The following is a 144,179-nucleotide window of genomic DNA, read 5'->3' as shown; positions in this document are numbered from 1 at the left end:
TACCGTATATATATATATATATATATATATATTTTTAAATGTGTGAAAATGTAAATATATATATATATATATATATATATATGCGGCTATATACGTAGATATCTATGGATGACTTATAATATACTGTATTGCGATATCTTTAATGTATTTCTATATCTTTACTTGTATATGAAATTGTATGTGGCCTTGATGATAAATTTTGGTATAAATTGAATTGAAGGATTGAGAAGAAAAAAAGATAATTATATTAAATTATTGTGACCAAGGATATATTTGGATATTTAATTATTTATTATTTATTATTATTGTTTATGTATTTGATAACAGCACATGAATTGGATTATATTTTATCTAAATTTTAATATTTTATATTTTATAATATTATGAAATTTATAATTCTTTTTAAGATGCACCCATACACGTATCGGTGTTCTGTATTGTATATGTGATTATGATAAGCGTGCCAGTTGTAATGTCTCCTGTGAGTTGCTACTGGACCAAGGGCAGCCAAGTTTGATATAATGCACATAAGCCGCCCCCCTCCATGGCCGGGATGACGGTTTAAGCAGCGGCGCTATCGGGACGCCGAAGCGACCGTATGCAAGTTTCTCTCTTTAACCTCCCGTCAGTCGGTGCTCGGGACGCTGGATATCTTCAGGCACCACTGGTATATAGTATGGTGCATCAAGTATTTTCTTTTATGTTCATACATATATTTGTATGTTATATTCTTTGATATTATATTGCATATACCGCACCATACGGAGGCGGCGAACCAATGTGGTCTATGTAGAGCTAGCCCCATAATCATGTTGCCTACGAGTCCAGAAGATCAAACGGCCAATATAGGCAACCACCCTGGTTTGTATTGGTAGCAGAGTGCCGACGACAGCTGGAATCATGGATCACGTAGCATGTTAGAAGATATCGTATGTATCTCCATTACGAGCGTGCATATTTCATTTTATGCTATGGATTTTAAGATATGATTTTATGTATTTATGTTATGTTATCTATTTGTGATTTAATTTCTTACTAATATTCTTAATCGATGTTATTATATTCTTATTACTATTAATTGTATTTAACTATATATATAATCATCCTTGTCACTGTTATCGAGATTGTTATTATTATTTATAATGATTATTTTTATTGTAATTCCAGTTTCTATTATTATCATTATTATAATTATAGTTGTTATTATTGATTTTTATTTTTATTAACATTATTATGAGATCTTTAATTTTAATTTTGTCATTGTTTGTATTATTATTACTACCATATGGTACCTTCGGATAAGTATCACAGCCTACGGGCAAGAAAGATAGCCATCGGACAAGTATAATAGTCCTCGAACAGGTGGTAGCCTCTGAATATGTGAGATAGCCCTCAGGCAAGTTACATTAATACATGTGTGGGAATATAATAGCCCTCAGGCAAGTTACATCAATACCATCATCATTAAAACGTTTGTTATATATATATATATATATATATATATATATTTTGTTAATGTGATGTTGTTTACCTTTCTTTACGCATTAGCATATTTGTGAAATGATATTTATAGTGTATTTGACATGTGTAGTACTAAGTGGGTAGTGTGGGCGGACGAGAATCTATGATGGTATATTTTAATTGGGTATTTACTAAATTAATTCTATTATATGTCTTTATTTAATTTGTTTTCAAAGTGCTGCCATTTGTGGAATTAAATTGAAGTAATGTGAGAGGAATAAGGGGATGTATATAGAAGTGTGTTTTCAGTGCAGAAAATTTGTGGTAAGTCTAACCCTTAAGGGAGGTTCTGCCGGATTTTCCATTGGAAGGTCTGATAAGGTTTCCCTGGGCTCAGGGCTTGTCTAGGGTTCCGGTGAGGAATTTTAGATGGGTTCTGACACTTCACCTCCTCATAACTAGCGAACCACTTCAAATTTAAATAATTGGAGACCATATTTGAACTCAGAAGACCTAAAATAAGGGGGAAAATGGTGGAAGATCGGACTGGGCTGGCCGGAAACGGCGAGAATCGCCGGAAAAACAATATGAGCTGCCGCCGACTTGAACCGCTGATTTGCGCGCATCGCCGATTGGCCGGCAGCCAAACTTGGCGCCTGAGCTCGTCGATGGCTGGGCTTCACCGGTGGTCGGCGCTTGTGGCCGCCTAATGACCAGAAATGGAGAAACAGCAAGGACCCGAGAGGAGGAAAAGGGAAGGAAAAGAAAGAAGATGAAAGATTCGGGGGGGCTGGGGGGCTGGGGGGTGTTTTTCTCACGTGGGGGAAGGAAAAAAAAAAAAAAAGAAAAGAGAAGAAAAGAAAAAGAAAGAAAAAAAAAATAAAAGAAAATAATTAAATGATATTAAAATAATATTATTGTATAAAATAATAATAAAATAATATGGTATTTAATCATGGTTGACATGTAACATCTCACCGTTGTGACACATGGCACCCTTTATTAAGTCACACGTGATACTGTTCATATATTAAAAATAATATTAAAATAATACTGTATTTGAAAAACTTTACAGGTTCATAACTTTCAAACCACATATCCAAATCGGACATACCGCTAGTTTATAAACCCATATCGACGAGTACTTCACAACCATGCATGAGTCAAAGCTCAACTTTGCATGAACAAAAAGTCAACTTCGACACCCCTTGAACAATTTAGACCTCAACTTGTTTTGCTCATAATTTTTAATTTGTAGCTCCGTTTTCAACGTACTACTAGTCTATGGACTCGTGACAACGTGTATTTCGTAACGGTACCTCGGTCAATGTGAAATTCCATTAGGAGCAAAAAGTCGACATTTAATCCCTTCTCGGTCAACGATAGTCAAACCTGGTCAACCTTAGTCAAATTTGAGAAATTTTCGGTGTACTTCGGAACGGGATGTTACGTAAATTACATCTTGTAATATAAAAGAATAAAAAACAAGAGTCTTGTAACATTTCGCACGTATTATTATAGTACTGTGTGTCTAATTATGCAAGATGACAATGCCAAAAGCACCGTTTTTAGCTAATAACACCGTTTCGCTCATCAACCCTTGTGCTTCTTATGAGGTGGATCTTGCGGTGGGGAGAGAGGTTATGACCATATTAACCCATGGCAACTTTGTTGTTGTTGGAAAATTCAAACAAAACTTTACATGAGAAGAAAAATCAAAGAGAATCTATCATATAATTTAAGTGGAAACCTTTGAGCTTGGACAAATGGGCTTAGGCAGGGGTCTACAACTCTCTTGTCATTCATATGTCATAGGTTTTTTATGGTGCGAATATCCACACAGAAATTTCTATGCATAATGAAACTTATCCATTTATATAGCTAACAGTCATACGATTGCAAGTAGGAGCTACAAGCGACCTTTTGGCGTTAAACGACGGTAGTTCAATGTCTGCGACCTTTTTTCGTCGTCTTCAATCTGCAGAGACATTATCTTTGCACGAGTAGGTCTGCATTGTCGGACTGATTTTACAGCAGAAATTGCCAAATTCTCCCATCTCTTTGCTGGAGAGTTATTGCTGCTACTGGTTTTCAAACCACAGAGATTCCGGCTGAAAAGCCACCAGTAGTTAGAGATGGCATTCATCAAGTCGTTGGCTTTGAGAGCAAAGCCTTCAACTTTTGTATGTGATCTTACATTTTCGTTGGAGATTGGGAAATCTGAAAGCGAGTTATGCGTGAGCGACCACTTTACAAGTTCTTCTCCATATATATCACCTTTCTTGAGACGTTTCGTAGTATTACTGCTACTAGCATTAGTACCGCCATTTGACCTTCTGCCATGGCTACAGCTATTTCCTGTGTACACCCAAACTGTGCCTTGCGTGATGAGGATCATTTGATCAAGTGGGTCTCCTTCTCTTATAATGTAACTATTCTCTGTGTATATTACTGGTTTCATATGGTCGCATATCACCTCCAACACTTCCTCTTTCACATTTCTCAGCATTTCAACCTTGTTTTCGCACCAAAATAATACATAATAAGAAACAATATTAATTTTTGGCTAAATTTTAAGACATCCTTTTTCATCTCTACTCGCAAACGAAAATAGTGCTTTTTTGTCACCGCGGACTTCACAACTAACTAGGCCAATTGAATTTGAATTATGTTATGAGCTACTTTTTTCATACAATTTCAAAAATAGTTAGCCACCGTAATGTGATCACCAACGGTGACAGATAGATCTCTTTTAAAAGTCGGGATATTTCATGAACCATGATATTTGGCAAAGAACTTTTGTTGGATGTTTGACTTATCCATTGTTGGATGTATCGACTTCAAGGGGTAATATTGTATAGTATATTTGTCAAAAATGTATGTCACATATCTTAGTTCATGAAACTTTTCCCTTGTTTAACAATCACAATCACAAATATTTAATATGATCTTTTTTTCTTTTTTCTTTTTTTTTTCATGTTTTGGGTTGCAAAAAGGGTCTAGTTAGGGAAATTATAGTGAAGGGTAAATTATAAAAGGGACTCACTTTCCTAAGCGTAGCAGAGCAGAGAAGGCGCTTTATAGCCCTCCTATCTTCACGTGGGAGTGCAGAGAGAAGATTTTGGACGTCAACATCTTTGTTTTCTTTTAAACTGTCTTTTACGTTCTGCATGATGGTCGACTTCATTTCTTTAGGAAGCCCATTTTTGGATATCCACCAATCAACTTCTAGTTCCTTCAGTTTCATCTTTCTTCTTACCTCCTCTGATCTTGTAGTAGCCATTTGTAAATAAGTCTGTGCCACAACAAATTAACAATCTTGCAAATTGAATTAGATATTTATACCATTTTGACATAATAATTAGAAAAAAAAAAAAAATCATCTTCTACATACTAAGCAAAGAACAATTGAAAGAAGAATATTGAATACAAAACCTGCAAGTTTCCAATGAGATACAAGAAGAGTAGTAAGCCAACAATAGAAATAGAAACTGCAAACAGGGTTTCCCATATATAGGTGCTTGTTTTGAGGTTTTGACCAACAGAACTGCAAAAGCATCATAAAACATATTGAAATTGTTAAAGGGTAAAGAAAAAATTACTCAATTAGTTTTTCTAAAGGTAGCTTTTAGTCGAAGTAAATAACTAATGGAAAAAGAAACCAAATAAAACAGAGGAAAACAGAGGAGAATATTTATCAAACAGACGATGGTGAAAAAAGGTTTACTTCGAACCTCAGATTCCTCAGTCCCCACCAAAAACAATAAGTCAACTTCCGTGGAAAGTCGTATGAACCCAGCAAACCAGACTGAAGGGCATCCAGAAATATCCCAAAATCGAAGGGTGGGTCTATTGTAATTTCAGGATTATACTTAATGAGACATTTATTTTCTAAAAATGTCGTATATTCTGGTGGTGGTGCCTTTTTACCATCACAAACTGTATTCGCATCATAACCCGGTTTTCCCTTACTGGCTTGGAACCAGCATGCTGTTTCTCGTTGAACAGAGAAAAAATACCAAAAGGCTCCAAATACCTACAAAATCAAGACCCGGGACATATATATATATATTTTTTTTTTGGTCAAGAAAAAACATGAAGAAGACACATGGAGCATCAAAATTAAAGTTATGTTTGAGGAAGTTTATGAGAAAGGGACATATTTTGTTGTTTTTTTTTTTTTTAAATTAATATATAAACATTTAGAGAATGACTTACATGACTTGCAAGAATGTAGAGAAAAAAATTGAAAGCACCATTAATCCATACAGTTGCTGTGAGTATGTCCTGAATCTTTGCAACTTCCTTAGATGATAAATAGATTCGAAAAACCCTTGGAACATATTGGGACAGAAGAACTAGGTTCAGAAACTGCCTTTTATTTAAAGATCCCAAGTCCTTCATTTTCGTAAATGAACTTAACATTATTACCTGGACATCCAAAATTTCCACTGATTAAATTAGTTAAAAGCTAAATCAACATATGTCTTGGTCTTAGTAATTGAAATAGCTGGATGTACATAACAAAAAATAACAATAATGATAATGGCATGAAAATATTCTACTGTTTACTACTTTTCAATAATTTGATGTTAATATCACATTTCGCTGTATTTGAATTCAAGATCACTATTGGATAGCCATTTGGCTGTCCTTTACCATAAATCCAAAATTTTGGAAATTAAAATGAACAATCTTTAATTATAAATTCAGATGATTTCACCGCGTATCATAATGCAAATGAAAAATATCTTGAAAAATAACAAAAATTAGATATTATATATATAGAAAGATTAGTGATCTATTCGGAATATATTTCCAAAATAAAAACGTGCTGATATATCAAGTGTTAAAAATGTTATGTCAATTATAATTTAAAATTAAAATTCTAATTGAGCAAGTAGCAATCCTTAATAGCTGCCATGCTTATAGATATCTAGCATAAGATAAAAACTATGTTTTCAACATAATAATACGTATGAAATTTATAGATAAAATAATTAATTACTTGATAAATTATTTCTCTCAAGTACCTGTGGAATTGTTGTAAAGGGATAGCCTAGATGGCAATAACCATAAGTGAAAATACCCGAGTCTTAGATTCAAGACCTAATATTGAAATTCCCCCATCCAATTTATCCACCAAAAAAAAAAAAAAAAAAAAAAAAAAAAAAGAAGGAATGTACCTGTGGAATTGGAAGAATAGCCAAAATGTCAACGAGGATATGAAGCCAGGAAAGCTTCAATATTGCCAAAGCATTCTTAAACTTGTCTATTTTCCATATCCCTAGTCTTTTCAACTCTTGAGAAGATTTAGCAACAATATAGATAATATCTCCAATATAAATTAAATCCGTGAATAATCTTAAAACAACAGCAGTTATCCCCAATTTCTTGTCCGTGGTAATACACTTATTATCCTCATTGATGATAGGAATATAAATGAACAAAGGGTCCAGTGAGACAGCAACCACACATACCAATGCAAATATCTTATTCCACATTGGCAAATATGGCTTCAATGGAAGCATTTTCCTCTTTGAATTTCTTGCTTTGATTTTGGGGTGTTGGGTAAAAGAAGTTTCTATAGTACTCCATTCTGGTCTGCTGCTCATCAAACAAATCAATCAAAAGGTTCATCAGCTATTATTGGTCTCAGTGTTTTTTAATATTCATCAAAATTGTTATTTGTCAAGGAAGGTTATGGAATATCAGGGATATGATTATCATCATGATTCATGTGTGAATTATGATAGTGAAAACACAAATTGAAAAGAAATTGCAGATCGATCATATTTAATTATTTCCATATTATATATATTAAGAGTCTTAAAAAAAAAAAAAAAAAAAACCGAAGAAGGTTAATACCTCAGTGCAATTTCTTCCAGATTAGCCATAATTATATTGAATGGGCTCCTGAAACATGGAAATTAAACTGCATATTAGAAATTGATGTATTTCAAACGTGATTGAAAGCATGCATCATAAAGTGTGAAGTTTAATTTATACACATATAAAGAGTACTTACCAGTAGTATTAATACTCGATTCAGTAGGGAGAAAAAAAAAAAAAAAAAAAGAAAGGCTCTCTTGGAAAATTAATTAACTTCGATTGGCTTATGAATGTGGAACCTAAAACTGAATGAATTCATGGATATATAAAATGCTGCTCCGATCCGAAATTTATTTACAACAACCGAAATCAATGGTGTTTGTTCTTTATTCGTTTACTGAAACTCAAGTCTTCGTCAAAGTCTTTACCGCGTTTTATTCACGTATGCCCTCTCACTCCCAGTCCTTATGGCAATTGAAGTAACCAAAAAAAAAAAAAAAAAAAAAAAAAAAAAAAAAAAAAAAAAAGAAAATTAAAGCAAGCGAACAAATATTTTTAAATCTACAGCTGGAAGTTGAAAATTCAGTCTATTAGGATCCAAAAAGTGTAATTAGTAGTTTGGGTTGCTTCCTTGTCTTATCTATTATTTTTTTTTTAAATATTAAATCTTTATACATAGTTTAATGTTTATATGTAACTAAACAGTGAATATATATATATACCATATATATATATATATATATATATATTGTGTGTGTGTGCGCGTATAATAATATCTATTAAGAGGATCGATACTAAAACTTCGCTTACGAATCATCCATGAAAATGAAGTTTTCTTTGTCTTGCAAATTAAAATATGTTTTTATGTGACTATTTTTTACTTTAATTATTCGCCATTCGATCTAATGAAGGAAATTCCAATTACTTCCGCGTAGGCCATGGGGAAGAAATCAACGAAAAAGAAAATGAATGTGACCAGCCCTTCAAATAGACAAACAGGGATCCAAAATAAATAAATACTACTTTTCTAATTTCTTTGTACCCATCCAAATATTCAAGTCTTGAAGTAACTCATCGTACATGCACACGGTTTTTCCACGGCCCACGATTTGACTTGTTCCATTTTGAGAAACTCCAATTGGAGGAAAAGAAATATTTGGGAAAAAACTGAACTGAAATCTTCGCTCCTAATTATATATATATATATATATATATATAAGAGAGCTAAGAACTAATTAAATTGCCTCTTATCGAATAAAACAATCAAAAACAAAAGTACTAAAAAAATTCCAAGCATACCGTTTATAATTAAGCCGGTTGGCATGGCTAAACGCACCGTTTTCAGCTAATAAAGCTGTTTCCATCATTAATATTAAGGGAGATATATTCAATTTAGAGTTTGATGGATATAAAATGAGTTATAGACTTTAAATGATTTGATGGATTGTTATAAAATTCTATAGATTTCATAAAGATTTTATAAGAATCTAACGAAATCTTTGGGTTTAAAGCTGAATTTTATATTGATAATTTTCTTCACAATTTTACTGTTAAAATTCTTTCAAATCTATTAAAATCTATCATTTTTTAAAATCAATGACTTTTTGAATACCACCAGATTTTAAAAGAATTCTAAAAAATCCTAATTGAATACATCTATATTTTAATGGACTTTTATAAAATTTATCAAAATCTGAATTGAATATCATTAGAGTTATATAAACTGCTTTAAAATATAAATCGATTGCTTATAAACTTTTAAAAACTTTTAAAATCCTTCAAATTCTAAATTGAATACACTATTCTAAGGCTTTGTTTGGTTGGATAGAAGAGTGGAAGGAAAGAAAGAAAGGGATGGAAAATTGGAAAAAGGAGGAGTGAAACTATTGTTTGGTTAGAGTGGAAAAGAGGAAGGATGGAAAGGAAGATTTGGATACCTTCCCATCCAAAACAAGTCCTCCATAAATGAAAGGATTAGTAGAAGAATAAATTGTGTTATCCACTTATTGAAACTATCATTATTTACTAGATAATTTTTTGAAACTATTATTATCTTTTATTTTGATTTTTGTTTTGCTCTTTTTTTTTTTTTTTTAGTTATCTTTTTTTTTTTTTCAATTTGTTCAAACACTATATTATATGTTAACTTTGAGGTTTTTTTTTTTTTTTTTTTTGGGGAAAAGTACAAGGAAGTTCTTTTTTTTTTTCCTTAATAATATTGCCAAAAAGGTTTTGCTAGTGCCTTTTAGCAAGTTAACACATGAAAATTTATGATAATTAATAAAAAAATAATATATGAGTAAAAAAAAAGCTGGAATAAAAAAATTATGAAATTAATGTAAATAGAAAGACATTAATTTTTTTTTTCCCTTAAATTCATCTTCTCGAAAACTCTTCCTATAACATGCTCGTTCCTGTTTCATTTTTTTTTTTTTTTTAACTCATCAAGTAGCAAGTTATGAAAATCAAAAGCTTACAATACCCAACGAAATATATATATATATATATATATATATAAAGGGAAAAAAAGGACATATTTATTTAATTTGGTTATTTTCATATTAATAATACTATTTAAAATAATATAACATTTAATACATTACATTAAACAAAAAAAAAATTAAAAAATAATAAATGAAAAACAAAAAATGATTTGGTTATCAAACGGGCCCCTAATTTTTCATTCCCGATAGAAACAAGATTGATGAAATATACATACATGCATATTCAATTTCCTTTTTTTCTCTACTTTGTTGATTAAATGAATATAACGTAAATAGTATATATATATATATATTACTAATAATTTTTTTTTCTTTTTTGGGTTTGAATCAAGTTTTTCTTTTTTCTTTTTTTAAATTTTGCTGGAACTTTAAATAAACACTTGCGTCGTCTATCAATAAAAAGAAAAAAATGTTAGCTAAAAAAGAAACAAGATACGTGAGTCTAGAAAAAAAATTTGAAAAAAAAAAAAAGCCATTGAGTACCAATAAATATATATATATATATATATATATAGAGAGAGAGAGCAAATCAATCCATATATATAGAGCAAAAAAATAAGGAAATAATTTTTTTTATTGGGTTATTTTTATATTAATAATATTTTTAAATAATATAAGATTCATGCAAAATTATAATGTTACGTAATAAAAGTTAATATAGTCATTTGATATGTAAAATGTTTTCTTTTCTTCCATTTTCCTCTTCTCTACCAAACGAAAGACGGAAATATATTTTCCATTCTTCTTGTTATACGAAACAAAAGGAGGGATATGTTTGAATCTTTCCATTCCTCCATTTCTCCATCCCTCCTACCTCTTCCATCCTTCATGTTTTTCATCCCTCCTACCAAATGGAGGCTTATAATTCATCTTCAAAGTTGAGGGAGCCTTCTTAAGCTTTCATGCTCGTCGAGTTCTACTAGATGCTGTTGTTGGAAACTTCATTGTTAATATGCAACAGAAGGTTCATTTCTTTTTTTTTTTTCCTCTTTACTTTTGGTTAATTTTTTGTGGGAACCAAAACTGAAAGAATTCATGGATATAATGCTTGGTCCGATTCGAATTTATTAATAACATTAGAAATCGAAGGTGTTTGTTGTTTACTCCATCTTTTACTCAAACTCAAGTCTTCGTCAAGTCCTTACAACGTTAGATTCATGTATTACGTTTTGGAAAACGAGGGAAGCTAAGTCCTCGCTACATTGGACCGTATGAGATAGTAGAGAGGATAGGTCCAGTGGCTTATAGGATTGACTTGCCGGAGGAGCTTTCTCGAGTCCATGATGTTTTTCACATCTCCATGCTCCACAAGTATATCTCAGACCCATCACATGTGTTGGAGACACCGGAGTTTGAATTGAGGGATGACTTGTCTTATGAGGAGCAGCCAGTGCAGATTTTAGGAAGGGAAGAAAAAAGGCTTCGCAACAAGACTATAGCTTTGGTGAACGTTCTTTGGAGAAACCACCTTGTCGAGGAGGCGACTTGGGAGCGAGAGGATCAAATGCGGAGCCAGTATCCTTACCTCTTCCAAAACCAAGGTATGAATTTCGTGGACGAAATTTCTTTAAAGGGAGTAGGTTGTAACACCCCGTACCAAAAAATGCACATAATTAAATAAGTTTGACTAAGTTTGACCAAGAATGACCAAGTGAACAATATGTGGGTCCGAGTTGACTTTTTCAATAGTTAATATTTTTGGTTTGACTGAGGTACCATTGTATAGATCTCGTCGTTACGAGTTCATAGACTGGCAGCACACCAAATTTCGAGTTACAGATAAAAAGTTATGGTTCTGAGAAGCTTTAAACATAAGTTTTATATCAGTGTCCAAACCAGTCCCTAATTTTTGTCTGTTAGTGATTTAGGCTGTAGATACACCTCGATAATTGTGCCAAACAGGAAGAAAAAGCGAAAAATACTCTTTTCCTCTCCAAAAGCCCGAGAAAAAGGAAAAAAAAACCCATACCCACGGGCTCCGACCGACCCTTTTTATCTCCAACCGGGTTTATGCCGTTTGACCCATCGGCGGCCACCATCTTGCTACATGCGCCGGCCAGGGAGGAGCGGGGGATGGAGGCAAGCTTGACCCTAAAATTTCCCTGCCACCGGACGCCGGACGCGCCCAGATCGAGCAGGCGAAGCTCGACGGCCGGAGTTTTTCTCTCTCCTCAATTTGTGTGTTTTCCGGCCAACCCAGCTCACCTCATACCTCTATTCCACCATTTTTGACCTCTCTACATCCATTTCCGGGGTTAGATTGCCCAAAATCCCCACCGTTTGATAGATCCCTCAAGTTTAATCTCGACCGAAACTTTACCTCAATTTTCCGGCCACCGGAGGAGTCACCGGACCAAGGTAAGGCCACTGGTAAACTCCTTGTCTCTTGGGCTTTCCATAGACATATAATTTGTGAATTTTGGAGATCATTTGGCAATTTTCCTATTTTTGGATTATTTTATTAATTTTTCGGATAAGATTAGACTGTGTTTGGACAACAATTGGTCAAATCAGTTGAAATTGGAGTTGGATTAGTACAATTAGATATTATTGGAACCTGTTTGGTGGGTCAATTGCGAAAAATTAGGCTTAGGGCAAAAAGCCCCAATTTGGAGTATCGGGTTCGAAAGGGACACAGTATAATTGGACCATCCGGTGTCCAATTTCGAAAATTTTAGAGTTCGATAGATTATTGTAAGGCATTTAGGTTATAATAATGCCTTTAATTTAGTTATTGGAGCCTGAGAAATATTTTTATATTATGACAGGCACTGTTACTGAGACCGGAGCTGAGCCTGCAGGAGAGCAGAGTTGAGCAGCATCTGTACTGTGAGTGGTTATATTATTTTTAAATGATTTGGGTATATAGTATAGTATATATGTGGTTTAAATATTTTACGTTTATATATTATTTGATTGGAATGTTGTTTTATGCATATATAAATATTTGCTTCATATACATGCGTTATCATTTTGTATAATTTTTGAGAATATTTTAAGTGATTTTCAATTTTAATGGGTCCATAAATGGATTTGTGATATTTAAACATTTTGGTAATTAAATTGAGAATTTAAATCATTTTGGAAACTATTTGGTTTGAGAAACCAGATTGAACATCATATAATTTTAAGCACGATCAAATATTTTATAATTTATGTGCTTAAAATTGGTTTATGGTGAACATATTTCACAGTGGTATTTCTGGTTTTCGTATGAAATGGCGATTTGCAAATTTTAAAATATTTAAACAAGCGGTTGAGCTTGATAGTTAAATTATGATTTATAATACAGTATTGTTTGGAAAAGTATATATACAATCTTACAAGATTGTTTCATGAATACTGTATTGGTTATTTTAAATTGATATACCATGTAATGCCAATACCTTGGATCAGTATTATATTATATTATATTACCGCGCGCTAGATTTACCACGGTGCCGTGAGGTTGGTTTCATCCAACGGTTATCTATTATTACCACGGACTGTGAGGTCGGGTTTATCCGACGGTTTGTTATTATTACTACGATGCCGTGAGGTTGGTATCATCCAACGGTTTATTATTGCCACGGGCCGTGAGGTTGGGTATGTCCCGACGGTTATTTATTATTTCCACGACACCGTTAATATATTGAGGGTCATGAGGTGGATGTATCCCACGGTTTGTATATTGGTATATCATATGGTACATTGTATATGTTTATATATATTGTTGATTAATAAATATTGTGGTGATTTCTACTTTTCATATTTATTTGGTGGAACTGTATTCATTATATTTTATGCCCAAATGTTTATATCATGATTTGAGACATTACATAATATTACAATGATCGTTCCTATATACTTTTGAGCATCGATTTTCATAATATTAATTGGGTACAAGTTTGGGTTTTTGTGAAATGATTTTTAAACGAAGAACCTTTCAACGAGTGGAATGAGAGGTCTTGAGAGAAAGATTTTTCAGAAATAAATCATTATTTATCTATTATACTATGCCACTCACTGAGATTCTTTATCTCACATTTTATTGTTTTAAATTCGTTCCCTTAGGCCCAGGCAGCTTGTAACACCCCGTCCCAAATCGCACCGGAATCCGTGCACGTTGACCGTTGACCGTTGACCGAAGGGGTCAAAAGTTGACTTTTTGACTCGGTGGGAATTGCGAGATGACTAGGGTACCGTGGCGAAGTGCACGATGCCACGAGTTCGTAGACTGGTAGCACGTCGAAAACGGAGCTACGGTTTGAAAGTTATGGACGAAACAAGTTGCGGTCCAAACTGTCCAAGGGGTGCCGGAGTTGACTTTTTGTTTATGGGGAATTGAGCTTTGACTCATGCATGGTTGTGAAGTGCTCGTCGATACGAGTTCACAGACTAGCGGCACGCTCAAAACGGACATCCGGTTAAAAAGTTATGGACGTTTGAAGTTTACCGGATACCGTATTATTTTAATGTTTTTTTTTGGTCGGTGAACAGTGAAACGCCACGTGTCAGTTTCTGATTGGTCCACGTGGCATGAACAGTGTCATGCAGGGTTTTAATTTTGAAAAACTCTCGGGGAAGAGAGAGAAAGAGAGAGAGGAGAGAGAAAGAGAGAGAGAGAGAGCCACCGCCGGCCACCGGAGTTTTCCACTGTTCCAGCCGAGTTACTGTACACGCACCGGACAGAAAGCTTGCCCACCTCATTTCCGGCAAAACCTCCAAGTTTCACGGTGAACGGCCGCCGGACGCGCCCGGATCGGACGTCCGAAGTTTGGCGGCGATTTTTCCCCTCCACCGCCGGCCACCGCGAATCGGCACTGTTCCGGTGACGGTTGCCGGTGACGTGGCGGCCCGCCGGAAAATACTGTTCCGGCGAGTACCCGAAAATTCCGGCCAGCTCCAGTCCGCAGTGTTCGACCTCCTGAACCCAAATCCGACTTCCGTTTCCACCAATTCGCGACGGTTTGGGAGAATTGCGGAGTCGAAACTCGAAAAGCTTTCCGGCGAGATTCCGACCCCGTCGGGTTCGATCATCGGAAAGTAAGACCGAATCCGTGATCCTCATCACGCGAGCTTCGATTCGGTATATAACTCGTAACCCTTAGATGTCGCTTGGTGTTCGCTCCCCGGGTATCTATTTGGGAATTATCCGAATAAAATATTAATATTTTTGGTTTGTGCACTGTGGTTGTTTAGGTGCACGCGCGAGTAGTGGAGTGGATCCCGAGGAGGATCTTAGTTGATTTGCGCTCTCCAGGTGAGTGACCCACCTTCAAAAATTATTTTGGGCAATTAATTAAATTTAATTGGTATTTAATTTAGTATTTAATTATGCTCATGTGGTGTGGTTTAATTATGATTTTAATGCGGTTTAATTTAAATTATTTGTTATGCATGAGCAAGGTATGTTTCGGTATTAATTTTACGTGGTTTCAAATGTGATTTCTCGGGCATAATTGGGTTAAATATTTTTCGAAAATATTTGTTTAAATTTTATAAATTATGCCCGCGGTATTTTTATGGTTGCATTTTGTATTTCGAGAAAATTGTGGTTTGTTGTTATCGCTATTTCGTACCGGGTGATTGGATAAAATATGTGGGATGGTGTTTTGTGAAATTTTGGTATACTTCCCACGGTGGTTTTTGGAAAAACGGTACGGTTGGTTGTTTATGTTTATTTTTAGACGCACTCATACAGTATTGGTGTTCTGGTGTATGGTGTATGGACACGTGGTTTAGCACGCGGTTATTATATGGTTTAGCGTGCGGTTATTACTTCACCCGTGAGTTGCCATTGGACCGTGGGCAGGCAAGGTTATTGTTGCGCACAGCCGCCCCCCTCCTTGGCCGGGTGATGGTTTTTAGCAGTCGGTACTGTCGGGACGCCGAAGTGACCACTGCAGGTTTCTCTCTTTAACCTCCCGCCAGTCGGTGCTCGGGACGCTGGGTATCGGAGGGCATCACCGGTATATGGTGTGGTGCGTCAGGTGTAATTGTCGGTGTAATTGCAAATAATGGTTTAATCCCCAAAGGTGTTCAAAATTTATTTATTATAATTTATTATATTTTTATTATATATTTGGGGTATGTATTTATTTAATTGTTGTTGTTAAATTATTTAATCCCTTGGTTTTTGGGAGGTATGCACATTGGGTTTTGCGAAAAGGTTTTAAAAAGGGAACATTTCAAACGGAGCGATTGGTGAGAGTTTTGAGGGAAATCATTATTTTCCAAAGGTTATTATTATTTATTATTAATTGTTGGTATTTGTTCCACTCCTTAATTGTTATTATTTTATTATTATTATTAAAAGGTGTTCAGTAGTTCGGGTTACTCACGGAGATGATTAGCATCTCACACTCTTAAATTCCGTTCCCTTAGGTGCAAGTGGTGGTAGACGTTCTTCCGGAGCGAACCAAGTTTTTCGCTGCTGTTGTGTTTCGAGGAGTTTCTTTGTACTCTTTCATTTCAGTGTATTATTTCTTTTCAGCCTTGTTGTATTTCTGTTGTTTAGCACTTCTTAAAGCTCTGTATACTATTGGAATACTTCTGTTTTATTTATGCACTGGACTGTTGTTGCTTTGAGAAGTGCTGGAATTTGTGGAATCAGTTTGTAGTTTGTGGGAGGAATAAGGGGATGTTTTTAGAAGTGTGTTTTCAGTGCAGGTAATTTGTGGTAAGTAAATCCCTTAGGGGAGGCTCTGTCGGATTTTCCTTTGGAGGGTCCGGTAGGGTTTCCCTGGGATCAGGGCTGTCTAGGGTTCCGGGGAAGGAATTCTGGACGGGTCCTGACACAGCTAGTAGCAGTCTACCTCGCTCACAGCATACCGCTTGTTTCCTTCCACTATAGTGGCCGTATTTATCCTTTCTTTACCTATTGTTATCTTCTGGACTTATTTATTTCTTATTTGTACTCATAGACCTTGTTGACACTCTTAGAATGCTCTGATATTAAATTTGGGACTCTGTAGAGACCACGGTATTTATGTTTTGGTTATGGCCTGTGATACCTTAGGTCGGTTGTGGACTTTTATGCTGTTGTGCATTTAATTATATTATATGTTGAGGTATTACTGATATTACTTGTGTGGGTTGTCCACGTATCAAGTGGAGTTCCATTGGATATTCTTAGGAATTGTCCAGTGGTACTTCACCAGGTGGGACCACCAGAGAGATCCTGGAAGGGTCCCCGGGGCGGGTCCTGTCATTATGGTATCTGTTAGAATATATTTTTGTATACTTATTTATATGTGAAGTTGTGAAATTATATGTGGATTAAATGATATTTATTGTGGATTTATATGAAAGTTAAGGAATTAATTGTGTTAAATTACCGTGATAATAAAAATATATTATGTGATTTAAATTATGTAAGAATCTTTATATTATTTTAGTGAAAATTGATTTTATGGATTTGAAGAAAATATTTATTTAAAATTTAGTATTTCAAAAAATATATATATATATATATATATATTTATGTATTAACTAATTATTTTATTTATTTATTCATAAACTTGATTTCATCTTATTTCACCGAAACTTATTATTTTAATAATACTATAAAAAATTTATAGTTTTTAGATGCACCATACACGTTCCGGTATTCTGTAGTTGTGGATGTGATTAGCGCGTAGGTGGATGTGGATGTGATTAGTGCGCAGTTTGTAATGTCTCCCATGAGTTGCCATCGGACCGAAGGCAGGCAAGTTTGATATTGGTCATAGCCACGGTTTAAGCAGCGGCGTGGGGGGACGCCATACGACCGTATGCCGGTTTCTTTCTTTAACCTCCCCGTCAGACGGTGTTTTGGGACGCTGGGCACTGTAGGACACCACTGTTATATAGTATGTGCATCAAATATCTTTTGTATATATATATATATATATATATATATATGTGTGTGTGTGTGTGTGTGTGTGTGTGTTATATTTGTATGTATCACAACGTATGGGGACAGCGATCCGATGTGGTCCATGAAAAGCTAGCCTCGTCACTATGTTGCCTACGAGTTCGGGGGATTGGACGGCCAATCTAGGCAACCATTCCGGACTGTATTGGTAGCAGGGTGTTGGCGACAGCTGGAAGTATGGATTGCACAGCATGTTGGAGGGCATCGTTTGTACCCCTAATACGAGTACATATTTCATAATATATTTTGAATTTAAAATATTTTTTGACCTCGTACTATTCTATCTATTCATAACCTGATTTTTTAACATTATATTTAATTACTTTTATTGTCATTACTATTATTAATATTATTCTCGTTATTAATAGTACAATTATTATTTATCATAATTATGTTTACAATTATTTTCATTATTACTAATATTATCATCATCATCATCATCATGATTATTATTATTATTATTATTATTATTATTATTATTGTCATTATTTATTTTTATTTTATTATTATTATTGTGATTTTCATACTGTAGCGTTGAACAAGTATCACAACCAATGGGTGAGAAATATGGCCATCGGGCAAGTGTGATAGTCATTGGGCAAGTGACAGCCATTGGACGAGTATGACAGCCCTTGGACAGGTGTGATTATATGATAGCCTTTGGGCATGTAGGATGACTATTGATAGCCTCGGACGAGTTAGATTAATATCATTAATAGCATTAAATGGTTGGTTGAAATATATTTGAGATTTGCAGCACTAAATGGGTGGTGTGGGCGGTCATAAACCTATGATGGTATATTTTGGTTGCTTACTTAGTAAATTATTTCCATTGTATATATATATATTTTTTATATTTAATTTGTTATCGAAGTGCTATCATTTGTGGAATTTATTTGTAGTAAGGTGGAAAGGATAAGATGGTAGTATATAGGAGTGCAATTTCGTGCAGATAAATTTTAGGCATGTTTTACCTTTAAGGGAGATGCTGTTGGATTTTCCATAGAACGGTTTGGTAGGGTCTCCCTCGGATCAGAATTTATCTAGGATTCCGGGAAAAAGATTTTGGATGGGTTCTGACATATATTTATATTTGTATATAATATACCAACTAGTCTTGAAGCTATATGATGTATAAGAGGGTACGTGTTGCGGTGTTAGCCAGAGTAGGAACGTAAGATAGTGTCTATTAATAGGATCAATAGTAAAACTTGGCTAACGAATCAACCATGAAAGAAATGAAGTTCTACTTTGTTTGGCAAATTAAAAATATTTTTATGGGACTAGCTATGTTTTACTTTAATTAGTTGCCATTCTGGTGAACGAAAATTCCAATTACCTACGCGTAGACCATGGGGAAGAAATCAACGAAGAAGAAAGTGAATTTGACCAGCCCTTCAAAGAATCAAACAGAGATATAAAAAGAAGAAAAAACACTACCTTTTCAATATATGTGTACCATCCAAATATTTAAGTACTGGAAGCAACTTAAAATTATTAGCCTGTAAAGTTGTTGAACTTTTTTTAGTACCTTGTACATATATGCTCACTGTTCTGGGCCCACACTGTTTGACTTGTTCCATTTGGGAGACTCCTTGGAGGAAAGGAAATCTTTGGGAATCATTGAAACTGAAACAGGATAAAAACTCAAATCGAAGACGTTGCCACTCCTCTTTGCATACATATATACATATATATATATATATGCACAAGAGAGCTAAGAACAGAATTGCCTCTTATAGTGTAACACAATTAAAAAAAAAAAAGAAAAGTGCTATAAAATTCCCAATTATATTGTGTCTAATTAAGCAGGATGGCATCGCCAAACGCACCGTTTTTATCTAATGGCGCAGTTTCGATTATCAACCCTCAGTATTGTGCTTCTTCTCAGATGGATCTTGCAGTGGCGAGAAAGGTTAAGATATTAAGCTTTGGCAACTTTTTTGTCATAGACATAAACGATAATATCATTTTCAAAGTTGAGGGAGCCTTCTTAAGCTTTCATGCTCGTCGAGTTCTACTAGATCCTGCTGGAAACCCCATTGTTACTCTGCAAAATAAGGTTCATATCTTTTTCTTTTCTTAATTATTTTGGTTAATTTTTTAGGGAAAAAGAAAAGGGTTTTATCTTCTTCTTTTTTTTTCCTTAGTTTTGAAATTAAGCAAGTAAATTAACTTTAGTGTTGTTTTTTTTTTTTTTTTTTCCCTCAAATATTCTTGTAAAAAATTTAAATTCTGAATTTTTAGTAGAGAAAATAATGATCTTATCACTAGATTTTTAATAATACAAAAGAATAATAATATCCTAAAAAAGATTAATATAATAGTTGTATAGCTAGATAACCGATTGTTTTTTACATGTGCTCTCTTGTCTCTGGGAAATAGACAGTAAACGTATTTTAAAGTTGATGGAATAAATAAATAATTATAGTAAATAAGGCATTCATGATTAACAGAAAAAAGAAAAAAATTAGCCATATATGTACATTCATGTTTAATATTATATCAATGATATTTTTGGTTTTATTTTCTATTAAAAATAATAAGGTTTATCCTAATCAAAACAAATTAGTAAGTAACGTTATTCTGAAAAAAAAAAAAATCAGTTTCCTAAATCAGAATATTTATCATTTTTTATTGTTTTATATATGCAGAAGATGTCAGCACATCACAGATGGGAAGCTTATAGAGGGGATGGCACAGACTCTAGTAATCTACTATTTAGTGCTAAACGACCTTCAATGTTTCAATTTAAAAGGGAATTGGATGTTTTCTTAGCAAGAAATACAGAACAAAATGTGTGTGATTTCAAGGTTAAAGGAAGTTGGTTAAAACGATCTTGTGTCATCTATGCTGGGGAGTCTTCACCATTGTAGCCCAGGTATACTTAGAACTCTCATCTCTCTCTCTCTCTCTCTCTCTCTCTCTGAATCACTTTTTAGCTCCAAAAAATATCTACGTATATTAATTAAGCTTATCTTGTTAATGAATTCGAATAATTTTCTACATATAATGGCAGATGCGCAAGAAGCACACAGTCTAGCTGTTTGGGAAAGACAATTTCATGGTGACAGTGTATCGAAATGTGGATTATATTGTTGGATTAATGCTTTTAGAGCAAGCTAATCCATGATTAGGAGCCTCGATTAATAATGAGCCGTAGGATCCCCAAACTAACTCATTAATTGACAGAGCCCATTTAATTGATTATTAAGATACAAGAAGAAGCTCATTAATTGGGCCCAATGTGTTATTAAACCCTAGGAGGATTAGGATTAGCAGTCTATAAATATACTATTTACTACCCTCCAATTAAGAAGTTTAACGTATTATTTTCTAGAGATTTAGAATCTCAATAGAAAATAAAACACCTTAAGAGAAAAACAGAAACTGTGAGTTTCAGAGGTTTTTTTTCAGATTAATCTTCTTGTTTCTTTTGTGATCAGGTGTGCCACACACAGATCTGTCACTTAGAGAATAGTTTGGAAGGTTCTACGCTAAAGGTTAGTAAACTTATGGATAATAACATAATTTATTGCACATTTTATTCAATCTCGATTAGGCTTCCGCTGTGTATATGATACTAGCAGATTATGCATTCATCATTGCGCTTATTGTTATTCTTGACGGGATTAACAACGCTGAGAATAATTAAACACTAATCCTATCACATGTTAACCTCATCATCTGGATTCTGGAGCTATAGTACAACCCTCAATCTGTACTATCCTCATCCATCAGGCCAATTTGTAACTTATTTGATAAATTGTTATTAGCTTTGTATTATATTAGACCTTTTCTTTTCTTTTCTTTTTTTAAATTATAAACCTACTAGTTTGAAATTTTATGCTTAAATGTGTTTCCATTAAAATTTTCTGATCCATGATTAGAATTATATATCATCTGCAAGTGTTTCTTGGTTTACTAATGCATTGTTTGAACCTTATATATTTGGATGCTGAAGTTAATGCCGCAAAATTGGAGTTCATTTTTTCAAAAAATATAATAATAATAATAATGTTGCAGAACATTAGCCATAAAAGCATGACATTCTCTTGAATGTGAGAATCCGAGGTAGCTTGGTGGAAGGAAATTTAAAATTGAAGATTTCAAAAATTTTATATTAACTTATAAAAAGATATCAACTATATTTTCACAGGAAATGTAACAAAGCTGTCCAAAAAGATTAGGATAATTTGTTTTATCAGTGTTCTCTATCTTTTTTTGTGATATTGAAAGTGGAGAATTCAAACATTAGATATTAACTAGAAACAGTAAACCTTGCCCTCTCAAAAAATTGTACCTTTAGATATTAAATAGAAACAGTAGAACTCATGCTAAAAATTTGGCCAAAAAAATATGATTTTGGCTTCATTAATCGAAGCACTTTTCTCTTTGAATTTTTTTCATTGATTTTGGGGTGTTGGGGTAAAAGTAAGCTCTGTAGTACTTCATTCTGATTTGCCGCTAATCAAACAAATTAAGCAAAGGCTCATCAGCTTGGTCTGCATTCATTATACTAACAAAACAAATTAACCCAATCCTTTTCATAGTATTTATATCTATGAAAATTATAAAATACAATTGTAATTTTTATTTGAAAACAAATATAAAAATAATAAATATTAGTTGGACATATAAATAAGTAAAGTTTTTTTTTTTTGGGGTAATATAAATAATTAAGTAAAAGGTTAAAAGTGTTAATTTAAGTTAAATATATGAGTTGACTAGTAGTTTAACTACTAAAGAGGTTGAAATGAAACAAAAATAAAAATTGAGGGGGCTAAAGTGAAATTTAGCTTTATTTATCAAATTAGAGTAATGAAGGCTTTAATTTCCTCCAGATGCGGTATATATATATATATAGAATATACAGTGATATATCAAATTAAATATGTAAAGAAACTAAAACTAAATGAATCTATTTTTAAATTCCAGACGTTTTATTATTATTATTAAGGAAGGAGACAAAAGCAAGGGACTCCTCAGTACCTTATTATATATTGTTGCAATTGAGGCTAGGAATTTATGGAATATTAGAGTTTTTTTTTTTTTTTTTTTTTTGGTTAACAATGTGAAATATAAACATCATTACCAAAAAAATTTTGAAATATAAATTTATGGCATCTCTTTTTGGTCCACACATAAAATTACCCAGTTGGTCCTCCTTTATGGTAAGGGTTTAATACATATATATATATATATATATATATATATATATATATATATATATTTTGTCAGAATTACAGTAACATTATAAAGGAGGGGGACATGGTTCTCAGATGACTCTCGAACCCTATGGTGTACGTGTTTATATCAAAATTTGAATACAATATAAATCATCAAACATAAGTTAAAGACAATGACCTTAGTATGTAATGGCTTACAAGTACTGAATTCTGGCTCACATGAAAATGAAGTTTAGTTTGTTTGGCAATTTTTTCTTTTTTTAAAGAGAAATAACTTTCATTAAAGATCAAATAGTTATATCACTTTATAATAAAGAAAGTAACAACTCAGGTCTTTCCTCCATCTAGGATTCTAAAACAAAAAAATAAAAAATAAAACATAATGAGCAAGTTTATATGCTCTTTGATTAGCTTCTCTAGGATAAAAATATAATAAAAAATAAAAAATAAATTAAAATAAAAAACAGAAATAAAAGAACTAACAGATCCTAGCATCATCTTACTATCTCCAAAAACACATCACCACCCAAAACCAAATTAAACCAATAGTCATTTGGGAGTTGAAAATTTCAAAAATCCCTAAAATTGTGCTCCCTTCTCTTGAAAAGAGATGGGTTTACATGTAAATCCCACATGTGAACTTGAGCATCAAAAATTTGCTCCTGGATCTGCATAACTCTGCACTTTCGAATTTGTTTGGCAAATAAAGCATATGTTATTTATTTATTTATTTATTTACTATATTTTACATGTGTTGCCGTTCTAATAAGAGAAAATTTCCATTAGTACTTCCGCGTAGACCGTGGCGAAGAAATCAAGGAAGAAGCAAAGAAATGCGACCAGCCCTCCAAAAACAAACAGAGATCAAACAACTACGGCTTTTCTAAATTTCTGTGTACTTTCCCAATATTTAAGTCTTGAAAGTAACTTTTATTTATTAGTCGTATTTGCATATGTGCACACGGTTTTGACTTGTTCCATTTGAGAGACTCCTTGTGCCAAAAGAAATCATTGGGAATCAATAATGAACTACTCGATTGTATTTATATGTAAATATGTGACAGGACTAAGAACTAAATTGCATCTTATAATAATAAAAATTAAAAAAAAAAAAAAAAGTCCGTGATATTATATTATTCGTTCGCATACTTTGATATTGTGTCTAATTATATAAGCAGGATGGCAATGCAAAACGGGCCGTTTTCAGCTACCAACGCAGTTTCGATTATCAACCCTCAATATTGTGCTCCTTATCCGGTGGATCTGGCGGTGGTGCGAAAGGTTATGACCATAACCGATGGCAACTTTGTTGTCACAGACATCAATGGCAATATCATGTTCAAAGTGAAGGGAGCCTTCTTAACCTTTCGCGACCGTCGAGTTCTACTAGATGCTGCTGGAAACCCCATTGTTACCCTGCGAGAGAAGGTTCATTTCTTTTTTCTTTTCTTTACTTTTGGGTGATATTTGAGGAAAGAAGAAAAAAGGGTTTTATCTTTCTTTTGCTTAATTTTGAAATTGGCCAAGTAAACTTCGGTGTCATTTTTTTTTTTTAATAATATTTAGGGTAAAAGAATTCAATTCGATAGACTTTCAGTAACTAATTGTGTTCTATATTTGCTCTCTTGTCTCTAGAAAATAGATTTATAGAAACCATATTTTAAAGGTGGAGAAATAAAATATAAATAAATACTTAGATTAAATTAAAAAGTTGTAATTAACAGAAATTTTTTTAAAAAAATTTCTTGCTGTATAATATATGTAAACACCTCTTTAATTTTATTTTTTATATTATTAGTGTCATAAAAATTATTTTTTATATTAAATTTTTTATTAAAATCCTAATTGATATATTGTTGTTTTTATTTCATTAAAAAAATAAGATCAATTCCTAATAAAAACAAATATATATATATATATATATATATATATACATATACAAATCAATAAGTTATATAGTTATTCTTAAAAAAAATACATACAGCATCCAAAACCAGAATACTTATAATTGTTTGTTGTTGTATGCAGATTATGACAGCACATGACAGATGGGAAGTTTATAGAGGGGATAGCACAGACTCTAGTAATCTTCTATTTAGCGCTAAACGATCTTCAATGTTTTCAATTTAAGACGAAATTGGATGTTTTCTTGGCAAACAATACAACAGAAAATGTATGTGATTTCAAGGTTAAAGGAAGTTGGTTAGAACGATCTTGTGTCATCTATGCTGGGGAGTCTTCCACCATTGTAGCCCAGGTATACTTAGAACTCATATCTCTCTCTCTCTCAATCACTTACAAAAATTATCTAATTATATTAATTAAGCTTATCTTTACTAATGAATCGGAATAATTTTCTATATACAAATGGCAGATGCACAAGAAGCACACGGTTAAAAGCGTCCTGTTTGGGAAAGACAATTTCATGGTGACAGTGTATCCAAACATGGATTATGCATTCATCGTTGCACTTATCGTTATTCTTGATGGGATTAACCACGATGATGCATCATAATTAAACACTAATCTCATCACATGTTCACCTCATCATCTGGATTCTGGAGCTATAGTACAACCGTCTGTTGCTTTCCTCATCAATCAGCCAATTTGTAATTTAATTTGATAATTTTCATTAGCTTAGAAATTTTATTAGACCAAATTTTTTTTTTCTTTTTTTCCAGTGTAAAAACCTATTATAGTTCCAAATTTTATAATTTAATTGATGTGTTTCCCTTTCTTTTTTCTGATTTTATGTTTACAATTATATATAATCTTTAAGTGTTTCTTGGTTTGCTAATGCATTTTTAGAACCTTATATATTTGGACACTGAAGTTAATATTGCTTCAGAATTGGAGTTCGATTTTTTTTTTTTTTTTTTTTCAGTTGTTGAAAATTAGCCATAAAAATGTAACATTCTCTTGAGTCAGAAAATCCAAGGTAGCTTGGTGGAAGGAAATTTGATTGAAGATTTCAAGAACTTTATATTAACTTATTCAAAGTTTAAAAAAAAAAAAAAAAAAGTTGCCAGAGACTAAAGAAATTTTAACCGTTGTTATCATGGAAGATTTGAAAGTGTATGATTATATAATATCCCACTTTTCTTTTTCTTTTTTCTTTTTTTCTTTCCTAAAAACTGGGATTCTATTGAAACTCAAAAGCGAGCAAAATACAATTAAAGCTCATGACTCAAGGAGTTTTTTCCGGTACACTCTTCTAAATCGCCCGAATAACAAAAGACGATAGTAAACAGCTAATGTCTATTTAGTATCCCACTTTTGTCTACCGTATACGTACCACCAAATAAAAGACATACGCGTGAACCTCATATACCTTATAGGATCTTTAGAAGAATTTGTTCCGATACATACATATATATATATATATATATATTGTTTTTATCTCCACACACTGATAATAATATTATACTAATTAATAAATAAATAGTTAATGCTCATATACTCTTCAAAAAAAAACAAAAAAACAAAAAAAAACAAAAAACAAAAGAAAACAAAAACGCCTTGCATTTCCCGTTTGCTTAAAAAGAAAGGAACAAATTACAATGATGATGGAGTTTGCCGATTCCATCTTGGAAAGTCAACACGTAAGAGTGTGAACAAAATCAGAAACCATTATTAAAAAAAAGGGAGCAGCAGGACCTCCCATGGTGCGCACTCTTATTATAAAGTCGTTGTCCTCTCCTCTCAATCCAAATCCATTAATTTGTTCCCAAAAATATCTTCCTTGTCCCAAAACCCCCCAAAATCGATCTCTTATAGTGCGGTTTAGCTCTTTCTCATTTCCCACTACTAGCTTAAATCAAAACAATAAATAAATAAAAAATCAATCTCTCTCTCTATCTCTCTGCGTTTTTTTTTATTTTTCGAATAGATCGGCGACAATGGCGTACGCCGGTGCATCTAGTAATCCTCCTCCACAATACTATCCACTTCAGGCGAACCCAATCGCGGTCGTTAACCCTCAGTTATGTGCACCATACCCTGTGGATCTGATTATCTGCAAGAAGCTCATGACCCTTAAAGAAGGTTCATTCGCCGTCACCGACGTCAACGGCAACGTCATGTTCAAGATCAAGGGCTCCGTTTTCAGCATCCACGATCGCCGTGTACTTCTCGACGCCTCCGATCACCCTATCATCTCTTTCCAGCAGAAGGTAACCCTTCTTTTTAATTTCCCCATTTTGCCCTTCGATTTTTTTTTTATGACGTCATCCAAATTCATTGCCTCTCTTTGTTCTGTTCTGCCGTTGTTCTGCGGTTGTTTCGTGGTTATTTCCTGTGCTCTTCTCGAATTTTATTGAATTGGTCAACGTTTCTAGAACGTTGACTTTATCTTTTTGCTCTAATCTGCTTGAGAAAGCCACAATACTTTTTTGAATCTGCCCTTTTTGTTTTTTTAAAATATACAGTCTATTAAATTGCTACGAATAGCATTTTACGTTATCCATATTTCATCAAATTAATTTTTGAACTAATAATACGTCACATGAATTGGGAAAACAACTTTTCCAGCCAAAAAAAAAAAAAAAAATTTGAAAATTGACTTGACAAACAAACTTAAAATTTTTTATTAAACTAAGTCAACTTAAATGGTAAGCTATTTACATTTAGTATTGAAAAGGCTGTGATTCGAAAAGAATAAAAGGGAAATAATTGTAAAATAAAAATACATATAAAAATAAAAACTAAAATTTGATCTTTTTAATTTAATAAAAGATAAACTGCTGTTGATTATTATCTATATTTTCAATACATATTTTTATAAGGGTGCATAATCTTTTTGTGGTGAATATTTAATTTTCAGCTATTAACAGCACATAGAAGATGGCAAGTATTTAGAGGGGATAGCTCAGATTCAAAAGACCTACTATTCAGCGTGAAGAAATCGTCAATGCTTCAATTGAAGACCCAACTGGATGTATTCTTGGCTGCTAATACAAAAGAAGATGTTTTCGATTTCAAGATCAAAGGGAGTTGGTTTGAAAGATCATGCATTATTTATGGTCCAGATGGGAAAACTATCATTGCCCAGGTAATTAAGATGTTCATTGAGTCTTTTGTCTTTTTCTGTTTAGTTTTGAAAATGCTTAAATTATTCTTTTTGATGGGATTGCAGATGCATAAGCATCACACCGCTCAAAGCCTTTTGCTAGGGAAAGACACCTTTGGAGTCACTGTCTACCCTCATGTCGATTACGCCTTTATTGTTGCTCTTGTGGTGATTCTTTATGAGATTAATGAAGACCGATCTGGGGATGACTGAAACTTCTGCTAGCTAATAATATAAACATAATATCATTTATTATATATCATATAATATCGTATTATATGCTTTCGAATAATCATTAATTTGTACTCCACATTGTGTGCTTTCTCGAATGTATAATTCAGCTTATTACTTATTATATTCTTTCGAATAATCATTAATTTGTACTCCACATTGTGTGCTTTCTCGAATGTATAATGCAGCTTATTACTTATTCTATGTGTGACTTGTACCCCACATTGTATGCTTTCTCGAATGTATAATGTAGCTTATGACTTATTCTATGTGTGACATAAACTCCTCGTATCCTTAATTATTGGCTATGTGTGTAGTTTTATAAAGCGCTGGGATCTGGCCCAGAGTGCCTAAAGCTAGCCAAGTAAATAAAATGCTACTTTTACAAGTTTAGCTAATTACATTCAGTATGTTGTACAATTACGTACTATTTAATTACTTTATTACATCTGTTATAGTACGGGTATGTTGTACAAGTTTAGTATGTTGTAGTGTAATATTGTATTACCTATTGTATTGAATTAATTCTATTATACTGTATTACTATTACTATTGTACAAGGAGTAGCATAGGAACGTACTATATTATAATTTTTTCATAAAAAAATTACTTTTAGCTAAGCAAAAACAAATTTGGTTTTTTTATTATGTATATGATTTTATCAAATAATTACATTACTCTAAATAGTCAAAATTGATTGTTTTACTCTCATTTATATTTTTTTAGAAGTAATTTTAAACCACAACAAAATTAGATATTAATAATAATTTTAAATATGTAATTTTTATACAAATGTATTTTAAACTCAGTTATGTATTACAAAAAAGAAAAAAGAGAAAATATGTTTCTCTTTATAATAATAAGCAAACATATTAATAAAATAATTTAAAATTAGAAAGAAAAAAAGGTTAGCAATTAATAAATATTATTTTTGATAGAAAATTAACAAATATTTTTAAAAAGTATAATTCTTAATGCAATTTTATTTAAAATCCAATTGTATATTAAATATTAAGGAGAAAACACAGTACAACAATGAATAAAAAGTTTCTACATTACTTTTTTGAAATGATTATATTTTGCTATAATATTTACAATTTAAATTTGTTTCACTATCTATATAATTTTTTTTTTTTTTTGGGTGCAACAATGATTATTTTATTCAATGTAAAGGTATAAAAAAGAAAAAGAAAAACAATCACACAAAACAAACCTGCACGTGATTGTTGTTATAAAAGTAGGAAGAATTGGTTTCACAGTGAAATTTATGTTTGTGCGGGAAAAACCCACCCTTCAGCTTTATACGATGCCGCGCAGCGGGCCCGATATAAACATTGTGCGGCTTTCTGGCAGCTCCAAATGTTGGACTGTGCAGATTAATACCATTGGAAAGTCTCATTAGACCCAATTCGGCACGCCTAACAAATCTGTAAATGCAATGTGGTTTTGTTCATTTTCCAGACGATAGTAGACTTGGCAAGATGGGTTTTTTGTTTTGTTTTGTTTTGGATAGAAAACAAAATAAAATTCTCTTAGTCCATTACTAAAATTGTTCGCAAATGAAGCCAAGGACGAAAGCACTGTTTTCTATAACAAAGATTCCGAATTCAAATCTCCACCTCTCCCATATTGGAGAAAAAAATCTAATACTGAAATTAGCTACATAATATATTACATTCTTTAAAGACGTCCAATACCCTGCAATTTTCCTCCAAATCATTATCCGAAGGTTGATATTATTTTAGCCCATACATACATTTTAGCTGTTCCATATAACTTCAGTAGAAATTCAAAACAGGATGTTTTATTTATAGGTACCATTTGATAACATGGTTGATTTTTAGTTTTTATTTTTTATTCATTTTTCTCTTCTTTTTTTTTTTTACTTCAATTTATTTTTCCTTATTTAATTATACATAATTTGCTTATATCAAATATTAATTAATGAGAATTACAGTTTATAGAAACTCCAAGTTAGTTATTATAAAATTATGGCCAAAAAATAAATAAAAAATAAAACATCCATTAATAAATTTTAACTATCACTAACTAACACTTAACATAAATAAATTATGCACAATTAGATAAAAATAAAAATAAAAAAAAATAAAAAATTAACTATGTTATCAAATAACAACTTATTTTTTTATTTATATATTTTTGTGAAGTAGGATGATTCGTTTTCAACACAGCCTTCTCGTATGACATGGTTGCGACCCTTACCCTTAGCAAGAAGGATTGCGTATGAAAGTCCAGATGGTAAGACAAATTGAAACTCCCTAAAAAATAAACTCAATCTCTCGAGGCAAAACAAAAATAAATAAATAAATAAATAAAAAGGCCGAAATCCAAGTTAAAACCAACAATAGAATGGATATTACCCTTTGCAAAATCGTTTCTGCTCTTCAAAATGGTGGACCGTGGGCCTAGATTCTGCACTAATGGGCTTACAGAATGCTTCCAATGCGACGTGTTTCCGAAACATGGAAAAATCCAAAACGCCATTAAGGATGCAGAAGTCAATCCCTCTTATACTGGCATTTTGGGTGCGTATTGGGAACACAATCACTCTCCATTTACTATCAAAAAAAGCAAAAATTTTTTGGTAAATATCAAAAAAGGCAAATTGAAAAGCCCTTTCAGAAGAATCTCAATGAAAAAACAACTTTCGGTAACCGTCCACGACATTATTTGCATGCCTTACTTTTTTTTTTTTTGGTGATATTATTTGCGTGCCTGACTACTCGTCAGAAAGCATTACAAATGCTGTTTTTTTCTCTTCCTTTTAATTTTTATTTTTATTTTTTTGCTTTGCTGCCAATCTCTCCTGCCATCCTTGTGGGCTTCGTTCATAACTTTTCTTTATAACTCAACATTTTTTTCATTAATTATTAATCTTCGTTATCCACACTCAATTTCGTCATGTATAAATTATTTATAAAATTTATATATATATATATATGTATGTATATATATATGGAGTATGGACCAATATCTATAATATTTCCGTATTAAAATCTATGGCACTAAGAAAGAGACAAATATTAATTTGGGATTTTTGACAGGGAAAGTATGTATACTACAATCTACAGAGCAGTACCAGATTTAAGCATTTTTTTTTTTTTTTGATTTTGTAACTAATTCATATATCTTATTTAACCCATGAATTTAAAAACACTGATGATGAAGAAAAAAAAAACTAAAAACACTAATTATAAATTATTAAAATGTAATATCAAAGCATCTAAAAACCAATCACAAAATTTGAATTAATTAGATGTCTATTGAAGCAAAAAATGGGCTAACAATAATAGTTTAACACGAAACTGGATTAAAAGTTTAAAGAATTGTACAAAAAGTGAAGCATATTGATGGAGTTATCTTTTTTGTTTACTCGTTCAGGGTTTGAAATTTGAATAATAATAATAAAGAACAAAAAAACCTTGCTCTTTGAAAGAGAAAAAAAAAAAAAAATCCATATATCATTAGCCTGTCCCTACGAGAGGACAGAGACTCGATAAATAAATTAGAAAAATGAAAGTACAAAAGTTTTTTTTTTTTTTTTTTTTGGAAATAAAAAATTTAATAAGTTTTGGTTTATTGCTTTATGCACCGCAGTTTAAAAATGGAAAAGTGACTCTACTTCCATTTGGCAAAACACACACACATATATAAATATATATATATATATATATATATATATATGCCTTTCGTATTCATATGGTGGTGGTTGCAATTGAATGAGAACCTAAAGGGATAAGCATTGACTGGTAATAATTTGCTTTGATGGCTTTTGGATATTTTCAATTATCAATGGAAACCAAAAAGTGCCGAAAATATGCTCTTGATAGCACAGTGATAAAGATTTCTTTTTATGCACATTGAGTGTGCATTTTTTGACCATAGAAGAAAAGAAAAATAATGAGTAATTAAAGCCTTACGTAGCCATCAAAATGTATAGAAGAAAATAAAAAATGAACATTAATTATGTGATAAAGACCTTTACAAAAGTAGGCATATTAGAAAAATCCAAGTGTTGATAATGATTTCTAACTTTGAACGATGAAAATACGAATCTAAGAATTTTATTTTTTTAATTTGGTCAATATTATCTAAGAATTTTTTGATCTAATGTTTTAGAGGTATATGATGAAGTGCACGTGTTTCGTAACTTAATCTAAAAAATTAAAAGAAATTAAATTATCCAGAAGATAAATTAAATAATGAAGTATTTCTCTATTCTACATTTATTTTGACAAAGGGTGTTTCATAGAATCGTAATAAAACTATCATATAACTGTAAGATAAATCAACTCATTTTTTTTCTTTTATTTTTATTTTTATTTTTTTGATAAATCTACTAATTGTATAGGGATCATAGAAACTTATTTAAAAACTATACTATATCTAAATTATAATAAGATAAAAATAAATAAATAAATAATTTCCCTAAAATTTTTCTTTTTGCACTATCACGCATTTCCTTCCTTTATTTTCTCATATATCCCATAATTATAAAATATTTATATATTTCCAAACGAAAGGAAAGAGAAACTCCAATTCCCCCTATTATAAGTTCCAAAAAAACACACGAGTCACACTGGTATCCAAATCAAACTAGAATAAATTCTATCCATTCCAAATAAAAATAAAAAAATAAAAGCTTTGAAGACAAGAATAGCTTAAGCAATGGCATGTAAGCTCTCTCAATCTCGTGGTTCTCCCCACGCCAAGAACCCATGCCCCTCGGAGTACTCTACTGCTATTGTTGACGTCTGTGAAAGCATCCAATCACCATCAAACACCTCAGCAAATTATTATACACCGCATCCTCGTATTATTAATCATTATTATTTATTTTAATGAGAATTACAATAGTTTAATTTAATTGTATGTTGGGATAGTGATAAAATTAGTGGAAATCTATTTTTTTTTTTTAAATAAATATATTTTTTTTTATATTTATTATGAAATAAAAAAATATAAACTTTTAGATAATTAAATTTCTACTATGTAGAAAAATATGTGAAAAATATATTATTTTGAGAATCATAGAAAAAATAATTATTATTTTTTTAAATACATATTTATGTTTAATTTATTATATCCTATTAAATTTAATTATTTACAAATTCCAATTTTTTAATTACTTATCAAATATACTAATAGAAAAATTGATTATCATAAAATTAAATTTCAAAAAACTAAATATCGAAAATCAATTTTTCCCTCCACTTTCATATTTACTAAACAAAACCTAAAGGAGAGAGGATGATTCCAATCTACCACCGAGAGCACAAGTGTGAGATGCATACGACCGTGACAACATCATTTGTTTATTATTTTTTTTTTAAATATTAAATTATAATATAAATATATATATATATATAAATATTTAACTGATTTATATTTAATTATAATTATTATTCATTTAGAGATAATAAAATTATATTTATCCTACAAAGTTATTTTATAGGTTAATCAATAAAATATTAATATATGATAGTTAATATACATCTTAGTAGATTTATTTTATATTTTGAATATTATTCTTTTTCTCAAAAAATAATAATAATCATAAAATAATGTCATGTGGTGGGGGTATTAGATAATTAAGCATGGCCCTTATCAAAATCGAGCTAATTAAGTCAAAGATCTACAGTTCCAACCACTCATGCGGCTTCCAACGTTGTCCATTTTCTGGCTTTGCAAATTTATAAAATCCAATGTTTTACTATTTTATTATTATAAGAATTAGATAAGCTTGTTGATAACAATAATAAATCATGATTTGCGTTGGCTTATCTTTCCAGTGGATAGTGGGACAAATAATTAATAAAAAACAATTCACAAGAAAAAGTAAGGTTATATTCGTAAATTAGATATGTAGCTTGGGTTGAGATGAGAAAAAGAAAGGATTAATTAAACATTAAAAGAGACAAAGCCGGCCCCTGATTTTGACACGTATAATAATCTTTTTTTCGAGTCCCCCACTCACATTATTGATTATTCCACTCTAACCTTTCCCAAGTTCTACAACCATTTTACCATTCCCACTCAGACCAATGGAATTTAAAATTACATAAAAATAAAAATAAAAACCTTAAAAATAAAATAAAAAGGTAATTTTATGAAAGATAAATGATACACGGTAATAATTAAAAAAACAGGATAAAAGGCGTGAGAAAAGAAGCAACAGACTTCGTCAGATATCAACCACTCGTGGTATACATTAGCAAGACTATACTCGCTGTCTTGATTAAACTATGCGATTAGTATTCAGAGCGTTGCTGACACGTGCGCGTGAGGATTGGATAATATATGGGGGACAGAAAAAGCATACGAGAAACGGAGAGAGATTAGGGGCTTGGGATGGACGGATGGAACATTCAATGAAAATAAAAACGAAATTTTCGGCAAACGAAGAGAGAGAGTGAGAGAGAGAGAAAAAAGGAAAAAATAAATAAATAAGAAAAACAAAAAGAGAGAGAGAGAGAGAAAAGCAGATAAAAGTTTTTTGATTTTTGATTTTTAATAAAAAAAAATTATTTTTATTGATCGGTGTGCGAAGACAGGGAAGGAACCGAGAAAATTCCGAGTAAATTGATTTATTTATTTTTTGTTTCTTCTTCTTCTAGGGTTTCGGAATTTTCCAGTCATCCAAACGAACAATAATGGCGCGGGTGTATTTTCCGCGAAAATAAGGCGTGGAATAATATATCAGCTTGTTGTTGATTATTATTATTTTTTTTTTGTTGATTATTTTTTTCGTTTTTATTTTAATTTTTCTCGGTAGACAAACGAAAAGTTTCTGTTGTATCGGAAAGTGGGGAGAGAGAGAGAGAGAGAGAGAGAGAGAGAGAGAGAGAGAGAGAAACAGAGAGAGAGAGAGAGAGAGAGAGAGAAGATGATGGCCATGGCGACTTCATCGTCGTCTTCTTCAGCTACAGTAGCTGTGGAGAAAGCGACGAGCGATCTTCTAATAAGCCCTGATTGGACTATGAACATCGATATCTGTGACTCCGTCAATTCTCATCACTGGTATTCTATATAAGAATATACACTCCGAGTTCATGATTTTCTTTTTCTTTTTTTTCAATTACATGGGGTTGACTTTAATTTCTTTCGCCCTAGGCCTTTATGTCTTATTTAATGAATAATTTCACTCAGATTATATGTTCTGGAAAAGAAATTTTGCGCTTGTTGAGTTAACTCTCTCTCTTCTCCGATTTTTAATTTGATTTGAGTAAAAAATCTGGTTTTTTTAGTCTTTTTATTTAAACGTTCTTGTTTTCCATCTTTATCGAAATTAAAGATTGAGGCTATTATTAAAAATAAAGGAAATTAGAGGAGGAGATTACGCGTAACGGGAATTGAATTACTTACTCTGATTAACTCCTTAGATTCATTACTTTTGCCTGAAGCTTGGGTTTGATGAAGTTTCACTGCGTTATTTTCAACAATCATTGTTGTATTTTTAATTTTAGTCCGTTTTATTTGTTGGAATAAAAAAAAAAAATCTATATATATATATATATGTTTATTGATGGCTCTGTGATAAAAAAACGCACAGGCAGGCAAAAGATGTAGTAAAAGCTTTGAAAAGAAGGTTGCAGCATAGGAATTCTAAAGTTCAGCTACTCTCGTTAACGGTACGCTTTGCTTCAACCTTTCTTTCTAGTCAGAATCTAAAAATTGTGCAAGTGATTTATTTCGTGGTAAATCTATTGTTGTAGCTTTTGGAGACAATGGTGAAGAACTGTGGTGATTATGTCCATTTTCAAATCGCTGAGAGAAATATACTAGGGGAGATGATCAAAATTGTGAGAAAGAAGGTTAGTCTTGAAGATCTTGTTGCATGGTTTAGTAATTGACTAGGAGCTATATTTGGTTCTTATTCTTATGTTTAAAGCTTGGTAATTTCTTTTTTTACATTGTGCGTAGTTTTTCTTTTATATAAATAAAAGATAAATTCCCATTTATCTGTTCTGAAAAGCAAATAGCTGGTGAGATTTGAGACCAAATCATGCTTTTCATTTATGGGATTGCTTTGCTTCATTTAGGTGTACTAATTAGATTCATTTTAGCGCAAACCTTGGAAATGGAATTTTTCAAGACCCTGATAAACTTGATTCTGAATTATGCTTCCTCTGGAGGTTTCAGTCCTTTCAACTATTTCATTGATGTTTGAGACCTTAGGATTTACTGTTTTATAAATGCTGCTCCTTGTCTGTGTATTTTTATTATCCTGCTTTTTTGGAGTGCTCTATACCCCTTTAGCACGTTTCAATATTTACTCGTCAATTTTTATTTATTTATTTTGAAAAAAGCAGACTATATGCCCTTACGATTCTGTGTTATCAGTGACTGAAAGCCGTATGGTTTAAACGGGCAAATGTGTTTGAGAAGTAAAAGTGTTAATATAAATATTAATAGCAAGCATCATGGATAGTTGTGGCATTGGTAACATGTTGGAACTGACTCTTGCTGATGGTTTTTCTCTCTTTTTTTTTTTTTTTTTTTTTTTTTTTTTTTTTTTTTTGCTTTGTTTTTACTGTTGAGGAATTCATTGGAATAGCTTATTTATCCTCTTTACACTGTTTCATTTATGTCACGTGTGCAGTATTACAGTCTGAATCCCAATTAGTTGCTGATAGTTTTTTTCTTTTGTTTTTTTTGGCTTTGTTTTTACTGTTGAGGAATTCATTGGAATAGCTTATTTATTCTCTTTATACTGTTTCGTATATGTCACATGTGCAGTATTACAATCTGAATCACTATTAGATTGGACTTTTCTTATTCATATGACATGTTTCTGTGACACACCATAAATTTTCACAATCTACGGTGAAAATATCACGCCAGAGAAGGTATGGCCTGCCAATAGTTGGATGTTGCCAGCTTTTGAAACAAAGTCCTCTGTTGATTTTCTCCCCCTTCTTTTGTTTTTTTCTTCTTGTTTGATGAGTGTTGGTGTAAGCTACCACATGGTAATGGGTGTGATGATTTTAGGTTTGGTACAATTGAAATGACATGATGTGGATTATTTCTTAAATTTTAGCTTGATTTGTCCTATTACACTTGAAGAGGGTCGGTGATGGATAAATCTACCTTGGGCCTTGGCTCAAATTGAAACGTGTTTAGGGTAGGTCCTAGGGTATTTGTGTTTCTGGTCTTAAATAGCTTGCAGAATATGGGTTTTTTAGCCTCGCTACATGAAGAAGTAAGGACCTTAAACGGTATGCATATTTCGGTGATTTGTCGTTGATGCATGGATTTTACTATCTTGTTCATATATACGGAATGTCGGTTTTTTTTATTCACAATTATGAATGTCGAACCATTCCTTATATAATAGACTTTTTCTTCTGCCTGTATTTCACTTTTTTTATGAATCTGCGGATGGAATTTCAGGCAGATATGCAAGTGAGGGAGAAAATATTGGTTTTGCTAGACTCTTGGCAAGAAGCGTTTGGTGGGCCTGGGGGAAAATATCCTCAGTACTACTGGGCATATGAAGAACTAAGGGTATGAATTAACCTACCTCTTTCGACATTCTCTGATTTTAAGTCTGTCCTGCCAGGTTTAAAAGATGATTGAGAACTATATATTTTTTATTGTTTTCTCCTCCTTTGCTATAGACCATTGATTGTTATATGGATTTATTAGATTTGATGTTTAAATAAACAAGCCTAATAGTGTCCTACCTCTGGTTGGCATTTTTTCTGTCACTTAAAACATATGCTCATTGTTATCTAGATGCCAAGCTAAGTGAGTATCAATTCTGCCTGTAATTACTGTTTGCCCTCTTCATTAGAATGAAATACTATTTTGTAGTTAATGAGCCAAATGTACTCTATGTAGAACCAATTGTAGGTATCTTCTTTTTTCGGTATTAATATTCTTGGTCTTTCCTTTGTTGCATTTAACCCTATGAGGTCACAAATTTGTTTCACTGCATCATGAGTACGACATATATAATAATTTATATCTATATAAGGGTTTGGATAAAAATATCATGAATAACCGAATTGTGTGACTGGCAGCGTTCTGGAGTAGTATTTCCCAAGCGTTCATTAGATGCTGCACCACCAATACTTACACCTCCTGTTACACCCCCAAGCCAGGGATATGCTCAACCTGGATTTGGAATGCCTAGCAATTCTGCTAGAAGGCTTGATGAAACTATGGCAACAGAGATTGAAAGTTTAAGGTGAGGGGTTGAAATTTGGTCTCCTTGCTTTGTTCCTTATTGCTGCTGTTCTTTATTCAATTGATAGTGCTCCTGCTCTAAGATTTGGATTCTAAAAACTGGTATATGTAGTTTGTCATCTGATTTATTTTTAACCTTCCTAGTTTGTCAAGCATGGATTCCATGCGGAATGTTGTGGATCTCCTGAGTGACATGCTGCAAGCAGTGACCCCTGGTGATCGTGAGGTACGACTTATGATGTTCTTTAGCCTTGGGCTGAAGGCAACTTGTGAGTAAAATTAATTAATCGAATGTCCCGTATGTAGGCTGTAAAAGATGAAGTGATAGTTGACCTTGTAAACCGGTGTCGTGCCAACCAGAAAAAGTTGATGCAGATGCTAACTTCAACTGGGTTAGTTCCCTCCATATTACATGGCTATTTGCAGGTTTCTGCAATCTACATTTTGCTTGAGGCTTGACATGCCTGTGTGCTTTTGTGCAAAATCGTAACTGCATTCTGAAATTTTGTATAAAATATGGAAACTCAATGCAATTTCGGTATTTTGTCAGAGATGAGGAACTTCTTGGCCGGGGCCTTGAATTGAATGACATTCTTCAAAATTTGCTTGCAAAGCATGATGCCATAGCTTCTGGTTCTCCTTTGCCAAATCAAGTTACAAATGTCAGCCCCCAACGCACTGAAACAAGTGCATCTAGCCTCAAACAGTCAGAAGTTAGAGACTCCAGCCCGAGAGACCTTAGTCCAAGGCCAAATCCTATTCCTTCTCCACCTGCTTCTACTATGACAAGGAGCCAGATCGATGAAGATGAAGAAGAGGAAGATGAATTTGCACAGCTAGCTCGAAGGTTGATAACTGCAAACCCCTTTTTGTCATTTACTTTGAGTCCTTATTATAAAAAATCAGTGCAAGATGCATGCATAGTATTATGTGCCTGTTGGAAATTTTTCCAGGTTCAACTACTATCTTTATTGCCTATTAGTTGGTGCCTGCCTAGATGCATTAGAGTTTATACCATCATGAAGTCTGTCAGCATAACTTTTTTGGGGGTTCTAATCTTCTTGAGTTTATTGTTCAACATAGTTCACTTTCATCCTCATCAAAGCACTGATAATTCGTTGGTCTATGCTTTCCAAAGCTTGAACTAAGATTATGGATGTTCTATGTATGATAGGTTGCTTATTCTGTGATTGCAGGCATTCTAAAGGACAGCCCATGGCTTCCCCAAGCAGTTCTAATGGCAACAATGGCAGTCTGGCAATAGTGAGCACAAGCAGCACAACAGTTCCACCTGCACACACAACCTCAACTCCTGGTCCGAGCAACGCATTAGTTCTACCTGACCCACCTGCACCAGTAAAGACCAAGGAGCAGGACATACTTGACCTCCTGAGTCTCACATTGACAACAACAGAAGCCTCCCCCCATGTCTCCCCTGATCCACCTTCTAACCAAAACTTGCATCAGGTACCTGTTTCCCCTAGCAATCAAGGGTATCAACAGGCTTCCCCTAGCAATCAAGGGTATCAACATGCTTCCCCCAGCAACCAGGGGTATCCACAAGGTTCCCAAACTTATCAGGGTCAGAACCAATACAACAGTTACGTTGCTCCATGGGCCCGACCTCAGCCCCAACTATCACAATCTGGACCACAACCACAGTTGCAACCTCATCCTCAGGTTCATTCACAGCCACACTTGCAGCCACCTCACTATTCGACCGGTTATCCCCCTCCACCATGGGCAGCTACCCCTGGTTATTTTAACAGTCAGAATCAAATGACCTCTAATATGTTTTTGACTCCTCGTGCCAATACAACTAGACCTTATACTCCGGTGCAAGGGGTTAGACCTTTGCAGCACCATAATTCTTTCCCATCAAGAGAAATTAATGGTTCAGCTATTCATGGAGATTTCCCGACAAGTACCACATCACAGAACTCTACCCCTGCAGCGGGACAAAAGCCTTATATTCCCCCATACCGATTATTTGAAGATCTGAATGTTTTTGGCAGTGCAGATGGAAAGCTTAAGATGACAAGCAGTGGCATGTCATCTAGCTTGGCAGGGGCTTCCGGCCCAAGCATGGTTGGTGGCAGTAAATGAAATGCTATGGTACGGTTTACTGAACAAAATTACGTAATATATTTCCTTGTGAATATTTGATGTAATGAAATAGGGTTGGTTTGATGAGTTCTCAAGAGTCTTCATGTTCTGTAGCCATTTCCTATGACTGACCTATCTAGCATTTCTCTAGATGAATATTAAGACTTTGGAATATGAATTGTCAGCATGAGACCGTTATGTTATATACGTTGATTTTTTATTAATTTCCTGTATGGCAATATGTAGTCGAGTCGGTCAGCAGTACTGGGGGGTTCCTTCGGATACTGATTTGTGACGCCTGTGCACCTGATGATTGAACGATTGGGGAAGCCCAGCTGCCCCTTTTTTTTTTTTTTTTTTTGGGGGCCGCAACCAAATAACATAAAAATAAAAATGAAGAAAAATAAAGAATTTGGTACATAAATTACGGCGTATGGGATGAGGAGAAGATAGATTTGGAATTAAAATCTATAATTACGACTATTTTAAGAAATGTCTTATAGAAATTCATTATAATTTCTTCACAAAATTAGCACCTACCGATCTCTTGGCTTTACATGTTATTTTCATTTTGCAACAATAAACAAGCCTTCACCAACACTTGGAATTTAAAGGTCGGTATAAATAATATGAAAGGCCATAAATGACATGGTCTAGAACGAAAACTTAAAAGACGCGGGATAAAGGGATTGAGAAGAAATAGAATATTAGCTCAAACTTAATAATTTAATTACAGGTTACATTCAGGTTAATAGGAGGACAAATCGACAAGACAAAGAGATGAGCAACGTGAATTTGTAGCAATCCCCGCATTTCAGGATACCATAATCCACACCACCATCTGTGCAAACTAAAATAATCACAAAAAAGTCCGCTGCTTTTACAAATTGAAGAAATGGATCGACCAGAAATGGACACACCAAAATGAGGAGGGCAAGAAAATGAAGAAGAAGAAGAAAAAAGGATATTTACATGCATTTACATAAAACAGATTATTTGCTAAAGCCCCCGAATAAATGCAGAATACTTTCCAACAGGAGTCCCTCTACACGGGAGGCTAATGAATATATAGCATACATTTTGGTAGAATTCAACCTACCACTATTTCAACCACCCATTGACAGCGAAGAGGGATTATGGCAGAAGAATATATTCTGTAATGATCATGCACCCCATGAATTGAAACCGGTACCAGAACCGGAACCATGACATTCCAATGAATGCCCCAAACACCTTGCAACCCCCTCCAGTACAGCTTCATCATACATTCTCATGGAAGAAACGCGTTCTCATCTAGCTTGAGAGTTGTCATCCGCATAGATAGAAACATAAGCATCAGCAGCACCAGCTGCAAGCAGCACCTCATATGGATGGAAAGTTAGAGAGCTAACAGAACCAATTTTCTGGGCCATGAAGGTTGGGTAGTATCTTATCGTACCAAGCTGATCACCCTCTAAACTAAAGACTTTAATGAGCTGTTTGGCTGAGCCACTAGCTATTATAGGAGCATGTCTATGCACAGCTAAGGCCGTAAGGGAGCCCCTGTGAGCTTCGATTGTGAGGTAGGCATCCCTACTACTTCTGATATCAAGGAACTGAATATCACCAGCTTGAGAAGCACTGACAATCTGTACAAAGCCATCAATAAAAGTTAGGCCTCTAATTTGAAACAAATCTTAATATGAAAAAACCTTCACTATGACCAAAACAAATGTTACACTCTGGAGATATAGAGAAACAAAAGAAATAAGAAAATATACAATAAATTAACCAAAAAATTTCCGTTCCTACCTTGGCCGGATCAAGCCCAGGTTGAAAGCCAATCCCCACCACTCGTTCTACCTTATGAATATGCGGCTGCGTTGTGCAGACAAGCCTAAAAGTCATGAAAAAACAAAAGGTTAGGGCACCGAAAGAATTTTCTTAGGCAAGTCAATTGCAAACAAGAGACAGAGACAAAAGTGACATTATTTTGACGGTTCAATTTTTGGAAACTACAAAAGTTTTCGCTTTCGAGGTTAAAATTGTCTTCCAGCACCTTATTTAGCCTCAGACTAAAATGTTGATTCACTTTTGATAGTTATCATTAAGGTCTAAAGAGCAAGTTTAATTGGGCCACAACTAGTAAGCCTGTACAAAGATGTTTCCACACAGAATCGTGCTATTTCAAATTTAGGAATTTGAAAAAGAACATGCAAATATAAGAACCAAGGAAAAAAAATATATATATATATATATATCAACAGAAAATTATAGCTGAACATAGTAATTTGACATGTGTCACAAAAAGGGCAAAACATAGAGATAGTAATAGATTGAACAAACAAATATTTTTATGGGATATCTATATGGCAGTTATCTGTAATGAGGCATGTAAATGACCCATCTCTATGTAAATGAACAAACAAATATACCTGCTTTCTCTGCAGCAAATCTGACAAATAAATATTAAAAAATTGCAAGTTTTGTTGAGTATCTTCTGCATAACACTACATCTAGGCACAGAATTTTTTCATGGCTTACATTTCAGGTGTTCGAACATCATAGAGTCTGACAGAACCATCCACAAAACCAGCTGCAAGTTGACCCCCATGAACTTGAGAAGCAGACTACACAGACATGCAAGTAAAATAAATAATCATAAGATCCAGCAAGCAACAATTATATAGCCACATATAATAAACAATAAAAAATAATATCGGTTATTATTAAGTTCGAAAGATCTTCATGACAGGGACAGCTAAAGTAACAATTAGAAGGAGGGCATGGAAAAATGAATACATTTTCTGAAAAATCATTTTTAGTATCAAGACCTGCCAAAATCATTTATCATACTTTCCTTAAGGTTTCAACAGGCAGTCAAGGTAGAGATGCAAACAGCCACATAAATCCCATCATCTGCCTTGAATGAAATCAGAAATCATAAAACTGTGACCGACCCACATTATTATTTAAATATGCTAAAAAAATTAAGTATGAAAACCTGGACAGAAAATCCAAAATAAACATTACAATATCTAATTGGACATTCTTCACGAAATAAACGGAACACAAACAGTATATGAGTAATCCAAGTCTCAAGTCAAGTCCTAAAATTTTAAATGATATGGAACACCTGGAATCATTTATCACGCAACAAGCTTAAAAGACATAAAAATGATGTCCCATAGCAGAATCCTTGTAATTGCACACCAGAAAATCAATCTTTTGTCACCATTGAAATAGTTACATTCACGACAAAATTATAAATCCAAGTAACTCTAAAAAAATTTTACCTGCCCTGAATTAAGATTATTTACTTCCAAAATAGATGAGCTACTCTTAAACTGACTTGACTTAATAATCAAATAAAATATACTATTAAGTGATGCAACTAACTCAAGAAATAATTAGAACAAGTAAATGGAGATAAGAAGTCTCACCATTGCTGAGATACTGCAATCTGAAGATGTAGGAATAGTATTAACAAGTTGCTCCTTATCAAGATCCCAAAGCATGATGGATGATACTTCACCAGAAGCATACTACCAAAGTAAACATTGAAGGTATTTATCACTAATCACCAATAATATAAGATGTGTATTGAGAAAATAAAACAAAACACACCCCACAGTCCTAGGTTAAAACATGATTATGACCTTGAACATAAAAGAAAGCGAAGTACCAGATATCCAGATTGTTGCTGCCAATCTACAACAGCATTCAAACTTCGCACACCAGGTTTGTGACCTTGAATTGAAGAGAATGCCGTAACAAGCTTCTGTGTACCCCTTGAAGTGTAATCTTTCCAGATCCGAATGCTTCCATCAGCTAAATAATATGTCAAGACATTAGAAAAGAAAATTAAAATAAGGACCCAACACATATTGAACAATGACACTCAGCATAACAAACTAATCACAAAGAGAAATGTAGAATATTACAAGAAGCAGCAAGCAGCAAGCTGTCATCAAGCTCATTCACAAGGCAGAGTTTAGAAATTCCTTTATCGGGAAAATCATGATTATCAAAGCTGTTGAGAGGGCTAGCCTCCTCATAATTCCATACTCTGATGAAAAACAAATACCAGTCAATCTATAAGTAAATTATCATAATAATAATAATAATAATAATAATGGAGAATTGACATCTACAGAAAATGCAAAAATACAGTGAAACCAAAAATGATAAAACAGAATGACACAAGAAAATTTCAAAAACAGCAAATAAGGGCCTGTTTGGCCAGCTGTTTTTAGAACAGTTTTCTGTTTTCGAAAATAGAGAAATGTTCTTCTCTAAAACACTTGTAAGGCATTTAACCGTAGCTTTCTGAGAACAGTTTTTGAAACAAAAACGATGAAAAAACAAAAATGAGGAAACAACATTTTGTTGTTTTCCCAGTTTTAGAAACAATTTTAACCCAATAAAAAGTCATACAGACCACTAATTTCATGTCACCTAAAAAGATTAAATCATTCAAACAGGGTTGATTCTTGAGACCGCACGAGTGGGGCCGGGCCAAAGAATACCCAAATGGACCCCGATGTCCAGAGACTGCCTAAATGGACCCGAGGCCAGGACCACCTGAACAGGCCCAACACCTGGAACCACTCAAATAGCCAAATACTGGGACCGTCCCAACAAGCCAAGCACCGTGGAAAACCATAAATAGGCTCTCGAGATCCCAGATTGCCAAACGCCCCTTAGTTTTTCCAAAACAATAAAAAATTGTTTTTTGTCCTCTATTTTGAAAACAATGTCTCAAAAATAAAAAAATAAAAAATAAATAAAAACAGAAAACACATCCAAATAGGCCCTCAGAGTCTGTTTTGAGGTACTTCTAATATGGTTAAAAGAACTAAGATGATAAGCACACATTGGATGCTTCTTAAGGATAAAAGCTTTTATAGGAGAAACACCATCTACATGATACTTTCTAGGCTTCATAAATGAAGTAATAGACTACATTTTATTATTTAATTAGTCAAACTGACAATGATGTTCTAAATTATTACAAGGAAATTTGAAATGTTTGAATAAATAGCATACAAGTTCTATCAAATACATCAAAACAGGAAAGTTATTATCTGACATCCTAGCCCACTAGACGTGCTAGAGAACATAAGCGCCTTTCATTGAAACAAAAGTAATCCATATACAATCCACGAACAACATAGAAATTGTTATAGTCCAAGGATTGAATCTCTACACAAAGTGTAAGTGCCTTACCCCTATTAGATGGACCCAAGACAATAGATGAGATCACAAACAAAGGGACAATAACACTTGTTATTACAAACAGAACATAAATACTGTAGAAACATTAGAAAAATTACCATGTTTAAGAACACACATAAAAAAGGAGGTGATCCAGGAATGCAGTAATACATGTATTTACTCAAATCTGGCCTTATTTTTAGTTATTCCAACATACTTTTCATTATTGGCAAACCATCAACAGAAAGTCACTAATTAAGTTATTCTCACACTGAAACGGAGAAATAACACTTAAATACCTGATCCGTTCATTCTCGTCTGCAGCAATCACAATGGGAGAGAATGGTTGGAGCAGTATTGTTTTAGTACCAGTTTCAAACTTGGTATCCCAGCTAGCGATCTGATTGCTAAACTTGCTTACAGCTAACCACAACCAAGTTTTAATTTATAAAAAAAAAAAAAACAAAACAAAACAAAACAAAACCATTAGCAGCTTTGATATGCATGGCAGCATAAAGAATTCAATAAGACCATAAACAACAAATCAAATAAATAATTTTTCAGGAAGAAAAAAGAGACACCCACAAGAATGCTGGCATTTGGCTATATGCTCCAAAGCAAATCTTTCTCTCTCCTCTCTTCTAGCTAGTATTTCTTCACTATCATCTCCCACAGTAAGAAGCGGCTTTGAAAAATGCCCACAACTCCAATTATAGATAGTTGATTGTGGAAGAAAACTACGTTCTGAAGCACTAGTAGATCCCGCAGAACCTATAAGTGGGTCAGCTAATCCAGAATCCGGAGAACTCATTAAATTAGGCCTGAACTCTAAGGAGCATACTCTCCGCATTCCTGTTAAGTAACTTGGTCGAGGAGGGCTAACAGGAGGGGTTCGAAAGGTTAATGGCATATGACCTGTCAATTAAGCATATAGCATAAGTAACATTACCCGTCCTTGCAGTTTAACAACAGACAGAAAAATAGGGAACCAATTTGTAAAGAAAGTGATCCCATAGCACTTAAGCAAGACAGTTACCTCCATTCATATCAAACCATGAGGATGAACGAGCCAATCCAGCAAAAGGAGTTGCTGTAGCAGGTTCACCAGGTCGTAGGCTGCTACCAGTGGTTTTTACAGGTTTGGCCAACACTTGTTCAATCCCTATAATGGCCAGTACCCGTCGACCAAGGCTAGCAATGCGTGGAGATGGATCCTTGGCCAAAGTACACATAGCCAACACACATTGTGAATACATTGCATTGTCCAGAGGTTTTGGTGTTGAATGGTTAACAACTCCATTGCTCATGCCATCATTCAATATTCCAGAATCAGAATGTTGTGATGAATCATCAGACAATGGAGACCCATGCATAATTCCAGAGGTAGCCAGAGGGCTGCTTGTGGAGACCCTTCCATCTCGAACTAGTGATGAGCTGTCATTTCCAACTCTCAAAATTGGACCAATCTGAGATGAAACAACACTACTTGGACCTTTTATATGAGCCAGAGAAGGTAAGGAATTCAGAAGTGGATTCGACTGAGGTTTCCAATAGGCAGCCGCAATGGACTTGAGGTACTTGTTGTGGCCAAAAGCAAAACGTCCCAGGGCTGCCAGATGCAGAGTAATTTAAGTTTAAGAGTCTATAGTTGACATCTCTGAAGTAATCAATATGACTTGAAAAGACAAATAAAAGGAGTCCTTCGAAAAAAAGTACTCAGAAACATTCATGAAAACCAACTGCATATGCAATATTTGATTAAAAAAACCACGTACCAACAGCAACCTCCGCCCTGACCAATGGACTTCCGTCTGAAACAACACTTAATAGGCTTTTAACAATACTAATTTGAGCCCTAATCTTTTCATCATCATCAAATTCTTCATCTCCAACACCATCTCGACAAGAGTCAGACCCCACATCAAGCAGGGTACCCAGTGCAAACACAGCAGAAGCCCTAACCTGAAAAAAAATTACATAAATAACTAAAATGTTAATAACAATAATGATAATGAGGAAGTACGCAGGGTAAGAAGATAAACCTCTGGTTGGGGCCCAGACAGTAGTGGAGCATATATAGCAGGAGCATCTTCCTGCAAACCAATCATTTGTGCCTCAGGAAAATCCTCCCACATCTTTCCCAGACACAAGCAAAGCCACTGAAGAAATAGGGGTTCCGATTGCGCATCATTTGGAGTTGAACCTTGAAGGTGTTTTAAGCAAACCTGGATCAAACGTGATTCAATACAGGCTTCCTGCCCACGTCTATGCCCATCCACAATGACAGCCAAGACAAACGCAGCCATTGCACGCTGTTCTGGATATGCCTCCATGCTATCAAGAAATCTGATAAAATACGTATGACCGCCATCCTTCACTAGATCAACCTGACATGACTATAATCCAAAAGAAATAATATATTAACATTTAATAGAATAACAGAAGACATTTAATAATGAATATTTATAAAACTACAAAATAACTATAGCATGGAAAAAAGTAGATAACTAATATTGAAAATCATATAATCTTCTAGACAAGGAATTTCTAGAAGGACATCTAGATATACCTTGTCAAGTGCAAGAATTTTCGTCCAAATGAAAACAAGAATCTGACGTAGTTCTGGTGTTGTAGTTTGCAACAGCTTCAGAACATATGGAAATATACCAACAGATAAGGCCTGCAAAAGCAGAAAGTTAGTCAAAAGACATATTACAGTTTTACAGTCCACTACCAAACGGAAAGCAACACCAAAACCGTAAAAAGTACCAGATCTACAGCCCAGGGTCCCATGTCAAGGAATCTTCCAAGAAGGACCAGTGCTCGAAAACGATGGCACTGACTAAGTAAGACCTGAAACACAGGTAAGATTATGTCAGAAAATTATACACATAAAGGCAAGGAATGTCACTTAGCATTAGATAACAAAGAAGAATTTTCCCTAGTAGTTAGATAAAAATAAGATGGAGGCTTGGATAGACAAATAACACTTCATAACCTTCAGAAAAGAAAATCAACACCAAAATTTCGTCCAACACAAGCATAGAGAAAGTAGGCAGAGAAATTCAAGTAGCAATACATGCTTTCTGTGGCAACATATTGCAGAGAGACAATGTAATATCTTGTATGTTTCAACACAGAATGCATAACTTCCAAATTTTTTAAAGAACGTTACATCAACTAAGACCTAGAAGCTATGCCAGAGAAAAACTATCCTTAAATCATCATAGCTAACCCAAAAAAAAAAAAAGAAAAAAAAATTTCATGATGCTAACCTTTAACCCACAAACAAATACATATTATCATAATCAATTTTTCATCATAAGGCCTTTTGCATAGATACAAAGAAAGTAATTGTATATGAGTCATATAACCACATAAGCTTTGAATGGTAATGAATCAGGAAAACAGGAACTGAAAATTTTATTTGATACAACTTATATAACAGAAGAACTGGTCACAACCCAAAACAAATAAGCGCCAAAAGAACTGTCACACCTGAAGAACAATAGGCAACTGCTCTGGTGGTTTCTTATGCTCAGATCCATGATCAAGCCAAACCTCAAAAGCTGTCAATTGCTCAGTGAAGAATGGACTTGGCTGGTTCAAGATAAAAATATGCCACTTAGAAAATGTAACAGTGCAAATCAAGGAGAGCAAAACAACTGAACTAGAAACCGTGCAAAAGAAATGTAGTTGTAGGCTTGTAGCTTAAATATATAAAACAAACGATAAAAATTAAATTTAAAAAAAAAAAAAAAAAAACACAATTTACACACCTGGAACTCCGCATTGGGATCCTCGACAAGTGATGGAAGCTGAGAAAGGCACATCTCAGCAGCCATGTCCCAAGCATCCCTGCAGTGTGCATTAGTGACAAAGTGACAATTGAATTAACAAACACAAAGTATTAACTTCACAAGTATCTCCTGAAGTACCACATGTGATGCTGATGCGTAGGCGGCAACATTGGATGAGAGATTGGAGAACAATTTGCAGAACGCATAATTCGCTCAGCAAGTAAAAAATTTCGAAAAAGACTGGCCACTAATAAATCTTGTCTGAACAGTCTCTGGAAAAGATCTGCAGTGCAGAACCAAACATTGACTACATGTATCGCCAAACGAAACCATAAACAAACAGCTAGTAAAAAGAATTAAGATTCTCATGCATCAAATCCATAAAGTGAATAGAACTACCATGAGGCAGAACGTTCCAGGCAATTGTATCAGTCACCGCCGTAAAAATCCAATTTAATTCTCCCAAAAGTGTTTTCCTGTCAGTTTGGCGGCCAGGGATTTTATCTATAAGTGAATAATCCAGAGCTTCACGTAGTAACGAACGTGTGCAGAACCTGAGAAACAGGATGGATAACAGTCAGAAAAGTGTGCAGCCTCTTATATGCATGGATTACCAACAGAAACTGAAGGTAAAACAACAAAATAAGCAAAACTGTTATCAGAATCACTTAATATATGACCTCCAAAAAGAAAATGTTTAGCTGCATCAAAGCATAAATGGAAAACAAAAACTTCAAACAGGACAGAGATCTTACAGAACAGTAGGGTGAACAGAAAATTCATGAATCATTTGCAAAGGAATACGAATCACAAAATTCTCACCAAACTGATTAAACCAAATAAAAATATAAACAATCATTAGAACAAACAACAATAAAAAAAATTTGTGTTTCAGGTGCAAGTCTAGAATAGAAATAAAAGTCAAGGATGATCCCAGAACATGTAAAATCTACAACCAGACAAGAAAAATATTTTACATATAAACTTACAGTTTAACGTTCAAATCATCTGTAAAAACCAATCCAGCAACTTCTGGAAACTAGGATGAATCTGTTTAATAGGCACCAACAATGCAAGAGGACAATTACTTCTCCATTTATCATATAATTGTACTTTTCTTTTTTTTTTCTTTTTTTGGTAACCAACAGAGGAACAACACAAATTTGCAATTTAATCAAACATTGACATAAGGATGATATATTCTGGAAATAAAACTGGGAATGACCATGTGGAGATACATGAATACCTAAGCGGGCGACAACTATTCTATCAGAGAACTTCTAAGAGAGGTTCACTCCCAGTGTGTTCAATATCAAAGAGAAAAAACTGGACATCTTTAGAATAATTAAACTAAAGGGAGATCACAATATGATTTATAAACAAGCATTAGGGTGACAGAAGGGAAAATAGGTTGCCAGATCCACATAGAAGGCAACAAAGCAGTGTTCAACATAGTCCAGCAGTTACATAAGTCACTTATCATTGTTATAACTATGAACTTTGACAATCAGCAAGAAGCACATGATCAACTTACTACTTCAGATTATTCAAGCCAGGATCCATCAGAAGGCATAGTAAACAATAAAGACAAGCGTGGTCATGACAGGCCTAGATGGAGGAAATAGAATAGAAGCAGGTGGAAACAATGGCTTGTTTAGGTTGTACCAGTCAAAGCAAAAATAAACAAAAAGCAAAAATAAAAACAAAATCCAATATGTACAATAAGGCAAGCTTCTAAACGATTTTTCTGGCTTCTTAGGGTGTAACAAAGAAGATATCGGAGAGTATATGTTTGCAACTTGATTCATGAGTTATCCTAATACAAGAGACTAACGCACTGAGATTATGACAACTTGGCATTCAAGAAAGAGCAGATGACAGCAATTTGATCATCACGGTACAGATTTTTTTTTTTTTTTTTTTTTTTTGGCTTACCAACAGCTCACTATGAAACTTATCAACATTCTCAAAGATGATATTACGGATAGATTGTAATTTAAATACGCTATCACATCCAGCAAAGTCTAGTGTATCAACGTATGCAAGTACAAAGTATGCATATTCAAGTCCACAATGCCAAGGATGTGATTAGGCTCCTAAACTTACCACAGCAAACATTTCAGTTGTATTTTGTGAATATACTGCATAAGAAAACATTTTGGAAGTAAAGCTAAACTACCTATGTTTATTTCTTCCTGGTAATTAAAAACACTTATTCACAAACGGGTGAATACAAGAGCTATTTGAGCTGGCCAATCGTTGGTCAAAGGAATTGTCCAATATATCATCCCATATCATAGGAAACAACAGATTGTAGATGCAAAGATCTTCAAAGAATTGGTGAGTCAAAGGAAATCTCAACTATTGCAAGGCCACACTTATTGAGTAGCCCCAAGAACAAATTAAATCAGATGTTAACAAGGTAACCAATCAGTTTACCCAGTTGCCAATGAAGATCATAGATAAGAAAAAATGGCTTAATTATATTGCCAACAACTCATACAAACAGAAAATACTGAGATATAGGAGAAGAAAGACGAGAAAGAGATACTACACAAATGAAGGAATTAAGTAACCAATACTAACAAAGTGCCTACTAACAAACCAAGATAATTGCTTCTCAGAGCCCAAAATAAGCTTTACTGTAAGAGATCTAATTTACCGCAATTCACATCATCCATCACAAACATAATCAAATAACACTATACACATACACAAAGCCAAAGGAGAATAGACGAAGACAGGCATATCAAAGGAGTATATTTGCTTACATAATGATATCTTAATGGCATACATGCCTTGTTCATGCAAAAACCTGAATACCAAAGCATACTAAACATAAATTCATCAATAAGCTATATGAAACTTCAAAACAGCCATATCTACTTTCGATAAATCAGAAGAAAAATACACACCACAGTAGTGAGACCAATTGTTCTTTCAATTTATACTTTTCATGATAAATCAGTTGATGAATTTTGCATTCAGAAAGAGTGAAATTACTAAGAAACCCACACATAATAAAACACAACATACCATATTGCAGAACCCAGAAATGCATTACCAAAGAACAGTAACAGTTTTAGGTATTGCTTAGGCTAAAATTAAGGCTAGGATTTCTTCAACAAGTAAAGTCATGCCAAGACAAAAAATGAAACTGAAAACTTTAAAGGAAAAAGTTTCACCATCTCAGTGCCATCTTGATAGGTGTTGTGAGGCAAGAAGTAAACACATCAGCAGGAAATTCAGCACTTTGAGGAAGAGTTTCATGTGCTCCACAAGCCGCAAGTAAAATGCAATCCCTTGTTGATCCAGAGGAGCTAGAAGCATCCCATTTATAAAGCTAACAAAATAATAAAATCACTTGGAAGATCATGAAACAAAATATGAGAAAATTCTTAGTAGAAACTACGTCATATGATACCTTTTCAAAGGCATCGACAATCATGCCAGCAGCAGAACAATCAAAAACATATATCGAGGGAGTTCTCAACCAGGAATCAAGCTCACCAATTGGCAAGGGGATGTACTGTGTATAACTCTGCACCAATAACATTGGTAATAACAAATAAGAGAATATGCTTATCAATGACGTTAAAAGTATAGCACAAAAAGCTTCAACAGAGTAGAAAACCTTATTGAAGACCCAAATTTCACCATTAGCAGTTGGCTTAGGGACACCATGTCCATTATAATGAAACAAGACTCTCTCAGCCTTGGCATATTTGCGGCACATACTACAAAGTTTCTTCACTTCATCCACAGTAGGGTCAGGTTGAACCTTATATCGAGCCTGCTCAAATATCTTCAAGGTAAATAAAATTAAACCTGAAACAATATTTTATAACACATCAAACAAGGCTACTATTTCCTCACCCTTGGTTGCCACCTCTCATACTGGTGACTCAAGTTTTTCCCAATTGTTTCAAGAGCTTTTTGAGGTGTCATAGAGAAAGGATCTGCAAAATACAAAAACAGACAAAAGTAAATTGGCTCTCTCTCTTCAGTGGGAATATGCTGAAGATCAAGAAAACAAAGTTACAGGGAGAACAAAAGAACTATTTTTCATTGATTTGACTGCTTCAGAAAAGTTAAAAGTAAATACAATTTAACAAAAACTTTAAAATTTAGCTACAATAAGAAATTAAATTCTTGCATTTTCAATCTTCCTTTACCACCAACCAACTTATTTTCTCAGCACTGGAACCGAATGCAAAAAGCAAATATAGCAATAACATAAACAGTACAAAACAATAAGCAAACCATTGTGTAAAAGTTCTGTTTCTTTGCACATACAGGAACAACACTTACAAGTAAAGGCAACTCTAAATAAATGCTGCTTCCATGAGAGAGCATCAGATTTAAGAAACAACAAAAAAAAAAAAGGTAGCAGACAAAGAAATTTGATTACACAGGGAAGTTGACTTATATACCATAGCCCATACTTAAAAGGAAAAAATACCAGACCCCTTTTGCAGTCCTACTACAAAAATATAAACACTACAAAAATTACAGAAATGGGGATTCTTAAAAAAGGTGAGTTTGAAGAACATGTATAATGTACTTGAGAGAAGAAGTCTAGGGACTTGAAATTGATTTTCCAATTTCTTTTTTCCCGCCACAACAAGAATTCAAACAAGTGGTTTTGAAGCACATTATAATGCAAAACATATTAAGTAAAAAGCAAACCTTAAGTAACAACAAATTTTATCATTGTTTGTTCTGAAGGATCAATAAATAAATGTACAACGAATACATCAACTAGCAATTATAGGATCCACCACAATGAATTGATAGCTCCCCAAGTCCCTGGTAAAGTACTTCAGTGCTAAGATATCTATCCAGCTAAGCTAGCTAACATTCTCAGCAATAGAATTTTCGTTCAAAAAGTTACTTAATTTGTCTTTTTCCACATGAAATAAAAACGTCCTATGTGTCCTTTATGATGTGTTTTGTCTAAGATTGATTTCCCTATAAATGTTTAATGCAACTCACTAACTATGTAAGTTTAGGATGGCCATTTTAAACTATTAATATAATCCAAAATTTTGTATTAAAGTACATGTCAAATAAACAGCATCCATTTGAATTATTTTTATTGTTGACTGCTAAATCAAACAAGTTTAAGTTAAAATATTTTTCAACTTTTCACATATCTAGCAAACATATCTTTTTAAATTTAAAAATCATCAAGATACAATCTTCATATAAAACCTAATTTTGGATCCTCAAATATAAGAAATCTAAATTAGTCCAGAAGAAAAAGATTTAAGATTTTTATAGGAAAACAAATAGTTATATTGTGAAAAAGAACTATCAAACCCAAAACCTCTTCAACCAAAAAGAAAAAAATAAAATAAACTAATAGAAACAGGAAGAAATGTGTTAAGGAATTGTAATTACAATTTTAAGCTGTTAAACAATAAACCACTAACAGTGATACAAATTATATATGTTTTAGGTTGTTTTACCAAAGCATTCAGAGCCTTAAACAATAAAACACAACTTACCACTAAAAAATTTAAAAGATGAGATGGGGAAAGAAAAATTTTAAGCACAATAAAATCACCCAATCAACAAGTTAAAGAATAAGAGCAAATTAGTATATAACAATGCACCTATCCAGCACTCCATTCTGGCACAAGGTGATATCTTAATTACATCTGGTGGGTCAACACTAATGTTTAAACATAAAACTAGAGCAACATATCCTGTCTTCATCTGCACCCACAAAAATAAATTTGGAGTTAAACTAAAGAAGTAATAAAATAATGCAACAAATCCTCAACTAGAAAATAAACTAAAAAATAAAAACTGAATAGAATACAAGGAAAGCAACTTTCACATTGATTATTTCTGATTTCACATTGATTATTTCTAATCCAATGTCATGAAGCAATATTTTGTACATTGTTAGCATCTGTATTTTATTGTCACCCAAAAAATTATTTTAAAAAAAAAAAAGAGTGCATCTATGTTTTTTATTCTTCACAGATGCTTACTTGCATAATTTACCACTAAACCCTGAATGCATGTACAAGTTTTATACCAACTGAAAAGAACACAGGGTGGAAAATTAGGTAGCCAATAATGAAACACTTCTCAGAAAAATACCATTAAGCATCTATTATAAAGGTGATTGAATGGCTCCATGCTTTCTCTAGAAAAACCTTAATCACATTCCAATTTTACCTCTTATTTTAAAATTATTGTGCCTTTTTTAACATTTAATTACTTACATATACAATTTTCTTAAGATTAACTCATCAGTGAACATCTAAAACTTTAAGCAAGTTGCAGCTTACTTCTTCAAGTGGACAACTCATTTCCCATGTATGTATAAATGTCCTTGACAATGATATTTCTGAAACTCTGTTGACCAACCAAGAACACCAAGACATATTAAAGCATTTTAAGGCCTTCTTGAATTATGTTTTCCACATTCATATTTGTACTATTAGCTTCACCCTATAAATTGAAATGTCTAGGAAAACTTGGTAAAGCTCTTAATGCTTTGTAGTTCTTGACAAGGATGGACACTTGGGCTGTAGAAATCTAGATATTTATCATGCCTAAGTTCCGGACCTAGAAACCATCCGAATATTTATTGGACAATCACGACTAAACTCATTTAAATCACTTATGCATCCTCAATGAGTTTAAAGAGGAGAAATAAGCAAAGCTGAACTAGGACATCTCATCTTCATGATTAATTCAGCTCTTAGCTGCATCCAAAATTAGAGAAGTTCTGATTCATGGACAATTTGGATCCATGGAAGCTAAAGAATTACAGTTGATGGTCAATATGAATTCTCTTGGAGTCATGTCTTTGAGGTGCTAATAACCCTTGATACTCTTTGTTGAAAATGCAGCATTGATACTCTTTGTTGAAAATGCAGCATCTTAGTTCTATCACTTCTTTGTATCCCATACTCCACACATTATGGTTATTTACTCCTCTTATGTTCAGCTAATACAAGTCACTTTCTGAAACATGCTTTCCACATTTTGATGTAGACATATCAAGTCCTGTATATATAGACGTCCAAAATACTTTTGCTTTGCAATCTAAAATATATTGCTGCGAATGTTAATCTGAAAGGATACAGCCCACAATCAGGACCTTATTTCACTCCAAAGGCAAGCCACATTCCAAGAAATGCTTTCATAATTTGCTATTTTGATGTAGGTATATTAGGCCTGTACACTTAGACATACAAAAGATTTTTCCTTGCAACCTGAGATTTATTGCCGAGTGTTGATATAAAGGGATAGATAAAACCCACAATCAAGACCTAATTCTACTCCATAAAAGTCGACTGATCTCACGTAGGTTTTTTTTTTTTTTTTTTTTTTTAATCATTAGGGTTTCTCAAGCCCCAGGACCTCACATATGGAGGATGTGGACATCCTGATGCAACCAACTCTAAAGAAAATTAACTAAGGAAAGCCCATAAGAAATGATATCAAGCATCTATTTCCTATAGTTTTCAACACCATACATACATTCCAGATTAATAGGTTTTCATCTAAAGTCCTCAACGTTCTCCTAACTTTACGAGTTTGCAACGAAATTCGGCGATTGGGGTGGCCAAGAGACAGTATCTCCCGGAAAAAATAAAAATAAAAAAATAAAAAAAAACGCTGATACAAAACCCTAAAAATTAATGCTTAGTTGATGCGCTACATTTTCAAAACTAATGATTTAAAACATTATCAAATAACAAAAACATTCTAGTCAAAGAAAGCGCTTACTCTGTCTTTAGGCCGCCATTTGGATACTAATCCACTATCAGACGGACCCGTTGGCAGGCAAGCCTCGAATGCCTCGTGTCTGAGCTCGCACAACACGATGGTTTGAGGCAAGTAAGCCATACTCGTGGTTGCGGGGGTCGTGGCATTGCCATAACTACTACTCGCAGTTTCCGAATCCCTTCTCTGCAAACTCAAATCCCCATCATCGTGGCTCGAAGCGTAGTCTTCCAAGTGATTCGGAACCACAGCCACAGAAGATTGTGAAAACCGGGAGGCCATCAAATCCCCCAATGCCATTCAAATCAAAAGAATCCTCAAAAAAGAAACACTCAAGAACCAAACCAGTGGGGAAAAAAAAAATGAATCAATCAACCTTGCCCTAGTCGAGAAACCATAGCCGAAAGAGAAATTTGAACCAGTCAAAAAAAAAAAAAAACCCTAGGCAGCTTCGGGATCGAGAAGAAAAAGCAGGTTGAATGGAATAGAAAAAGAAAAAAAAAAGAAAAAAAAAAAAAGGAAACAAAATGATAGGTAGAGATTGGTGGTGATGCAGGGAAGCTAATCAACAAAGCCGCTGAACCAGCGGCGCATAGAGATTTGCCTGAGAAATGAAAGAGAATCCAGCTCGGTAAAACCAATAAAACCCAAAGGATGACTGTGAAAACCCTAGAAACCCTAGGAGATGAAGAAGATGATGGAGCCGCATAAAAATAGCGGCGGCACAGACAAAACCCCCCCCCCAAAAAAAAAAAAAAAAAAACAAAACAAAACAAAAAATCCGAAAATAGGATTCGTCAAGAGGAGGAACCAGGGCCGTGAGAGGAAAGAGTGTGTATGTGTATGTGTGTATATTTGTGCGTGTGCTTTGCGAGTGCGTGTGACTATACTACCCAGCAACATTGCGCTCCTTTTTTCTTTTTCTTTTTTTTTTTTTTAACTTTGTAATCTTTTTTAATTTATTTAATTAATTAATTTAAGGGAGCAAAATAAAATATTAAATTAAAAACAAAAACAAATGTAGCTAAAATAATTTACATATTTATCCAAATGATTTTGGATTCTGACTTTCTAAATGATATTTGGTTAATTTAGCAGAAGCTGGAAAACAAAATCAAGTCATAATTTGAGATGGGATTTTATAAAAGTTATTTTGTTTTTACCGTTTAATAAAAGCCGATACGTTATATATATTTATGCATGGAAGAATAAATGTTACCTTGGATTTTGCTATTTTTGCATTCATTTTCTCTTGTGAGGTAAAAGTTGATTCGACGAGACTAATCAACTTTTAAGCCCGTTTGAAAGTGAATTCTAAAATTTTTTTAAATGAATTTTAAAAAATTATCTAATTAGTTTTTTTTAATTATTAAATGAATAATTTTTTTAATAATATAAAAATTTTAAATTTTGTTGTTAAATATTATATGGTGGACTTTTATCTCTTTAAAAACGATTTTGGTCTTTTCTCATATATATATATACACACACACACACATATACAATTTTGCAATAGAAAATAATCATATTTTTTTATATATATAAGTTTTTACCATAGAAAATAATCAATTTTTTTTCATAAAATTATAATATAATATTAAATATCATTTTGAAAAGTTCAATTTTACACCAAAACAGACAAATCTACTACATATCTTATAAAAAAATATTCATTGCAATACAAAATTAACCTTTCAAAAATAATATTTATCGTCAAATTTTTTACTTTATAAAAAGAACTTGATTTTTATTTATTTATTTATTTTTTAACAATATATATATATATATATCAATGTTTGTTGATATTTGCTATAGTTTTCCACCTATGGATTTTTCCTTTTTTCCTTTTTTTTTTTTTTTTTTTTTTTGGGTTATTGACAGTTGTTGTTTTCCGATACCCATTTGGCTATTATTCCATGCAAAAGCAGTGTTATTGTTAAAATAATGGTTGTTTTCCTTATAAAAAAAACCAAACATTATGGTTTTCATTCTTGCCTTTCTTATTTTCTCTTTTTTTTTTTCTTTTTTTCTTTTTTTTTTTAGCTTTACCATATTTTTAACAGGAGTCTTACCACGAAATAAACCAAAATGATAAATTGAAATAACTTTGTTTACAATAAATAAATAAATAAGTAAATCCCCATTTCTTTTAAGAAATACTAAAACTATGGGCTTAGCAATAAAAAGATTTTTTTGTTTTTCATTTTTTTTTAGACATTTTGAAAAATATTAGAGTGTTAGAAAAACAACAAAATATCACATTTATAAATCACTGACATTATTTTGAGAAGTTATAGTTGCATTACCAAACAAATTATATACAGTCCAATTATAAATTTATATTTTTACTATTATTTAAAATTATTATTAAAAATATTTACTAATTAAACATATTTATGTCAAAAGTACAGAATTGAATATTTTAAATACGTTTAGAATATGCGATCGAACATTTCTATATATAAATATTTCAAATGTGTTTAAAATTGTGCGATTGAACATTTCAAATGTATTCATAAATACGAGACTAAACTTTTTCAAATAGGAATATCTCAAATATGTTTAGAAATATATGACTAAATATCTCAAATATGTTCATATATATACAATCGAAAATCTTTAGAAACATTCATAATTTTGAAATCAACACTTCAATAAACACATATTTCTATTATCTAAAAGTGTTATAATCGGAAAGAAGGTTTTGTGAAATTTCCATAATTATCAGTTTTGTCAAAAAATGTTATGAAAAGTTCTAAATATTAGAAATACTATATAAAGTTATTTTATATTTTTTATATATTTAAGTGATAATTTGTAAAGAATTATACTATATATAATTCTTTTAAAATTGTGAAAATAACTTCTCTATTATTTTTTATTGTGAAAATAATGATAGTTTGTAAAGAACAATGGTGAGAGGAAAATCAATAAATGGGAATAGTATTAGGGATGCCGAATGTTTAACTAAATATCTTTTAAGTGAAATATGGCAACGTGTCATTTGTAAGAGCATCTTCAATGAATTCTTTAAATGTGTCATTCTTTTTTTTTTAAAAAAAAAAAAGACAAATATTTTAAAAAAAATTTCAATAAACTATTTATTTTGATTTTTTAATACAAAAAATTGGTTTGACCCTCCAAATATAAAGAGCAAAAACCATTATTGATTTCAATATTATATGAATTTAATTGAATGCAACATATTTTTTTATGCCACTATTATAATATTTAAGAGATAGGTAATTCGTATAAAAAAGAGAGACTACAAATAAAACAACAAATGTTTATAAAAAAAATAAAAATAAAAATCTTAAATAGAGAGTTTGTTGGAAAGCATTTTTAAATTTTACTAGTTATTTAAAAAGATAACTATTTACTATAGAAAATATATTTTTTATTTTAAAAAATCTCTTGGAATGCTCTAATAATGTAACAAAAACTCAGTATGAAAATTACAAATTAATAAAAATGTATTAAGTATTATTAAAAATTTAATAAACAAATTTGGGATAAAATTTACGTGACAACAATTTGACAATAAATAATTTAAATATATAGTATTTTAATATTATAAATTTAAATATAAATAGAATATTCTTTTTTATTGAACTCAAATCACATTGTTAAGAATATATATATATATATATATATATATTTCTCTTTTTTCCACTTGCCTGGACAACAAATAATTTCCATGAAAATTACACTTTCCACTAGAAAACCTAACACACTCAACCCATTAATCTTATCCAATCTCTACCTTCAAAATACTAAGAATAACAATAACAATGTTGATAAGTTTGAGTTCAATGTCAATGAGCAATAAGCACATACAAACATATGTATGTATATATGTATCAACGAGGCAAATAATTACAATGCATTTGACTCTTTCAACATATGATTGGGACTTTGTCATTTCCACTCGTAAAGGATATGCTTCAAAAAAAAAAAAAAAAAAAAGGAAAAAAATCTCAAATCAGTCAGCAAAATGCCGTGACTTGTGTGCACTGACCTCATAAATAGGTCTAAATCAGCAAGAATAAGAAGGTAAAATCCATAATTAAGCCTTTGATTTTCGGAAAAAAGCCAACATAATTTTATATTATGTTAGTCCACGCATGCTTTAGCAGGCCGTCCACGTGTTCGTCACTGTCTCATCTAATGTCCAACTCTTGCCGTTGGTCACACACCGAAGAAGCCATTGCCAATTTATTTCTTCCTCTTTGATTGTAACATTTTGCACTACACGACAATTACCACATTCACCACTTTTTTTGTTTTAACTACGACTTTTGCTTTTCTTTTTTCCCAACTTGGAATTCTTTTTCAATTTGTCACCTATGGAATTTCATGTCAAATCCCATTAAATATATACGTTTCAACTATGATGCAAATTTCAGTTTCAAACTTTCAATCGAAAAAAGAAATCATACTTATTGATGGTTATAATTTTTGTTTTAAGATAAGAGGGTTTTGATTGGAACCCACATATTGACTTGGTAAAATATGACAATATATAATTTGAGTCATGAACAGTATCATTATCAAAACTGCCCCAAAAAAAAAAAAAAAAATCACCTCCTCATAAATTCTAGTTCAAATTTTGGAGTATAGTTTATCGTTTTTTGTATGAAGTCCCATAATTTTTTGCAAACATTTGTACACTCAAAATTATTACTAAATCCGGTGTTTTTATGGGTGTTTGCTCTTTTGGGTTACAAAAAAATCCTTTATTTCTTAGCATAAAATGGTATTCAATTCCACAACAAACATGATTGGATTCCAAGAAAAAGCTTGCCAATACGAAAGAAGGCAGGAGTGCTGTGCTGTCTTGGTGCTGCTGAAAAGGAGATGTGAGAGAAACAAAGAAAAGGGCATAACAAGATTACTTTCTGTATGTCTATTTTGGAGTGGACTACGTAGTAATCACTAACTAGTCTACCACAAACATGTAGACCCAACCATTGGAAGCTCTAGTTTAACTCCATGAATTTCTAATTGTCAAATACACTTAATGCAGGGCATTGTATTCTCAAAGTTTAACTCTTTTATTTCTCTCGGCCATATATAATAATAAAAAAAAATCCCTTTTATGTTCTGTTTTCTTTCTAAGGAAAGGGATAATTATAAATTGGTCATTGTCAAGCATTAGGCACAAGGCAATAAGAATTTTTATTTTATACTTTTCTTTTTTCAGATAGTAGCTGAAACTGCAGTAATTCAATGCATGTCTTTGATTTTGAAACCCCTTTTTCTCTCTCCATCCCTTTCTAAGGATTGGCCATGTTGGGTCTGCCATCAACGTCTATTAGCTTTAAGGCAAAATTATTCAAAACGACTTAGGAAAGTGTATTTTTTATTTTTTTAATATATTATTTCATTCCGATACCACAGGAATTGCTTCTTAGTGATTTTCCATAATAGCAATTACAATATCTTAAAATAGCGGGTTGAACTGGGTCATAGTTGGTTTCAGGGGATTTAACCATATGGGAGGTTTAAAAAAGTCTCAAAATGAGTGGACCAGGCTACCGTTTTGTTGGATTTAGAGTTAACTTCAGCAATGGCTTTAATTAACATGATTTGCACATATATAGAAAAAATATATATATATATATATATATATCTTTAATACAAACCATTATTGACCCATTCAATAACTTGAAAATTATATTAAGAAACGGCACCGCAAATATTATATGCTAAATTATTACTAAAAGAGGAAAGGAAGAAAGTAATTTCTGGAGTATAATTAAATGCAATATGCACAATAATATGGAACACATACTTTTTTTTTTTTTTTTGGGTAATATAAGAAACACATACTTTACCACCTAAAAGTAATATATATATATATATTTCCCGTTTGATTGTTAACCTTTCTTCGAAATTTGATTTATTTTGTGTTTTATACATTAACCATGTTTTTCTTGAGATACATGTGACAAAATATTAGTCAAAAGTATGGGTTAAATACAATATTTTTGAATAGTGGTGGTGGTATGTATATATATATATATATATATGTGGGGCTCATGAGGCTGCATCAGTATTAGAGCAAGTCATTTTGTTGCGCACAAAGCTAGCTAAGCAGGTGAGAGAGGCATTCGAATGAGGGCACTGGGGTCTACAAGAATCAAGAAGAAGTAGACAAAAGCATTTAGGGGAATCAAACTAAGTGCCCTCCCCCTTGTATATATTTCTCTCTCTTTTATACAAAGAAAAGAAAACCATTTTATAAAAATATACTTTGTGAAGGGACAAAACTACAAAAGCAGAAAGGTTGACCTACTAGCCTAAAAGATTCACAACAATATAATGATTTTCTAGCTTTATCACGTTTCCTATCCCCAACTTCTTTTTCATTGCTTTTTGTGCATCATGCACTTATATTATAAACCCAAAAGAGAGAGAGAGAGAGAGAGAGAGAGCGCAAAAATAAAAAATAAAAAGAAGAAGAAGAAGAAGCCCAATCACAGTGCATTTCCAACCATTAGGGTCATGTTATGTATACATACATGTGTCCCCACACTGTGAGTTTTCAAGCTCACCAATAAAAGTTATTGTTGTGATTGGTGATGACCAATGAGAGGGTGGTAGAGGAAACAAAAATTGTTATAGTGTTAGATCACATGCTTCTGTGTAACATTTTAAAAAAGATGCTTATGACTCATGTGCCACTATCCTAATGCCATACCCTTAATCCATCGTGTGTTTTGACTAAAAGAAATTGAGGGGGCCAAAAAAATAAATAAATAAATAAATAAAGGGTAGAAAGTCTCTCAGAGACCCACTACCCAATCTTCCATGAAACAATGGTTTTATATTCACCCTGTTGTTTATTACTAAGTTTGGGCTTAAAAATCTCTCTCTCCCTCTCTCTATCATATATATATATATATATATATACGTATATATAATTATTTTAAGGCTGGAGAGAGGTGAGGTAAGATTTTGAGTTGGACTGTTTTCTCAAATATTCGTGTAATGAAAAATGGCAGAGGTCATTGGTGACGCGGTCACACATCACCATCTTGCAGGATTATATTTGTTTTTTTTTTTTGGGTGAATTCTTGGAGGATTATATTTGTGGAGGTGTTTAAGGCGGGTCGGTGGCATGATTGCTGCTAACAAATTAGCACCATATTATATATATTATAATTATAGGTGGATATTAATTTGCCAAGTATATGTGTAGGTGATATCAAGCTTAGCTAATGGCATCTCAATGACTTTGAGCATATAAAAGAGGATGTGTTTTCTTGACTTTTTGACTTGATGAATAGTGCAGTGTATAGCCGCATAGGGATTCAAACTTTCTATATTCAATATTAATTAATTCTAAATTATTTTCTTAAACTTTATCAATAATTTAATTGCTTTTACGTCGTTATCTTTCTCTTTTTATTTTCTAATTTACTATTTCACATTGCCAGAACCAAAGTAAGCCAGCCTTTGGTTGATGTATTATTTAAGATCTTGGGGTGTTCTTTCAATTTACTGGGGAAAAATGAAAAATTTCCAGATCTCGAACAGTATATATATAACTGGCCTAGCATTTTCCGGGTACTTTGGACATAACCTAGAAGAAATGTAAATGTGGAATTGCAAATCATGTATAAATTAATACAAAGGAAAAATTATCGACTATGAAATTAAATTTAATTGGAAAGTATAATACAACAACAAATAAAGGAGGAATCTATATATATATATATATATATATAAAAGAAATGAAATATTGTATTGTAGGAAAGTTTCCATTAAATGATGACATTAAGTATTTATAATCATCAAATCACACCAATGATACATATTTGATAGTTGTCTAAAATATGGTATTCGGCTTTGCTTGGTAACATTGTATATATATAAATATATAAATGGTCATAAGGAATGAGGCTTAATGGGCATGTGGGTAAGTGTTTGTGGAAATGATAGTGTTGGTGTGTGTGAGTAGGAGATAAGAATGTGTGTGAATGGTCGGTGAGTTGCTGGGGAGATGTTTGTCAAGTGTTTCCAAACTGGGGAATTTCAAATTAACTATGTCCAATCCATCTCCCACTTAAGCTATTCCTGTCATCACACTGTCTCTACCATGTCCATTTCACAATTTCTATTCTCAATGCTTTCTCTGTCTTTCCCTTATGGCATACAATTACATATATTGATATTTAAATTCACCTTTTTACAGACCAAGAAACTGAATCCAACTTTTCATGTTTTGCTTCTGGACACCACACGTATAGCTGATGATGATCAAGTTCTTTCCTTGAGCTTTACACATGGCTCTTCACCACCATGTTTACATGGACCCGAACACTTTTTTTATGGGTCCAAAAATTATTATTTATGTGGGCCCATAGTCTTTATATGGGCCAAAATATGACTGGGCTTGACTTGAATCAATTACTGGCCAAGTTATATGTGGAAGCCAACAAATAGTTTACCAAATAATATGTTAAAATGATATGGTATTATTTAGTTGATTTAAACTAAATTATATTTATTTTTTAAAAAATTACTTATTCATATATATATATATATATATATTACAATTATTTGTCAACCAATAAAATAATAATATATTATCTATACTATATCATTTGATAAATGTAGCTTTAATATTTATAAAAGTGAACAGTTTAGTTTAATGACATTAGGATTATTGTTGTTATTATTATTTATTCAAATATGGAGATGTAAAAATTAAAATTCAATATTATTGTATAAAAAAATAATAATTTTATCATTGAATTATTTTCCAAAACTATTTCATACCAAGTTTTACTTTTTTTACCATTTTACAGTAATAATTCAGTGAGAATATTAACACTACTATATGAGATTCCGAATTTGAATAACTTAAATGATTAAAAAAGGTCCACTTTTTACCAACAACAATTGTATTCGTACGTATACCAATTAACCAAACACTCTCAACAATATTCATTAAAAGAAAAAATGTTCCAAGAAAAACAATTGAGAGACTAGCCACGTTAGCTTGTTTGTAAATGGGGCTGGGCCGTCATTGCACGGAGGCCCTGCTAAGGTTGGCATGGACTATTTTGAGCAAGTGTAACCGTACATGTGGACAATAGAAATGCATTTGAAAGCGTTTGGAACAATCTTATTTTATTTTATTTATTTTTAAATACTAATTGTGCCAATACAGAATGAATTTAGAACCTCATTTTTTAGATCCCAAAGTATGTTCGATTGAAAATATAATATTATTAAACCTCGGGTTTTAAAAACTTTTGGTTGAAGCCCTAAAATTGGTTTCTAAAGTAAAGTAATATGCAATTTTATACTTAAAAGGTCCGGAATTTCTTACACTAATTATACTAATTATACTTGGATCATATACCATGGTAAGTTATGCAAATAACATAAAAGGTATTTTTCTTAAATTTTTTCGTACAGGGTGCAACATTTTCATGATTTTAAAATATAATTGTCACATACATGTTGATTTTCATGACACATGGTAGCGACGATTGAAAAATAAACATCTACTAAAATGTATGATTATGTAGATTATGTGTTATATAAAAATAGGAGTTAGTTATTAAAAAAAAAAAAAAAAAGAAGGAGGGTTAGTCTAAAAAGAATAAGTTTAGAAGCAAAACGATAATTTGGATGGTTAAGTAATGTTTTAAATTTCGGATGGGAAAGAGTGTCGACATTTTGAAAGAAATTCCTTCAACGTGATTGTACGGACGTTAAATCTAAGCTCCCTCCATCGATGTATGAGTCCACAATGTCCTCATCTTGCTGGTCTTCCTCTCTCTCTGACATTATTGCTTTTATTCCCATATTACCCTTTATTCATTTTTCAATATTTTAGTTGAATTACTACCTAACTTGGGCAATCCATATCTAAAACCTATATGTCCGGATTTCAATAAAAAGATATACTCCAATATTAAGCCGACTTATTTTAATGTACAATAATAATAAAAAAAAGGTCACAAAATAAAAAAAAATAAATTGTATAATTAGTTTCTCTAGTATCTCTAAATTAATCATACTAAAATTATGTATTATTAAAATAAATAAAATTATAAAAGAATATTGAATTTAGGCATGCTTCATGCATACTTGTGCACACAAATATACATATATAATTATATAATATCCTATATATATCAATTGAGATGGCTGAGTTCCAATATTGTGTGTGTGTATATATATATATATATATATATATATATATCAATGTTTGTTTATTTAAGATGAGCCAGCTGTTTCAAGCATTTGGCCAAAAAAATATCGTTGTCGAAAATAGACTTTGAGGTGATAAATGTAAACAAAAGGCTATTTTAGTAATATGGATTTTACATATATTATATGCATTCATGAAGAAATTGAGGTGAGAGAACGGCTGCGAAAGTGAGAGTGTTGTTAAAAAAAAAAAAAAATTGTCAAAAACTGCAAAATTATTAACAGCAAGCACAAAAAAAAAATTAAAAAAAAATGTCAAGATTGAAGGGTGCAGTTTCAGTATTGATTAGTGTGGTAATGAGGAAAAGCATATACATATTTCAGGAATTTGGAGTCTTATTAATAGACTTTCTTTTGGTTCTCTCATCAACGATCCAATTTTCGGGCTTGCTTTTCCGGCAAACTACGAGATTTTCATCAGCAGGAAGGGACTACTACCCCATGTCTTCCATGGATGCTCGACATGATTGATAGCTTTATAGCTCAACAATAATTCAGGCTGCGAGTTGAACGGCCTGTAAGCTTTCAAGTTTTTCTTTCTTTCATTTTATTTTTGTTTTGGTGTTAAATGTAAAATAATTATCAGTGTAATAAATCCTACATATGATTTCATTTATGAAATTATTTACAATCTGGAGGTTCGGATTTCTTCTTTTTCGATATGTATTTTGTCGGATCTACTAATTATAAATTGGCTTAAAAATTAGTAAAATTAAAAAAAAAAAAAAACATATATGAAACTTCTGCAACAGTCTGGTTCACATAAACTAATAAACAAAATAGAATCTATATATATATATATATATATATATATATATGTCTGTATATATATGAATCTAGGTCAAGTTTTTCCACGTAATTATTAATTTCTGAGTTAAAAATATAGTTTATGTCTTCTACTAATTATTAGTTCAAATGTTAGAATGATTTAAGTTTCAGATTAATTGCTAACCCCAACTCAAACAAAGGAACTTGTTTGTTTTGAGAAAATAACAAATAATTTAGATTAGCAAATAGCTATTACATCTGATTTACTGTTTCATGGCTTTCTAAATCATTCCAGTGGTTGATTTGCATTTGCATGCAGTAATAGTTAAAAAAACGAAAGTAAAGCTTTGTGTGCAAGTCTTGTTTGTTTATATGGTATATGGTTCTGCCATTAATCACTAGATCAGAGAGGATAATTTATAACATGAGAGCTACTGTCAATACCGTCGACTTTAGCAAATAGTGAGGGTTCCCTTAACCATAATATCCAATAAAAATAATCTTTTTTGGTTCCTGGACTTGGTAATTAGTTCATTTATTTTTTTGATTAACTTACAGATTTTGTCTATTTATAAAGGATAGACTAGACAAATTTTATCTTTTTTGGTTCCTGGACTTGGTAATTAGTTCATTTATTTTTTTGATTAACTTACAGATTTTGTCTATTTATAAAGGATAGACTAGACAAATTTTATCTTTTTTGGTTCCTGAATATTGCTTGTTTCGGGAAATGGAAGAAACAATCCATATACTTTGAGTTAATTTAAGTACTACATCTGAATATGTTCGCTTACAGTTAATAATTATTTATGAGCCATTTGATTTTGGGAATTTAGAGAAAAAAGAAAAACAAAAACGATGATTTTGGGAAATCGGCAGTGACAGTAATCTTCCTTTTATATCTAACCATCTTGTTTCTTTCTATCCTTTTTTTTTTTTTTAAAGAAAATTGACTATATTGCTTAATAATTGTGTTAATTACATGATCACTTTGGTGGATATATTATGATTTTGATAATAATATTGATTATGTAATCAGTAGTAAAAATAGATTGCCAAAAAAAAAAGAAAAAAACAGAAAAAAAAAAGAGTAAGTAGCATTAATATCAATTTTCCAATTGAGTTTGATTTGTTAAGAAGAAATTAGTATATATATATATATATATATGTTTTGAGTTGTCACTTTTTTTCTTTTTTTTTTTTTTTCTGTGAAAGGCGTACATGTATATAGTGTTGATTCTAGTAAACTTTGATTTTGATATTCTGTTAAAGTTGTTAGGAGTGTGAAGAAATCTGAATGCACAGTAGTGTATAGACGTATTTAATTAGTTAAGCTCTCTAAATTTACTTTGGTGAACGAACATGGAAGTAGGGCGGCCAAAGAAACTTGAGCATGGCCAAATCCATCGATAAGGCATTTTGCTCATCAAACTGAGTTTTTTACAACCTCATACAGAATGTATTTTGATTGCACATCTGCGCAGTATATTGTGTGTGCTTTTATGAGCTAATTAGAAAGCTTTTTGGAACTTTGGAATGAGATTTTCATTCTTAGTGGTTTGAACTGAAATCAATTTCTAATTGGAGCAGAATTCCTCATGCAAGCACATAATCTTGATCTAAAAGCCTCTTTTCTGCTTTTTAGAATTAGCATATTAAAACCAAACTAATTATTGAAATTCTTTTTTTTTGGTGAATACAATTATTGATAGAGTCCTATTATCTGTCATTATGGATGATAATGTAATAAATTTTAAATGATATATTTAATTTTATTAGTTTTTATTGTAATATATTTTTTATGACTATTTAAATTGTAATTTAATGTATAAATTTTACTGATGACAGTTTATTAATGGTGACAAATAATATTTTTCTTATTAATATAGTATTATGCACAGTTACAGATTCCTATGGTACCAATCTAAAGCAAAAATGCAAATTTTAACTATAAAAATGGAAAGGATGTGTATGGCTAATTAATATAGCATTTTAATTAACATTAATAATTACAGTTCATTCACGAAAAAAAGAAAAATAATAATTACAGTTGTAGCATAAAACTGGAATAGGCAGATTCTAGTTGAAATTCGTGAATGTAGCAACATATTAGCCTGTAAGCCACCAAATCATTCGAAAATAAATTATTATTTCAGTGAAACTTTTTATAGAGTTCTTAAAAATCTATATTAATACCGACATACTTTTAAATTTCATAAAAATCTTAGACCAGTTCAGATTATAGAGTTGCATGATAAATAGAATCTAGTTTAATGGAAGGAATTGGAGGGGGATAAAAAGTTTGAAGTATGTAAAATCTGTACAATTTCATTACAATTGATCATTTCATTGAACACATGGCTTTACATATCCCTTTCATTGAACAAATGGCTTTTCTTATTCCTATCAAAAGATAGGAAATGTCATGACTAAATCATTACTATTTCTCGCCCCTATACCAGAAACTGACCCTCCATTCCAACCTTCTTATTGTTTTTTCTCCCAACGCAACTTTCTGTTCTCCCATTTTAATTCCTACCAAACATTCTTTGACTTTTGGATATATGCATTTACATAGGACCAAATTTTATGAGGGTATGGACTTTTGACTTTTGTTCTAACTCACATAAAAAGTGAAATCCATCGGAAACATTTCCGTCCCAAGGGTATATCATTGTGAAAATCCTAAGGTATCATTCTCTTCAAATGTCCAATTCTCATTACTAGATTAGAAGTTTCATAAGAGCCCACTTAAAAATCTTCAGACCAGTTATGAATCCACGCCAAGGTGTCAGTACCACTCCTCTATCCAAAGTCCAACCGGTCGCCTGGCCCATTCTATTGAGTCCGTACTTTTATTTATTTATTTATTTTTCAGTAGGGAAAAAAAGGAAAAAAAGAAAAAAGAAGGTTGGAAGGGTAAAGATTGATGTGCCCTTATAACCTCTTATAATCGAGTGGTAGATATATCGTTGATCTAGTTAATTTGTTTGCATTTTTAAATTTTTTAAATTCTATATATATGATTGGATTTTTAATTCAAATGATGATGAAACTTAAACTTTTTAACTCTCGATTAAAGTCGTAACTCCTTAGCAATCCATCTATTCATTTGGATTCTATTAAATTCATCCTTTTTTCAAAAGCAACTTGGAAGCCTAAGCCTATGTTTATATATGTGGCCTCTAATAAGACTCAATCCCATAAGGCTTTCCTCAAGAACTGAAGTTTTATTAAAAATTGATGCCATTGATTTAGTTTTGAGGAAATCAATTCAACCCCTATAATGTTTGATTAGTAGTAAGAGATGTAGGGTTTGAAAGTAATAAAATAAATTGTCTTACATATTAGAGGTAATTTGTTTTATTAGAAAATTTAAAAAATTAGTTTATTATAAATTTTGAAAATGATATCTATAGAGGTGGAAATCTTATTCTTAAACCCACACGTTCTCATCTAGTAAAAACCATCTAATAAATACAGCTAGATTTACACTATCTTTAGCATTTATCAAATAGGCCTAAAGCTATCCTAATTAGAATCCATAACGAGCTCAACATTCTCAATAAGGTTATACTATTTCAGCCAACCTTTTTCAACCTCCTCATTCCTAGTGGTCAATAAAACTGGATTCATTTCTGGTTTTTGTTCTGCAGATTTCCATGCAGAAGATTAATATACTAGAAATGTAAACTAAGCAACCCCTCCCCCCCCCCCCCCCCCAAACAACCCAAAAAAGACAGAGAAATTTTAAGATTACTTCAACCAAAATATTTGCACTATACTTTTCTTCATACTCTGCACCAACCACCATTTTGTGCAAAGGATGGGGGCACCTTTATCAAAGAATCAATATAAGAGAGGGAGAAGATAAATTTCCCATCAAAACTTTAAGATTCTCCGTCAGTAAGACAAAGTAAAAACCATGAGTATAGAGACAACGAGTTGTTGACTCAATCGTTTATACGGGGATCACAGAAAAAACAGTGACGCATAAAACCTATTCATATTAATTATTTTTTCACTCACCAAACAGATCTGTCATGATACAGAGGTACTTAAGATCTATTTTGGGAATGTTTAATTTTGACATCTTTATAAACATTCACATTGTACTCTTCACATCTTAGACAATGTGTAATCCATCGCGTCCACAAGGAAATCTGCCATTATAAAAACATAAAAATAAGTTTAGAACCCAAAAAAGATAATCGGAATATCAACTTTTACTAGTTTGCTTTGACATTCAACAAGTGAGGAAAAAGAAAAATATGTACCTGCATCTTCCTTAGTGAGGCAGAGAGGAGGTGTTATTCTGAAAACATTTCCATAGTATCCACCTTTGCCTATCAAGACGCCCAAATCTAATGACAAAAACAAGAAGAAAAATCAGTTAAAAGGTTGTTGCAGCTGTAACACGTGAGGAACTTAACAGAGTGACAGAGTAAAACGACAAGGAGAGGTTACAAACACAAACCTTTCATTTGGTCCATAACATGTAAAGTTTCAGCCTTTGCAGGTGTTTTCGCTTGTCGATCAGTGACAAGTTCAACTCCAAGCATAAACCCTCTTCCCCTCACATCCCCAATAACTGCAAGCAACCATCATTGACATATTAAAAGAAGAAAATTCCAAGAAAATTCATGAGTTAAATACAAGAACAAATTTCTGCCTCCTAATTCTACTTTCCTTTCAAGTCAGTAAGCACAAGTAATTTTTTGAAGTGATTAATTAATAGGTAAGGAATGTTGTCATGCACATAGCATACAGGTGCATCAGAATATGTGCGATGGAAATTCATTGAAGGTGAAAGAGAGTTTTACTTTCATGTTTATCCTTAAGAGCAGTGAGTCTCTCTTTCAGATAGGTCCCCACAGCATGTGCATTCTTTTGAAGGTTTTCTTTCTCGATCACTCTCAAAACAGCTAGTCCAGCCGCGGTACATACAGGATTTCCACCAAAGGTGTTGAAGTAACTGCGACGAGTCAGGACCTCTGCAATCTCAGGAGTGGTAACCACTGCACCAAGTGGTATACCATTACCAATGCCCTGTTGATAGCAGAGGAAGAACCAAATCAACATATGGAAAATCCAGCTTCTCATGCACAGTTCACATAAGTTAGGTGTTGGAGGCGAATCAACATATAGAAAAAGCACTGAACATCTCAAGATGGAGAACAGCACAAAGACAAAGTTTTATTAACCTTTGCCATTGTCACAATGTCAGGCACAACTCCTTGTGACTCAAATCCCCAGAAGTGACTCCCAATGCGAGCAAACCCAGACTGAACCTCATCAGCAATACAAATGCCTCCTGCTTTCTTTATGCTACTATAGACAGCAGGCAAGTAACCAGGGGCCAATTCTACAATTCCCCCAACTCCCTATCATTTAGAAGGAACAAATTTATTATTAGTCGGATATCATGCAAACATAGAAGGGTAATTAGACATTTGATTAAGAGGTAGATGGATGGAATACCTGAATTGCTTCAGACATAAAAGCAGCAACATTGCCAGACGTCCCAAAGTCAATAAGATCTTGGACATCTCTTGCATACTTTTCACCATCCGAACCAAAAACACCTCTATATGGATCTGGATTTAAGGCATGATGAACACCAGTCTGCGATCAAAAGAAGAAAATTCAAGCATATTGACATCAACAGAATCCTTTCCTTTTTCTTAACATCATTCCATTTATTGTTTTTATCCCTAAAAGAAAGCAATTCTGATAAATATGCCTTAGGATTCAGGGTAGGCAACAAACTTCTGCACCTATATGAGAAAATCTTATTATGCAATCTAGATGATATTCATTTATTTATTGTTATATTATTGATTACAATCTTGATAAAATTTTGGTCATTGGTTGGTTAGAACACTGCCTAAATCAAAAAAATTACCCCTCTAATTTTTATTTTTATGAATTAATAGACACATAAGGTAAGGTTAAAATCATTACCAATTTCAGCATCACTAAAAATGCTGGTTTAATAACTACTCATGGTCCAAATCCAATTATGCTGATGTGTGAATCTTAGTAAAAAAATGAAAATAAAAATTACGCTGATGTATGAAAGTTCTTTGTTTGTATCCTATTGTGGTGAGTGATAATGTGTCTCAACCACCACGATGTGATCTTTCACATGGTTCCTACGAAATGAAAGTTTGGTTCAGATTCCTCTTTATCTCAAAAATCATTTGCCACTTTGGCTCTTATATCAAAATCCCCATTTACGCTGACCCTTCCAGCACAGACCACTATGTTATGTTTCTTTATTTGGTTGGACGACGATATATCTGGGTGCTGGGGATGATCAGTCTGTCTAATCAACATGAATAATTATTGGGGTCGATCAAATCCAAACCCATACGAAAGTAACGAAACACTTTTTCTATGTATGATTATTAAGGATTTGAAACTATGATTTGCATTATATCAAAATTAAGATGTATACTAAACAAATCGTGCAAAGATCATAAAGATCTCTTTTCTCTGGATGAATATACAAATTGCGTTAATATTCTCTGTATCTACTACAAAACCCTTTAATAAAATTATTTCTTAAAATTAGTGCTTTTTTCTTTCCCCTTATAATATCTTCTCCTAATTTTGAATGACTTATCCATCATAAAATTCTAATTTTTAATACTCATATAAATTACCATAAAATAAGCATTTTCTAAGGACACAAGCATATATTTCCTGTTATAATGATTTTTCTTTTTTCTCCATTTTTGATAAAACTGTACAAATAGGGACTAAGGACTTGGAAACCATACATATGGTAACCAACAATTAATCATCAATTTACCAAAAGAAAAAAAAAAAAAATTAATCCTGTATCAATTTTCCAGCATAAGAAGTGAGGAAAATTACCTGTATGACATTGAATTTCCAGTTGCACTGTGCTGTGGCTCCCATAGTCCCAGCTGCGTTTCCATGGTAAGCATTTCTCAACGATATAATATCATGGCAACCAGTATACAGCCTCGCCATCATCATAGCCAACTCATTTGCTTCAGTCCCAGAATTCGTAAAAAACACCACCTATTAAACAACAACAATATATATATTTATCCTTAAAAAAAAAAAAAAACAATTTTAACCCAGTAATTCTAATAGAAAATATTTCAATTTTGGTTTTTAAAAAAAAATTGTGGGTATATTATATAATAATAATAATAATGGGAAGTGCACGTGAGAATATTATTCTAATTCACAAAAAAGAAAAAAGAAAAAAAAAAAAAAAAGAAGACCTTGAGATTTCCAGGCAACGTGGAGGCCAATGCCTCGGCAAAGTCAGCAATGGCACTATTGAGGTAAAGTATGGTGGAGTGTTGTAAGCGCTTGGTCTGGTTGACTATCGCGTTGACCACATCAGGGTGGCAGTGACCGCAACACACCGTAGCAATCCCTCCAAAAGCATCTAAATACCTTCGTCCATTTTCATCGAACAAATACTGCATCCTTCCATCCACCACGTTCAGCTGTCACACACACCAAGCCCAACACAAAAAAAAAAAAAAAAAAAAAAAAAAAAAAATCACAAAATTTAAAAAATAATATCCACCATAATCAAAATCCATTTTTCACCATCAAACGGTCCACAAGAGCTCTATGTCTATGACCCACTCATGACGCAGTCTAATTATTTGCCACAATTTGTTACAGCGAATTAATCATACACAAATTACAAAATATATTACAAATCCAATAGAAAAAAAAAATTATAATAAAAAAACGTAAAATGAAAGAGATGATAATTATTATAATTAATGATGATTAAAAAGTTAGTTAGGGTGACTCACGGGGTTCTTGTAGAAGTAGAACATGGAAGGGCTGAGATATTGCTTGCGCTTGGCCAAGATCTGATCGGCGGTAGGACCGGTGTACGGTGGTGGGGAGTAATCGAAGGGGGGTATTTTGGGAACATCGAGGCCATTTTCTTGGACTGAGACTTGTTTCTGGGTTGCCTGAGAGAAGCAGCGTTGCAATCGCAGAGATTCTCCTACAGATATTACCCTTCTCCCTATGAATCTCTGCATTTTTTTGGTTTTTGTTTGCTGCTTCTCTAAGAAAGATAGCCTCCCTCTCTTCTCTTCTGGTTTTTTTCTTTTTGTTTGTTGGTTCCGAAAATGCAGGACTTGGTTTTGTGGTGGTGGTGTAGTAACTATATGTAAGGAAAGAGAGAGAGAGAGAGAGCGAGAGTAGTGGAGCTGGAGAGGAAGAGAATGAAAGGTCTTTAAATAGAGAAAAAAAAAGAGGGAGAAGGAGAAGAAGATACTATGACGTGTGATGTTATGGTTTGTTGGCCCGGAATGCGTTAATATGGGATTTATTGTTTTTCTTCTTTCCTTCCTTTTACGGTCTCTAACAAAAATACCAAACCAGTTTTTTATAGACAGACAGAACTACCCCTTGCTCTGTTTATATCAACTACGAAACCATGATGAATTGTCCCAGCTTTGTGTTGCAAGTGCCAATTGACAGTTTTTTTTTGGGCTCAACTCAATTAACAGAGATTATTTTCTCAAAAAAAAAAAAAAAAATTTATTCGTTGCCAAAAATAAACAATTCTTACATGTTGATGTGCATAATACATACTGCATATAGACCTCTGTTATGAGCACCAGTTGAGTTTTGACTAATAATTTGACCCAACCCAATTCTCATCTTTTACACGTTGCTGTTGTATATATATATATATATATATATAATTAAAATTTATATATATTCCCTTATTTAATGAAAATAATACTGGCATATTTTTTTTTCTGATTAAATCAGCATTTTTGTTTTTTTTTTTTTAGTTTGCTGAAAATAAATCAGCATTGTTTGGTCCATTAGTCCATCGTAGTCTAATGATAGTACCAGACCGGGAACAAAGGTTTTTGTGGGACTACCAATTATAATCATTATTCTTATAAATTAACTTATTAATTTGCTTCTATAGTGGAAAGCAGAAAGCCACACACACACAAATATATATATATATATATATATATATATATATATATATATATATGTGTGTGTGTGTGTGTGTGTGTGTGGGCGCGCGCGTGTATTTTATGGCAGGTGGAATCTTATATCATCCAATTTCATGTTTGCTGACCATAGTTTGGTCGTTCTTAACTTAAATGACTATTTTTATCAATCTTTAGAATAAAAAATATATTCTTTATTAATTAAAGTTAATGGAAAACATGTTCGAATAAACTTTTTAATTTATTTTCTTTTTCTTAGTATACGTTATTATAATATATATATATATATATATATATTATCACAACTTGAAGGAGGGGATTGAAGTTTCAACTTAATCTAGAATGGTATTCTTAATAATGTTAATCAGTTTTTATATAGTGAAAAATTTATTAAAAAGAATTGTGAATAACAATATTTATAGTCATTATATCTAAATAATTTGTTAAAAAAAAGGGATTGAAGTTTCAACTCTCAAATATAGAATTTTATTCTTAATAATTTTACTATTATACGAATTACAAACTTACGAACATGAAAAGAATAAAATAATATTTTTGTTTGGAAAATAATTTAGATTACATGTATTTGTTGGATTTTGATAGTGACAACTTCCACCATTAATATACAAATATATATGTTATGATATATTATTAATTAGTTTCTATATAATGAAAGATCTATTAAGAAAAATTGTGAATAGTAACATTTATAGTCATCATATATGTATTATTTATATGATTTGATGTTTGTGGATGATTGTCCTTTATAATCTTTTTTTTTTTTTTAAATGCTTTTATAACACTTGTATTAATAACTACTTTTTTTTTTTTTTTAGATAATTATTTAATAGCAAGAAAATTCACAATACATTGGAACTACAATGCTTTCTTTCTAAAAAATCCCATACAGTTTTGTTCGGAGCTTACAGGTTAGATTTAATGGACTTGAATTTGGTGTGTCTCCTTATACTTGCATGATAGTACTTAAATTTATAACCACCTATGCAACTACTTTGCAGCAAGGAAATAAGCAATATCTGAGTGAATTATGTGGGCTAATGGAAAACATGCTGGGATATACTTTTTAGCTATTACCATTATTATTATTCTGGATAGCTATTGCAATAATATTATAAATCATAAAAAAAAAATGGATTTCACCTAGGTCTCGTGTTATTATTAGATCAAGCTTACAGATATCATTATTATTATTATTTTAGGATATAAATTACAAGTAGTCAAAGCATAAAGTAGAATATTTTCTTGGAAAGGAAAGGGCAAAAAAAAAAAAAAAATTGACTATATATTTGAATCAAAATGTAAAAGATTATATTTCATTAGTCTTCATTTATTGAGTGGAAAAGCCTCGAAAATAATTTTGAAAACCATTAATTGTCATCCAAATTGGAATTAAAATTAAATTATATATTACACTACAATATTTGTGGGAATTGGGAACTTGAAAAAATTAAAATGAAAAAAATACGGAAACGAGGGCATTTAATGTGTTGAACTAATTAATTACATTGCTTAAACACTGAGAAGAGCATTAACTAATTATGTAAGGGAGAGGGCAACTAATTAAATTTTCACCAATCCAAAGTGGACGCAAAACTCATGTCCGGCCAAACACAGTATGGAGGTTCAAACTCATCAAACAATGACGTTTTGTACTCGTTGGTTTGTTTTGTAATAAACGTAACGGATCATGAAACCCATATCATGTGGGCACTCCCGCATTCGATCAAGACCAACCTCCCATGTCACAAAAAGACAAAGGCAAAGAAAAACACAGGGAATAAAAGGAATTTGATAAGCCACTTTTTTATTTTTTATTTTTTTGATAGAAATTTGATATGCCACTCAACATGTAAAAAGAATCTCTATGCTCCATTTATCCCGAATTTTCCAATATTATTTCCACAAATTCAAATATTTGATATAAGAATTAAGATTCCGAATGAATGATCGACTAGGAAAACAGTACCAAACTCATTCCACTATACCTTTATGAGAAACAATAATATTATGGTATAGATATTAAAATATTTATTAAATAATACATGTTAATATTATTAATTAATATATTAATATAATTATAAAATAAATAACTGAAACACAATAATAAATCAATTGAAAATTACTATATTATTTGCTACGTTATTTAGTAAACTATTAGAAATCTTTAACATTATTGTATGAGAAAACATAGACATTATTAACTAAAACAAACCTTGTACGGTATATATATATATATAGCCACATCAACAATACCCTTTGAAAAAACACAAATCTGAATGGTCAATAATTTGTTCATTCCTAACAAATTATTCTTTTTGGGAATAAATTAACTGATCAGCATTGGGGCTATGCAGATTAAGCCGCTTGTTCAATGAAAATGTGTTTTAATTAGTAGCTAAATTTGGGCATTTTGCGTGCAATCTAACTCTATATATCCACCAAATTAAACTATAATATAGCACTTTCGAAAAGGTGGTTCGCAAATAACTCAACTCTCATAAGCCAAATTATTAGAGGTACGCATCTAAAATGAACCTGGTCGAGAATTAAGACTAGATAAAAAGAAAATTTCTTTATATGCATCTTATATTTTATTATATGGAAAACACTTTGCAAGGTGATGTGATTAAACATCATTTCTTGTTTTCTCAAAATAGGAGCCTTTATATTGTCCAAGAAACTATACATATGTTTTAGCAAAAAAACAAGAAACTATACATATGATGCCATATAAACAATTCGAATGCAAACCAATGCAATTCGAAGTTGTGGATACGGTAATTTGGAGCGAAAACTCTCTCAATAATGCAAATAAAAAATATGATTTGGTATTTTTCAATAAGAAAATTATTGATAGAGTGACTTTTTTTTGCTTTTGTTTTTATTTTTTGTTTTTTGTTTTTTTATTGACAGTGGAGCCATGGAGAGAGTGAATTAAGAATTATGAAAAGGAAGTGTATAGAGCATAAAGTTATGATTGGACCCAAAATGGCTTTCAACATCCAAAGTTAATCAGATTGCACTATTACATGTTTTCTGCGTAGGATTTCCTCATCTTTCTTTCCTTTGCTGTCATTTTTTTTTTCCCCAAAGCAATGCCTCTGAAAAAACTTTAAAGTTTTTTGATGTGCCAACCCACTTAGAGAACATATCCTTTTCTTTCATAATTAAATGAGAACAATTAGATTCCGTTTGATATATGCGTTTTGAGATTTCAAGATAAAGTTTAATTTTGATGGTGTTTGAATAGCATTTGGACGCATATGAAAATTGATTTTATTAAGCGCTATTTGTGATAAAGTTTTAGAAAGTAAGTAAATTATATGTGTTGGTGTGATAAAAAATTAATATTAAATAAAATAACAATTAATATTTAAATTTAAATTCAAAATTTTGAGACCTAGGAATTCTCTAATTAACATTTACTATGTAATCATTATTTACTTATTAATTTAAAAAAATCTCTAATTAGAGACTTATTGAAGTTTTAAATATTATTTTCAAATATCAATTTTTAGTTCATGATGGAAAAATATAATAGAGAATATATATTTTGATAAAATTAATCTTTTTTTTTCTTTTTTAATATGGTTAGATTTATATAAGGACAATCTATAGTTTTAATATAAGATTTTTTTATTAATTATTAGATCATATAAATAGTTAGTATTTAAAATTTAAAAATAATTAAATTTAAATTTAGTAACATATTAAAATTTATTGTAAAAAAATTAAATTTTATGAAGATTTGATAATTAATAAATATAATTTTAAATTTTAATATATTTTAAAATCTAAAAATAAAATTTTGACATTAATTTTGATATTAAAAGCTTAGTTTAAATTTGTAACCCTTCATATGTATAGTTTTTGATGGGAAGATAAACTTTCATGAAAAATTGAATTTTCAATGGTTTAGATTATTGACAATTTTATGTACGAGAAAAACTGTGGGTATTCACAAAAAAACAAAACTGTGGGTATTCACAACCCCAAAAAAAAAAATAAAAAAATGTGAGTGGCGCTCGCACTAAAAACTCTCTCTCTGTACATATATATATATTTTTTTCAAGGCCAAAAACTCGTTATTGAAATGGCAGAAAGTTTGAAGGGAACTAAACCAATCAAAATATGTAGTATTTCTTACAAACTAATTATTAAGAAATTAATTCTATTATTCAACACAAATTTACCCAAAAGATACCGAAACTTATTAATTTTGCATATAGATTCCTAGGTTCCTTTAGAAAATTAAATGAACCAAATAATGAGAAACTTTTAAAGCAAGTAATAAACGTAAAACACGTTATCTTTTCAATTTCTTTGGAAAAACGATATCAATACCCAAGATCAGTAATTTAAAATGATAAATGGATAACTAATTATTGATCATATTGGTAATTAATTACGCAATGATTACAAAACTATATACACACATCTTAAAGACCCAAAATCTATTTTTCCTCATATACATATATATATATATATATATATATATATTTTTTTTTTTTTTTGATTAAAAAATTTGGTCAAGATAATATCCATTACTTATTTTAAATAAAAAAACAATTATTGGTCATTTAAAATAAATAAATAAAAACTTAACAAGTTGTTTGTCGAAAAGGATCATCACCGACTCGCTGGAGGATCAATCCTCCAACAGCTGGTTGACAAGTATGCATTCTGCCAATTTCTATCTAAAGTATTTATTTATTTTTATTCTTTTTTTAAATAAAAAGACTTCAAAAATTTTTATTTGCTGATAATTTGACTTTTTTTTTTTATTTTTTAATTTGACATTATCTGTGATTTTATACAGCCTTCTATTAAATATTATATACAACCACCCTATCAGATCATGTATGGTCGGAAAAGAACATTTCAGATTAATTAAAATTTATTTCTTCAAAGACTATTATGTTACAAATTCCAATAATTTAAGCTTGCAAATAACATTTAAATATTTAGTCAAATTAAACAACAAAATTTATCACTTATGACGATAAAACCTAAACCTAACCATTCCTACATTTCCACCAATGGAAGTCTTAAAAGACAATCAAGATCCCGTCAGTAGATTGAACGTATCTGATTAAGTAATAAATAGCATAATTAATACCCAAATAGAGAAGTGGATCTGGGTCGGACCTACATTTTGGATCAAAATCCACGTTATTATTGGGCAGTATCTTATCTCGCTAACTCCAATAAGATTCCCATCACACGTGTCCCAAATATTTTTATCAAATTTTCTAGCTTATCTTGTTGCTGTCACACCATATATTATTTAACATAAACATTATAAATAGGGACTGAAAGTGCGAACCTTTCTAAGCTTTTATTTGGAAGTGTACCATTTTTTTTAAGACTGAAAATGAAATTACAAAAAGAGACTATCATAAACTTTAATCTTTCACACACAAAGTGAAAGTTAGAGAACCAATCGAACAGTTGCAGACCCAAATGAAACTTCTAAAAAGGGCAAAAAAAATAAAAAAATTTGAAGCTCAATTTAGAAACGACAAATAACTGGTTATGCAATACCGAAACGCAAATGAAGATAGCAAAATGACAATCTATGCACCACAACAAAAAAAAAGAAAAAAAAAAAGAAAAAAGAAAAAAGAAAAAGAAATAATTTATGGTCCAAAGATGTAATTTAAATGATTGGAAAGTCAATCCAATCAACGTTGATGAGGTAATATGTAACACTACCAGCGATATTTTTAAGATATTAAGGAATACAACAAATGAGTTACCATCAAAGCGCGTAACTCTCTAAGCTATTGCAAACGTAGTTTTAACCAACAGGAAACTTATTAATTTTAAATATATAGTATATTTAATTTATGGGTCATAAACAAGCCTTATGCTTATGTTTACAATTAATTAAAATTCCTGCCTATGAAATACAAAGACTCTATCAAGGTATCCGATTTTGGTAAAGATAATATTATTTTTCAAATGGTTGTAATCGGTAAGTGTCACGGTCTTTTTAATAAACATAGTTGCTTAATTTAAAACATTTCATTTTCTAGATATTTGTCAAGTTCAATGCAATATCTTATCAACACTAATCTTGTTTGTAATAGATTGAACTTGGTCAAATTTAAAATAGTTCAATCCACAAACATAATTAGTCCTAATTAACATGGTTGTTGGTCCATAAAACACTTTTCATTTTCCATTATGGTTAACCTTTTAATGTAGGAAAAAAGATATATCATTGAGTTGGATGTTGAAATATGTAAAGTCCGAGACAAATGACTTTTTAAGCTGTGATTTTAGCATATATTTGGATAAATCCGTCATTAAATATCCGTGAGGAATCAACTTATCTTTGACCAACATGTATTATTCTTTTTCAGTCGTGGACTCCTCTCCAATTACATTCGTCTACGGCTGTAAGACAAAATGCTGCAATAATGCTTTGAGCCAAGGTAGCTTAAGATTCTACGCATACACAATGTGAATGATCTTGACTCAATAAACAGAAAGAGTAAAACAGCGCCATTCCGAAGAAAATGACTAGCAATAAATGACAGAAAATTCCAATATGACCACCCTTGCTATGCCATATTCAACAGCTAAAAAATTAACACATGGTATGGATTATGATGTTACATAATTTGAGTGGGGTCTATCTCCCAAAAATTGAGAAAAATGCAAAACTTTAGACTAAGCGGGGCTAAAAAAAGATTCAAGGAGAAGAGAAGTGGAAATAGCTAAGAGATGAGAGAAGAAAACCGGTGGGAATAGAAAATAAAGTTGTGTCTCATTGAATAAATGGTCTTCTGTTAATTATATTTAATGTGATAATAGTATAAAACTCTATTCCGGATAACTTTTACTTTTACTTTTTTTTTTTTTTTAATTTTTTTATACGGCCTTTCTAAGAAGCTACACTTGTTTATTAAAAAAGAACAAAGGCCGAAGAGCTCTTAGAATCTTTTTTTAAGTCTTAGAGAGACAAAGAAAAAACATTTTAAAAGAATTGTCCAGCAGAAAATAACTTAAATAGGAAGCTACCTAGAGAACAATTCTAATATTTCCTGAAGGTCAAATTCAGACGGCCTGGACGAAGCCCAATTTCTTCAAGCAATTCTTTTGGCGCAGAATTTGGTATGACAGGTCTCACACCATGAAATATATGTCTTGATTTACCACCGAATATCAGCAAATCTCCTGATTCCAATATAATGTTCTCTGCTGCATACTCATCCCTAGCATCTCCATACAGGACCTCTCCTGAATCACCATTAGAAAAAGACACAACCGGTAATCCTTTACGTAGACTCTCTTTGCTTTCGTTACGATCCTACAAAAAAAAATTTAACTCAAACCACTTAGGCCTAGCACCAAGAAACTTAACTAGAAGGCACTAGCAGATTGGTATAACAGTATAATAATCTAAACTCAGTACATACTACATAAAAAGCAATGACCCAGAACATTGTACCAATTTTATTCTTTTAACTCAAAGCACTTGGGCACCAATATTTTTCAGTTTAAGGCACAAGCTGTATAACATTATAATAATCCAAACTCAGTAGATGAAAAGCAAAGCATTAGGAACCTAAACATAGAGTAATTGAGTAAAGAATTTACCTGATGAAGATTAAGACCACCACCTGTAGGATAAAAGTTGATAATGGCAGTGTTTGGAGACATTGAAAGAAGTATGCTTTCTACACTAGTTAAATTGGTCACTTTCTCAATATGGGATAAGCATCTTGGAGTGATCTTTTAACCAAAAAACTTAAATACAGAGGAATAGGTTGTGTCTCACTACCATCAACTGATCTTTGAAATTCATACTTATATTTTATAGGTTCCCAAGTCAGGCCAAGACCCATCAATGCCCGCCTCGGTCCTGTCTTATAAAATCCACCACGGCCTAGACCAAGTTTCTGTATCGTTCTTACTATTTTAACCTGTACAAGATTACAATGGAACCGGAAATAAAATTGAAATGCACGATTAGAGTGGATTGGACTACTGCGCTGCTAATCAATTTTCAAAATTAGTATCCAATTACGCTACTACCTTGGACTTTGAGACACTAATGCTCAACTGGTAATGCCATTTTTGCTAAAGTGGAAAAAGACTATTATACGGCTTCTGCATACAATTGTTTAAACCCTGTACACACTAAGCATAACGCAACTTCTATTTGTTTAAGAAAAAAAACATTAAGAATTAAGAACTTGTTCACTGTGGTTGATGTAATGCTTTAATAGAACCATTCCAGACCTCAGTATTTTTGCACCTTCTCCTTCCACCTTGTGCTTGGTTTTGTTCTTGAATCCGTCAGTTCTTGCTTGCAAAGATGGTTTCAGCACAGCAGAACTTTTGCTTTCAGGAAAACAGATATCGAAACTATTGACATTTCTTGGTTTAATGCTTGTTGCAGATGCATAATTTCTTCCATGTTCAATTCTTTCTTTCTGACTAAGACGATTTCTCTGAGGGGATGGAGAGGACGAAAATTTCTGCTTAATATTAATATGCATTACGCATTGAATCGTGTTCGATATTCGAATTATACCAGCCATTAGTTCATTACTATTGAGAAATGACTTGGAACTGGCAATCTGTTGAATCAAGAATAAAGATTGCTTAATTTTGGTGTTCTCTAACTAACTATTTCAATAATAAAAAAACAGAGAATGTATGTTTATATGAATCTACAAAGTATATCTATAAGTAATACAAATTGTATCCAAGAAAATTTTAATCACCAGGTCTTTCCATTAATTAGTTGATTCTAGGGAATTGCAATGCAGGGTTAATTTTTAACGGAATCAACCAGATCCAGTTTGAGTCTTGAGGATCAATGAGCCTGCAAAATCTCATCCTGAGATGAACCCAAATTTTTAGTAATGTTGATTTGTGTATTTGGGATACCAAATTGATGTTGTCCCCTTGGGGCTTTTATCTTTGGCCTTCAGAATTAAAACACAAACATTCTTTAATCATTTACGCACTACTATTATTTGAATCAAACATATTGTTCTTCTTCTTTATATTAAAATATAAATTTTAATAATAAAAAAATACTCTCCGCATCTCTTTCTATAAAAAAATAAAAAAAATAAAAAAAATTAATGGGTCTTCTTCAATCCAAACATTTTAAGTATATTCAAAGAAAAGCCAAAAAAACAGAAAAAATGCTACCATCTAGTTCTAACATCGTATACCACTAATGTAAAATTTCAGGGGAAAATAAAATTACCAGAAACATTTGAGGAAATTGAAGAGTGCTGTCATGAACAAAAGATTTTGGTTTTTCGAGTACCCAGAAGTAGGAAAGTTCATCCAAAAGAAACAGCATTCAAAGGTTGATTGGGAATTAGGGAATAGGCAGCGATTCTTGAAAAGAACCATTGTAGCCGTAGACAAATTCTTGTTGTTATACGCCTAGGGTAAAGAAGCTTTAGAAGAAAATGTTAAACTTATATGCCTAGGATAAATAAGATTTGTTGTTATACAAACTCTATCCTTAGACAAATTCTTGCATCCCAAGCCACCCTTTATTTATGTAATGGTATTTATTTGTTTTCCTTATAAGTAAGATATAAATTGATTTTTTCTCACATTATGCCGTTAAAAACTATTTTACATATAAAATAAATAAATGGTATCAATTTATAGTTAGTAAAATTCAAACAAAAACTATTTATAACAATTAACAGAAAATAGAATGATCGGGTTTTACTAGTGGGGTTGGTTATTTACAAGTGAACATAAATCTAAACTTTTTTCATAAAGAAAGTATTAGTTTTTCACCCAAAAAAAAAAAAAAGAATATATATTACCTTAATTCCATATGTGGTGATTATAATTTTTATTATTATTATTATTTTTTACTTATGAGGAAATTATTATGATTTTTTTTTGAAAAATTGAGGAAATTAATTTTGACTTGTAATATAATTGTTTTTGGTAAAATTATAAACAAAAGATTAAAACGCATTCAGACCTTCATATTTGGACCTCGAAACCTAGCTCAGCAAGCCCACGAAACCATTTTGCTGACATAGGACAATAGCACGTCATTCAAACGTTAGAGCAAAGTCAGCACAATATGGACTTCCACGTGGATCAACCTAGAGAATACACATGGCATCCACTCACCCAAACTTCCACGAGCACTCGATTGGAAAAACAAAAGCAGATGGAAAACGGTCCCACTTTTTTGGTCTTTGAGTTAACAAAACGGTCCCACATATATATATATATATATTTTTTTTGTGAACATTAAGAAAACGGTCCCACATTGAAAATACCTTTTTTTCCCACTTAACAAAATAGCGAGCCATGTCCTTCTTTCTTAATTCACACACTGCAAATTACTACACACACCCACCTTCACATGGACACAGCCTGTAATGTAATCAAAACCGCCTTTATTACACCCCATTTCTTTATGAATACTTTAAAGCTAAGTGCGAGTAAACAACAATATTGACAATTCCTTTGACAGTAATTGCCTCAGCAACCCCACTAATTACATGTTCCATTTTGTATTACAATTTAACATATACCAAAATTAAAGCCCATTACCTTTTTGGGGGAGAGAAACAAGTTCCCAAAAAAAAAAAAAATTCGATGCCTAACTTTTCCTTCACTTTCCCACACCAATTCTTGAAAGAAAATCTCAATGCTTGTAAAACCCACCTATCAAAACTGATAACCAAAGAGTTTGCAATCCTCTCATGCAGCTCTATTTCTTTGTTTCTCTCATTTTTTTATTTGCTTATTATGGTTTTTGCAAACCAGTTATACATGTTGGTCACCAGGTCAGTATTGCTGTGCCCGGTGAATACGATGTGGGATTCATTGGGAGAGCTTTTGTGTTGGAAGATGACCAAATGGAGGAACCCAATTTCAAAGCTGCATTAAGCATTGAAGCTGTGAATGGGAAATATTCTTGTTCATTGGAAGTGTTTCTTGGTGATGTGAAAGTATGGAATTCTGGGCATTATTCGAGGTTCTATGTCTCGGATAAATGCGTGCTTGAACTGACTGAGGATGGGGATTTGAGATTGAAAGGTCCAAAAAACAGAGTTGGATGGAGAACTGGGACTTCCGGACAAGGTGTGGAGGTAAAGGTGTCATTTTTCACTTTGTTGTTTTTGTCTCTAATAGCTAATAGGGCCACATGTTTTTTTTTTTTTTTTTTTTCATAGTTTTGATTAGTTTTCCTAACTTTGATACAGAGGCTACGAATTCTTAGTACAGGAAATCTGGTTTTGGCAGACGCTTTGAACCTTATAAAATGGCAGAGTTTCAATTTCCCAACCGATGTGATACTTAGGGGACAAAGACTCAACGTTGCAACTCGCTTAACTTCTTTCCCAACAAACTCCACTTCATATTACTCACTGGAAATTGAATACAACAAGATTGCTCTCTACCTCAATTCAGGTAAATGGAACTATTCTTATTGGGAATTTAAGCCTACAAAGAACAGAAACATCACTTTTATTCAATTGAGTTCCAAAGGATTAGTGCTGTTCAATGATAAAAACAAGAAAATAGCACAGATTCCTTCAAGGGTAATCCAACCCCTTAGGTTTCTAGCATTGGGGAATAAAACAGGAAACTTGGGGCTCTATTTTTATTCATTTATTGAATTGAAATTTGAAGCAACTTTTCAAGCACTCAACACTACCTGTGACCTTCCTCTGGCATGTAAACCTTATGGGATTTGTACATCTTCCAATACTTGTTCATGCATTAGGCTAGAAACAAAGGGAGAGAGAATCAATGGAGATTGCAATGGAGGAATCTCAGGTGGGTTTTGTGGGAGAGGAGAGGTAGAGTTTCTTGAATTAGAGGGTGTTAGTAGTGTGCTTAGAGATTCCCATAAAAGATTTAATTTGAGCAAAGAAGCTTGTGGTAAGCTGTGCTTAGAGGACTGTAAATGTGCTGCTGCTTTGTATTCTACAGACCAAAAAGGATGCTTTGTGTATGATATTGTAGTGGGACTTAAAGAGGTTGGAAGAGGAAGTGGGAAGGTTTTCATGGTTAAAGTTCCAAAAGGAACTCGTGGTGTTCATGGAAAGTCGAGTGTGAAAAAATGGGTATTGATATTGGTTGGAGTAGTTGATGGGCTGATTATTCTAGCAGCTGTGGCAGGGCTTGGATACTATTTTATTTATAAGAGAAGAAAGAACATGTTGCATATTGGGCATGACAATTGAGTGTTCTACATGTGATTTTTTGAAGGTTCTCTTCCTGAGAATTTCATAAATTGAATACAGTTTTTTTGTCTCTCAAAATTATAGTTATTTTTGGTAGAAGAAAATACATTTTTTAGTTGTTTCAGATTCACAGATAAAAGTAATGAGTTTTGTTCATTTATTTACATACTCCTCTCAGATATCAATTTTCTGTGTACATTGACAGAGGCAGTTTTTAATTCATTTTTTGCAAGTTTCATTTCTTGTGGTACGAGTAAGAATTTTGAAGTCCTCTGCTGTGCCAGTCTAATGAATGTAGTTACTAAAAGTTGATCATACAATTAGGCCCAGGTAATAATCAAAATGGTCCTGGCCATACAGGGTTTCAGTGCTCTGTCAGAACTCTTTTTTTTTTTTTTTTAATTGTTTTTTTTATTATTTAATTTATATCGTTGGCTTAGGCTTACAGAGGTTGTGTCAAGGGGTGGCAAAGGGGTGGAACCCCACTGAGAGATTGAGTTATGCAAATTTTTTTTACTATCCCCTAATTGTGTGTAGATAGACCCATCAAACAACTGTATAGGCTCCATAATAAATGACAAAGAAAATTCACGAAGATAAGTTTAAAAAGAGCTGGTTTTATCCAACCTGTACTGTTTGATCCTCCACAAGATGTGAAGTTGCATTTAAAAAAATAAAAAATAAAAAATAACTTTTTGTTAACCCTGTTTTCTTTTTCAGTTTAAAGGAAACAAATATTCCTAACAAATAACGATTAAGAATATTTTTGTTATCCCTAGTTGTCTCACTTAAGGAATGTTCTTCCTATGGTGGACTAAAGAGGACCAATAGAAGTATGGATATTATACAGATTTTTATGTAAAATATTGAAGGAAATTCCCGAGGGAGATGTCAGGTATTAAAACAGCTCTACATGTTGATGGAATATAAATTGTTTATTGAAAATGGGATTTGAACAAAACATTAAATTAATAAATTAAAAAAAAAATAATAGGGGGGACAAGAACTGAACAGTCATTCATGGAGTCCAATATGCTTATCATCATGCATTTTTTTATTTAAAAAAAAAAAAAACACTTATAATGATATGCATTATGCCAATGCTTGCAGGCTTTCGACATAAATGATGAATATTAACCCCCAAAAAAAAAAAAAAATTTGATTCAATCATATTAAGGGGGAAAAAAAACAAACTTAGATTTTCTACGAGCATATTTTGAGTATTTCTTGCTGTTTGGACAAACTTAAAAGAAAAGTCATACTTTTTTCTTGTCTATACATGGCAAGCAGAATTATGGGGCATAATGTTTGGTACACTTAGAAGCCGCTAATAAAAGGGATCGATAAGTGGACAAGAAAGACTAGAAAGATATATATATATATATATATATATATATATATATATATATATATATATATATATATATATATATATATACTTAGAAGCCGCTAATAAAAGGGATCGATAAGTGGACAAGAAAGACTAGAAAGATATATATATATATATATATATTATGTGGTGGTATGATTCTGAAAGGGAAAGATAGGTACCACAAATTTTTTCTTTTTTTTTTGGATAACAAATAATTTTTAAAAAAATTTTTTTTGGTATAAGTTATAAAAGCTATGAAATCCTGAAGGAGAAAAATCTGTTACCGACGAAATAGATATTTAGGCTAATTGTGATTAGAATTATGGTCCACGGGGAGCAAAATAACAGAATAATATTAAAATAATTAGTTATATTCCAATATCGGCTTAATTATTTACCAAAAATAAAATAAAAATATTGGCTTAATTTGGATCATGTTTTATACCTCAATCATCTCATTAGATGAATCTTCCGGATTTACCCAAAAAAAAAAAAAAAAAAAGAAAAAAAAAAAGAAAAAGAAAAGAATCTTCCGGTTTTAGGCCTGGAAATCTTGTACGTGGGTGGCACCAAATTATAAGGCCCAAAATCTGTTCCTTGAAGTCTAATAAATTTCTACTAAGGCCCAATAAGACAAATAACTTCATCATATGAGAATATAGAGATCAATACACTTTCAGTAGCTTCCTCTTCTTGGGATCTCATCCTCTCCATTTAAAATATTCCGTCTGTTGAAGAAAATCAGAATACATTTTCAAAATAGTAATATAATTGCTCTTTTTTATTTTATTTTTAAAATTAAAGACACATGCCAGAGTGAAAATTGGAACCTGGCCGTTGAACTTCATGCCAGAGCAAACTCTATAAATACAGGTTTTTAGTAAGAACTTGTCACCTTCATCGTCTGTCATGTGGGATTAAAAGAGTTCTAATAGATAATTATTCCTTAATTAAAATCAAAATTTGTGGACGACTGGACCTAGCTAGCAAAACTGAACATGGGATATATTGTACGTTAGAAGAAGATAACACTTTGCTCTAAAAAGACTAGGCAAACTTGGATTAGGTGAAGTATGGTCATATATGAGAATAAACCAAAACAAGCTACAAATGGGGTTATACAAAGTTGATAAGCTATACACTCTGGCCAAAGTATGCACATTGTTAGTATGAAACCCAAAAAGAGGAGAAAAAAAAAAAATTTCTTTGTTCAATTGAGAAATTGGAGTAAATTAACCCCCATCAGCAATTAATGCTTTGGAATCGTCGTCGATGCATATTTGTGACGTTGGAGGACACAAAATTATATGGGAGTGAGCATAAACTTAGAAGGTGATGAAATTGAGTTAAAAAAAAAAAAAATCGTCGAAAAACTAGCACATGTGATCTGAATTTCTACAAGGTTGTCATTCAAGAAATGAAGTCATTCAAGAAATGAAATTTTCGTTTTGTGACTGAAAAGGACTGATCCATCAACTCCAGTGATGGAACTAATTTTTTTTTCTTTTTTTTTTCCCTTTTTCTTTTCTTCTTTTAAAGGCAACAAACAGTTGAACCACAAGAACAATTCTTGGTCATGGACATGCTTGTAAAAGACGTTTTGCCTTGCATTAATGTAAATGAGATGGCCGATCATATTAATTATTAATCTTGCTCGCCTAAATGATTATAAATAGGGAAAGTTTGGTAGAATATATATATATATATATATTATTTATAATAATTATCTTTTAAACTTAAAATCTCCTAAATATATATGAACAATTTATCAACTTATTATAATTATTATTTTTTGAAGACCACGCACAATACCATTTTGTACATGTTTCATTTTCCATAGGGACAATGTGAATGAATTGACAAAAAATACATGCATAAAAAAGGTAGTAATCCAAAAAAAAATTTGCTACCAACTAGATAGATCCCAAAGAAAAACAATTTATTCTTCCTAAATTAAAGGGTCAAAATCATCATCAACATATAGTAGGAAAAAATAAAAAAAATAAAAAAAAGAAAGAAGAAACTATACCTAAAATAAACATGCTAGGTCCAGCTCATCATCATTGATTTTTATATTTATATATGGGTTTTCACGAAACCACAGCTTAGCTAAATCATAAAAAATCTACTATTATGTTGAAAATAAAATTCTTATTTTCCATAAGAAAGAGAAAGACCTTGAAAAACAAATCACAAAAGTTCACATTAATTTATGCTGCCCAATATTTTGGGAGTGGGTGGGAGATATATTAGTATCTATATTTCTCATGGGTCATCACTCTCTCTCCCATTCACACACACACTCGCACACACCTGGTGCTGTGGCGGTGTCATATCTTGAAGCTAGCATAGTCATAGAGCTGCTGTCACTTTTACTCGAACTATAAATGAAAGGGTGTGTCTGGCCTCTGGCTCTCCTATTTTGTGGGGGATTAAAAGCAATTGCGTCTACTTCGTCCTCAAAGCAATGAATCTTAGCTGTCAACTGCCTAGGCTCCAAGTCAAAAAAATGTTCCCTTTAAACAACGCCCCCTCAAACCCAATACTCTAATCATGCACTTGTTTTGTTTTCTTCTCTAGATTTTGCAGCCCTATATCCTACATGTGAGGAAAAGAGACAAACATGCTTTGTACAATATGCTCCATGAGTTTTTTTTTTTTTTGATATCACAAAAAATATTTCCTTCAGATTCAGACCCGGCCATCTTTTTTTATTGTTTTAATATACAAATAGTTTTTTGGAATTTTTCTGTTTTCGAAACTAAAACCTATCCCGTGAACCTTAACGTTACAAAGTCTCACATCATAACAGAGGCATAGGCATGTCTACCTGGACCCCCCCAGTGACTTAAACATCACTTGTCATATAACACTCATCGACCCCACAAGCACAACAATGCCTCTAAGCAGTCTTTTAAACCCATTTCTGGAAAGCTGCTTGCCTTCCAGATTTCATATCTTAGTCTTTGTTTATGTACACATATATAAATATGTATATATATATATATATATATATATATATGCACTTATCTACGTATTGTTGAAAGTTGAATTACCTCTTCTTTCCCAAAAATTTGAGCTATGCATATTATTTCAATATGGATCATAATTAAATTTATATATCTTAATATTTTACCCTTTTTTTTTTTTCCTTCTCCCCTCAATTTGAATCCTAACATGTGTTACTGTTTTCCAAAGCTTGAAGGTGTATTATGTGAAGTATGAAATTCAATCTCTCCATTGAGATCAAGAAGGTGGTATGAAATAAGATTATAAAGTATTTGCCTACGTAGGGGATATATATGATTTGCAGATAACTTTTTATAGTTTTTAATTATTTTATACTTCTTTTTAGCTGTATAACCATCTATGAATAAGATATGTGATCATTTTATTGTTTCTAATACACATTTTACACTATCTAGCACCCCGCATAAAAAAAATATTCATCTTCACACATACATGTGTTGAATTACTATTTTTTTAAGGATATTTTGATTTTAATATTATCTTAAATTATATTATTTCCAAAAACTTTAGCTTAAACCTTTAAAAAGTGGATCATCTTTAAACAAAAAACTAAAATTGAGTCAACTGCAAATATAATTGTATGGATAGAGTCCTTTGGAAAGAGGTCCTGGTTTAATGTCAAATTGCCAATCCATGTAGTTTAATCTTTGGCATTGATGTATTTGTAAACTTGGTTAGGTGATAAACCATTTAAAATACACTTTTAGTTCTTAGGTTTGACCATATTTAGATGAAAATTTTCTTCTCTCATGTAATTTAAAATACATTGTACTTCCGCATTAATTTAGAATATTATTGTAATAAAAAAAGAAAAGAAAAAAAGAAGATCTTCAATATTGACAAATACATATAGCTGTCCGCAAGCTTCTTTGAGAATATGGGTTTTGCCGTGTTCGATGATGGGATTTCAAAGGGAATGGAAATGGTGCAGATGGAAAGCGACCTTTATTTTATATTCTTAAATTTTTATTACATTTTAATTCAAATACTGTATATATAGGATTTTTTGGATTTGGCAATTCTCAATAAATTTTTGTCGAGGATTATTCCTATTAGCTGTGTTAATTAAGACGGTGATCCTGGAAAAAAAAAGAAAAAGAAAATTACCGTATATGTTCATATATATATATATATATATATATATATAAATGAAATCAGAGAGACATTTCTCAGGGGGCCAACTTGAAAGTGACTTATCAGTTTTTATAAAAATCAAATAAATAAATAAAGAAAGTGACTTACTTATCTGTCTCCACGTATATGTGTGGAAAGCAATGGTTTCAACCTTAAACTTATTAATATTTTTCTCATTGGCAATTATATGTTTTTCCTCTGTGATGTTGCTCACTTGCTCTTATCCTCTACTGGGAAAGCTTCAGAAGAAAAGAAAAACAAAAAGACTCGTGTCATGTACGTTCAGTTCTGTATAATTATATCTTGATAGTGGAACTTTTATCCGGAGAAGAACAAGATATGTCAGACTTTTTTGGGATGAATTAAACGAATGCCAGACTGTCACCAAAAGAATTTCTTAATTATAAGAACCCTCACTTATTTGATCTTTATATATACAATACATCTTTTACAATATTATCTATCATACATATACACAAATTACTAATATAAACTTTATTAGATAATTTATATTGAACACTTAATTTTCTACCATCAGTAGGATAGCCTAGTAATACTATCTACAGTTATTCAATATGTGAGATTATAGATTCCAGCAACCATACAGATTAAAAAAAATAATAATAATAAATTCTATCAAAGGTAATAAATCACGATGTCATCATTTTTCTTGTTGAAGGGGATAGAGCACAGCTTTCATATTTACTGCAGACCCATGGCACTAAAGTGTTTCTTTCAATTTGAAAATTTAATTAAGCATGGGAATAAATAGGCTAATTTCAAACTTTTTCTAACTGAAATTGCTTGAAATTCACTTCTTTCATTTTTTATTTTATTTTTCTTTCCGGGGGTTGGAATCTATGTATGTGCAAGAAAAGTATGTGCAGAAAAAAATAGGGTTTGTCACGAGACACGTTTCCAAATTTAGCACTATTTGTATTAATATCTGTATTGTCTGATTGGACGTTCAATCATGCTCTTTAAATTGTACTCTTCTTGGGTCCTATTAAGAAAGAATTAGTCAGCCAAAAAAGTTGCACAGGGTAAGCAATATTATACTAATATAAACTACATTATTATTGATTATAATAACCCAGATTACTATCTATTTACAAAAGTAGTCAAGGATAATCACCTGGTGGCCTGATTTACAAAGCATGAATACGTTTTTCCATGCATATATATTATGTTACTTTTAATTATAATAACAATTCTCTCTATGTACATGTGATTCAGAGCAATCAAGTCTTAGAAATCACAAGGATTTATAAACTTCCACTTGCATGGTGGCTGATACGAATCTAATTGGAATTCGTTACCTATCGTATGATCAACTATAGCGATTTTGTAATCAATCAACAAAAATCATGATTATATGGGGAAACTGGCCAGTGAATCCATGCTGGTCGATATTACTTTTGAAATTGCATCTTTGTCTTCGTCCATTTTAATAGTATCACTTTGTAGTGTCCTAAACGAAAGATTGTAGATGTTTTAACCCGTTTGAGAATACTTTTATAAGATGTGTTTTTTGTCTATATGGATTTTTTTTGTTTTATATATTATCCTTCACCTAAAAACATACATAAAATAATACTTTGATATTAAATTTATAAAAAAATAAAAATAAAAATCAACCAAATACTTTAAACTTTTTATTAAATATTTCTAACCATTTTAGAAGGTTTAATGATATATAAAATGTCACTCAAATGAAATCGATTTTGTGATAAACCTTTTACATCTTTATTATGAGATCATGAATTTGATATATAATCTCTCGATTAAAAAAAAAAAATCAAATTAAAGCAATAGGTATACGTTACTTTCTTTTTATTCATCCTAGTGAAATCTTATTTTTCTATTTAAAAAAAACAAGAAAATTTATATTAGATTTTATTTTATATTATACTTTCGTTTTACTTTTAGGCTATGGGAGGTATATTGGGATGCTCCGATTGTTTTCTTGCTTTTGTGTGCCTAGCTATGCGCTAGTTCTAATACTTCTATTATACTTATATAACTGCTAAATAACATCTGTTTACAGATAAGCATCAAGTCACCCTCAATTGATGACACAACATTGAAGGCTTAGTGTGGAATTTTCAAGACCATTGGCGTCCAATTATCAATCACTTTATCTAGGTTGAAGCATAAGATTGGAATTTCCTCGAGAAAAACAACAAATTGCATCGAGTTTGATACAAACAATATGCTGAGAACTTAATCATTATATAAGTCAAGCGAGAAGAACATGTATTGCTGATTATTCTTCAAATAATTGCTCTCTTTGTGTGATGCAAGTAGCATAACATGTTTGATGGGTTTTACTTTGCTTGCAAAAGTTATAAATATAATATATATTACTTTTTATATATATCATTGTTTAAAAAAGTCCGTGCATAGTGCATCTTACTAACCTTGATGTTGAATATATATATTTTACTATGGTGAGAATGATTGAATACTTGTAAGATCAAACTACATTAATCACATAATTAAGAAACTAAATCTACAAGAGCTGAGGAACTAGCTAATTGAGGGATTCAAATCAAATTCTATATGAGAAATTGAATTCAATGATATATAATATTATGTGTTTGCGTATTGCTACCCTAAGCGAAGAAAGCATAGAATTGAATGTATATGTATGGGAAAAGAGACAAAAGGATGGAGCAGGTTATGCAGGTTTTGTGAAATGTTTTTTTGTGATGATTAATGAGGCACACATGTGAATAGGTAGGTACGTGGTGCTTTGTTTGTGTGCAATGGAGACAATGTTTGGAGCAACAAATCGATACGATTGACATATATATATCATCAATTCAAACACTTCTCTTTCTCTCTCCGTAATCTATATATTCATGTATATGTATCAATCTTGGAATTATACATATATTTATCTATTTGTCTCATATATCCTAAACTAACCATGCCTTACTAATCTCATTTTTAATTTTTGATGAAATCCTTACTAATTTCTTAAAATCTTCATCATATATATTCACATATAGGATTGAATTCATTGAGATGTTGGATTGCATTGATTGGATTAAAGTAGTTTAAATTTGATCAAATAAAATAATCATCCAATCTGAATTTCCAATGAGATTTTAAGAGAGCAAACTAAAAGCGGTACTATTAGGTTTAAATGATTGTTTGCTACCTAGTAATTATTCTATGATTTATATACGCGCATTCAGAAAGTGAATCATGAGACAGCTTTCTTTGACATCCTAATCAATTTATTATAAACACAAACATCAATTAATGGAAGTTAGAGAAAGGGGTCCATGCTAATTAATTTTTTTTTTTTTAATTTTTTGTTGATCGAGGTCCATGCTTGCTATATAATCTTAATTTAATTAATTTATTTATTTTTGGTAGTTTACATATAAAAAAATATGTTATTGTAAGAACGAAAAATGTAAATACAAGGTGTCACGTGGAGAGAGAGGGAGAGGATTAAAGATAAATTAAAAAATAAAGATTAAAAACGCGTAGAGAGAGGAGAAGAGAAAGGGAATCTGCACGTGAGAAGGAGGGACATGAAACGTGGGAGAGAGGGTTTGGAGAAGGGCATGCATCGAAAGCTGCGAAGGAAGCGTCAAAGGTTGTTTAGCTGTCAATCCCTCCAAACCAAAAAACCACCCTCTCTCTCTCTCTCTCTCTCTCTCTCCCTTCCCTTCCTCTTCACGCTCAAGCTCACGGGGGCTTTCTCTTCTCTCCCTCTTCCTCTCCCTCTCCCTCTCCTTAATTTTAACTTAACCCTCTTCCCCATTTCTCCTCTCTCTCTCTCTCTCGCAGTCATCGTTTTGTTTTGTCCGTCTTTCTTTTCTTTTCTCTCCTGCATTTCCTTTCTTTTTTACACCCATGCCCCTCCATGCAGGTCCACTTCCTTTTTTTTTTTTTTTTGTTGTTTTGTTTTTCTCTCATATAAACAAATTACTCCTACCACTATCACATTTATTATCTTCTTTGTTTCTCTTTGATATATATGCCTTTGTTTAATTTGTTCACCATCTACATATTTTATTGAGCTTATTAATTTACTATTTGATCTTTCATACTATTAATTGGATCTTTCCTTTTTATCCATTTAAATATATATGCACCAACTCTATCCACATTTGTCGCTAATTTTATCTGTTTCTCGTAAATTAGATTCTGCATGTTCGTGTCGCACCTTTATAGTATAATCATCCATTTGTTTCACAAATACTAATTAATCAAATTGGGAATGCTTAATCAACTAGGTACAAGTTAGTGTAAATATCTCAACCAAATTCTATTTTTTATTTTTATTATTTTATGATATGTATAATTTAAGTACAATAGCCCATTGGAACATTCGTTCAGCCCAAGGTTCCAATTGATCATAATTCATATAAGAATCTGATTATATATATACGTATTTATTATTTCAACACACACACACACACACACATGTTAATCATAAGCCAATTACGGTCATCCGACTTGACCTTCTTGCAATATTTAAAAAAATAAAAAAATAAAAAAATAAAAACAAGACAGAGGTCAATTACGTCAATTTGCTAAGATACAAAAGTCAATTACGTAAATTTACTATAGTAAATTAATATAATTAAATTTTCTTGTGGGGAAATGGAGGCACTCATGCAGGAGACAAACAAGCAATCATGTAAGTTTTTTTTTTTTTTTTTCTTTTTTTGAGTGTTCATCACCCTCTTTAAAAAGCCTCTCTTGTGAAAAATGAGAAAAAAAAGGAGGAGAACGAAACTCAAACAACTAAAGAGTTTGCAGAAAAATTAGAGTTAAAAGAGAGTAAAAAAAAAAAAAAAAAAAAAAAAAAAACCCCATGAGTTCTAAGGACCAAAAACGAGCTGCTCTATACCAGAAGTTTCAGCGACTTCGAGCTGTCACTAATTCCAGTGCTGTAATTGCCCTTCCCTCGATATAGTTTTCTCTTTTAACACTTATTATTTTGGTTTTCAAATATCCAAACCATCATCATTTTTTTTTTTTTTTTAAGAATCTAGAATTCCATGTCGATGCTCGAATTTAATTGTTTTCTTCTTATTTTTTGGCAGATGAACAAAGCCTCAATTATAGTTGATGCATCCAAATATATCCAGGAGTTGAAGGAAAAAGTGGAATATCTGAACCAAGATATTGGAACTTCTGAAAGTCGATTACCCGCGGTACATATTATAACGATATAAATCTGTCCTTTTTTAATACTTTTAAATCCATCTATATGATTAACCAACTGTTTATTTATTAAAATTCTTGTCTCTCTCTCTATATATATATATATTTTTTTTCCAGCAGGTTATGGTGAAAACCCTAGAAAAGGGTTTTCTTATTAATGTGTTTTCGGATACGAATTGCCCTGGTTTGCTAGTCTCTATTCTTGAAGCCTTTGAAGAGCTGGGTCTTGATGTGCTTGATGCTAGGGTTTCTTGTTCAGACACTTTCCAACTAGAAGCAGTTGGAGAAGACGTAAGAAAATGCAAACATATATATAAATATTGTATATATATATCTTGCACTTTGTTCTATTGAGTCAAAAAGCAGTCTATTATATATATGCATTATTATTGAGATACATATACCATATGTATTACAGACATATGTAACATGTAGGTTTTGTGAAATCTTATTTCACCCCTATTTTTTTCACAGAGGGGAAAAAGAAAAAAACTTATCCAAGAAAAAGAAAAAAAGAAAAAAAAACCTCACGTGTGAGTTGTACAGACAAAGTTTGAGCCATACCTTTTGGATTTCTGATTGTGAGTACTGACACAATTATTCATAATGAGTGGTTGTGTGATCATAATTCGGCTTCTTTTATATCCTTCTTTGTAATTGAAAGGACTGCTTTGGAACACATGCATTTTATATATTTTCGTTTTAGCATAATCGTTTCCGCAGTCTCTTCTACTTTACAAGCTCTGAAAACCTACTTGATCTTGTAGAGTCAAAAGGAATTATATATATTCTTAAAGAATAATCAAGAGGATATGTATATAAATTTTGGCTATACAAGTGCAACAAATGCATGCTTTTGTATATTTTATAATTTATGTACGTGCTTTACTTCTATATTTATACATATTTGTTGATTATGCTTTTTTTTATTTATTTTTTTTATAAATGTAATTTATTTGTTTTGTGGATATTTCTTTGATTTTGTAGAATCATGGGCATGCTGACAGCATAGATGCTCAAGTGGTGAAACAAGCAGTTTTGCAAGCTATCAAGAATTGGAGTGAGCAAGATTGATAATATCTGAAAAATTCCATATTTTGTTTGCTATCTATCCCACATCAGTTTTCCTTCTCTTGCCCTAATTCCCCTTTAAGTGGTAATCCGTAAAAAAGTTATCTTATGAAGGGAAATTTTTAAATATTCTCCTTTGAGTTATAGCTTACATAACAAAATATCAACAGAAGCACCAATGCAACTATGAAGTGAATGACTCTTTTCCTCTATTACATATGATTCGGACTGTGGTAAGATATTATCCTGCAATATTTTCATTTCCACTTTGCTTGTCCAACATGATTAAGGGAAAAAAAATCATGCAAATACTAAATACAGTCACAGGGGTCGGGGGTTTTGAGGTTTGAATGTTTGCTTGGAGAAAGAATGACTTTGCCAAAGATATTTTAACATTTATAAAGGGATAATCAAAAGAAAATTAACAGTCCACATGGAAAACATTCTTTTCACTTGGCAAGTGGGAAATGAACAGGCGGATTTAATGCTACATTAATGCAATGAGTGTGTAACTTCAGGGCTTAACAGGCTTCCCAAGTACAAAATGTTGAAATGTTTCAAAAAAAAAAAAAGTACAATGATGAATTTTTTTTTTGTCCATATATATATATATATATATATATATATATATCTTGCAGGGAATTGTTTAAGTTTGTTCTGGATTAATTTTTATGCTGTTTTGTTTTCTGTTAGTTACCATTAATTGGTCTAAATTAAGTTGTTCTTTTCCACATATATGAATACAAGCGTACAAATAGAGATGTATAGGAATTCTTGCGACATGATGAGAGATTGTTTTCTTCGATTAGTATTAGTAACAAACTTAATCCTAATTCCTTACGATTTGTCTGTAGAAATTCTTCCCCGATTTTTCTTTTCTCTTTTCTTCTTCTTCTTCTTCCTCTCTATTTCTGTTGCTCTCTGTTAATTAGGCATAGCTTTTGTTATGGTATATATCGTTTTTAGTTGGAATATAGTGATTTGAGCTGTGACATAGCAGTTGCACTGAACGCATACACAGACACACAAATATATATATATATATATATATATATAATCTGTTTACGGTGTAAATAGTTACATGCGAACTATATACTGTAGAATTTATATATATAGATCGTCTGTACTGTATAATTTTCGTGTATATATATATATATAAGAAGAGATATATATATATATAAGAAGAGAGAGAGAGAGAGAGAGAGTTTGTGGATGGAATAAATTTATTTGGTATATCATCCCAAAAAACTATTAGGTTTGCAAAGTGCAAGAGAATGAAAATATTTGTTAATAAGATTACTATTGCAGCAGGCTGTGATCCAAATTAAGTCCTGATAGTAATATGACACAAAAATGGAAAAAATATTGAATAGAAATTGAAAGTATGATATGCAGCTATGCACCAACTTATTAACCAAATGATGTGGCAAATTATGTATGAATTTTTTATTAATTTATATTAAAATTAATTTATTTATCCATTTAATAGTTTATTTATCTATATTTAAATTATACTAAACTTTCAATTAATAATATATTGTCATGTCAATTTGTAAATGAATTTGGTAATTAAATAATTTGGTATCCAAAGGCAGTTGTAGGTAGCATTGGTGACACAACATCCTTCTTGTCCATTTGCATATGTGTAGCTACAGTAGAAATTTACTAATAGCTTTTGTTTTTGTTTATTTCGCAATTAGAAATTTACTAGTTGCTGCGATAACAATTAAAACTACTGCTAATTATTGAACTTTACTTGTTCCCTTTAATGGTAATATAAAAAAAATATTATTTATCATCATTGATAATTGTTATTAGCGGAATTTATATAATATTTAGCAATTTAAATATATGTTAAAAATATTTATTTTTCCATATTAAAATTTTAAAATAAAAAATTAATATATAATTTAATGCTGCCAATTAATAATTGTTATGCTAGCAATGATTTAATTGGTAATTATTACTGATGATAAATAGTAAAATTTATAATTCAAATATTATTTACTTTTTGAAATTAACTTTCACTACCTAATTAACGACTTTCTTGCTTCGACAAATTAAATAATTTAATTAAATTGATAGAAATCATTGGAGGGATGCAGAAAAATCATCCAATGTCAAGGTAGTGTACAGTATTTGGAAAAAATTCTAATAACATAAATTAAATTAATTTAGGGGGTGCAAATCGCGTAATGATTATGCAGGTTGAAATGATCAACCGTGGGTTGAAGCATCTCAAGACTTCTCAAGTGTTGCCAAAAAAAATAAAATAATAATCTTAAGATCTTCTCAAGGGAATAATTGAACTGCAATCCTTAATATGTAAATAATTATTAATTATAAGCTATATATAGAATAAAATGACACAAATCATTTAGGGCTATTAAAAGGAATCTTAGACATTAATGATGAAACAATGCTTGAAAAATATTAATAAAGAAAACCCCCAATTGAAGAGAGACGAATATTTGTGGGGGAACCAAATTAGATTTTCATGTTGGGGCATGTCTCCTGCATTGTAGACTGAAAACATACAAAGTTATTCTTTTTTATTTTTTTTAATTCTTTTTCTTTCTCTATTTTTCCTTTTGCTGTTGTAGCACACTTTTTTGGCTTACAGGATTGTGTATATATACACAAACACTAATCATATGTTTCAATTTTTGAAGACAATATTATGCCCAGATCATGGTTCTCAACAATTAAATTAGAAATAGCCTTGCTTTAGAAGAATGATGAGCTAACCATTGAAAGGCTGCTAGTATATGTGGTCAAGGTTCTTCTACCTTTTTTTTTTGGCTCAAAATACGATTTCATTAAAAAAAGAAAAAAAGTGAAAGTAATACATCTTCTAATACGATGGAAGAAACCACGTGGGCTCTTCCTCTAACCACACAAACTCTTTTGAACATCGATTTGCATGATCCTTTAAGCTAATTAATTAGTCCATTTTAATTGGCTGGGTTATTATAATTACATTATACAAAGGGCAATTATTATGATGAGAAATAGGGGTTTGGATAAAATTCTACAAGGGCAATATTATATTTACTATTTTAGTACTAGAATGAGTGATTATCCACTCGGTAAATCTACAAATGAAAATTTATTTTAAATTTCATCAATATATCATGAAATTTTAGAGTAGAACATACTATATGCGCACGCACCAATTTTATTAAATATAATTTTTCCTTGGAATTTTTGAATGTTCGTTTAAAGCAATTAGTCATTTGATAGTTTAATAATTTTAATTTCTTATCCGTACACTCACTTTTTTCCCCCTTATCATGTATTCACTTATGTCATAAACGTATTGCTTATTTTTTTTTTCTTTTTTTCTTTTTTTTTTCAAGTATACATGAAATGAAAATATAGCTTCTTCAGATATGGATCAATTACACTCTACGAGCACAAAAATTTGTTTATTTGAATGACGTATGGGCCTCCAACCCATTTCTCTCTTTCCAACTCTTGTTCTTGACCGATTGCTCTAATTTAGGCCTAGAACTTTTTAGTGTAAGCCCATTAGATATAATTAAGAGTACCCATCTTAACTGGCCCCAAACCGACAAATCGACTCAAAAGATCTGACGGGCTAGATGAACCACAAACATGAACAGTGCATAAGGTCCATTTAAAAAGCAAATGTCGTCTATATTGTGCAGCAAATGTCCTCTATTTACTTTGCGAATATACAGTAACTTTTCTTTTCTTTTTGTTTTCATTAAAAAAAAAAAAAAAAAAGTGGATGATTTTGCATCTTCAAGAAATATGTTATATATATTGATAATGTTGTTAACACGATCATTTAATCTATATATTAGACAATTGGATTTGTCCTTGCAGCCAGAGATGAAAATTTCAGTAAACCTCAAAAAATTAATAATCTCATTAAATAAATAAAATTTAATTGATTTTAATTCTGATTAGTGTGTTAAGTGAATAAATTTGCTAGATGCATAAAATAATAATTTTTAAAAAATAATATATATAAATAATTACCATGAAAAATTTACTTAATAGCTTTAATATATTTATTTATTTATTACAATTTGATTTTTATTATTGTTATTTTTTCCCAAAAAATGCACCTAATTTTTTTTGTTGATTTGTTCAAGATGTACAGGAAAAAGAAATAAGATTTGAAATGATCCATAATTTTTTATAAGTAGAAAATCAACTGATTAGCTAAATGACTAATAGTTTTCTTTATATTTATTGGTTTGATTTCTTTGATTTCTAGATTTTTTAATATGGTGAAATTATTTATATTAATTTTGTTAATTATTTATTGACTGAGTGGTGATCAATCTTGTAATTATAGATTTAATCAAGTCTGATTGATTTTTTCCTTTATTAATAAATATTATATAGTTAGTAAAATTGTTTTACAAAAATAATATACAATCTTTTTAAACTAATAAATATCTATTTATCGATAAAGCAATAAATTATTCATTCATTAATAAATTAATAATTATTTTAAATGAATAATTTTTTATAGTTCTATAAATATTCATTCATAAAGGTTTTACCGTATTGTTTTGAGAATAATGATTGAAATGCTAATCCCCATTCTTAAAATTTAAAAAAAATGTAAAATATATATATTGGATTTTATTTAATAAAAAAATGGTGGATTTGGAGTCCCTTTTATCGTAGATAATTGTATCCCTCAATTTATTAGTGTTTAATAAAATTTTCAAGATGAAAATGAAGAAAAAAAAAGAAAAAAAATAGGGTTCTATTCAACACGGCTAATATTATACAATATCTTACAAACTTTGGATACTAAAATCGCTTTATTTTAATCCAAATTGGTACCATAAAGCTCCTTACGATTATTCGATTGAATTTTCTAAACTTTGGAAAATGAGGTTGTCTATACAGCCTTAATGCCCCACAAGGACCTGACATTATTCGATTGAATTTTCCAGAAAAGTGCGTTTGAGGATGAAAAAGGGCACTATTGAAAAACACGTTTGAACTTCTATAAATATATAAGAAATTTTTTTTTTAATTTAATAAAATTGACTTTTATTCTACATTCTTCCAAGCTACTTTATTATCTGTACACCACAAGTTATATTACATGTAGGAAATGTTTGGTATACAATATGGGTGTTAAATGGACCGGTAGAGAATAATCTATCAAAAACTCTTAACCTGCGGTGAGAGTACCGCCGTGTCATGGTCTCAGCACACTAAAAAAGATTCACACGTCCCTGGTCAAAAAGAAAGACGTGCTTAAGAAACTGCAATGATAATTACATGTTGAAAAATGTCATATGCAACCAAAATTCATGCTTGCCCTTTTCTACCTTTCCACTTTCCTGCTAAGTATTGTTCTTTTGGGCACATGGCCCAGATTGTACCCAAAAACCAATAAATAAAAAAAATAATAAATAAATAAAATGGATTACTTGCATTTGACGGCTTCAATTTTACAGTTTTAAAATTTAAACCTTTAATTTTCAAAATATAAGTATTTATATTTTTAATTTTTCATTTTGTTAAAAATTGATACGATCTCTAATTTAAAAAAATGAATGATTAATAATAGTTCTATCCATGTGGGCAGAATTGAAGGATAAAGTTATTTGTAATTTGGGTTGAAAGGTGGATAATGTGAAATCTATATGAACGGAATCTCATTTGTTAAATTGAAGATTAGAACAACGTTTAATGAATTAAAAAATTAAAATCTAAATAATTATTTTTTAAAATTGAAAATCTAAATCATAAACTTTAATATTAAATCGAGTATACTAAAGAAGCGTAATTAATCCATTACTTTTATAAATACCCTCCAAAAAATTATATTGATCTGGCTTGATATAAGAGATATGTATATATATATATATATATAAAATATTGGTTTAGCTTCAAAACGAATCTAAGATCTTACGCTTACAAAGGATTGGGACTAGCTAATATAATCGATTGTCCTACGAATCTTGATTTTTAACTTTTTTCATTATTACTTTTTTATGAATTATTACTATATATACACACACACATATATATAAAGGTGTGTGTGTATAGAATCCTTTAGATTAAAATGTAAATAACTTGGCGGCTAGACTTTATATATAAATATATATATATATATATATATATATATATATAGGCGTTACCTGCCAGATTCCAAATAAATTTGGTGCTTTTACACGATGAAACTTACCTTTGCAACTAGATAGATTTTAATTTTTTCTTCTTTATACTATCATTGATTTCAAAACTCCAAATATTTACAAAACAAAAAATAAAAATAAAAATTAGAGATCAATAACTGACAAAAGAACAAAGCTGTTACAAGGCGATAAAAATTAGATTCAAAAGGAAGAGTCTGACATATTAATTAAGTGAAGGAAAACTGTCTTAGTAGCCAGAAAGATGGGCAAACTATGATATGGAAACCCTCGTTGGTGAAAATTATAGCTGTGACTTACGACCCTGATTTCTTTGTCATGCATGCATGCAACGACAATTAAAAAAATCTTAAATTTGAGTGGTATTAATCTGCAGAACTTGGATTTTTAAAACCATATTGTAGCTTAATTTCTATCCCATAAAAATTTCCAAATTCCGAAATGGCAGGGGTATGTTAGAAAACTTCAACCTTAATTAAGCGCGTAGGCCATCTAATAATTATTAAATTGTTGAAATTAATTCTCTCTCGACAATGGACAGCCTATTTCCTTTAATTTTGATTGGCTTTATCTTTTAGTATTGAAAATAAATGTCAAATAATCATAGTGTATATATATATATATATATATATATATATATATATATATAAAACTAATAGTTATCTGACGTCTCTTTTTCCTTCTCTAGTCCTCAAAAGAAAGAAGACGCCGTGAATAAATATTGGCTAGATATCGACATGAATTATGATGTCTTATCATGATGTTACTTAAACAAATTGTACTAGTTAAGAAAATAGAAATATAGATGTATTTTTTAATTAATCTAAGCTAATTCGGTGAATTTATATATGCCGAATGCCAACATGACTTTATTTTTTTAAATTAAAAAAGAAAAATGAAAATAATAACAAATACAGAAGTAGCATAAATATTGGTGGTGGATGATTAGTCAATAGTACTATTAATAGGATTTTTTGCATTAAAATTTAAATATTATTATTTTTAAAAATTTTGACGATTAGTCAGTTCAATTCTAATTACATTAATCATGGGTCTTTGTAGCTAACTCATGAAATTATTGATGCAGAACAATTTTTCCATAATTCCAGTTGGATTCCACAATGAACTAATAATATTATTCCTGTCTCCTATGAAACATCCAAAAATTCTTTCCGTGTCAATAAATAATATACACATAGCAATTTCATGACCCCCCAAGGGTGTTTTTAACAACAACGACTTTAAAACGAATCTTCAAAAATGGGACAGACAAATAGCAACTATGTATGCATACGGCGTTCTCATACTTTTTCTCCTCCATTATGGAAAGGATGAGAGAGACAGAAACTAAAGGATATATCTCTGTCTATTTTAATTTAATTTAATTTATTCTTTTTTTTTTTAAAGCACTACGCTGAGCCTCCGACTAGGCACGCATGGTTTTCCTCATCGTCTAGAAAAGCGTCTTATTATTTTAATTAAGAGTGTTAATCTTTTTTCATGGACTCGTGCTAACAGTTTAATCTTTGGCTAAAAAAAAAAAAAAAAAAAAAACCATACATAGGATGATCAGTGGACAATAGTACTAATCAATTCTCATTGATCAATTTGCAAATCATGGATTTTGGATATTCCTTTATTAACTTTGGAAATTAATAACATGCCAATTGAGTCATAAAGTTTTGTTTTAGGTTTCTTGAATTTGTCAATTTTAATCATTTTTGCTTAAATTACTCTCTACTTTATTTTTATTTCAAATATTCAAGTGTGTTTGTGTATACATATATGTATATGATTATATATGACTCTATTACTTATACGTGTGTGAAAGATACGTAGTAAAAGTTCATAAAATTAGCTCTAACCGAATTATTTATTGTACGTTATGTTATTCGGTAAATATATTCAAAAAGTTAAAAAATATATATATAGATTCCTGAATTGAGCCATAAATCAAAGTATTAATACTAGTTGATGTTATAAGTATTTCGAATGTTAATTACATATACATGTATACAAATGCAAAGCTTTGCAATATATGGATGACTGACCGTTGTCCACCATGAAATTAACATTCTCTAACTAGCTGCCAAACAATAATTTCATGAAATAGAAAGATTTCTACGATGATGGTTACAACCGCATCAATGCATACACATCCAACGAAAGAGGATCACATATAATAAATAAGTTACAATTTGTCGGAAAAGTTCAAATGTTAATTCAATAAGCATGTATACAAATGCAAAGCTTTGCAATATATGGATGATTGACGGTTTTCCACCATGAAATTAACATTCTTTAATTAGCTACCAAACAATAATTTCATTGAATAGTAAGATTTCTACGATGATGGTTACAACCGCATCAAGGCATACAAGTCGAACGAAAATGGATCACATATGATAGATAAGTTCCAATTTGTTGGAAATGTTCAAATGGTAATTCAATAAGCATGAATACAAATGCAAAGCTTTGGAATATATAGATGATTTACCGTTGTCCACCACGAAATTTAGCTGTCAAACAATAATTTCATTAAATAGAAAGATTTCTACGATGATGGTTACAACCGCAACAATGCATAAACATCCAACGAAAGAGGATCACATATAATATAGATAAGTTCCAATTTGTTGGAAAATTTCAATCTTTCATTTTCTCCTTTCCAACCTTGATTAACCCAGTATATTATATTTATTAATTAATTCATATGAGAAATTTCAACGCACACAAAGAAGCCAATTTCTTGAGAACAATTATTTGGAAACACTTCTTGTTTAAAAAATATTCCAATCAATGTTACCTTCAAAATCATCTAATATATATATATATATATATATATATATATATGTATTTTAAAAAATCACTAAAAGTTTTGTTTTTTTAATCTTTTTATCCAAAAATAATACAGGTGTATTTATATTTTTAAAAATTATTTTAATCATTTCAAAACTATAATCAGATAATCAAATAAGATTTAACTCAGTTAATAAAGTAGTTACACCCATAACTAAAAATTATGGATTTGAAATGGATTGAAAGTTAAATTATTGTAAATGGTTAAAAAAAATAGTTAAAAACCAATAGGTGTTATTATTGAACTGTCCCACCGCAAATCTGCGCCAAGTTGATAACCACAAAGGGTTGAAGTTGAAGAATGTTCGTTTAATTATCCAGCAAGCAAAATTAGGGTCCACGGGATAACATGTTTCCCAATTCCTATCATTTTGACAATTGTTTTTATTTTATTTTTGGGGTAATGATTTTACATTGTGGTTGGGTCCATTTTCAGTGTGAAAAACTGATTAATTGGTTATACTCGATTACATATATAACTTAAACAAAAGAGAACAAACGTTGCCCGAGCTATGACTTTTACACCCTTCTGGATCATATAATATATATATATATATATATATATATATAAACGGCTGTTTTATAGATTAATATTATTAATTATCCAATTGTAAAATCTTCTTCCAACCTAGCTAACATATAACCTGAATTATACATTATATATACATATAACCTGAATTATACATTATATATATATATATAGATACTATATCTGTAGTAGAAAATTGTTGGGCGGCGAAAGTGACTAACACGTGTACTATGTCCATGCAAGCAGACGGACCAATAATCTCCTTAGATATAAAGCCTTTTGACAAATCTTCGTTATCCAATTTAGTAAAACCATTGATTAACTTTTCAAGAAGAAATATCTTATTATGAGGATAATATTGCATTTTATTTTATTTTTTATTCGGTATTGAAGTTAGTTTTATAACATCAAATAAGAAGTTTAAGTGCTTTTTTTTTTTTTTTGGAAAAAAGGGGAATAAAAAAAAAGAAGCTTAAGAGGATAAAATTTATTTTTGTTCTTTAGTTTTTTTGTCGTTAGAAACAATATAAAGCAAGAAGATAATGAGTTATTCCTCTTTCAAACTTAATGAAAATAAAACACTTATTAAATTAGTTTTGAGCGTTAAAAAAGTAGTTTCAGTTTTTAATTCTTTATTTTCATCGGGTCATATATAATATCCCTAAAAACTTCTCTTGGTGGATTATTTAATTTATATACCACATGATAGAAAGTAAAGATGTGTTTAGGGACGGAACCAGGATTGTAATGGTGGTGCTGAGATTTACATAACTTCTAATGCAAAACATATATATCTATATAATTAAATAATCAATAAAAACAAAAACATATACATATATTAAGTAACTTCATCTAAATCTTTCAATTCCATCATCCATATATCAATATTTTAAAAAAAAATATTCATAAATCAAAATAGAATTATATGTTTTTTTTTAATTACAAAAATCATCTATAGTTGGATCAATACTAAACGTTTTCACAATTCCTTTTCAATATACAAAATCAATGAGAAAATAAAAAGAATTGGCCAATTCTATCAATTTTTATATGCTTATTGGATATTTGAAAAAACAAAAACAAAAAAACAAAAAATTCATTTAAACACATCTAAAGTTATATTGTTAGATTTATGAATTAGTAATTGATAAAAAATAAAAAACTTACCTTTGTCTTCTTGAGAACCAATTCCAATATTTTTTTTTTTTTTTGTAATTGCACCATTTAGAGCAGCATTGTATATTTGTGTATTATGATGGAAGGAAAAGGATTTAATTTTTGTTTTGTATATAAGTCAATTGATTAGGATTATGTACAGATAACATATAGCATTTATGAATTTATATATTAATAAGGAAAATTTAGAAATTTGATATATAATTTGGATTGAATAGATATATTAAAAATAAATTAAAAATTTTAGGGGTCACACTTAAATTTATATCCAATTTTATATTCATATAAATAGATTTTATTAAAAAAAAAAAGAGTAAAAAATATTGGGGACGATGGGCTCCCTGAGGGCATACATTTTATTAAAAAAATGTTGGGGACCATCTCCCCGGTCCATGGATGTGTCCATTAAGCATAAAAGCTCTAAGAAGGCTGATGGATCATATGCTTGACCTTATGCAGGTCAATCTAGATTCATTCCACAGGAGCATACTACTTTTTTCTTTTGCTCAAATACAATATTTCTTATTATTGTACTTATTCCTTTTTATTTTTCAAAAGAATAATTGGAAGTGGACTTTTTTCTTTTCGTTTTTTTTATTTTTTATAAATTTTTTGAGCATACTTGGACTAAAGAAAGAAAAAATTACATGGCAAAATTTTCTTCAAAAATAATTTATGTAAAGCCGTTCAAAAGAAATTTATTTAATTAAGAAAAACAGATATTATAATTAATTGGCTAAAACCATTCTCATAAACTGTATATGAAACCATTTGTACACGTCCAGGTATATAACGAAATTTGTGTAATATCCATATTTTATCATAGGCAAACAAAGACCCTAATATAGACTTACCATAAATAAATTAAAAATTAACATAGTTCATTTAATTAATAATTTTTTTGGGGAAAAAAAATCTGCTTGTTGAAAACGTTAGGGTCCAGCTAGCCAGCCACTCTTGTGCATAAGTATGATTGCTAAGTGAGAGAGCCTTATAACCAAGAACTAAGCTCTCTTCATCCTCCATTATTATTATTATTATTATTATTATTTTAATTATTATTACACAGTTCAATGGCTTCCCTTAATTCGTCCCCATGGATTCCTGCTAATATTAGAATCTGCTTAGCCTTATTATTTATGCTTCTTATTGAAATATCCACGGCTCATGAACTTTCCCCAACTTTCTATGCAACTTCATGTCCCAGAGCACTTTCCACCATCAAGTCCGCTGTGAGATCTGCGGTTGCAAAAGAGGCTCGAATGGGAGCCTTCTTGCTTCGTCTTCATTTCCATGATTGCTTTGTTAATGCAAGTCATTTCTCACTGCTGCATCTCCTTAATTTATTTATTTATTTATTTATTTTTATAAATTTTCTCTTCTTGTTGTGAATACACGTTGGACAATTGACGCAGGGTAATGCCACAAAAAAATAAATATATATATTTTTTTATCTAAAACATACACATATGGTTTTCTTTTGATTACAGCTACCAGCAGACCTCTAAGTGCTCCTCTGCTTCCTCTGCATCCATGAATCATTAGTTGTACGCACAAAATACACACACACACACACACACACACACACACACATATATATTCCAGCCACTTTTTGAAATAGATACACTAGATAGGCAGAAAAAGGAAAAAAGGAAATCGTAATAAGGAATAGGAAATTTTGGCTACTTAATTTCTCTGTGATTATATGGAATTACATATTATTATTTTGCTTCATTAATTACCTGCCTTTATTATTTAAATTGGAAAGTAAAATTGTCTCAGCGAAGGGATTATTTTAATTCCTTTTGGAATTTGGCATGCATGGAAGTCTTTTAATTGTGATTTTATTTTTATTTATGCTCTATATTTGGTGGTTGTCTAACTTGTCTGGCTGCTTTTGACATTGTGAATTTCTCTGGTATATGTACGTATTTCAAATAAAGTAGTCGATGCACACTTTCTCTTGATGTGGACAAAGATGCATACAAATACAATAATGAAAGTTGCTTTAATTACCACCAAAACAAATCCTTAGAATTTCACTAAAAAAACAAAAGAAAAAAAAAATTAAATCCTAACAAGATGACAAGTTTTTACCAAACTCTATTCCTCATAATTCTGCAGTGGACTTAGATGCCATGCCGCCGTGTTGGGCTCCATATTTCACCTACTTTTTTGGCCCTGCAGGAAAAACACACGCACAAGAAAAATAAATAATTAAAAAGTTTTACTACATGCTGAGGCTGTAGAAGCACAATGTAGCACAAAAATCACAAAAAACCAATGAATTCATATAAAAAGCAGCTTCCAAATTCATGTGACTATTGTAAAGTGAATCACTCTTATATTTATATTATCTTTAACATATGTAATATTTACAGGGTTGTGACGCTTCAATATTGTTGGATGACACATCAAGTTTCGCCGGAGAGAAAAAGGCAGGTCCGAATAAAATTCACTGAGGGGATACAAAGTCATCGACAACATTAAAATGCAGTTGGAGAGCTTATGCCCAGGAATCATCTCCTGTGCGGATATTATAGCTGTTGCAGCCAGGGACTCTGTTGTTGCTGTAAGTAATGCTTAAAATCTTTCTATAGATGATTATTTTTATTTCGATAATGTTATAAGTAGTTATATGTTAAAATATTTTTAGTTGACAAAATCGATTAAATATTATCAGATGATTTATTATATTATTTAAATAAATTTAATGAAAATTTTGCTGGCATTATTGTTTTTACTTAAACATTTTTTTATAGACTAATAATATTATTTCTAATTTTGGGATTTGGTCAGCTGGGTGGACCAACTTGGATTGTTCAATTGGGAAGAAGAGACTCCTCCACTGCAAGTATACTAGCAGCCAATGACAGCCTCCCATCTCCGGCATTGAGTCTAAGTGGCTTAATCTCTGCCTTCTCCACCAAAGATTTCACCGCCAAGGAAATGGTTGCTCTCTCAGGTTTGTAATTTAGATTTTTCAATTATAACGTATCGATCATGATCTCGGTGAAGCATTTCACAAAGCTTTCTTTTTGCTTTTTTGTTGTTTTTTTTTTTAATATTTCTTCAGGTTCTCAAACAATAGGAAAAGCACGCTGCTCAAGCTTCCGGGACAGGCTTTATAATGAAACAATAATAGATTCGAAATTCGCAAAGAAGCTGAAACGCAAATGTCCGAGCAGTGGATCAGGCACAGCACTATCACCACTGGACAAGAAGAGCCCAAAGGCCTTCGATAATTCTTACTACAAGAACTTGTTGAGGTAAAAGGGTCTGTTGCACTCCGAACAACAGCTCTTTAGCGATGGATCTACGGACTTTCAGGTCATTGCGTATAGCAACAATGCTGGAAGCTTCAGAACCGACTTCGCTGAGGCAATGGTGAAGATGGGAAACCTCAGTCCTCTCACTGGGACCAGTGGTCAGATCAGGACCAACTGTAGGAAAGTCAACTGAGTTTTAGGCTCTTGATTTTGTCCAATTTTCCAGTTTTTCTTTTTTCGCTTAAAAAAAAAAAAAAAAAGCATTAGTTTGAATTTGGTGTGTTACAAAGTGTTCTAAGCGTGGCTATCTTTTTTTTATTTTTTATTTTTTTTTGACTTAAAAAAACAAAAGAAAAACATATATTCCAAGAATAATAAGCAAATTACTTTTTTATTTGCCTCACAAAATTGTGATCCCTTATGTTAGAGATCAATTTTGTACAAATATAAAATTAGAGATTTCTTGGACTTAAATATTATTCATGAACTTTATCAACTTGTTTTTTTTTTTTTTTCTTTTTTTTTTTTTTGGGGTACCCAACAAAAATTTGTTTTATTTTTTTATATGCTTTTAAAAATTTTGAAATGCTATATTTTTGTTATATAATAGTTTTATATTCAATAATTATTATAATAATTTAATTACTATTTGTTTTATATTTATATTTCTTAAAAAATGGAAGGGCTCTGTAAATAATAGATGGAAAAAAAAAAAGAAAAAAAAAAAGACGTTCTTTTAAATTTTGTACAGATCACTTTCAATTTTAAAACCTACGTATATGTATGCGAGGTTCTCATATACTTTTTCTTCATTATGAAAAGGATAAGAGAGACAGAAACTAAAGATATATAAATATATATATATATATATATATATATATATATATATATATATACGTTTATTTTATAGCACTACGCTGGGTCTCCTATGCATGCGTCGTTTTCCCCGCCATCTGGAAAAGGGTCTTATTAATTAACTAAGATTATTAATAATCCTTTAGCATGAACTCGTGCTACCAGTATGATCTAAGGCTAAAAACAACATAAGTAGGATGATGAGTGGACGATACTAATCAATTCTTAATGGGCAATTACATCATGGATTTTGGATATTCCTATATTAATTTTGGAAATTGATAACATGGCAATTGAGTCGTGATATAGTTTTCCTTTATGTTTCGTTAATTTGTTAATTATGATCATCTTTGCTTTTGCTTTAAAATTACTTTCTACTGCACATTATTTCAAATCAAGTGTATATATATATAAATATTATTACATACGACTCTGTTAATTATACGTGTATGAAAGATACGTAGTAATAGTTCAAAAAATTAGCTATAAACCGAATTATTTATTGGGCATTATGTTATACGGTAAAAATATTCAAGAAGTGAAGAAAAAATTTATAGATTTGAGATACAACACTAATTATTAATAGTAGTTAATTTGGTAATTATTTCAAATGTTAAATTTACATAATTAAGCATTTATATATGCATACAAATGCAAACCTTTGCAATATATGGATGATTGACCATTGTCCACTATGAAATTAACATTCTCTAATAAGCTGCCGAACAATATTTTCATTACATAGAAAGATTTCTGCCATGATGGTTACAATTGCAACCACGTCAAACGCATATATATCCATCAACGAAAGAGGATCACATATAATAAATAAGTCGCAATTTGCAGGAAAAATCCAATCTTTCATTTTCTCCTTTCCACCGTGATTAACCCAATACATTATATTTATTTAGTTCATTTGAGAAATTTCGACGCACACAAAAAAGCCAATTTCTTGAGAATATTTATTAGGAAACACTTCTTGTTTAAAAAATAATTTTCAAATAATTATCAAATCGTCTTTCAAAAAAACGAAAAAAGAAATTTATCAAATCGGTGTTACTTCCAAAAAAATATTTATTTTTTTTTTAAAAAACTTTTAGCCAAAAATAATAGAGGTTTACCTATTTATATATACCTTTAAAAGCCATTTTAGTCATTTTAAAACTACTATCAAACGAGCCTAAAGATTTTTTATTTTTTATATTTTATATTAAGGGTGAGAGATTTGAAATCGGTTCAACGTTTAAAAAAATTGTGATTTTTATTCATTGAATTGTCCGCCACCGATGGATAACATTTTCACAATCCCTATCAGATATCAGCCTATTAGGAAAATCCAAACTATATAGTGATTGAATTTTGACAATTGTTTTGTTTTATTTTTTTATTTTCATTTTTTTTTTTTGGGAAATGATTTTGACAATGTGTTTGGGGCCATTTTCAGCATGAAACTGATGACTAGATGGTTATATTCGACTATATAAATAACTTTGACAAAAGAGAGAGAACTTTGCCCAGCTACGACTTTTACACGCTTCTGGATGATATATACTTATATATGTATGATAACGGCTGTTTTATATATTAATATTATTAATTATCCACTTCAAAAATCTTCTTCCAACCTAGCAAGCATATAACCTGAATTATACATATTATATTATAGTAGAATATTATTAGGCAGCGAAAGTGACAAACATGTCCACTACATCCATGCATGCATATGGCCCATTAATTAACTTATATAGATAGAAAACTTTTTCACATATCTTCATTACCCAATTTTGTAAAATCTTTGATTCACTTTTCATGGGTCATAAAAAAAAAAAAAAAAAAAATTAAGAAGAATTCTCGTCTTATGAGGATAAAATTGCATTTTAATTTATTTTTTATTCGATGTTGAAATCAAGTTTAAGTGCACCTTTTTTTTATGGGGAAAAAAAAGTTTGAAAGGATAAAATTGATTTTTTTTTTTTTCGTTAGAAACAATATAAAGTAAGAAGATAATGAGCAATACCTCTTCTAGAAACTTACTAAAAATAAAACACTTATTAAAATTAGTTTTGAGCTTTAAAAAGGTTGTTTCAATTTTTAATGGTTTATTTCACCGGGTCACAATATCCCTTAATAGAAAGTAAAGATGTGCCCACAAAGCATAAACGCTATAAGAACGCTGATGGACCATGTACTCGACGTGACGTTTTTCAGGCCAATCTAGATTCATTTCACGGCGGCATACTACTTTTTTTCTTTTGCTCAAGTACAACATTTCATATGGTCAGGAAAAAAAAAAAAAAAGGGTTGAATATCTCTCTTTTTTTTTTTTTTTTTTTAAGAGAAAATTGCAACAAGATATATATATTTTTGTTTTTTTGTAAAATAGGTGGTTTTGTTTCAAAAAAAGAAAAAACACTATACATGAACTCTTCCTACACGTCCAGGTATATAACGAAATTGTTTAATATCCATATTTTATATTATAAGCAAACAAAGACCCTAGCATATTCAATAGTTTACCATAAATTAAAATGTAACATAATTAATCTAATTAATATATTAAAATGGCTAACATGGTTGACAACGTTGACCCGAACCACGACAAAAAATGCAGACGGAAGGTAGAGTCCCGCTGGCCAGCTCTTGTGCATAAATACAGGCACAAAGTGAGAGAGAGCCTCATAACCTAGCACTAAGCTCTTCATCCTCCTCTTTTCTTTTCTTTATAGTGCAGGAATTGTAGTCGTTCATGGCTTCCCATAATCCGTCCCCATGGATCTATGCTAATATTAGAATGATCTGCTTAGCCTTATTATTTATGCTTCTTGTTGAAATATCCACCGCTCATGAACTTTCCCCAGCTTTCTATGCAACTTCATGTCCCAGAGCACTTTCCACCATCAAGTCCGCTGTGAGATCTGCGGTTGCAAGAGAGGCTCGAATGGGAGCCTCCTTGCTTCGTCTTCATTTCCATGATTGCTTTGTTAATGCAAGTCATTTCTCACTGCTGCATCTCCTTAATTTATTCTTTTTTAGCAACTTTTTTTTAATTTAATTTAATTTTTTATTTTCTCTTCTTGTTGTGCATGCATGTTGGACGCCTGAAGCAGAATTGTAATTAATCTAAATCATTGATAATGAGAGCATATAATAATGAACCTCACGAGCCGAAAGTGTAACCGGTCGTTTTTAGACTGACTGTTTGGAGCTAAAGGGAAAAACTAATACGTAATTATATTTGATATATATATATATATGATTTTGATATGGTAAAGAATTTATGAAGAAATATTGTGAATGACAGATCATGAAAATCATATAGATTTGACAACAATAAATATTGATCTTTATAGTATTTTTTCATAAATCCTTTACCACATATATATATATATATATATATCTTTTTTTCATTATTCTTTTTTTGTTTACCGTCTTAAACAAACAAACTAAGATGTTTCGTTTTTCCCCCCTTTTTTCGCTCATTTTTTTTCCATTACCAAACATACTTGTAAAGTTTTTGTTTAAGATATGAAAGCTGCCACAGACCTTTAAGTACTTATCTGCTTCCTCTGCATCCATGAGTTATTAGTTGTATGCACAAAATGCATGGAAATATATAGTCCGGGATAAAGGAAATCGTGACCAGGAATAGGAGGTTTTGGCTACTTTACTCTGTGATTATATGGAAGTGCATATTATTATTTTGCTTCATTAATTACCTGCCTTTATTATTTAAATTCGAATATAAAATCGTCTCAGCTAAGGGATTATTTTAATTCCTTTTGGAATTTGGCATGCATGGAAATCTTTTACTTGTGATTTTATTTCATTTATGCTCTATTTTTGGTGGTTGTTTTGCTGCTTTTGACTTTGTGAATTTCTCTCGTATGTAGAGATGCGTTTCAAATAAAGTGGTCGATGCACACTTCCACGTCATGTGGACAAAAATGCATGTAGCACAATAATGAAAGCTGCTTTAATTACCACCAAAACGACTCCTAAGAATTTCACCCCAAAAAAAAGAAAAAAATCCTAAGAAGATGACAAGTTTTTACCAGACTTTATTCCTCGTAATTCTGCAGTGGACTTAGATGCCATGCAGCCTTGTGGGCTCCATGTCACTTATTCCTTTTTTTTTTTTTTTTTTTTCCCTGCAGGAAAAACACACACCAAAAAAAACAAAAGAAGAAATAAAAAAGTTTTACTACATGGTGAATCTGTACAAGTACAACGTAGCACAATTAAAATCACAAAAAACCGATGAATTTCACATAAAAAGTAGTCTCCAAATTCATCTGACCCAACAGGACTTTATCCTAATTGATTAACTAAAATATAAATTTATAAATAGTAACGAAAATTAAGGTTGATTATACACTGGTTCCTTACGTTGTGAGTTGAATTACCTTTTTATTTTTTTCTTTTAAAATGTTTAAGTTATTAGAAAGTGAATCATTCTTATATTATTTAAACACATGTAATATTTATAGGGTTGTGACGCTTCAATACTGTTGGATGACACATCAAGTTTCACGGGAGAGAAAAAGGCAGGCCCGAATAACAATTCAGTGAGGGGATTCGAAGTCATAGACAACATTAAAAAACAGTTGGAGAGTTTGTGCCCAGGAATCGTCTCTTGCGCAGATATTGTAGCTGTTGCAGCCAGGGACTCTGTTGTTGCTGTGAGCGATACTTGAATAAAACTCCCATCTTCTATACATGATTATTTTTATATACACTTTCTTTTGTAGACTAATAATATTATTTCTAATTATGGGATTTGATCAGCTGGGGGGACCAACTTGGAATGTTCAATTGGGAAGAAGAGACTCCACCACTGCAAGTAAAGACGCAGCCACATCCAACCTCCCACCCCCGACATTAGATCTAAATGGCCTAATCTCTGCCTTCTCCAACAAAGGTTTCACGGCCAAGGAAATGGTTGCTCTCTCAGGTTTGTTATCGATCTGATAGAAACTAAGCTGAGAGTAAACCACACAAAACTAAAAACATATACCAGTGAAAGATACTCTTTTACTCATAGTGATGTGCTTATATAGACATTAAACCCAACAAACTCAACCAAAATAAAAGCATGTACTGTTCTGCAATAACAGAATTCCTAAAGATTAGGTAAACACTACACATGTACTCAACAATAAACAAACTTCCTAAAGCCTAGGTCAATATAAATTTCCAAGACGATCACGATTTCTGTGAAGCATTTCAACAAACACTTTATGTGATTGTCTGTCTTGTTTTTTTTTTTTTTTTTAATATAAATTTTCATCTTCAGGTTCTCACACGATAGGACAAGCACGATGCTCAAGCTTCCAGGGCAGGCTTAATAATGAAAAAACAATAGATTCGAAATTCGCAAAATCGCTGAAATCCAAATGTTCGAGCGGTGGATCTGGCACAGCACTATCACCACTGGACGTGAGTACCCCAACGGCCTTCGATAATTCTTACTACAAGAACTTGTTGAGCCAAAAGGGTCTGTTGCACTCCGACCAACAGCTCTTTAGCAAAGGATCTACGGACTCTCAGGTCATTGCGTATAGCAACAATGTTGGAAGCTTCAGAACCGATTTCGCTAATGCAATGGTGAAGATGGGAAACCTCAGTCCTCTCACTGGGACTAGTGGTCAGATCAGGACCAACTGTAGGAAAGTCAACTGAGATTTAGGCTCTTGATTCTGTCCAATTTTCCAGTTTTTCTTTTTTCTTTTTTCTTTTTTATAAAAATAAAAAATAAAAAAAGAATTAGTTTGAATTTGGTGTGTTACAAAGTGTTATTAGCCTGGCTCTCTTGTTCTTTTTTTTTTTTTTTTCCCTGAAAAAAAAAAAGAAAAAACAAAAGAAAAGCATATATTACAAGAATAAAAAGCAAATTACATTTTTCTTTTTTTTTTTTTTTTTGCTTGAAACAAATTACTTTTTTATTTGCCTCATAAAATGTGATCCCATATGTAGAAATATCAACTTAGATATTTCTTGGACTTAGATATATTCATGAACTTTATCAACTTGTTTTTATTTTTTTGGTACCCAAAAAAAAAGAAAAAAATTGTTTTATTTTTTTAATATGCTTCTTAAAATTTTTTGGGTTAGGAAAATATTTTCTAACGTCAACTGTCGAATGGCATACCCGTGAAAGCCCGTGTTTTGGCTTTCATTGAAAATAAATAAATAAATGAAACCCACCCCGATTTGGCATGGACATTGACCTTAGAGTTGAACCAGCAATAGTTCTGAAAATCATAGCCTCAGTGGGAATAGTTTATTCCAGTGGAGGATTTATCAGGACCCGTGTACTATTTAATTCCTGGCCGGATTGGAGTTATTCGAAAAAATTCAATATGAATGCTGATGAGTTGTTTAGAAATATAAAATATGGACAGAATGTTTTTGGTGTTTTTTGGCTGAAAAAAATATGGAAAGGATCAGAATTGGAAAATGACTTCTTGTTTATAAGTTGTGAATGCATACTGTTCTCTACCATTAAAAAAAACTAGTCGCATGGTTTCATTCCAGACTTTATAGTGACACTGATAAATATATATAATTAATTTGGTTAACTAATATGTACAGGAATTAAAAATTGGAATGTTTACCCAAAAATAGGAAAAGAAAAAGAAAAAGAAACTTAAAATTGGACTTATTATTGTATGAAAGGATGTAACTTTGCTATTGGATACGTCTGACAAAATATTACATAATAAAATAATACAATATAAATCCATGTGATAATTTGAATTGATGGTATTTTATCAAATCCATATTAATATTATTCAATTAAATTTAATAAATTCATAGATTTTAACACGAAGCACGATAAATATGATAAATTCATTATGGAATGTATTTTATTTATATTTTTATAATATTAAAAAATTTAGTTTCTTATTTAAACATGTATGAATATGTTGTTTATATTTTAACTTTTTAAAAATCTAAAAATAAACAAGTATATTTGCAAGATTTAAAAAAAATTATATATATATATATATTATTGAAAATTAAGTTAAATTTGATTTTTCAAATTTGAATAGATTTTTAATAGATTAATATATATCGGATGATGGATTATACAATAATTTAATAAATAAATTTGAATTTGTTTATTTCCATACGAAATATTATGGATAGTGTTTGAATTGATTAAATTCAATAAAAAAATGATACGATACGATATGATATAACATGAAAACAACGACATGGTATAAGATATAACATAACACGAATACAGTTCCACAAGATATCTTACAGATTTATTACCAAATTATTTTAATAAAAACTAATCAACTTATAATTTTTTGGCATCTTTTATTTTTAGAAATTCAATTTTACTGAGGAAAGTTATCATTTATTCAGGGAAGAAAAAGTCACTGACTTCAGCGAAATGTCAGCGAAAATATCGAATTTCTATTGGTATCTACACTGATAGTGGGTTTGAGTGTGATTTCGTGGCCTTTAAATGGATTTTGGAAGAAGAAAGGTTTCTAAAACCATAGAAACCCTAAGGTTTTAGAAAGTACCAGTAAAAATCCAAAGGAACCGTCGAGTGAAAAAAAAAAAAAAGAAAAAAGAAGAAAGACGGTGATTATTAGAATCATATTCGCTAATCGCAAAACCACTGCTCCTTGGTTTTCCTTCCATTTAACATTCCTGTTTTGATTTTTTTTGATTTTTTTTTATTTTTTTGGTTTCTTTTTTGTGGACTCCTTTTGGTTTGCTTTTGATACTTTAACGAGGACTGCAAGCAACAGTCACTTGCACACACGCTAACATACTCCCTTGCTTTTGATACTCTAACGAGGACCGCAAGCGACACTCGCACACACGCTAACATACTCCCTCCTTTCTACAATTGACATATGTGACGTACAACTTTTTCCAAAAACCAATTCACTGTGTGAAATAATAATTTCACCTTATCTTCTTGTGTTTATTACAATGTTGCCATCCGTTTAAGTTTAATACAAAACTCTTATTTTACATATATTTCTCTTCCTTTTTTTTTAGAATATAATTTTTTTTATTTTACATGTTTATAAGAGTAACACGACCCATACCCAAAATAATAATAAATTTATATTTATTTATACATAGCTAATTAATCTTTTTTTTATTATAAAAAATAGATATTTAAATAATTTTTTAATTTAATAGGTCATAAATGAAACTTTCCCAATTATATAAATCATCATAACAATGTAAAATAATGATTTATAGTCAAATATGTGTACAGTATAGTTCAAAATATTTATTAAATGTCTAACAAATAATGTATTTTATTTATTTATAATAATTTTTAATATTTATAAATTATTTTATTATTATTATATTTTTTATATTATTTAATTATATCGATATTTTTATAAAATTATATTTTTGATATTTTTATTAATACTGATATTTTTATCACTGCATCTACTTCACTTGTGTTTAGCAAGCTTCTATTTTTTTTTTATTTGTTTGTTTGCTTATTTTGTTTTTGTCGCGTTTTCTACGAAGCCAAGCTTCTAGTTGAGAAGCAAAGATTGATACATATGCTTCTCCATTCATTTCAGCCTACCGGACATAAAATCAACTACACTAAGTTTTGGTCTTAGGGAGGTAGATAATATTGGGGTAAAAAAAAAAAAAAAAAGAGGCTTTGTCTGCTTTCCAGTACAAAGACAAATTTGGTAAAAATTAAAAATTAAAAATTAAAAAAAAAAAAACAAAAAACAAAATATGCACTTTTTTTAGGTTTTCATTCTTTTGTCACTCCTGTTGAGGAGGAGATTTTCTTCCCTTGTTTTGTTGTTGTTGGGCCTATATTGTTTTCGAAAAACAGAAATACGATATTTTAGAAGTATAAATCCTTCTATTGAGGGTCGGAACATATATTTAAGAAATACTAGAAAAATCTTCATGTTTTCGAGGTATTTCCCCCCCTTTTTTATCTAAAAAAAAGGAAAAAAATTAAAATTAAAATTAAAATAATAAAAAAATAAAAAAAGGAAGAGAGAGAGAGAGCCTAGGATAACCCCACACGTCTTTGACAAAATCTGCATCACAGAAAGTGCGATTAAATTAACATATAAATACTTCAGTTCCAATGGCTTTTCCCAGATGCTCCCTCCCCATACCTCTAGAGATATTAGATAGGATAACCTGGATTATTAGTTTACGCGGTGAAAATGACTGGTAGATCAGAAATCAGAATTCTATATATGCATGCAATGCAAGCAAAGCTTTTGGTTAGAAAAAAATTATTATTATTATTATTCTAGTATATATATGAAACGGGGAGTTGAAGTTTGACAATTTTCTATAGTTCAAAATTTTTTGTCTTAATTAGGAATTAAGGCCTAGCCGTGGGCTTTTACACGAATTCCATTTGTAACGATACACAAATCGTGGATCAATAATGGTTCATCTCTGTGGTTCCATTTAATAATCAGATTCATTTCACAATGATAAAAGGGGTTATTATAATAAGAGATTTAAGTTTGTATATAATACCGGTTCGGTGGTTCTTATTGTTTTCTATATTTTTGGGATGAAATTTCATTTGGGTGCTTTGATCAATAATTTCTTCATTCTTTTTTTTTTTTTTCTTTCTAAATAATTATTTTAACACATTCTGTAAAGCAATCATATGTCTTGCTTTACATTTTTCTAGACAAAAAAAAGCATGCAAAGAACAAAAGTCTTGCTTTACATTTTCATTTTCTTTCCATTCACATTTGAACAACCTTATTCGATGCAGTAATCATAGAAAGTAAGTTTTCAATTACACGTCTAAAGTAATGATAAGTCAATTATCATTAATATGTTACAGCTAAAAGCCCAACACTAACTAAAGAAAAAAACTCCACCTGCCTCCCTCAGCCTTAATCATCCTCAATTATTCGAATTTTGTATTTTAATTTTTTTTTTTCCCCGGTAATCTGAAATCGTTGACCCTTAATGGTATACATCTTGTATAAATATTTGAAATCTACTTAGAGCCTTAACCAAAGCACTAACGTCTGAAACCCCATTCTGTTTCTCCTCCTTACCTTGATCTTTGTCTTTTCAACACCCATGGCTTCCCCGAAAACGTTCCCATTGCCACCTATGAACATTAAATTTTGCTTGGGTTTGGTTTTGCTTCTTATTGGAACAGCCTCAGCTCAACTATCCCCAAATTTCTATGCAAATTCTTGTCCCAATGTCCTTTCCACCATCCAATCGGCAGTGAACTCTACGGTTGCAAATGAGCTTCGCATGGGAGCGTCCTTGCTCCGTCTTCATTTTCACGATTGTTTTGTTAATGCAAGTCTTTATTTTCTCATTTTCATCCATATCCTTTAATGTTAAATTTGAATATATATATATATATATATATATTTTTTTTTTCAAAAATGATGCTTAGACATATTAATATAATAAGTGTATGATTTAGCACCAAAATCTTAGGCCAATATGAGTCATATGACAAGTTTTATGGCTGAATCTATGATAATATTTGTTTTTCGAAATTTATCTATTTAAAAATAATGGTTTAATTCACATTATTGCAAGGAAAATGACAAATTGTATATATATCTTAATTAGCATTTAACACTAATCAATATTTGTGGCTTCTTAAAAAAAAAACAGGGATGTGATGGGTCAATACTGTTGGATGACACAGCAAATTTCACAGGAGAGAAGACGGCAGCTCCCAATAACAATTCAGTAAGGGGATTTGAAGTAATCGACAACATCAAAAACCAAGTTGAGAATTTGTGCCCTGGCATCGTCTCTTGTGCTGACATACTAGCCGTTGTGGCTAGGGACTCTGTTGTTGCTGTATGTGAGCCAAAACTTCAATAATTATTTTCACTTTCATAAATTATATTCTAGTTTCATATTAATCTCCATTTTATAAATTAATTAATGTAAGACTTTAATTTATATTTATAATTTTCAGTTGGGTGGACCGACCTGGACTGTGCAATTAGGCAGAAGAGACTCCACCGCTGCTAGCCTAAGTGCGGCCAATTCCAACATCCCTTCTCCTGCACAAAATCTAAGCGGTCTCATCACTTCCTTCTCCAACAAAGGTTTCACCGCCAATGAAATGGTTGCTCTTTCAGGTTTAATTTACTTAATTTTCTTCAGATTTCATTAATTTCAAGATAATGTAGCTGTAATGATCATCCATCTTATAGTTACAATGAAACATATATATATATATATATATATATATATTTTTTTTTTTTCAGGTGCTCATACAATAGGCCAAGCAAGGTGCACAAACTTCAGAGGCCGGATTTACAATGAAACCAATATAGATTCCTCATTTGCAGCATCATTGAAATCTAGTTGTTCGAGCAGTACAGCCGGAGACAACAATCTTTCACCACTTGATGTTAGCACCCCAAATGCTTTTGACAATGCTTACTTCAACAACTTGGTGAACCAAAAGGGCCTTTTGCACTCGGATCAGCAACTGTTTAACAATAATGGCTCCACTGATTCACAGGTCAAGGCGTATGGTAGCGACCAGGGAAGCTTCTTTACGGACTTTGCCAATGCTATGGTGAAGATGGGGAACCTTAGCCCACTTACTGGGACAAACGGTCAGATCAGAACCAATTGTAGGAAGCTCAACTGAAAATAATATACTATTCATTTGATTCTGTTTAGTGTGACGAGTTAGTTTGATTATATTTATGTTCTTAAACATCAATAAAGATTCATTATATAATAAATTATTATAGAATTTAGGAATATATAGTATACTTTTTTTTTTTTTGGTTCCTTTTTTTCCATTTGTTATTATTATTTTCCTTGTATTTTCTGGTTGTGAAATCATCTTTTTCAAAATGGAACTGCACTTCCTTTTTTTCCATTTGTTATTATTATTTTCCTTGTATTTTCTGGTTGTGAAATCATCTTTTTCAAAATGGAACTGCCACTGCCAATTCCGTTCCAGTACCGTGTATTTTTGTACCTGGGCTTTGGTAAAGCTTTCTATCTTTGGGCCACAGAAGCCCATTCGGACCTGAAAATTTTGAGCAATTCCCATATTTTGTGGGGGATTTTGGTCCAATGCCCATCTAGGCCTAACGAAATATGCCCTCTCCACTCAAATAGTTTTTATTTTACTCATTTATTTTTAATATTTCTAAATTATCCTTATCTATTGTAAAATTATTTTACTCATCTACTTTTTAATATTCCTAAATTATCCTTATCTAATTTAAAATTAAGTAAAATTCATTTTCCTCTTTCTGGTAAAACACCAGCTCCACTTTGGTTCTTCAAATCGTTATTAGCATTCCTTTGGTCAATGAAGCTTTCAAACTCCTCAACTTGCCATCGAAGCGTTGGAAGACGGCCTTTATAACAAGATCTTTATCCCAAGTAGCCTCCCACTGATCGCCAAAGTACTCTTCATCTTGGAAATGGTACGACAAAATATCCAAAACTGCCATCACTCTTGTCGCTTGGTTCTGAGAAGGGAAGCACTGCAGAGGGTTTTTTGTTTTCAATGGGAGGGATTATCTGTGGAAAGTAGGAAGAAAGAGTGCAGGAATTTGGGACAAAACTAGGTGCAAGATTATCTGGTGTGGGTTTCTCGAAAGTAAAAACGAAAAAAAAAAAAAAAAAAAAAGGACACATAAATTATTTTAAACTTTTATTAGAGACAAAATAAATATAAAGGAGTAAATAAAAAAAGTATGAGAAAGTACGGGTATATTTTATTAAACACGCCAAACGAGGGATAGTGGGCTGGATTCCCCTATTTTGTGGCACAAAATAAAATACTATCTAATACTTGGAAATTATCAATTTTGAACCTGGGCTTTGGGATATATTTCTATCCTTGGGCCAAGAGAAATCCATATGATGCAAGATAATTCGGACTTGGAAAATCTGGGTCAGTGCCCGTGCTTTTGAGACCCAAAACAAATAATATTCAGTGCTTTATAATTTCAAAACACACTTGCCAAAGCAACGGTAAGGTTAGGAAATCTTAGCCCCTTGTTTCTTTGGCTTTTTTCTTTTTCCTTTTTTTTTTTAAATATAAATATATGTTATATGTATGAAAAATCTTAGCCGAAGGGTCGACACATGAGTCATTTGAGCAATTTTTTTTTTTTTTTTCTTTCTAAATGCTAACACACTGTTAATTCTCTGTTTAATTTTGGTCTTCTTCATTGTTATTGTCTTGGCTCAGAGATACTAACAGCCGTCTTTAGATTCTAAAATATATATATATATATATAAGGAAAATTGGTTTAGATTGTAATTAATGAAACCCATAGCTAGACGACAGGGCCTGCCCAACAATGCGCAAAGCAAATTTTCCGATGCTTGATGATCCAGCTTTATTTATTTATTTCTTTGTTTACTTTTCACAAACCGGCTGTGAGTTAAAAATTAAAAAATATCCCTTTAGGGATCTCTATAAATAAGGCTGTTTTTGGGTCTCAAGCAAGGCACCAAACAAAGAGAGAGAGAAAAATACTAGTTGTTCAGAACCAAAAAAATGGCTAAATATAACAACAAAATTTCGATGTTTTTTAATTTGGTTCTCCTACTCTCTATTGTTCTCATGATATCCACAGCTGAAAGTACACTGCTGGGAAGTAAGTTCAATTATAAGATAAAATTTTCATTGATAATATTCTAATTCATGAAGGTTTCAGTGTTTTATATGTAAATTAGTGAATATTAAGTTCGTATCTACGTACATATGGATTTGGCAATGTTATTTTAATTTAAATCACTGATGGATTTTGCAGTTGGGTTTGGAGTGAAGGAAGCCAGCAGCCTTGAGTGCTTAGGAGTTTACGGGGTAGAAGCTGGTGATACTTGCTCCCTCATCGTTGAGAAGTTAAATACCACTTTCGACAATTTCCTTGCCATAAATCCTAATATCAACTGCGACAACATCTTTGTAGGTCAATGGGTTTGCACTTTAGCCAAAGGCAATTAAGTTGCAGAGCCAAAAACAAAAATAAAAATAAAAATTCTTGTCAATCAGTTCATGAATAAAGAGAATGAGCTCGCTGCCATGTTCTTTCCAAGAAAATTTGGAAAAATTGAATTGTGTACTTTATTAATTTGTTGTTATAGTAATGAATTATATTGCTATATGTTTTCATTGTGAGCATGCAGATCTCCTTATATCTTTAAACCACATTGTTTGTCTGTACCACTAATTATTTATTAAAGTAAAAAATATTTTGTTGGCTAACCTATTATGTATATTTTCTTTTTCGTGTTATTAGTTATTTCTTCCACATTGGAGGTTCATGATTAAACTAGCATAGATATCAACCAAATTTTTAATTATGTTGTAGCGAGGAGAATATCATTTGAAGTGAGGAAGAACCTTGGAGAATGTTTTTCCATTAAATTTGGTTTCAAGTTGTCGATGGGGCCTACAATCAATTGCTTTTCGATGATACATTATATATTGATGTGGTAAATCATATAGTTGATATCTCAATAATAATTGTAAGACTTCAGCATTTTAGTAAGTAATGTATTTTATTATAACATGAGTGATACTTTCAAATTTTTTTTTAAAACAAAAATTTGAACCTAAAAAATATGAAAAATGAAAATGAAAAATAAAAAGGGAAAGAAATGAGAGATCAAGCAGTAATCAATAATTTTGGCATTATCAATTCTTTGTTTTTGAGTATTATATAAAATATATTAAATATTTAGGGATGTATTCAATTTAGAGTTTAAAAGATTTTAAAAATGATTAAAAATTTAAAAATATTTAATTTAGATTTTCAAAAAGTATATACAAGTTCACTAATATTTAATTCAGATTTTAATAAATTTTATAAAAATTCATTATTGATATTATTAATTATTTAGTAAGAAGGAATATCTACTAATTATTTGTATTTTGACCTAGATATTTGTAAATGATCATTGGAACATTATGATGTATCAAACTTTTAAATATTATTGTAACATTTTGTATGTTTTGAAATGTAAAAAAATATTGTGTATTGTCAATTTTTTTTTACTTTTAGCAAGCACTGTAAAATATCTTATAAATAGAATGGTCTCTTATAATTATAAATAATGTTTTTTTGTTATAATGTTACCGATTTAAACATGTAAGGATGCAGATCGATGCGAGAAACTTATGTTCCATATAAGTAAAATCAAATTTGCAGCTTGTACTCATCGAGTCAAATAAATATTAAATATTCATTTATGTTTTCATTACATTAATTATAATCGTGAGATTTATGAATAACGTACTAATTTCCTTACTATATGCTATAACACAAGTGGTAAAAATATTGAAGAAAACAAGAAAATAAACAGAATATTACAGAAAATAAGAAAATAATCACACCAATTAAATTTTACACTAGTGCGGTAAAATATTGCGAAACACTAATGAAATGGGGTGAGTGAGATTGTAAATACAAATCTCTTAGACTTAATTAAACTCAATATAATTATTTAAGGTGAAAATCTTAATTTTACTTTATTATGTTTTGATATTATTATTATTTGTATTTGCATAATTACTAATATTAAAAATATTATATGTGTATAAATGCAAACAGTGAGAATTTCAAGCAATTCTATTTCCATCCATTGCTATTCGATCGGGAAGAAAAATTTAGTCTCAGAGCAATTCGGTTTATGAACTTATACTATGCAAACATTAATCATTTGATAGAAAGTTGTATTGGTTATAAGGATCTAACCAATTAGAAAGTTGTATTGGTTATTAGGAAATAACCAATTACATTCAAAGTATAATTCTAGAACATTTGGGATTTAATGAAATCGTTGAAGACAACAAGATGTATAGATAATTTAAGGCAACTATAAGTGCTAGTAAGGAAATTTTAAAGAAAAAAGTTAAGGATATGGTGACTAAGAAAATGTCAAAGAAAAAATCAAAAATCGGGTGGTCAAGTATATAATATATATATATATATATATATATATATATATATATATATATAAAAGAATTTAGTGAAGAAAATGACAAAAAACAAAGTGAAGAATCAAATACAAATGAATAAGGAAGTACAATATTACTGTCTGAAAAATGCAATCATACATTGTTTAAAAAAAATAAATTGGGTAAGTGGTTTTAGCCATTTAAAAGGTTATAATAATGTTGAGGTTTTAAGATGTCAACAAATGCATAATTATGTTATGTTATTTTAGGATCTAAAACAAATGAATAAAAATTTGGCTAAAATAGAAAACGGTGATAGATTATGCTCAATACTCATTAAAAGTGATATTAATATAGATTTCCTAAAAAGCTTAATCGAAGGAAAGTTTTCTACTATTTAAATCTTTACTGTATTATATACCCTATCTACAATATAAAATACCAACAAAAATATACCTTGTTTTAAGTAGGTTCAAATTAAGGAGATAAAGAGCACCTTATGGCCTGCGGTCATAGCCCTAGCTTTTTGAATTTTTTTTTTTGAGTTTATCTATTAAATTTTTAAAAGATTAAGTTAAATAACTAATTTGATTTATTTAAATGGATTATGGCCCCCGCTAGTTAACTTAGCTATAAGAATTTGTGTTTGTAGTAAAATTACAATCTAAATTTGTGATCTTATTAATATAAATATATATACTAAATTCACATATGTAGTTTAATTAAATTATGTATTTAAATGACAACTGTTTCATGCTTAATATTTATTTAATTGGTATTTTAAAGAATTTTTTGTACTTTTTAATTTGAATTTGTTTATTTAATTTTTTTTATTAGTTCAATTTTTTAATTGGATTCTTATTTTTCATTTCATATTTAGCTTTGAAGGCACCTTCAATTTTTAAATTATTTAAACACATTTTCTAAAAATATTGTTTCTCTTTTTATAACCAATCAAAAAATATAAAGGTAAAAAAATAAAATATGTATAAAATTATATTACTATAAAATATGTATAAAATTATAAAAATATAATTTTATAATATTACTATAAAATATGTATAAAATTATATTATAAGTACAACTTTTTTTTGGTTCACATCTTAGACATCCAAAATTGGAGAAAACCAAAGATAAAAATACAAATAAAAATAATAAAAAAATTAAAAAAACAAAGAACCAGGTAAAATTGAAAATTATAATGAAATGATGACAAATTAAAAAGAATGGTTAATTATATTTTGATATCTTCAATTTTTAAGATTTTAAAATTTAAATTTCTAATTTTTTATTTTGTTATAGACTAGTCTAGAATTTTTAATTTGACAAACAAATTGGTGATAGCTTTATTCACGCGGATAGGGTTGATAGATAGTGATAATAGTTTTGTTTACATCGACGGGGTTTATAGATGGATCTTTTTTTCTTTTTTTCTTTTTTAAAAAAAATTTGGTTGAGGTGTTTGATCACTTGAAATCCACCTAAATCGAATTGTTATATATTGTTTATTAAATTAGGGATCCGATTACAACAATTTGAAAATTTGAGGTGCCAATTCACTATTTTTAAAAATTGAAAGACTAAATAAAAGTAGAAAGTACTCAATTACAATTAATTAAAAAACATGTAAACAAATGGAAACACCCATAGTCGGCTGGGCCTGCTCAATGTTGACAATGCACGAAGTTCCGATGCCTGATCCAGCTTTAACTTTGGTAATCTACATTGTTCACATTTTACCCAAAATAAAAAATAAAAAACTACCTTGATCACAAAGATTGCATATTTTTTTTATCTAACATGCCGGCCTGTTTCTAATTAATTAATTTAAAAATGTTATATCCATTTTGGTCTCTCCCAAGGGATTAAAATTGTCCTATAAATAGGGTTTTAAGCCACCCACTAAACATAAAGAAATCTATTTGTTGTTCAGAACGAGGAGCAGAGAGCAGAATAGACACTAAGCAAGATGGCTAAATTTAACAACAAAATTTCAATGCTTCTTAATTTGGTTCTGTTACTCTCTGTTGTTCTCATGATATCCACAGCTGAAAGTATACGGCTTGGGAGTAAGTTATAATACACACACACACACACACACACACACACACACAAACTTATAATACATTAATATTTTCATATATATATATATATATATATATATATGCATACCTTATTAATATTTTTATTGAAATTACGTTTTGGAGATTTATGTTTAAATATACATACATATATATATATATATATATATATATATATATATATATATATATATATATGTATGTATGTATGTATTCCAAATTATGTTGGAAGAAATGTTGATGTGCAATATTTGCTATGATTGACACATCGATTAATTAATCATTTAAATAAGAAATCTAGTTTAGCAAATTAAAAACCTTTAACACCTTGTCACGTTACAATTTTTTTATGATAAATTTGGAAGATAATTTTCTCTAATTTAAATTTTGCATGTAATATATATATGTACTGAATATTGTGTACACTAATAATGAATATTAATTTAGTATACATATATTTGGAAATATTAATTTTAAATTAAATGAGTGGTTGATGCATGTAGATGGGATTGCAAAGAAAGACGCAAGCCTCCAGTGCTTACAAGTTTATGGAGTAGAAGCTGGTGACACTTGCTCCCTCATCGTTCAGAAATTAAATACCACTTTTGACATTTTCCTTTCTATAAATCCTAATATCAATTGTGACTCAATCTTTGTGGGTCAATGGGTTTGCACTGAAGCTGAAGTTAATTAATCAGTTGCAGGATTAAAAATCATGAATTATTAATTCATGGTGATTCAATTAGAATATAAATGTTAGTTAATTTCGTGAATAAAGCTAGAAAACGAGAGCTACTGTTTGGAATATTAATTATAAGTTAGTTTTGTTTCTGTTGTAATAATTACAACCCCATATCGAGTAACCGTACTGAAGGGCTGTTGAACAGTGATTTATATTTATTGTTAAATTACGTAGGAAAAATTCTGATATTAAGAACGCTATGTTCTTGTAATTGGTACATCTCTGTTTGGCTGGCATATCAGAACGCTATGTTCTTGTCATTGGTACATCTCTGTTTGGCTGGCAACAATATCGTATCTTACCTATGAGTCAACCTTGCCCATATGAAACTTGTAAAACGATTATAAAAATAAACCAAACGACACCAATGATAATAAAGTAAACTGCTCCATAAACAATCAGAAAAAAAACATTGGTTATGACATAATGACCTATTAATATTAGGCATTTTATAGGCTAAAGCTATTTGACTCGTAAAATTGAAAGAGACGAGTTAATATGAAATCGATAATTCTGACCTTTTCCATGAGTTTACATTTTACTTTGATTTTTTTTTAAAAAAAAAAATTTTGAAGGGATAAAAAAAATTTTGAAGGGCCATAAATTGGAAACTTGATTGACTAGTCGAATGATTATCTAAATGGGAAATTTTGTGTGTCAATTCAATCTCAGTTACTTGGTAGTTAAGCATAGTTGCCTGTCTTTATATATTTAATTATGAAAATTTTCAATTTCTTTATTGATTAATATTTCAAGGACTAATTCAGACCCCATAGGATAATGCTAATTATGTTTCGTCACATTTCTTGTAATAGTGGCTCTTCTCCATTGGAGAAGCAATTAAATGAGAAAATATCAATCAACTTAATTCTGTATAATTGTCCGGGTCCAAGATTAATTGGCAGATTAACTTAATCATGTGTCTCTCTGATCATTCTTATTCATCTATAAATACGCATGCAGGTATACCAAATTCAAATTGCAAACTGAGAGAGCTATCTAGCAAGCTAATAGCTAGAAAATGGCTTGGAGGGGCTTTCCCAATGTCGTACTGATAATACTAATGTCGTTGAGTAGTATTACAAAGACCACATGTAGTTCTTCTTCAATACTGTATCCGAACTTTTATGACCAATCATGCCCGTGTGCTTTACCAGCCATCAAGCTGGTTGTTGAGGATGCAGTGCAGAAGGAGCCTCGCATGGCCGCTTCTCTACTTCGTCTCCACTTCCACGATTGTTTCGTTAATGTAATTTTTATTATCATTCCTATCACATTTTTCACTAACCAAAAATATAGTTTATATTATTTTTGTTTTTCCTCGAATAATTACATTAATTTATATATTACTTTGCACGCACGCATGCATGCCTTTGGTTTTGATTGAGTTGGTCCATATAACGTAGGGTTGTGATGGCTCGTTGCTTCTGGATACTACAGACACCATTGACAGCGAAAAGAATTCAGCTGCCAATCGAAATTCCACCCGAGGATTCAACGTCGTAGATGACATCAAGAGGGAGGTGGACACCTGCTGTGGAGGTGCAGTTGTCTCCTGTGCAGATATCTTGGCTGTTGCAGCTCGCGATTCTGTTGGGGCGGTGCGTCTATATATATATATATATGTGTGTGTGTGTGTGTGTGTGTGTGTGTGTGTGTGTGAATTTCAGTTTTTTGATATTAGATATAATAAAGTTGTGCTTAATCAATTTTTTTAACTCCCAGATTTTTTTTTTTTTTTTTGGGTCACTACAATTGTTTTTATTATTATTATTTTTTTATTATATGCAAACTGTTTTTGTTATCTAATAATATACATACACCCTATGGTACTAGATTTTTTTTTTTTTGGGCCTAGATGCTTATCAGTGAAGAAAATAACAATATTATTATTAACAAGTTGTATACAATATAAATCAATAAAATAAAATCCAATTAATTGGTATCAAAAAAAATTTGCTAAACAAGTAGCTTGGTACGTACATGAGTATTGTTGTATCTTTAGTCACTATAAAATTTACTGTTTTAGTGATCGACAACAAGCTCACTCTATCGGTACTGCATATCATAATATTTTGCAGGTAGGAGGCCCAACTTGGGAGGTACAACTAGGAAGAAGAGACGCCACCACAGCTAGCAAGACTGCAGCCGATGCCAACATCCCACCGTCATTCCTGGACCTGCCAGCTCTCATAGACAACTTCAAAAACCATGGCCTCGATGAAAAGGACCTCGTGCTTCTTTCCGCTGCTCATAACTTAGGCTTCGCACAGTGCCTGTTCTTCAAGAATCGGATTTACAACGAAACCGATATCGACCCTGCATTTGCAGAGCACTTAAAGTCTGCATGTCCAATCAATGGAGGTGACTCCAACCTCTCTCCTTTGGACCCCTCACCGGCAAGCTTCGACCGAAGCTACTTGACCAACTTGGTTCAGCATAGAGGGCTTCTCCACTCGGATCAAGCTCTCTTTAGTGGCGGTTACACCGATGAATTGGTTAAGATATACAGCATAGATGATATGGCTTTTAGGTCGGATTTTGCTCAGTCTATGATCAAGATGGGAAATATACAGCCTTTGACTGGAGATGAAGGTGAAATTCGAAGGGATTGTAGGAAAGTCAACCATTGATTTTTTTTTTTTTTTTTTGGGTAATGAAAATCAATTATTGAATGATAATTGACACTACTTAGTAAATATAAAATGTCTATCTTTAAATAAATTTACTATCATAAAATGCAATTTGGGATTGACCAAACCTAAATCATAAAAAACTTTGAACAAATAAGGACATGGTATTTACATACTTTTTCTTTCTTTTTCTTTTTTTTTTTTTAAATAAACATGGTATTTGTATACTGGTACATATACAAGACAAATAAAACAAAATTTACATTTTAAAGAATCCAAGCTTTTTTTTTTTTTTTTTTTTTTGGGTGCTAGTAAAAGATCCAATCCGTTGCAAGTTTTCTTTGGGTATGTATATACGTATTAATGTAAAGAAATGGTCGAATTTTGACCTTTAGAGTCTAGCAGCCTATCTCGGTGTGCTGTATATGTGGCAGAGTGGGACCTACTATTTGCCATGTGTATCACTAAAAGGTGCCAGCCCAACTGTGAATTTTCGGGAGTTGGGCTGACTGGCTTATTCCAATGACACCTCTCCAGGCTCACCTTCCGAAATAAAAAATGAACGAATAAACTAAAAAAACCAAATCTAGATAATTGATGGTCAAACAGTAGGTAGTATAGCCGTTAAGATTGACCACGGAAGAAATAGAAAGAGGTTCATGTAGTATTTGGTCTCCGAGGACAGCCCACTGGAACCATAAGACAAACAAAAATAAAACCATGGGACTGCCTTAAGAAAAAACTGGCTAGTCAAAGCATAGAGATGGGTAAAATCCAATTTATCCGTCTAATTTAATTTATTTTATTTTTAACAGTTTAGATTGTATTTTTATATCAATTGGATTGAATTGGGTTCAAAATATTATAAATTATACGGATTGGATTGGTTATGGATTGGAAATATAAATCCAATCCAATCCAAATAATATATTATATAACTAAAAAATTATATTTTTTATTTTTTTCATTTTTATATATTAATTTTAGAATATTTTTTTCATTTTATATATTAATTTTTAAATTTTTTTTTCATTTTTATATATTGATTTTTAATATATATATATATATATATATATATATATTTTTTTTTTTCTTTTACATCCTCATATCCCAAATTCCAAATCAAATTGTAAGTTGTAATCCTAAACTAAACATTTACCTTTGTTGCTACCCACCACCAGTCCATCACCATCACCATAATATATATATATATTTTTTACATCTCCATCATATATATATATATATATATATACATATATTGTATCCAATTGTTACTTATATATATATATATATATATATATAAATGTTTAAATATAAATTATTGCTAATTTTATTATTTTGATTTTTGTAGAGCTTACAGAATCAACTAAATTAGTAAACCTGTCAACGTTGATTGACTTATAATTTACCAAAGTTTTAAAGTTAAAAAAGAAAAAGGAATTATGCATTGATTTTTGAGTAAATGAATTTTGACGAATGTATTATTTTACATTATTTGTTCTAACAATTTTAATTTGATTTTATAGGAGTGAGATGATGATATTAATGTTTGCTATTTAATAAGTGCATGATGTGTATCATTTGCTGCATTTTCTTCTTTATTTTCCATTGAAGACTATGTTGTATTATTCTAATTGTATTTTATGTTTGGATAATTATAATTTATTATTTATATTTTATATTTGAAAATTTTTTTATTTGTATTATATATTTATAAATTAGTAAGTTTCAAACCGATCAACCAATACCAACTAAACCGATCATAAATGATTTGGTTTGGTTTGTATTTAATGCTTCAATGGTTTGGTTTGGATTATAAATTAAAAAAATCAATATGTATGGATTGGATTGTATTTCGATCCAAAACCGAACCAACCCAATCCATATCCATCCCTAGTCAAGCGCCCCTCCTCTACCTCTACAAATGCCTCACCAAATGCTTGCTCTTCAGCGTCAAAGCCCGATTTTGTGTAGGAAAAGATGGCCGTGTTGAAATGCTTAGCAGCGAGTTCTACAAAAGAATATATATATATATATATATATATTTCAAGCCCAACCGTTGTCCTTGGCTGGTCATGAAACTGAGTTAAACCGCTGCTAGTTTTAATAAATTAAAAAAATTAAAGGCTTAAATAATAAAAGGTTGAAAATCAAATGGATCAAAGCGCAATTAATCTTAATGAAAAAGAATAAAAAAAAAATTGTAATAATAAATGGAAACACCTATAGTCGACTGGGCTTGCTCAGTGCCAAAGTTCCGATGCTTGATCCAGCTTGAATTTTGGTAATCTACCTTGTTCACATTTTACCCAAAACAAAAAAAGAAAAAAAAAATCTACCTTGTTCACAAAGATTGCATAATTTGTATCTAACATGCCGGCCTGTTTTTATTAATTAATTTAAAAATGCTATATCCATTTTGGTCTCTCCTAAAGGATTAAATTTTCCTATAAATAGGGTTTTCAAGCCACCCACTAAACATAAAGAAATCTATTTGTAGTTCAGAACGAAAAGCAGAGGGCAGAATAAACACTAAGCAAGATGGCTAAATTTAACAACAAAATTTCAATGCTTCTTAATTTGGTTCTGCTAATCTCTGTTGTCCTCATGATATCCACAGCTGAGAGTAGAAAGTTTGGGAGTAAGTTACATCATCTACATACATACAATACATTAATATTTTCATATATATATATATATATATATATATGCACGCCTTACTAATATTTCAATTGAAATTAAGTTTTGGAGTTTTATGTTTACATATTTTCATATATATTTATATATATAGTAAACTATATTCCAAATTACGTTGGAAGAAAAGCTAAGTGCAATATATGCTATCATTGACACGTCGATTAATTAATAGTTTAAATTAAAATTCTAATTTAGCAAATTAAAATTCTTTACGATGTCTTTTATTATAAATTTGGGAGATAATTTTCTCTAATCTGAAATTTATATGTAATATTTATATACACTAATAGTGAATATTAATTCAGTATACATATATTTGGAAATTGTAATTTTAAATTAAACGAGTGATTGATGCATGCAGTTGGGTTTAAAGCGAAAGATGCAAGCCTCCAGTGCTTACAAGTTTATGGAGTAGAAGCTGGTGATACTTGCTCCCTCATCGTTCAGAAGTTAAATACCACTTTTGACATTTTCCTTTCTATAAATCCTAATATCAATTGCGACTCGATCTTTGTTGGTCAATGGGTTTGCACTGAAGCTGCAGTTAATTAATCAGTTGCAGGATGAAGAATTATGAATTAATTCAAGTTTAAGCATTCATACTATGTGCGTTTCATGAATAAAGAGAACAGAGATCTAATATTTGGAACATTAATCATAAATTAATTTTGCTTCGGTTGTAATAGTTACAGTTCCATATCGGATAAGGGTATGGAAGGCGCTGTTGACTACTGATTTATATCTCTTGTTTGGAGTAATCTTATTAATGCTCTGTCCTTGTAATTAGTATCTCTATTTTTTTTTTAAATATATTAGTATCTATAATGCAATATTCTATTATACTTATTAATAAACCTTACCCATATAAAACTTATAATAAAACGATTATGAAAACAGCCTATTAAAATTTAAAGAATGCAATAATTAATAATATTAAGGTAAAAAAAAAAAAATAACTAAAACGACACTAAGATAATAGAAGTACTAAAAAGATAATAGAAGTACACCTTGAATAATCAAAGAACATCATTGTCTAGCAGAGAAGAGAAGAGAGCATTGTCTAAAAAAATAATCAAAGAACATCATTCTTCTTTTGAGTGAAAAGAAATTTCATTAAACAGATAAAAGAACATCATTATCTAGCAGAGAAGAGAGCCGGACAGGACCCTCTGAATAAGCTTCATTAAACAGTGAAAAGAACATCATTGTCTAGCAGAGAAGAGAGCCGGACAGGACCCTCTGAATAAGCATCCTATATAGCTAAAGATATATTAGTAAAAAACATAAATTTTTTGCTTAACAAAATTTATAATAATGGAAAATACTATATATATATATATATATATGAATTTTTTCTTAACATAATATATAATAATGGAAAAAAAAATATGTATATATATAGCTAAAGATATATTAGTAAAAAACATAAATTTTTTTCTTAACAAATTATATAATAATGGACAATACTCTATATATATATATATGTGAATTTTTTCTTAACATAATATATAATAATGGATATATATATATATATATATATATATATATATAAAATACCCTAAAATAGCTCAACCATACATATAGTTAAGGGTAAAACAGTCAAAACAAAGGCCCAATAAAGGAACAAAGTCTTCTCTCTGATCAACTGTAGGACTAAAAGCCAAATAGCAATAAACATAAAGAATGGCTGAGAGATTTCTGAGAGGAAGGGAGAGTGTTTAGGCATAAGCATATAGACTTTATATATGGGCACAGAGACTTTTGATGAAAAAATGGCCATGCATGGACTGGAGGATGGAAGATTCTTTTGCTCCAACATGGTCTGTGCCATAGATAGAAATTAACCATGACCAGAGCTCTAAGATAGAGAGGCACGGCATAATGGTTGGTCAAAGTCTAGTTACCAACGAATATATATATAGATATATATACACGTTTAGTATCACAAAAATCATATAAAGTTTATAATTATAAATGTTATATCTTACGGTCTTTTTCTATAAATTCTTTACTATGTTATTTTTGTATAATATATATTCTCTAATCAAACACCTAACATATAATAACTATTAACACACATATGAGGCAAATAAGTTATATGCAATTAGATAAAAGCCAATCATTTTACCAAAATATATATTTTGGAATTTTGGGCAAGCAGACTGTATAGTTAATTTAGTTATTAGTGGCCCATTTTGGTTTGCCATGTGGCAGAGTGGACCTGCACTTTGCCATGTGGTAGCATCTTAATGGTGCCAGCCCAACAGAAGTTGAGCTGAGTTGCTTTCTCTGACGACTACCGTGCAAACCAAAAAAGAAATAAAGAAATAAAAATTCAAAATCTAAATAATAATGTCGTTAAGGCTGACCGCAGAGGTAAAGAAAAGAGGCTCATGGAATATTCGGTAAAGAAGAAATCCGAGGAGTGCCCACAGGAGACAACAAACACAAACAAAAAGAAAATCACTGGAGAGGAGGGCTCGTCTTCGGCAACCTCCTCCTGTCCTCTACAAATGCCCCACCAAATGCTTGCTCTTCATCATGCTCAAAACCCAAAGATTTTGTGCAGGAAATGATCACCGTGTTCAAATGCTTGGCGGCGAGTTCTACAAGATTTATTCCCAAATATATGGATGGGTCATTTGGACATATATAAAAACTTTTTTCTATTAACTTATTAAATTGGAAATTGAAATAATCTATAATAAATTAAAAGATTAAATTCTTATTTTTAAAAATTTAAAATTTAAATTATAAAACATTAAAAATAGAAAATATAAAAATGTAAGTAATCTTAAAAATAAAAAAGTGATTGTAAATAAATGGAAAAACTAAAATCGGATGGGCCTGCTCAGTACGGAAAGTTCTGATGGTTGATCCAGCTTTTAAATTTGGCAAATCTACATTGTTCACATTTTACCCACTTGTTCATAAAGATTGCATAATTTGTATCTGACATGCCGGCCTGTATTTAATTAATTAATTTAAAAACGCTATATCCATTTTGGTCTCACCCAAGGGATTAAATTTTCCTATAAATAGGGTTTTCAAGCTACCCACTAAACATAAAGAAATCTATTTGTAGTTCAGAACGAAAAGCAGAGAGCAGAATAAACACTAAGCAAGATGGCTAAATTCAACAACAAAATTTCAATGCTTCTTAATTTGCTTCTGCTACTCTCTGTTGTCCTCATGATATCCACAGCTGAAAGTAGAAAGCTTGGGAGTAAGCTATATATATATATATATATATATATATATATTTTTTTTTTTTATATTTATTTATTTATTTATTTATCCATGCATACAATATATACATTAATATTTTCATATATATATATATATGCATGTCTTATTAATATTTCTATTGAAATTAAGTTTTGGAGTTTTATGTTTATATATATGCCTAGGAAACTATAATCCAAATTACCGTAGGAAGAAATCCTGACGTGCAATATATGCTATGATTGACACATTGATTAATTAATAATTTAAATTAAAAATCAAGATTAGAAAATTAATCTTTCATTATAAATTTGGGAGATAATTTTTCCTAATTTGAAATTTGTATGTAATATATATATATATATATATATATATATATATATATAGTTCATCTTGTGTACACTAATATTGAATATTAACTCGGTATGCATATATTTGGAAATATTAATTTTAAACTAAACGAGTGGTTGATGCATGCAGTTGGGTTTAAAGTGAAAGACGCAAGCCTTCAGTGCTTACAAGTTTATGCAGTGGAAGCTGGTGATACTTGCTCCCTCATCGTTGAGAAGATAAATACCACTTTTGACAGTTTCCTTGCCATAAATCCTAATATCAATTGCGACTCCATCTTTGTGGGTCAATGGGTTTGCACCGAAGCTGAAGTTAATTAATCAGTTGCAGGATGAAGAAGTATGAATTATTAATTCATGTTAAAATATATATATGTTTTAGTTTCGTGAATAAATTAGAGAACAGAGAGCAAA

The 144,179-nt window shown here is 31.1% G+C and overlaps 13 protein-coding genes and 1 pseudogene across 21 annotated transcripts; 10 read left to right on the top strand and 4 right to left on the bottom strand.

Annotated features, from left to right (window-relative positions):
- Positions 1-3,164: 3,164 nt before the first annotated feature.
- On the bottom strand, positions 3,165-7,662 carry LOC107431294 (cyclic nucleotide-gated ion channel 1). 2 transcript variants are annotated; one of them, XM_048463704.2, is made up of 8 exons: positions 7,490-7,662; positions 7,330-7,377; positions 6,648-7,065; positions 5,680-5,892; positions 5,196-5,497; positions 4,897-5,008; positions 4,508-4,756; positions 3,165-3,976 (listed from the first exon to the last, which is right to left on the bottom strand). In XM_048463704.2, exons 2-8 carry the CDS (start codon positions 7,356-7,358, stop codon positions 3,371-3,373), a joined length of 1,929 nt encoding a protein of 642 aa, XP_048319661.2. In that variant the 5' UTR covers positions 7,359-7,377; positions 7,490-7,662; the 3' UTR covers positions 3,165-3,370. The 2 variants fall into 2 exon arrangements, with proteins under 2 accessions (XP_048319661.2, XP_048319660.2); XM_048463703.2 differs by having other exon boundaries at positions 6,648-7,068; positions 7,490-7,661.
- Positions 7,663-19,435: 11,773 nt separating this feature from the next.
- Positions 19,436-25,620, top strand: LOC107431270 (protein LURP-one-related 10). The gene is given in 7 exon segments (XM_060818566.1): positions 19,436-19,756; positions 20,349-20,575; positions 20,714-21,197; positions 23,670-24,311; positions 24,912-25,009; positions 25,011-25,140; positions 25,258-25,620. Coding segments are annotated over 4 exon segments (618 nt in total). The 5' UTR covers positions 19,436-19,756; positions 20,349-20,575; positions 20,714-21,197; positions 23,670-24,062; the 3' UTR covers positions 25,399-25,620.
- LOC132803986 (protein LURP-one-related 15-like) lies at positions 19,508-20,570 on the top strand. The gene is made up of 2 exons (XM_060817866.1): positions 19,508-19,756; positions 20,349-20,570. Exons 1-2 carry the CDS (start codon positions 19,508-19,510, stop codon positions 20,568-20,570), a joined length of 471 nt encoding a protein of 156 aa, XP_060673849.1.
- Positions 25,621-26,452: 832 nt separating the features above from the next.
- On the top strand, positions 26,453-28,446 carry LOC107431259 (protein LURP-one-related 10). The gene is made up of 3 exons (XM_016042143.4): positions 26,453-27,055; positions 27,706-27,933; positions 28,018-28,446. Exons 1-3 carry the CDS (start codon positions 26,783-26,785, stop codon positions 28,162-28,164), a joined length of 648 nt encoding a protein of 215 aa, XP_015897629.3. The 5' UTR covers positions 26,453-26,782; the 3' UTR covers positions 28,165-28,446.
- A 6,093-nt stretch (positions 28,447-34,539) lies between these two features.
- Positions 34,540-40,724, top strand: LOC107431260 (TOM1-like protein 6). Its single transcript, XM_048463959.2, has 9 exons — positions 34,540-35,223; positions 35,756-35,834; positions 35,919-36,017; positions 37,597-37,710; positions 38,229-38,395; positions 38,539-38,620; positions 38,701-38,786; positions 38,945-39,241; positions 39,591-40,724. The coding sequence occupies exons 1-9, from the start codon at positions 35,090-35,092 to the stop codon at positions 40,498-40,500; spliced, it is 1,968 nt and encodes a 655-aa protein (XP_048319916.2). The 5' UTR covers positions 34,540-35,089; the 3' UTR covers positions 40,501-40,724.
- Positions 40,725-41,181: 457 nt separating this feature from the next.
- Positions 41,182-58,094, bottom strand: LOC107431283 (regulatory-associated protein of TOR 1). Of its 4 annotated transcripts, none has more exons than XM_048463955.2 (23): positions 57,252-58,089; positions 55,115-55,217; positions 53,373-53,455; positions 53,131-53,301; positions 52,921-53,037; positions 52,682-52,839; positions 49,896-50,050; positions 49,635-49,779; positions 49,476-49,554; positions 49,195-49,296; positions 48,466-48,549; positions 48,266-48,376; positions 47,739-48,092; positions 47,472-47,658; positions 46,733-47,305; positions 46,282-46,611; positions 45,996-46,119; positions 44,424-44,548; positions 44,165-44,310; positions 43,923-44,024; positions 43,024-43,109; positions 42,292-42,376; positions 41,182-42,128 (listed from the first exon to the last, which is right to left on the bottom strand). In XM_048463955.2, exons 1-23 carry the CDS (start codon positions 57,546-57,548, stop codon positions 41,790-41,792), a joined length of 4,056 nt encoding a protein of 1,351 aa, XP_048319912.1. In that variant the 5' UTR covers positions 57,549-58,089; the 3' UTR covers positions 41,182-41,789. The 4 variants fall into 4 exon arrangements, with proteins under 4 accessions (XP_048319912.1, XP_048319913.1, XP_048319914.1 ...); XM_048463956.2 differs by having other exon boundaries at positions 53,131-53,289; XM_048463957.2 differs by lacking the exons at positions 41,182-42,128; positions 42,292-42,376; positions 43,024-43,109 and adding an exon at positions 43,168-43,402 and having other exon boundaries at positions 57,252-58,094.
- Positions 58,095-72,236: 14,142 nt separating this feature from the next.
- On the bottom strand, positions 72,237-76,478 carry LOC107431291 (alanine--glyoxylate aminotransferase 2 homolog 3, mitochondrial). Its single transcript, XM_016042183.4, has 9 exons — positions 76,064-76,478; positions 75,512-75,742; positions 75,132-75,302; positions 73,731-73,874; positions 73,454-73,633; positions 73,073-73,298; positions 72,727-72,840; positions 72,527-72,613; positions 72,237-72,412 (listed from the first exon to the last, which is right to left on the bottom strand). The coding sequence occupies exons 1-9, from the start codon at positions 76,298-76,300 to the stop codon at positions 72,369-72,371; spliced, it is 1,434 nt and encodes a 477-aa protein (XP_015897669.1). The 5' UTR covers positions 76,301-76,478; the 3' UTR covers positions 72,237-72,368.
- Positions 76,479-84,016: 7,538 nt separating this feature from the next.
- Positions 84,017-85,346, bottom strand: LOC107431261 (uncharacterized). The gene is made up of 3 exons (XM_060817865.1): positions 85,335-85,346; positions 84,970-85,263; positions 84,017-84,578 (listed from the first exon to the last, which is right to left on the bottom strand). The coding sequence occupies exons 1-3, from the start codon at positions 85,344-85,346 to the stop codon at positions 84,303-84,305; spliced, it is 582 nt and encodes a 193-aa protein (XP_060673848.1). The 3' UTR covers positions 84,017-84,302.
- Positions 85,347-87,730: 2,384 nt separating this feature from the next.
- On the top strand, positions 87,731-89,710 carry LOC107431262 (EP1-like glycoprotein 3). 2 transcript variants are annotated; one of them, XM_025078882.3, is made up of 2 exons: positions 87,731-88,374; positions 88,483-89,710. In XM_025078882.3, exons 1-2 carry the CDS (start codon positions 87,979-87,981, stop codon positions 89,467-89,469), a joined length of 1,383 nt encoding a protein of 460 aa, XP_024934650.3. In that variant the 5' UTR covers positions 87,731-87,978; the 3' UTR covers positions 89,470-89,710. The 2 variants fall into 2 exon arrangements, with proteins under 2 accessions (XP_024934650.3, XP_015897632.3); XM_016042146.4 differs by having other exon boundaries at positions 87,734-88,368.
- An 8,940-nt stretch (positions 89,711-98,650) lies between these two features.
- Positions 98,651-101,521, top strand: LOC107431280 (uncharacterized). 4 transcript variants are annotated; one of them, XM_048463707.2, is made up of 4 exons: positions 98,651-99,668; positions 100,078-100,188; positions 100,319-100,489; positions 101,186-101,521. In XM_048463707.2, the coding sequence occupies exons 2-4, from the start codon at positions 100,078-100,080 to the stop codon at positions 101,270-101,272; spliced, it is 369 nt and encodes a 122-aa protein (XP_048319664.1). In that variant the 5' UTR covers positions 98,651-99,668; the 3' UTR covers positions 101,273-101,521. The 4 variants fall into 4 exon arrangements, with proteins under 4 accessions (XP_048319664.1, XP_048319663.1, XP_015897658.1 ...); XM_048463706.2 differs by having other exon boundaries at positions 98,656-99,668; positions 100,316-100,489; XM_016042172.4 differs by lacking the exon at positions 98,651-99,668 and adding an exon at positions 99,701-99,923.
- Positions 101,522-113,109: 11,588 nt separating this feature from the next.
- On the top strand, positions 113,110-115,672 carry LOC107431264 (cationic peroxidase 1-like; annotated as a pseudogene).
- A 3,113-nt stretch (positions 115,673-118,785) lies between these two features.
- On the top strand, positions 118,786-122,572 carry LOC107431273 (cationic peroxidase 1). Its single transcript, XM_016042160.4, has 4 exons — positions 118,786-119,101; positions 120,603-120,794; positions 120,901-121,066; positions 121,409-122,572. Exons 1-4 carry the CDS (start codon positions 118,862-118,864, stop codon positions 121,792-121,794), a joined length of 984 nt encoding a protein of 327 aa, XP_015897646.2. The 5' UTR covers positions 118,786-118,861; the 3' UTR covers positions 121,795-122,572.
- Positions 122,573-126,110: 3,538 nt separating this feature from the next.
- Positions 126,111-127,868, top strand: LOC107431275 (cationic peroxidase 1). Its single transcript, XM_016042164.4, has 4 exons — positions 126,111-126,423; positions 126,751-126,942; positions 127,064-127,229; positions 127,359-127,868. Exons 1-4 carry the CDS (start codon positions 126,193-126,195, stop codon positions 127,748-127,750), a joined length of 981 nt encoding a protein of 326 aa, XP_015897650.3. The 5' UTR covers positions 126,111-126,192; the 3' UTR covers positions 127,751-127,868.
- Positions 127,869-135,863: 7,995 nt separating this feature from the next.
- Positions 135,864-137,493, top strand: LOC107431265 (peroxidase P7). Its single transcript, XM_016042148.4, has 3 exons — positions 135,864-136,109; positions 136,267-136,461; positions 136,942-137,493. The coding sequence occupies exons 1-3, from the start codon at positions 135,882-135,884 to the stop codon at positions 137,491-137,493; spliced, it is 975 nt and encodes a 324-aa protein (XP_015897634.4). The 5' UTR covers positions 135,864-135,881.
- Positions 137,494-144,179: the final 6,686 nt, after the last annotated feature.

Source organism: Ziziphus jujuba, chromosome 6 (assembly GCF_031755915.1).
Source record: "Ziziphus jujuba cultivar Dongzao chromosome 6, ASM3175591v1".
NCBI classification, from domain to species: domain Eukaryota; kingdom Viridiplantae; phylum Streptophyta; class Magnoliopsida; order Rosales; family Rhamnaceae; genus Ziziphus; species Ziziphus jujuba.
The sequence above is the reverse complement of the archived record's forward strand: the minus strand, read 5'-3'. Positions and strand labels throughout refer to the sequence as shown.

Excerpts from the sequence above, each read along its gene's own strand:
- LOC107431283 (XM_048463955.2), bottom strand. The coding sequence starts at position 57,548 with ATGGCATTGGGGGATTTGATGGCCTCCCGGTTTTCACAATCTTCTGTG. Across the intron at positions 53,038-53,130 it reads AAATTTGGGTCTTCAATAAG|AGTTATACACAGTACATCCC; the intron begins GTTTTCTACTCT and ends TTATTGGTGCAG. Across the intron at positions 47,306-47,471 it reads CAGGGCGGAGGTTGCTGTTG|CCCTGGGACGTTTTGCTTTT; the intron begins GTACGTGGTTTT and ends TGCATCTGGCAG.
- LOC107431294 (XM_048463703.2), bottom strand. The coding sequence starts at position 7,358 with ATGGCTAATCTGGAAGAAATTGCACTGAG. Across the intron at positions 7,069-7,329 it reads CTGGAAGAAATTGCACTGAG|CAGACCAGAATGGAGTACTA; the intron begins GTATTAACCTTC and ends TTTGATGAGCAG. Across the intron at positions 5,009-5,195 it reads TGGGGACTGAGGAATCTGAG|TTCTGTTGGTCAAAACCTCA; the intron begins GTTCGAAGTAAA and ends ATGCTTTTGCAG.
- LOC107431291 (XM_016042183.4), bottom strand. The coding sequence starts at position 76,300 with ATGCAGAGATTCATAGGGAGAAGGGTAATATCTGTAGGAGAATCTCTG. Across the intron at positions 75,303-75,511 it reads CGTTGCCTGGAAATCTCAAG|GTGGTGTTTTTTACGAATTC; the intron begins GTCTTCTTTTTT and ends GTTGTTTAATAG. Across the intron at positions 72,413-72,526 it reads CCTCACTAAGGAAGATGCAG|ATTTCCTTGTGGACGCGATG; the intron begins GTACATATTTTT and ends TTATAATGGCAG.
- LOC107431265 (XM_016042148.4), top strand. The coding sequence starts at position 135,882 with ATGGCTTGGAGGGGCTTTCCCAATGTCGTACTGATAATACTAATGTCG. Across the intron at positions 136,110-136,266 it reads TCCACGATTGTTTCGTTAAT|GGTTGTGATGGCTCGTTGCT; the intron begins GTAATTTTTATT and ends CATATAACGTAG. Across the intron at positions 136,462-136,941 it reads CTCGCGATTCTGTTGGGGCG|GTAGGAGGCCCAACTTGGGA; the intron begins GTGCGTCTATAT and ends AATATTTTGCAG.
- LOC107431280 (XM_016042171.4), top strand. The coding sequence starts at position 99,846 with ATGAGTTCTAAGGACCAAAAACGAGCTGCTCTATACCAGAAGTTTCAG. Across the intron at positions 99,924-100,077 it reads CTGTCACTAATTCCAGTGCT|ATGAACAAAGCCTCAATTAT; the intron begins GTAATTGCCCTT and ends ATTTTTTGGCAG. Across the intron at positions 100,189-100,315 it reads CTGAAAGTCGATTACCCGCG|CAGGTTATGGTGAAAACCCT; the intron begins GTACATATTATA and ends TTTTTTTTCCAG.
- LOC107431260 (XM_048463959.2), top strand. The coding sequence starts at position 35,090 with ATGATGGCCATGGCGACTTCATCGTCGTCTTCTTCAGCTACAGTAGCT. Across the intron at positions 38,396-38,538 it reads ACAGAGATTGAAAGTTTAAG|TTTGTCAAGCATGGATTCCA; the intron begins GTGAGGGGTTGA and ends TAACCTTCCTAG. Across the intron at positions 38,621-38,700 it reads TGACCCCTGGTGATCGTGAG|GCTGTAAAAGATGAAGTGAT; the intron begins GTACGACTTATG and ends TCCCGTATGTAG.
- LOC107431275 (XM_016042164.4), top strand. The coding sequence starts at position 126,193 with ATGGCTTCCCCGAAAACGTTCCCATTGCCACCTATGAACATTAAATTT. Across the intron at positions 126,424-126,750 it reads TTCACGATTGTTTTGTTAAT|GGATGTGATGGGTCAATACT; the intron begins GCAAGTCTTTAT and ends AAAAAAAAACAG. Across the intron at positions 127,230-127,358 it reads TGAAATGGTTGCTCTTTCAG|GTGCTCATACAATAGGCCAA; the intron begins GTTTAATTTACT and ends TTTTTTTTTCAG.
- LOC107431259 (XM_016042143.4), top strand. The coding sequence starts at position 26,783 with ATGGCGTACGCCGGTGCATCTAGTAATCCTCCTCCACAATACTATCCA. Across the intron at positions 27,056-27,705 it reads TCATCTCTTTCCAGCAGAAG|CTATTAACAGCACATAGAAG; the intron begins GTAACCCTTCTT and ends TTTAATTTTCAG. Across the intron at positions 27,934-28,017 it reads GGAAAACTATCATTGCCCAG|ATGCATAAGCATCACACCGC; the intron begins GTAATTAAGATG and ends ATGGGATTGCAG.
- LOC107431262 (XM_025078882.3), top strand. The coding sequence starts at position 87,979 with ATGCAGCTCTATTTCTTTGTTTCTCTCATTTTTTTATTTGCTTATTAT. Across the intron at positions 88,375-88,482 it reads GACAAGGTGTGGAGGTAAAG|AGGCTACGAATTCTTAGTAC; the intron begins GTGTCATTTTTC and ends ACTTTGATACAG.
- LOC132803986 (XM_060817866.1), top strand. The coding sequence starts at position 19,508 with ATGGCATCGCCAAACGCACCGTTTTTATCTAATGGCGCAGTTTCGATT. Across the intron at positions 19,757-20,348 it reads TTGTTACTCTGCAAAATAAG|AAGATGTCAGCACATCACAG; the intron begins GTTCATATCTTT and ends TTATATATGCAG.
- LOC107431273 (XM_016042160.4), top strand. The coding sequence starts at position 118,862 with ATGGCTTCCCATAATCCGTCCCCATGGATCTATGCTAATATTAGAATG. Across the intron at positions 120,795-120,900 it reads CCAGGGACTCTGTTGTTGCT|CTGGGGGGACCAACTTGGAA; the intron begins GTGAGCGATACT and ends GGATTTGATCAG. Across the intron at positions 121,067-121,408 it reads GGAAATGGTTGCTCTCTCAG|GTTCTCACACGATAGGACAA; the intron begins GTTTGTTATCGA and ends TTTCATCTTCAG.
- LOC107431261 (XM_060817865.1), bottom strand. Across the intron at positions 84,579-84,969 it reads CTTATCCCATATTGAGAAAG|GATCGTAACGAAAGCAAAGA; the intron begins TGACCAATTTAA and ends TTTTTTTTGTAG.